This window comes from Rhinoderma darwinii, chromosome 2 (assembly GCF_050947455.1).
Source record: "Rhinoderma darwinii isolate aRhiDar2 chromosome 2, aRhiDar2.hap1, whole genome shotgun sequence".
In the NCBI taxonomy this organism is placed as follows: Eukaryota; Metazoa; Chordata; class Amphibia; order Anura; family Rhinodermatidae; genus Rhinoderma; species Rhinoderma darwinii.
This window is the reverse complement of record NC_134688.1, coordinates 24,436,706-24,580,884: the sequence shown is the minus strand read 5'-3', so window position 1 is coordinate 24,580,884 and position 144,179 is coordinate 24,436,706. Positions and strand designations below refer to the sequence as shown.

Here is a 144,179-nt window from a genome sequence, read left to right as displayed (position 1 = left end):
GAAGAAGCGATTCACGTTTTTATTGCCCCTTTTGCCCTTCAAAACCAGGACTGTGTAATTACCCATGCTTTGAGACCTACCATACAGTAGCAAATTACTGAATTAGGGAAAGCCAAAATAGGGAGGGATTGCTTATTCGAAAGTGAACCTGTCCATGATAATTCTGGGTGGGGGGGGGGTCTTTATATCTGTGGGGTCTTCTTTCCCAGATTGGGTAATTTTTAAGTGTATTTTTATGATCCGACACCACAGGGCCTCTGCAAAGACTCTCTGGTGCCTAAAAATCAGCTTTGGAAACAGTCATCCTTAGGCCAAATTGGACACCTTTAGTTTGAGGCCTTGCCAAGTGCCCGTGAGATAACAAACACCAACATATTTGGTATCCAAGCAATCAGAACAAACTCAGAAATAAATCTAGAGGCATGCAAAAGTAAAAACATTATTTATTTAAAAAATTGTACACAATAAATTGAAGAAAACTCTATTTTTTGGCCACATTTTTTTGCATTTTTGTAAAATTTAAAAAAAAAACAAAGAAGAAAACCTATAGTATAAACCACCAAAAGAAAGCCCTGTTTCTGCTGAAAAAAACCATACCAAATTTGTAGGGATACATTTGATTCCTACAACGTTATAACCAATTAAATAAAGACCTAGTGAAACTGCTAATTTTGCTTTGGTCATTAAGGCCCAGAATGCATGCAGGGGGAAGGGGTTAAAAATAAAACGTTACTGTAATCTACATTGCAGCGCCGATCTGCTGCAATAGCAGATAGGGGTTGCAAAATCTGGTGACAGAGCCTCTTTAAGCAATTCAATTGAATAATTAAAATAAAATAAAAATATTACTACCACTATTAAACCATATCTTGAAGACATGGAATAATTCAATGTTCCTAATATAATGGATCGATCAGAGTCAGGTACAGATAGAGAAAGGATAGAGAACTTACCGGTCACATCCAACTGATGAGTGACAGCTCTGTGACCAGCATCATTGCATATACCCAAGCTCTGTGACATCACAATAGATATACCCGGCGTGGGATGCTTTTATGAACACACCCATAATTTACATATTTCGGTATAAATTTACCATTATTAATAGTAGTGACATCACAATAGATATACCCGGCGTGAGCTGCTTTTATGACCACACCCATAATTTACATATTTCTGTATAGCTTTACCATTATTAATAGTAGTGACATCACAATAGAAATACCCGGCGTGAGCTGCTTTTATGACCACACCCATAATTTACATATTTCTGTATAGCTTTACCATTATTAATAGTAGTGACATCACAATAGATATACCCGGCGTGAGCTGCTTTTATGAACACACCCATAATTTACATATTTCGGTATAAATTTACAATCATTAATAGTAGTGACAACACAATAGAAATACCCGGCGTGAGCTGCTTTTATGACCACACCCATAATTTGCATATTTCAGTATGGATTTACCATTATTTTTAATGTTTGATTGTTATTTATATTTTTAATGCAGTTTCTATATTCATAATGTTTCCGTGGACAGACTCTTACCCGGTACTGCCAAGAAAGCAGATCAGGGATAGAATTAAAACCCATAATATATTGTAAAAGTCGGAGATATGGTTCAGTCTTGGAGCATGGAACTTGTAATGTTCATCTCTCACAGTTGGTTTAGTGTGTGTCTAGTTATTACAATCTGTAAGGATCTGCAGCTGCTGAACATCTGATAGATAATCATTTCTGTCTGTGTGACATGGAGGAAACAATTAATATTATATTAAAATACATAATCTTTGTAATAAATATGACTTAAAACCAGAAGACCCTCATAAGGTGCTGGGGCTCCGCACCAGTAAGAACATCCTACATGCTGCATCTCCTGTGCTCAGCTCTCGAGGGAAAAAAGAGGTGGTAAGATTCGATCTATTCATCCTGAGACGAGACGGTCAGACCTGATGTGAACGCAGCATAAATAGCTCAGAGATAACTGCACATAATCTCTGCCAGTTGATCTCCTGTCTTAAAAAGTTGATCTGTGGCAGCAGAAGGCGGATAACTTCGGGAACCAACTAAGTTGGAATAGTATATGGATCACAGGCCTCCCAGAGGGGGTAGAAGACCAACACCCAGATGTATTCATGAAAAATGGCTGCATGATATTTTTATGGATACCACATTCTCTGCAGCATTTGAAGTCAGGAGGACCAAAGAATTCCTGCCTGGTCCCTTAATCCGGGTCACTCCTAAAACCATTGCTGGCCCATTAGGTAAACTGTAAAGACAGGGAGCGACATCAAGAAATGATTAAGTGATTTACAAATGTCTCATGTCCTCATCATCCAATGGTTGCCAGTGAACATCATATAACTACAGTATGTATGCAACCCATTAATACCGGAGAAATACGCAGCATGTAAAAGGTTCGAGGAGTTTCTTTTATTAGTCATTTATTAAGTCCAACAATTTTTTATAATAATGTTTAGCAATTTATAAATGTTTCTATATTTCTCAAGTTAGCGGTGTTATATGTGATCCCAGAAATGCACCAAATATCTTTTTAAGCCAAGCTTCGTTTTTCTGATAGAGAGTTCATTCCCTGCTTCCCTAAACACAGCTTTATTGATATAATAAAATTCTGGGTACCTGCAGGTACAACTAGGGGCAGCTTTCTGTTTATGATTTACTGCATATTGCACTAAGTGGAAGCTATATAAATTTATATACAACAAACCATACACAGTGACAGCTGCAGAAAGAAGGAATGTTATTATTCAATGGGGTTATCCGGGTTTTTGAAACTGATGGCCTATACTTAGGATAGGCTGTCAATATTAGAGCAGTGTGGGTTCGACACTTGTCACCCTCGCCGATCAGCTTTTTGAAGGGGCTGCAACCCTTGTATGAGAGCTGCAGCCTCTTCATTGTTTACCTTCTCGTTTGTACTTGTACGTGCTGTTACATTTCTAGCGGCTGTGCACGGTATTGCACCCCGGTCCCATTAAAATTAAGGGGTCTTGTTAGGAATTGGATTATAAAAGCGGTAAGGTTTGGAATCTTAATTTATATAGGAGTCCTGTTCAAATTCTGAATTTATATAGGGGTCTGGTCTGGGGTATGAATTAATTTTTTGGTCTGGTTTATTCTTGTTACAGTAGATGCTGGGAATGGCTGCAGAAGCAGACTCTGCAGTCATTAGGGGAAGTCGTCATAACAGTCTTGGTCAGAAAGAGAAGGAAAGGAAAGAGAACATCTACAATCAGCGAAGACGTCACCTATGAGTCACTGGATTTAATGAGGTCCTGTCCGTCCTCCAGACATGTCTATTTTAGTAAATACTTGTATGCTTTTACCTACCCAAGCGATTCTGAGATTGTTTTCTCGGGGCACATTGCACTTTGTTATTGGTAAAATTTGGTAGATACATTCAGTATTTATTTGTGAAAAACACCAAAATTTTGCGAAAAATTTGCATTTTTACAAATTTCTTTGTATCTGCTTGTAAGACATATGGTTATACCACACAAAAAAGTTGCTAATTAACATTTCCCATATCTCTAATTTAGATTGGCATACTTTTTTTTTTTAACATTCTTTTATTTTTCTAGGACATTAAAAGGCTTAGAACTTCAGCAGACATTTCTTACAATTTCAAGTAAATGTCAAAAGGCTATTTTTACAGGGACCAGTTCGGTTCTGAAGTGGTTTTGAGGGGCCCATACAACACAAACCCCCATAAATCATCCCATTTTAAAAACAGCACCCCTCAAAGTATTCAAAACAGCATTTAGAAAGGTTTTTTTTAGCCCTACTGGCGTTTCACAAGAATTAGAGCAAAGTAGGGGTGAAATTTACAAATTTCATTTTTTTTTTTTTTGCAGATATTCATTTTTTATCCTTTTTTTCTGTAACACAGAAGGTTTTACGAGATAAACGCAACTCAATATTTATTGCCCAGATTTTGCAGTTGTTAGTGTGCTAATTTACTGAAGCACAGGCCTGAGAAGCAATGAAGTGCCTAGAGGATCTTGGGGCCTTCTTTTTATTAGATTATATTTTAGGCACCATGTCAGGGTTGAAGAGGTCTGATGCAAAAACAAAGGAAACACCCCAAAAAAGACCCCATTTTGAAACCTAAACCAACAAGCAATTAATCTATGCACATAGTGAGCATTTTGACCCCACAGGTGTTTCATAGATTTTAATAGAATTTGGGTGTAAAAATGAAAAATGTATATATTATCCTAATAAGATGTTGTTTTTTATATATATTTCCACGAGGAATAAAAAAAGAAAAAGTCACCAACATTTGTAAATCAACTTCTCCAAAGTATGGAAATACCCCATATGTGGTCATAAACTGCAGTTTGGGCACATGGCAGGGCTCAGAAGTGAAGGAGAGCCATTTGGCTTTTGAAGTGCAGATTTTACTGGATTGGTTTCTTGGCGCCATGTCGCATTTGCAAAGCCCCTAAGGTAAAAGTACAGTGGAAACTTCCCGAAAGTGAATTCATTTAGGAAACAACACCCCTAGAGGAATTCATCTAGGGGTGTCGTAAGCATTTTAACCCAAAGGTCTTTCATAGATTTTATTAAAATTTGGACGTGAAAATAAAAAAACAACATTTTTTTCCAATAAGATGTTGTTTTAGCTGAAAAAAAAACTATTTCCAGAAGGAATAAAGAAGAAAAAGCCCCCCCAACATTTGTAAAGCAACTTCTCCAGAGTATGAAAATACCCCATATGTGGTCATAAACTACTGTTTGGGCAGACAGCAGACAGCAGAACTCAGAATGGAAGGTGTTCTATTTGGCTTTTAGGGCGCAGATTTTGCTGGATTGTTTTCTTGGTACCATGTTGCTTTTCCAAAGCCCCTGTGGGATAAAAACTTTGGAAACTTCCCAAAAGTGACTCCATTTTTTAAGCTATGACCCTTGAGGAATTTATCTAGGGGTGTAGTGAGCATGTTGACCCCACAGGACTTTTATAGATTTTATTAGAATTGGGCAGTGAAAATAATTATTTTTTTCCAATAAGACATAGATTTAGCGCAAAATTTTTCATTTTCTTAACAAATAAAGGAGAAAAAACACCTCAACATTTGTGAAGCAATTTCTCCAAAATATGACAATACCCCATATGTGGTAATAAACTGCTGTTTGGGGACATGGTAGGGCTCAGAAGTGAAGAAGCGCCATTTGGCTTTTGGAATGCAGATTTTGCTGGATTAGTTTCCGGGTGCTACGTCACATTTGCAAAGCCTCTGTGGTACCAAAACAGTGGAAACCCACCAGAAGTGACCTCATTTTGGAAATTAGACCCCTCAAGTTATTCACCTAGGGGTGTAGTGAGCATGTTAACCCCGCAGGTGTTTTCCAGGAATTAGTGTATACTCCGTTGCAGAGTGAAAATGTTTATTTTTCCATAGATATGCCAATATATGGTGCCCAGCTTGTGCCACCATGAACAGACAGCTCTCTAATTATTATGCTGTGATTCCCGGATTTAGAAATACCCTACATGTGGCCCTAATCTATTGCCTGGACATTCGACAGGGCTCAGGACTGAAAGAGTACAATGCAAAATTGAGGCCTAATTTGGCGACTGAAATTGTGAACCAATACATTGTAAGAGGCTCTGATGTGAAATAATAAAATAAACCCCTGAGAAGTGACCCCATTTTGGAAACTATATCCCTCAAGGCATTTATTAAGGGGTGTAGTGAGCATTTTCACGCACAGGTCTTTTCCATAAATTAATGCGCTGCGTATGGTGCAAAGTAAAATTTGCAATTTTTCCTTAGATATGCCAATTCAGTGGCAAATATGTTGTGCCCAGATTGTGCCACTGGAGACACACACCCCAAGAATTGTTAAAAGGGTTCTCCCGGGTATGGCAATGCCATATATGTGGAGGTAAACTGCTTTTTGGGCACAGTGTAGGGCTCAGAAGGTAGCCAGTGCCATTTGGAGTTTGCTTGGTAGTAGTTTAGTTTGGAGTATTACTGGTATTTCAGTTTATAATGTGGGGGTACATGAAAGCTGTGCGGAGTACATCAGGGCATAATCAGGTGGTATGATAATGGGGTAAAAAAACAACAACCATACAATAATCCATAGATGTGTGTTACGCTGTGAAGCAATCCTTTCCGCACAGGCCAGTGTTGCACTGATAAATGTTGTCATTTCTTATCCCCTTTTAGGTACACACTCTGCACCTCTGCAGTTTGGGGAATTTTGCTGGGAAAGTGTTCTGGTATAATGCGGGTGCCCTCGCTTCCAGCAGATATGTTTGGGCCCTCCCATTCCTGGTTCCCTAATTTTAGGGTCTTGATTTGGTTCCACCAAATGTTGTGGTGCTTTTTCTCCTTTAGTACTTGTGGGAATGAAAAAAAATTAGCTAAACCTACGTTTTATTGGTTAAAATTTAGATTTTCATTTTCACGGCCTACTTCCAATAAATTCTGCAAAAAGCCTGTGGGGTCAAACTGCTCACTATACCCCTAGATAAATTCCTTGAGGGGTGTAGTTTCCCACATGGAGTCACTCTTGGGTGGTTTCCACTGTTTTGGCACCGCAAGAGTCCTTCAAACCTGATATGGTGCCTAAAATATATTCAATAAAAACAAGGCCCCAAAATCCTCTAGGTGCTCCTTTGCTTCTGAGGCCAGTGCTTCAGTCCATAAACACGCCAGGGCCACATGTGGGATATTTCTAAAAACTGCAGAATCTGGGCAATAAATATTGAGTTGCATTTTGCTGGTGAAACTTTCTGTGTTAAAAAAATTTTTTTATTCAAAATGAATATCTCTACATTGCTTTAATTCCTGTGCAACGTCTAAAGGGTTAAGAAACTTTCTAAGGCCCTGTTCACACGGAGTTTTTTGTAGGAGGAAAATTCCTCCTGTAAAAACTGACCCTGGAGGTTTTCATGTTTGATGTGGTTTTTGACGTGGTTTTTGACGTGGTTTTTGAGGCGGTTTTCCAGGCGGTTTTTCAGGCTGTTTTTGCCGAGGTTTTCACACGCATGAGGCTGGGTTCACACAACCATGTTACGTCCATAATGTACGGAACGTATTTCGGCCGGAAGACCCGGACCGAAGACAGTGCAGGGAGCCGGGTTCCTAGCATCATAGTGATGTACGACGCTAGGAGTCCCTGCCTCTGCGTGGAACTACTGTCCCGTACTGTAATCATGATTACAGTACGGGACAGTTGTCCTGCAGCGAGGCAGGGACTCCTAGCGTCGTACATCACTATGATGCTAGGAGCCCGGCTCCCTGCACTGTCTTCGGTCCGGGTCTTCCGGCTGAAATATGTTCCGTACATTACGGACGTAACATGGTCGTGTGAACCCAGCCTGACATCCTTCTGTCAACGGATCTGTCACCATTGAAATGAATGGTGATGCAAACGGAACTTACTTCACACTTGCCTTTCCGTTGAGGGGTTCCCCTGACTGAAAGCACCGACGGAACCCCTCAGCAGAAACCACGCTGATGTGAACAGGCCCACATTAAAAAAAACATTGTTTTCTGTTTGCATCATCATTGACTTCAATGCTGATGGATCCGTTGCTAATGGGATTCCCTACACTGCGGTATTGGTTCAGTCGAAACGACAGAACCCTTTGCACAACGGGGACAAACAGAAACCATTAGCAACGGATCTGTCACCACTTCACACTTGCCTTTCCGTTGAGGGGTTCCCCTGACTGAAAGCACCGACGGAACCCCTCAGCGGAAACCACGCTGATGTGAACAGGCCCACATTAAAAAAAAAAAAAGTATACTTACTTCTTGAATCAATTTCCCAACATCAATGTCCATTCGGTGGTACACCTCTGCTGTCGTCATTTCTGTTCCTGAAATGTTAAAAAAAAATAAAAAAGAGATGACATACATGAACAACTGCATAACAAAATTAAAAAATGTAAAATAAAATAATTGAAAAAAAAATCGAAAAAAAAAATTGAAAAAAAAATGCACAGCTCCATACATGTATAGCATGTATGGAACATAGGAGCAATTGCACTTACTTGTATTCGATTTGGATGCAGGACTTCGGTTTTCTGTATCCCTGAGTTCTGTCCACGATGTTTTTCAGCCTCCACGAGCAGACAGGAAATGACAGCCCCTTGCTGGGCTGGACTAGCAGCAGGAGACGACTCCTGCAAGAAACTCCTCCAAAACACTCGGCAATATACTCGTCAGAAAACACCTCACTAGTTCGAGGTGTTTTTTGACGTGTCCCCATTGCTTTCAATGCGGTTTTGGACGCGGGTCATGTCCCTTCTTTTTGCCGCGAGGCGTTTTTTTTACTCGCGGTAAAAAAACGCCTTTGTCTCCCATTGAAATCAATGGGAGTCATTTTGGGTCGTTTTTGGCGCGTTTTCCGACGCGTTTTCCGCGTCAAAAAACGTGTCAAAAAACTCAGTGTGAACAGGCCCTAAATGCTGTTTTAAATTCTTTGAGGGGTGCAGTTTTTAAAATGGGGTGACTTATTGGGGGTTTCTAATATATAAGGCCCTCCTAGCCACTTCAGAACTGAACTGCCCCCTGTAAAAATAGCCTTTTGAAGTTTTCTAGAAAATGTAAGAAATTGCTGCAAAAGTTCTAAGTCTTGTGATGTCATAGAAAAATAAAAGGATGTTCAAAAAACGATGCCCAACTAAAGTAGACATGTGGGGATGTTAATTAGCAACAATTTTGTGTGGTATAACTGCCTGTCTTACAAGCAGATACATTTAAATTGATAAAAATGCAAATTTTTGCAATTTTTCACTATATTTTGGTGTTTTTCACAATTAAATACTGAATGTATCGACCAAATTTTACCACTATCTTAAAGTCCAATGTGTCACGAGAAAACAATCTCAGAATCGCTTGGATAGGTACAAGCACGTTTTTAACCACATAAAGTGAAACATGTCAGAATTCAAAAATGAGGCTCTGTCAGGAAGGTCAAAAGTGGCTAAAGAGGGAAGGGGTTAAAAATAAAACTTATAAGTTACATAAACAAAAATTGCTTTTTTCCTATAATAAGTCTTTTATTATAAAAATGAACACGTTAAAGAAAAGTACACATATTTGGTATCACCATGTTCGTAATGACCCCAACTATAAAACTATAATGTTATTTTTCCTTCACGGTGAACACTACAAAAAAAATAAGTAAAAAACAATGCCAGAATCACAATTTTTTGGTCACCACCCCTCCCCAATACATACAATAAAAAGCGATAAAATAGTTGCATGTACCCCAAAATAGTACCAGTAAAATCAACAACCCGACATGCAAAAAACAAGCCCTTACACAGCTTTTTTTATTTAAAAATAAAAAAGTTATGGCTCTCAGAATATGGTGAAACAATTTTTATTTATTTTTTTATATATAGAAAAGTGATTTTACTGCGCAAACACTGCAAAACAGAAAAAAAAACAATATATATATGGTATCGCCGTAATCGTATCAACCTGCAGAATAAAGTAAAATTGTCATTTATAGCGCATGGTGAACGCTGTAAAAAAAAAAAGAATAAAAAACATTGTCAGAATTGAGATGCTTTTTGGTTACCTTGCTTCGCATAAAAATGAATAAAAACTGATTAAAAAAATTGCATGTACCTCAAGATGGTACCAATGAAAACTACAGATTGTCCCGCAACAAATAAGCCCTCACACAGGTTACAGGGAGAAAAAATAAAAGAGTTATGGCTCCTAGAATATGGCGATGCAAAATTTGCAGAGTGTTCCAAAAGCGGATAAGATTGGGCACCATTTATCAGTACGACACTGGCCACACATCTGCGGATTATTGTTTATTTACCTCATTATTATACCCTCTTATTATGCCCTGATGTTCTCCACACAGATTACATATACCCTGATGTACTCCGCACAGATTACATATACCCTGATGTACTCCGCACAGTTTACATATACCCTGATGTACTCCTCACAGTTTACATATACCCTGATGTACTCCGCACAGTTTACATATACCCTGATGTACACCGCACTGCTTACATATACCCCCTGATGTACTCCGCACAGCTTACAAATACCCTGATGTACTCCGCCCAGATTACATATACCCTGATGTACTCCGCACAGATTACATATACCCTGATGTACTCCGCACAGCTTACATATACCCTGATGTACTCCTCACATATTACATATACCCTGATGTACTCCGCACAGATTACATATACCCTGATGTACTCCGCACAGATTACATATACCCTGATGTACTCCGCACAGCTTACATATACCCTGATGTACTCCTCACAGTTTACATATACCCTGATGTACTCCGCACAGCTTACATATACCCTGATGTACTCTGCACAGCTTACATATACCCTGATGTACTCCTCACAGATTACATATACCCTGATGTACTCCGCACAGCTTACATATACCCTGATGTACTCCTCACATATTACATATACCCTGATGTACTCCTCACAGATTACATATATCCTGATGTACTCTGCACAGCTTACATATACCCTGATGTACTCCCCACATATTACATATACCCTGATGTACTCCGCACAGTTTACATATACCCTGATGTACTCCGCACAGCTTACATATACCCTGATGTACTCCTCACATATTACATATACCCTGATGTACTCCGCACAGCTTACATATACCCTGATGTACTCTGCACAGCTTACATATACCCTGATGTACTCCGCACAGCTTACATATACCCTGATGTACTCCGCACAGTTTACATATACCCTGATGTACTCCTCACAGATTACATATACCCTGATGTACTCCACACAGCTTACATATACCCTGATGTACTCCGCACAGCTTACATATACCCTGATGTACTCCTCACAGATTACATATACCCTGATGTACTCCGCACAGCTTACATATACCCTGATGTACTCCTCACATATTACATATACCCTGATGTACTCCTCACAGATTACATATATCCTGATGTACTCTGCACAGCTTACATATACCCTGATGTACTCCCCACATATTACATATACCCTGATGTACTCCGCACAGTTTACATATACCCTGATGTACTCCGCACAGCTTACATATACCCTGATGTACTCCTCACATATTACATATACCCTGATGTACTCCGCACAGCTTACATATACCCTGATGTACTCTGCACAGCTTACATATACCCTGATGTACTCCGCACAGCTTACATATACCCTGATGTACTCCGCACAGTTTACATATGCCCCCACATTATAAACTGAAATACTAGTAAAACCCACACAGAACAACTACCAAGCTAAATCAGCACTCCAAAAGCCAAATGGCGCTCCCTCTCTTCTGAACACTACAGCGTACCCAAACAGCTTACGTCCACAGATATGGCATTGCCATACCCGGGAGAACCTGATGAATATTCTATGAGGTATTTGTTTTCAGTGGCACAAACTGGGCACAGCATATTGTGCACTAAAATGGCATATCAGTGGAAAATTAAAATGTTCACTCAGCACCATCCATTGCGCATTAACCCCTTCGTGCACCACAACATATTAGCATGTCGTGGTGTGTGGGGGGTGTATGGAGCGGGCTCACGCGTATTACAGCTGACACATGGGGCTAACGGACAGGAACAGCGATCACACTGTTACAGGAGCCCGTAATAATGACAATATACTGCAATACATTCGTATTGCAGTGTATTGTACCAGCGATCTAATGTTCGTTGGTTCAAGTCCCCTAGGGGACTAATAAAACGTGTAAAATAAAAAGTAAATAAAGTTATTAGTGAAAAAAATAAACATTTAAAGTCCAAAAGAAAACCCTTTTCCCATTTTTTCGCTAAAGCAATGTAAAAAATGAATAAAAATACACAAGATTGGTATCGCTGCGTCCCTAAAAGTCAGAACAATATACCTTTATTTAACTTGCCCGGTGAACGCCGTAAATAATAAAGACTTTAAAACGCCAAAATCCCTGTTTTTTGGTCACTTTAGCTCTAAAAAAAATGTTAATAAAAAGTGCTCAAAAAGTTGAATGTACAAAAAAATGGTACCAATAAAAACTACAGCTCGTCCCGCAAAAAATAAGCCCTCACACCTCTCAATCGACTATAAAATAAAAAACAGTGATGTCAGGGATCATTACTATGTATATTGTTTGAAAAATATTATCCTCACACATATGTATATACATTTCAGTTCTTTGTGTAATATACTGATATATATATAATAAGTTCTTTGTTCATGTCGGACACACCTATGGAAGACACCGCCCCCTGGAATGCAAGAAGAGTGTACATAAGAATTTGCAGCTGAGAAGCCGGTGGGGGGCTTGGGCACTCCCACATCTCTAGGGAGGAGGCATGTGTCTTTTTCTGTGTTTCTTTGTTCTGAATAAAGTTTCAGTCTTCCTCCTGGCTGACTGAGGGAAAGATGTCTACCGACATTTGTCTGTGTGGTGTACTTCTTTCCAGGCATGCCTTCAGCTTTCAATTTACAGAGGTGGTTATTCGGTGTGAAATACGGACCTGACAGTGATGCCTCTCGGAATGTAACAAAACAATTTCTTTTTTTAACAAATCGTTTTTACTTTGTAAAAGTAGTAAAATATAAAAAAAATATATATATCAATTTGGTATCATCGTAATTGTATGGAGTCGCAGAAAAAATTTAAGTTGTCATTTTTACTGCACTGTGAAAGCTGTGTAATTCTTGTTTGATAATTATGTTATATTCCTCTAATTTAGTTCTTTAGATTATGTGTCTGCCAATTGTGTAATATAATTACAATACATTTATTAGTTGCATATTTTTACTATCTGAACATTTTAATCATGACCTCTGCTGCACAGATAAAAGAAATAAAAAACAAAGATTTGCAACTTTACCAATTTAAAAAAACAACTTTATTAGCAATACTTATATGCGTCCTTGGTTCTTTCCAGCCATGCCAGAAATCATTGTTTTTTATTTATTTTATTACAACTTTAACAAGGAAGGAGCAGCAGCTGAGGACCACCATAACCCACCAATACGCGTCTACCAGGGTTGTACTAGCACAACCCTAAAAGGTGAGACTAATGGCACTCGCCCCTCAATGACACTTTGCCAACCTTTCTTTTTGAGATATCTGCACAATGAGGCGCCGTTATTTTTCTCTCAGACTCACAGCTGCACAGAGACTTTTAGGAGAAATGTTTTAAGCACCACACTCTAATGGAAAATGATGTTGTATAATGCTGCATGGTATGCGCCAACACAGTATAGCAAAGTGTAAGGAAATATTAAGAACGGAGCAATAATAAAAACACACAGAAATACAATCTGTATGTATTCCAGATTTTATGGTATGTACAGCGCGTATAATGTGGAACGTCCTTCTTAAGTAGTTTTCCTTTGATTGGGCACACCTGGCAAACTAATTATCACAGGTGTCTGAGATTGATTACAATGATCCAAAGAGCCCTAAGACACAATACCATCCATGAGTTTCATTGAAAAACTAATAATTATGACACTTAAATTCAATGTTCATAATAATTTGGAACACGGTGTAGTGTATATAGAGTGATGATGGAGCTTGCCGGGGAGTCTACACTAAAGCAGGTGTCTGTGCAGGTCTTAACTTCTAAATCCTCTTGGAAAATCCAAATTAGGTAGAATGGGGAATTCAAAGTAGATGTGGGCTACATGTGGTGGTACATCCCTCAAATAGAAGATTACCCGGGATGCTTAGATGATATTACAAGTTCTATGTACAGATTAGTGGAGATGGTTCATGGATCTAAGGATTCATTCTCCATATTTGGAGTCGGGAAGGAATTTTTTCCCTAAAATTAAGAAAATTGGCTTCTTCCTTGTGCCATTTTTTTGGCTTCTTATGGACCAACAATGCAGGTGAATAGGTGGAACTAGATGGACATATGACGATGGTAACCTTACTAACCATATAACCAGACTACACATTTACTATGCCAGGAACCATAATACCATCTTCTGGACTTCTGTCACTGGAAAACTGAAGACCTTGACTTGACTAGAATTCTCTCTGCTGGAATAGTATATGGATCCTGGGCCAACCGGGTCATGCAAAAGGAATGGCCCCTATAAACTCATAAAAAAAATTGTTGCACTACATTAGAGACAGTCACTACAAAGTGAGACTGACACCTTCATAGCAGAATGGAAGTTGTTTCCACAAGTAAAAATCATCTGCACCTTATGCCCACTGGTATAATAAACCAAAGTATTAAACTACTGTAATATAGTAAAGGACGTGTTCTGTGTAGACGGGTTCATTATTTATTAGCATTGATTTTATTATTTTATGATCATCTTGGTTCCACGTAGAGCTGATTCTGGCTACAACTCCATTTTTCCCAGGTTCGGGGGTAATTTCAAGATCTTCTGGAGCTTTGTTGGATTTCAGGTTCAACTTCTGCAGTATAGTGGTCAATACGAGGAAGATCTCCATGCGTGCTAACACCTCTCCTAGACAAGCTCCTCTTTCCTGTGGATACTAATATGGAAAGTGTTAGAGCTCCTCAGTCTGGACTGTAGTGATGGGACATAAGGGGATTATTATATTACACATCTGGAAGGTGTTGGATTGTCTTCAGATGTCTGGTATCTATGCTACAAGTCAGTGTTATCTTACATCACTGGGATATATACATTCAGCATATCACTATTTCATATCATCAGTTTACCATGTACTAGAGTTGATGATATACACCCATTGCTAAGTTTGGTCAATGACTGTAGCCATTATGTATCTATAAACTGCATTGTACCCCAACATTGTAAGCAGCTCACCTCAACCCAGCGTGGAATCACAATGAAGCTGCTGTTTTGTGGCCAGATGTCCCTCATATAATGGATCGTACAAACCAAAGGAACAGGCCATTATCCCTGACACAATACAGCGTGGCGTGTGGATGTGGAGCAGCTGCTAGATTTTTCAACCCCTATGAATTGTATTAAAAAGCTCTTGCTCATATATTCATGTCATATTACCAGTGGAGAAGGGAAGAAAAGCCTCATTGTTCTTGAAGCGTTCATTTTCATCCAGGAAATGTCTTGGGTCAAAATCTTCTGGTCACTTAACCCCTTAATGACCGCCGATTAGCCTTTTCACGGCGGTCATTAATGGGCTTTATTCTACAGCGCCGCCATTCCACGGCACTGCATTAGAATAAAGTAAACAGAGCAGGGAGCCGTGAAATCTCCCTGCTCTCAGCTGCTAGAGGCAGCTGGGGGCGTCCCTGCTCTGCCGGGTGAGATCGATATTCGTATCGATCTCACCCGTTTAACCCCTCAGATGCAGTGCACAATAGCTTGCACCGCATCTGAGTGGTTTTGGAGAGAGGGAGGGAGCTCCCTCTCCCTCCCACCGACACCCGGCGATAAGATCGCCGAGTGTCTGTGTCTGCGATGGCAGCCGGGGGCCTAATAAAGGCCCCCAGGTCTGCCTGTAATGAATGCCTGCTAGGTCATGCCGGAGGCATGACCTACCAGATGCCTGTCGGTTTTAAACGGACAGGCAGTAATACACTGCAATACAAAAGTATTGCAGTGTATTATAAATGCGATCGGATGATCGCATATGAAAGTCGAATGATCGAATATGAAAGTTGAATAAAGTTAATAAAAAAAAATGTGAAAAAAAAAAATGAAAAACCCACTTTTTCCCCTTACAAACTGCTTTATTATTAAAAAAACACAATAAAGCAAAAAGGTTATGCATATTTGGTATCGCCACGTCCATAACGACCCAGACTATAAAGCTGTTACATTATTTAACCCACACGGAGAACGCTGTAAAAAATAAAATAAAAAACAATGGAAAAATTGCTGTTTTCTGTTAATCCTGACTTTAAAAAAATGGGATAAAAAGTGATCAAAAAGTCGCATCTACTCTCAAATGGTACCAATAAAAACTACAAGTCGTCCCGCAAAAAACAAGCCCTCATACAACCGCATCGGCGGAACAATAAAATAGTTATAGCTCTTCGAATGTGACGATGGAAAAACTTAAAAAATGGCTTGGTCATTAGGGCCCAGAATGCAAGCAGGGGGAAGGGGTTAAAATACTTGTGAGTGATGACAATCTCTATACAGCCCTGTGGAATATATTGGTGCTATATAAGCAACAGAAATAAACAAGTTCCATAACACTTGACGGCACAAGAATTGTAGCGCTATTCATGCAGTGAAATGAAGAACCACGATGGACCCCGATTTAGTTCAATGCGTTCTGTCGGCCACCATTGGTATCTGCCATATAATGGAGGTCTTAACGCAGATGTGAACCGAGCCTAACACAGCATCTTAATTTCATCCAAGCTACCAAATACTTTAAGCAGGATCTCCAATCAACATAAACTAGAGAACTGGATCCTAATAATGCAATAAGACGACATCTGTTGAACGGCCATCTAATTCTAAATCTGGTCATACACCGTAGATAAAAGTCAGTCAGACCCGACAATTGTAGTATTATCAGTCAACGATCTAATGTGTCTATATAATGAATATATAATGACTGATTCCATTTATGAATCTTTACTGGATGGAATTGCTCTCTAAGTAGTGAACTCCATGAATTTCTTGTAAGGATCTTTTACAATTCTGACCTTTGGGATGCTGTATCCTCTGACTACTGTATCCTCGCTGGCCGCATGTGGAACTCCCAGAGGGAATATGTCAGCAAATCTCTGGATCTCGTGAATCGTTGCATCTGTTGTATATGACATGAAAGTGCGATCCTCCAGGGCGGGACATCGATTCTGTCCAATCACATTGTCAATCTCTTCTTGGACCTTCCCTGCAGACAAACATAACATTTTTGTACCACAGATGTATTAATAATGTAGCTTGTGCATGTAGGAGATTTATTCTTATTATAAATCTCATTAATTTATATTCCTTGATCAGCAGGTTAAGTTGTATTTCCCCCCAAAAATGTTTTTGCTCTGAATATGAAAAGAGGCCAATATGTCATTCACTTCCTAATATTAGGAAATGTTCATAAGTTGTATTTGATGGAGTCTAGTCCCAGGGACGGGAGGAACTCCTGCTCGGACGTTGAGCCAGCGCTCACTCACAATTTTACAGGAGGTGGCCAAATCGATTTCACCCCCTCGAGTGTCACCTGGCTGAGTACACCGGATGGAGGCGCCAAAGAGGCCAAACTCCTGGAACTGCTGGTCGGTTCCGGCCTACAAACCCAACCTCATATAATGTAACCAATCTCAAGACTTTACTTACGTGCTACATCCGAGTATTTGAGGAGGGCATTTTTCATAGTTGTACTGGTGGTTTCAATTCCAGCAGAGAAGAGATCCATCACTGTACCAAACAAGTTCTCCAAGTGGGATTCAGTGTCTGGGTTGTCCTCCTGTAGATTATGACACATCAAAGGATCGTTGGACACAAAACATTACTAGTTAAAGAGGCTCTGTCACCAGATTTTGCAACCCCTATCTGCTATTGCAGCAGATAGGCGCTGCAATGTAGATTACAGTAACGTTTTTATTTTAAAAAAAACGAGCATTTTTGGCCAAGTTATGACCATTTTTGTAGTTATGCAAATGAGGCTTGCAAAAGTCCAAGTGGGTGTGTTTAAAAGTAAAAGTCCAACTGGGCGTGTATTATGTGCGTACATCGGGGCGTTTTTAATACTTTTACTAGCTGGGCGTTCTGACGAGAAGTATCATCCACTTCTCTTCAGAACGCCCAGCTTCTGGCAGTGCAGATCTGTGACGTCACTCACAGGTCCTGCATCGTGTCGGCACCAGAGGCTACAGTTGATTCTGCAGCAGCATCAGCGTTTGCAGGTAAGTAGCTACATCGACTTACCTGCAAACGCCGATGCTGCTGCAGAATCAACTGAAGCCTCTGGTGCCGATGTGTCCTCGCTCGTCTGACACGATGCAGGACCTGTGAGTGACGACACAGCGTGATCTCTTGAGCAGGTAAGTTGATGTAGCCTCATTTGCATAACTACAAAAATGGTCATAACTTGGCCAAAAATGCTCGTTTAAAAAAAATTAAAAACGTTACTGTAATCTACATTGCAGCGCCTATCTGCTGCAATAGCAGATAAGGGTTGCAAAAGGGTTGCAAAATCTGGTGACAGAGCCTCTTTAAGCCGTACCTCAAGCCAAAAATTTAAAACTTTACATTTAGTTTCTGGAAGTAACTCTCTAAAAACAAAGTGTGTCAGCCAATTAAGCTGCGATGGAGCAAATGTTCCTGTTATTTGGTCATTGGAAACACTCCTCAAATGTCCATGGCAAAGTTACATGTACATGCGACTCTTTCATGACCCGTCGTATTCTTGTGGACTGCAACTTTTTTGTGTTTTTTTTCCTTCTACCTCACTGTGCAGAAATGTGCCCGATCTCCATTGTCATAGCGATGCATCCCTCTTCTCTGAGTGCAGCCCGGCCTCCTGGGATGACGTTTCATCCCATGTGACTGCTGCAGCCAATCAAAGGCTGAAGCAGTCACATGGACTGCAGCGTCATCCCAGGAGGCAGAAGATAGGTTAAGTGATACCCGTCTCGCTGAATACCATGAATGATGAGGATTATAGTGCAGCAGATACTTTATGATGGAGCTCACCACTACTCACCTTCATGAAAGATCGGGGCATTTCGGTAGCGCTCACATGCAGAACAGTGCCCAGTACGGGAAGCGGGGAGGACCAGGGTGTACTTTTTTTCTCCTCAAATATCAGGGGGATGGTCCCTGTTACTCCCAGCTCCATCTTCTCTGCACACTGAAAGCAAGAATGTAGGAAATATTATATAAATACAGTACAGTGCGGGGAGGGTTATCTACTGCCTATTATTTGTAGTCACGTGAGTCCAATGTACAAGATCTGCACAGGCTACATGCAGAATGACCTCATATATTCACTGCACTGACGGATGTTATTTACACAGGATAATAAGAAGCTCTGAATGAATTATATGAGACGTTTATCAGATCAGAGGCAAATTGATCAGACGATTTATATAAGGAGTTAGATTTGTGTTGTGCAGAACATGTGCAGCTTTACCAGGGTTTATATTTAAAGGGTTTTTCCGGTTCCTTTAAAGTGATGGTCTAGTCTTAGGATAAGACATTAATATTAGATTGGTGGGGGTCCGACTCTCAGCACCCCCACTGATGAGCTGTTTGAAGGGGCCACTGCGATGGTCGACTTCGTTGTTTACACTGCTCTGTACAGCTCAGATCTGTTCTTGTAGAGGCCGCGGTGTCTGGTATTACAGCTCAGTCCTATTCACTTAAATGGGATAAAACCATAGCAAATTGTAATACCAGGCACAGCCACTACTAAGAGTACGGAGCTGTTCTGTACAGAGCAGTGTAAACAATGAAGGGGGTGCCGCGCTCACCAGGGCACCACTCTCTCAGGGTAAAAATAGTGGCTTTTCCAAAAACAGTGTTTTTGTGGCAAATAAACGTAATATGGCTGCAAAGTGTGAACACAGCCTAAAATGTTACTAAAAAATTTACTGTACAGGTGGGATAAATAATAAACAGAGTATCAGAGAGGTAGTGTGAATATATATTAAGACTACTACAAGTCCACGGCACTCACCATTTAAACAAAATAAATAAATCTATATTTTCTTTGCATCACTCGCTACACTCGTCCAAATTATATGTGTCCGCTCCTTATATTTTACCTACTTTAAAGCAAAGAAAAGATATATGCTTTATACCAAATGGTGAGTGCCGTGGACTCGCTTCTATTTTGAATGATTCCTAGTACGGACTTTATACGCAGAGCACCACCGGAGGAATCGTCAGTATGGAACCACTGATTCCAGAACGTAGCTATTTACCACCGGCGATCTATGATTTGTGCCGACGTTACTTTTGTTAGTGAAGAATTCTAAAACACATTATGTAAAGAGTATAAGCACATACTAAATTATCATTAGGGAAATCAGTCAGTATTTACACAAACCATCACAATCCAACTGTCGTCTATTCCTAATTGAGTTTCCGAAGCTGTGCCTTTTTTTTTCTCAGTGGTGATGGGACAGGAGCCCCCATTTCTTCAAGGCTTTTAGAGTTGCAGAAGGGGTTGTCTAAACATAATGACGGCCATTTTTCACTTTAGTAGTTTCATGGGAATGGCCCATTTGTAGGAAATACAATGATCTTGACGAGATTAGTCACAAAGAAGTCCACATCTAATGGAGAAGATTTGGGGCCAGTGTCTTCTGAATGGTGGACACATCTGGAAACAGAAATCAGTGACTTAGAGACCAATTCCGTAAAGTCAAATGTGGTTGTAGGGATTGATCTCTCATCTACATAATTGTTATGGACGTTTTATCCATGTTTTACTCCATTCTCTTTTTTTTATTAATCAGTTCATTATGTGATTTGGTCAAGGTCTCCTAACTGAAGCAATTCCTCATTTTGAAAGTCAACAATTTCTCTATCATCCTCCAGGTTGGGCTGTGAGTAGATACTTCATGAACTCCTCAGCAGGAATGAAGAAGTATTTTCCATCGGCTGGAATACTGTGAGAGAGAAAGGGTGTCCTACTTTTTTCCTGTTTTTTCTTATATTGTTATCCTAGTAATTATTAGGAAATCAAGGGGAATGTAAGGCCCCGAGTAGAGTCAGTTACCAGAGCAAGCTGCCCCAGGGATGAGCATGGGCCCTTTATGAGACAATAATAAAGGCAATTTAGATCCTGAACAGATGAAGAGGCCGCAAGGATGGTTTCCTCTGAAATATTGCATCTTTATGGTTGGGCCTTCAATAAAGGCTTCATGGAGTTCTTTGCTAAAGTCCACAGTAGAGTCAGTTACCAGAGTCCTCTTTAAGTCCAGTAGCATTCCCAAGGATAGGACACTGTGTACAGCACTCTGCAGACATGGGCTCTTTAAGAGATGTTACATCAATATTGGCAATTTAGATTGGACTTTGGTCGGAGGAAGAGGCAGCAAGGATTGTTCCTTGTGGGATATGACGTCCTAAAAACGCTTTATGGACTCCTCAGTTATTAGAGGGTGCAGGAATGAGGGAGTCTCTGACATCAGCTAAAATACTGTGAGAGGGAGAGGGGGCCTATGATGAAGACCCCTGTTGAGAATTGTCCAATGAATTGAAAATAATCAGTAAGTCTTTCAGGATGGTCTTTGCATTTAGACTTGTATTGTACTCCAGGAATCTGTATGGCATAGTGAGAGCTGTAATAGTAGTGCAATGTTGCAGAATACCACTGCCTGGCCATCAAGCCATATTTATGAGGCTGAATGCATTGGTCAATATCCTGCCTTATGGATGCAGAATCAGAAGTAGAGGAGGGTGTCCTTTTTCTTTTTTTTATAATTCTAGTTATCCTTGTATTGATTAGGAAGAGATAAGAGGGACTGATTAGAGTCAGTTACCAGAGCCCCCTTAAAGTCCAGCAGCTTTCCCAGGGATAGGGCATGGTGGACAGCAGCTTGCAGGTGTGGGCTCTTTAAGAGACCGTACATCAATATAGGCAAATTACATGTGTCTGGTCGGATGAAGAGGCAGCAATGATGGTACCCTGTGGGATATGACATGTTCCTTGTTTGGCCTTCCATAAATGCTTCATGGACTTCTCAGTTATGGGAGGGTGAATGGATGAGGGAGTCTCAGACATCAGCTGAAATACTGGGAGAGGGGGGCTCTGATGAAGACCCCTGTTGAGAATTGTCCAGTGGATATAGAAAATCTCTGGTGCCTTCTGTCTCACAGTATTGCAAAAATGAAGGTATTTGCCTCGGATTTGGATTGTGGACCTAGAGGCTTCTGGTATATTCCTTAGTGTCGATGATTATGAGTGGGACACTGGATTGTATAGGGCATGGCCAGTGTGGGACTGAGGTTCCTTGATTCTGAGCGCCCACCGTCCATCTAAATAAAAACAATGCATGTTAAGTTTACAATTATCAATGTTCTTGATGCGACCTGAAGTGCCGTTTTCCTTCTGCGTTGCTCAGATATTTCATAAATCAGTAGATTTTATAGAATTGATAAATGAAAGCTGAATGTGATAGTTAGAATGTATACACCGTTATGTCTCTTATACAGGAACAGTCCGATTACCGGTTTTGAAATATATGTGCAGCGCAGAAAGAGAATGCGGACCTGCTGAAGATGAGACAATAGTGCGCTCATAATGAAGCACAGAAAAAATGCTGACATACAATACAAATGGACAATGCCGCCATTTTATACACATAAAGAGTGCCGCTACACTATACAGAAATAGTGCCGTTACACTATACAGAAATAGTGCCGTTACACTATAAACATAAATAGTGCCGCTACACTATACAGAAATAGTGCCGTTACACTATAAACATAAATAGTGCCGCTACACTATACACATAAATAGTGCCACTAACCATGCACATAAATAGTGCCACTAACCATACACATAAATAGTGCCGTTACACTATACACATAAATAGTGCCGCTACATAATACACATATATAGTGCCACTAAACTATACACATAAATAGTGCCACTACACTATACACACAAATAGTGACGCTACACTATACACATAAATAGTGCCGCCACACTCTACACATATGTAGTGCCGCTACACTATACACATAAATAATGCCGCTACAATATACAAATAAACAGTGGCACTAACCATACACATAAATAGTGCTACTAACCATACACATAAATAGTGCCACTAACCATACACATAAATAGTGTCTTTACACTATACACATAAATAGTGCCGCTACACTCTACACATAAGTAGTGCCGCTTCACTATACACATAAATAGTGCCACTAAACTATTCACATAAATAGTGCCACTACACTATACACGTAAATAGTGCCACTACACTATACACATAAAGAGTGCCGCTACACTATACACATAAATAGTGCCACTAAACTATACACATAAAGAGTGCCGCTACAGTATACACATAAATAGTGCCACTACACTATACACATAAATAGTGCCACTACACTATACACATAAATAGTGCCACTACACTACACTATACACATAAATAGTGCCACTACACTATACACATAAATAGTACCGCTACACTATACACATAAATAGTGCCCCTACATTATACACATAAATAGTGCCGCTACACTCTACACATAAATAGTGCCGCTACACTCTACACATAAATAGTGCAGCTACACTATACACATAAATAGTGCCGCTACACTATACACATAAATAGTGCCGCTACACTATACACATAAATAGTGCCGCTACACTATACACATAAATAGTGCCGCTACACTATACACATAAATAGTGCCGCTACACTATACACATAAATAGTGCCGCTACACTATACACATAAATAGTTCAGCTACACTATACACATAAATAGTGCCGCTACACTATACACACAAATAGTGCCGCTACACTATACACACAAATAGTGCCGCTACACTATACACATAAATAGTGCCGCTACACTATACACATAAATAGTGCCGCTACACTCTACACATAAATAGTGCCGCTACACTATACACATAAATAGTGCCGCTACACTATACACATAAATAGTGCCGCTACACAATACACAAATAGTTCAGCTACACTATACACATAAATAGTGCCGCTACACTATACACACAAATAGTGCCGCTACACTATACACACAAATAGTGCCGCTACACTATACACATAAATAGTGCCGCTACACTATACACATAAATAGTGCCGCTACACTCTACACATAAATAGTGCCGCTACACTATACACATAAATAGTGCCGCTACACTCTACACATAAATAGTGCAGCTACACTATACACATAAATAGTTCGGCTACAGTCTACACATAAATAGTGCCGCTACACTATACACATAAATAGTGCCCCTACATTATACACATAAATAGTGCCACTACACACATAAATAGTGCCGCTACACTCTACACATAAATAGTGCAGCTACACTATACACATAAATAGTGCCACTACACTCTACACATAAATAGTGCCGCTACACTATACACATAAATAGTGCCACTACACTCTACACATAAATAGTGCAGCTACACTATACACATAAATAGTTAAGCTACAGTCTACACATAAATAGTGCTGCTACACTATACACATAAATAGTGCCGCTACACTATACACATAAATAATGCCGCTACACTCTACACATAAATAGTGTAGCTACACTATACACATAAATAGTGCCGCTACACTCTACACATAAATAGTGTAGCTACACTATACACATAAATAGTGCCGCTACACTATACACATAAAGAGTTCCGCTACACTATACACATAAATAGTGCGGCTACACTCTACACATAAATAGTGCAGCTACACTCTACACATAAGTAGTGCCACTACACTATACACATAAATAGTGCCACTACACTATACACATAAAGAGTGCCGCTACAGTATACACATAAATAGTGCCACTACACTATACACATAAATAGTGCCACTACACTATACACATAAATAGTACCGCTACACTATACACATAAATAGTGCCGCTACACTATACACATAAATAGTGCCCCTACATTATACACATAAATAGTGCCGCTACACTATACACATAAATAGTGCCGCTACACTATACACATAAATAGTGCCGCTACACACATAAATAGTGCCACTACACTATACACATAAAGAGTGCCGCTACAGTATACACATAAATAGTGCCACTACACTATACACATAAATAGTGCCCCTACATTATACACATAAATAGTGCCGCTACACTATACACATAAATAGTGCCCCTACATTATACACATAAATAGTGCCGCTACACTATACACATAAATAGTGTCGCTACACTATACACATAAATAGTGCCGCTACACTATACACATAAATAGTGCTGTTACACAATACACATAAATAGTGCAGCTACACTATACACACAAATAGTGCCGTTACACTATACACATAAATAGTGCAGCTACACAATACACAAATAGTTCAGCTACACTATACACATAAATAGTGCCGCTACACTATACATACAAATAGTGCCGCTACACTATACACATAAATAGTGCAGCTACACTATACACATAAATAGTGACTCTACACTATACACATAAATAGTGACGCTACACTATACACATAAATAGTACCCCTACATTATACACATAAATAGTGCCGCTACACTATACACATAAATAGTGCCACTACACACATAAATAGTGCCGCTACACTCTACACATAAATAGTGCCACTACACTCTACACATAAATAGTGCCGCTACACTATACACATAAATAGTGCCGCTACACTATACACATAAATAGTGCCACTACACTCTACACATAAATAGTGCCGCTACACTATACACATAAATAGTGCTGCTACACTCTACACATAAATAGTGTAGCTACACTATACACATATTTAGTGCCGCTACGCTATACACATAAAGAGTGCCACTACGCTATACACATAAATAGTGCGGCTACACTCTACACATAAATAGTGCAGCTACACTCTACACATAAGTAGTGCCGCTACACTATACACATAAATAGTGCGGCTACACTCTACACATAAATAGTGCAGCTACACTCTACACATAAGTAGTGCCACTACACTATACACATAAATAGTGCCACTACACTATACACATAAAGAGTGCCGCTACACTATACACATAAATAGTGCCACTAAACTATACACATAAAGAGTGCCGCTACAGTATACACATAAATAGTGCCACTACACTATACACATAAATAGTGCCACTACACTATACACATAAATAGTGCCGCTACACTATACACATAAATAGTACCGCTACACTATACACATAAATTGTGCCGCTACACTATACACATAAATAGTGCCGCTACACTATACACATAAATAGTGCCGCTACACTATACACATAAATAGTGCCGCTACACTATACACATCAATAGTGCCGCTACACTCTACACATAAATAGTGCCGCTACACTCTACACATAAATAGTGCCGCTACACTATACACATAAATAGTGCAACTACACTATACACATAAATAGTGCAGCTACACTATACACATAAATAGTGCAGCTACACTATACACATAAATAGTTCAGCTACACTATACACATAAATAGTGCAGCTACTCTATACACATAAATAGTGCCGCTACACTATACACATAAATAGTTCAGCTACACTATACACATAAATAGTGGCGCTACACTATACACACAAATAGTGCCGCTACACTCTACACATAAATAGTGCAGCTACATTATACACATATATAGTTCAGCTACACTATACACATAAATAGTGCAGCTACTCTATACACATAAATAGTGACGTTACACTATACACATAAATAGTGCCGTTACACTATACACATAAATAGTGCCGTTACACTATACACATAAATAGTGCAGCTACACTATACACAAATAGTTCAGCTACACTATACACATAAATAGTGCCGCTACACACATAAATAGTGCCGCTACACTCTACACATAAATAGTGCAGCTACACTATACACATAAATAGTGCCGCTATACTCTACACATAAATAGTGCAGCTACATTATACACATATATAGTTCAGCTACACTATACACATAAATAGTGCAGCTACTCTATACACATAAATAGTGACGTTACACTATACACATAAATAGTGCCGTTACACTATACACATAAATAGTGCCCCTACACACATAAATAGTGCCGCTACACTCTACACATAAATAGTGCCGTTACACTATACACATAAATAGTGCAGCTACACTATACACAAATAGTTCAGCTACACTATACACATAAATAGTGCCACTACACACATAAATAGTGCCGCTACACTCTACACATAAATAGTGCAGCTACACTATACACATAAATAGTGCCACTACACTCTACACATAAATAGTGCCGCTACACTATACACATAAATAGTGCCGCTACACTATACACATAAATAGTGCCGCTACACTATACACATAAAGAGTGCCGCTACGCTATACACATAAATAGTGCTGCTACACTCTACACATAAATAGTGCAGCTACACTCTACACATAAGTAGTGCCGCTACACTATACACTTAAATAGTGCCACTACACTATACACATAAATAGTGCCACTACACTATACACATAAAGAGTGCCGCTACACTATACACATAAATAGTGCCGCTAAACAGTACACATAAAGAGTGCCGCTACAGTATACACATAAATAGTGCCACTACACTATACACATAAATAGTGCCACTACACTATACACATAAATAGTGCCGCTACACTATACACATAAATAGTGCCGCTACACTATACACATAAATAGTGCCGCTACACTATACACATAAATAGTGCCGCTACACTATACACATAAATAGTGCCGCTACACTATACACATAAATAGTGCCGCTACACTATACACATAAATAGTGCCGCAACACTATACACATAAATAGTGCCGCTACACTATACACATCAATAGTGCCGCTACACTATACACATAAATAGTGCCGCTACACTATACACATAAATAGTGCCGCTACACTCTACACATAAATAGTGCCGCTACACTCTACACATAAATAGTGCCGCTACACTCTACACATATATAGTGCCGCTACACTATACACATAAATAGTGCCGTTACACTATACACATAAATAGTGGCGCTACACTATACACACAAATAGTGCCGCTACACTCTACACATAAATAGTGCAGCTACATTATACACATATATAGTTCAGCTACACTATACACATAAATAGTGCAGCTACTCTATACACATAAATATTGACGTTACACTATACACATAAATAGTGCCGTTACACTATACACATAAATAGTGCAGCTACACTATACACAAATAGTTCAGCTACACTATACACATAAATAGTGCCGCTACACTCTACACATAAATAGTGCCGCTACACTCTACACATATATAGTGCCTCTACACTATACACATAAATAGTGCCGTTACACTATACACATAAATAGTGGCGCTACACTATACACACAAATAGTGCCGCTACACTCTACACATAAATAGTGCAGCTACATTATACACATATATAGTTCAGCTACACTATACACATAAATAGTGCAGCTACTCTATACACATAAATATTAACGTTACACTATACACATAAATAGTGCCGTTACACTATACACATAAATAGTGCAGCTACACTAAACACAAATAGTTCAGCTACACTATACACATAAATAGTGCCGCTACACTCTACACATAAATAGTGCAGCTACACTATACACATAAATAGTGCCACTACACTCTACACATAAATAGTGCCACTACACTATACACATAAATAGTGCCGCTACACTCTACACATAAATAGTGCAGCTACACTATACACATAAATAGTTCGGCTACACTCTACACATAAATAGTGCAGCTACACTATACACATAAATAGTGTCGCTACACTCTACACATAAATAGTGTAGCTACACTATACACATAAATAGTGCCGCTACACTATACACATAAAGAGTGCCGCTACACTATACACATAAATAGTGCGGCTACACTCTACACATAAATAGTGCAGCTACACTATACACAGAAATAGTGCCACTACACTATACACATAAATAGTGCCACTACACTATACACATAAATAGTGCACACATTAAACACATATACAGATGTGTCCACCATTAATTGTTCTTGAATTCAACACAATCTAGCACCATCCAGTAAAAATGCTTTTTGTTTTTTTTAAATGGGAGTCTATAGGAGACGGATGGCCAACAAATGCCTTTTATGGATGTCATCCGTTGCCTATAGACCTCCATGTTAAGTTTTTTCAACATAGAAGTCTATGGGAATTGGATGGTTGACGGATGACGGCTGTTGGAGGCATCTGTCGTTGTTATACTTTTTTTTACATGTGTTTGTTTAAAATATTGCACCATACATCTCGTCAAATTTATAGAGAAAATAAGGAGGGACACATCTGTACAAATTACGTACACATTACATATGTATACACATTACACGCACACATATACACATATACACACTACACGCACACATATACACATTACACGCACATATATACCTTACATGGACATATACAGTCGTTATACACACATTACAATCACACATACACACATTACACACACATATACAGTAGTTATACACACATTACACACACATATACAGTAGTTATACACACATTACATAGACATTTACCTTTTCTGCAGATAGCTGATGTTTGGACCTCTGACATGCAGGCAGCCTGAAGAAGTGGGGGTCATTATCCCCTGTCCCATTCCAGGACAGCATTGGAGGGGAGCCTTTACAAAATCAGCAGCAACATTGGAGAGCAGAGGACAGGAGAGCAGCTGGGGTGGGCAGAGGACAGGAGAGCAGCTGGGGTGGGCAGAGGACAGGAGAGCAGCTGGGGTGGGCAGAGGACTGGAGAGACCAGTCATGGTGGGCAGAGTACAGAAGATGCATTGGTGTCGCCGTACCAATGCATCAATTTTTTCCACAGGTAGGTGTTACTACCAGCAGTCCATTGAGCAATGTCTTGTATTTTATGCAATTTTTGTACACTTTAACATATGACAGAGCCCTGACTATACTTAAAAGCTGCCAGACGGCTCTACAGAAGGAGCATTGTAGTAAGTGCACAGGGGGCAAGCCACAGAAGGATTCCCCAGTCCTTTGGTGGGCCGGTCCGACACTGGCCATAGTATGTATCCTGTCATGGGGTAATTAATTCTGTAGGACATTCAAATTGATCTAAGGACCCTCTGGAGCATTAAAGGAAGGTTTTCTTAAGGGCGATTGAATGCTGAAATGCTAATTGAGCTGGATTCCAGCTTTAGGTACCAAATCGGCAGGCAGAAGAATAGTCAATATATAAGCAAAGGTCAGGGTTGGCAGCAAAAAATCATAGGCGATAAGCAGGCTGAGGTCAGGGCAGGCAGCAAAAATCATAGGCGATAAGCAGGCCGAGGTCAGGGCAGGCAGCAAAAATCATAGGCGATAAACGGACATAGTTCAGGCTGAGGTCAGGGCAGGCGGCAAACAGGCATAGTTCAGAAACAGGCAGAGGTCAGGGCAGGCGGCAAACAGGCATAGTTAAGAAACAGGCAAAGGTCAGGGCAGGCGGCAGTCAACAAGCTTAGTCCAATAATCAAGCCAAGGTCAAAACCGGAAAATCAATCATTCAGTAGAGCAGCTAGCGCAATATGATGTTATTTGCACGCTGCAGTTGACTCAACCACTACATTATTCAGCAGCAATATGATATCTCTCCCTGGGGATCTTGCTCAGAATAGATGACATCTCTGAACTGGACAATCTCTCATTTACTACAGGTCCGGCCAGCATAGCTCTCAAGTTCTTACGTGCTGCATTACTCAAAGGGACCAATGGTCGGGGCTCATTACGCTGTTTCGCAGTCACCTTAATACGTGGTGGTAGGACGTAAGGTGCACTGCGGACCCTTGATGTTACTGCTGCTGACCCTCTCTGAGTTGGCAAGACTGATGACTGTCTTGCCAGATACATCTCCAATGGAGATTGTTTCCTCACCCATGGGGCAGTGGTCCAGACCTTGGTTCTTTCTATTCTGGCCTCGCAGATGGCTACAGATCTCGGTGGTGGTGATTTCAGCCTTAGGTATCGGCCAGATTCCTCTTTAGGTAGCAGGTTTTTGATACACTGCACGATACCTCTTAATGCTGATGTGATAAATCCAATACAGCCAGTTTGCTTTTGATGGTTTTCAGGCTTTTGGCTGTATGGGGACCTCCGGAGACGTTGGAGATGTCTCCGGGGCTGGAGTTTTCCCCCAGTTGCAGCCATTTGGCTGCCTCTTCCACAACACCCTCAGAAAAAGTGTTTGTGGAGAGTAGAAAACAGCAAAAAAACAAACAAAAAACAAATAAACGAATAAGAGCCCAGCCGGGCAAATGCCTGCTCAGCAGAAAGTACTCAGCGCTCCTCTCTCTCTCGATGCTTGCTTCGTACTGACCATCCTTGCTGAGTATTCCGTGTCTCCAGGGCAACGCTTCTGTCATGTAATAAAGCTGTACACAGCACCGGGGTTCTAACTAGTGTTACCCACGGCAACAAAACAGATCCTAGCGCTCACTGTACAAGTGGAGGCCAGAAAATATAACTTTGGATGGATTGGCATGGACAATAGTAATGAATCCAATGTGTGTTTCTTCTATCGTCTGTGTTCATTGAGGAACCGGCAGAGATGTTCTGGTTATAAAAGTCTAAATCTATAAATCTAGTTCATTCCCTTCTGACTATAGAGGAGCATGCTGGGATCTGTAGTGCACATTACCTGTTCTGTAAACAGGTGCAACTGAATAAAAAAATCAGTTGGATTTTTTCTGTTGAGGGACATGGGAGAGACGTGATAGCGCTCCCAACCGCTGCTTCTCACTGATATATACTGTACATAGGTTGTAGGAGTGATGTGCACTGTGATCTTGTAAAGCTACCGAAAAACAGAGCTCCAATTGACTGAATATTGGACTTGTATTGGCAATCACATGTGGCTGGTGCATGTACTGGCCAACACACCGCAGACATCTACCGTGAAACAATATTCATTAGACCAGCTGAAAAATTAACTAAAACGTATCAATTACTTCACGCAAGTAAATTAGACTATTGCCTAGGAACACGTATTACGTGAACAGGTGACTACGCTGGATGTCCATGCTGCTGCGGAGACCAGGAGAAGAGCTGGTGGTGCTTATTGATGATGCCACATCTGAACTTCTGCCCCGCCCCCTCCCCACCACCATGGCATTTCTCCAGGGAAGTTAGCAACTGGTTCCCAACGCTGAAAAATTAACACAGGATATGCTCACAAGCGCTGGTCGTGGAGTGAGAAATCACAATATACCGTATGGATTCCGTACCTCATCTGTAGACATGCTGGATGTACAGAAATTTACAGGCCCTCAGGCTTATTGGCCGTAGGGACTATGACTGTGGGCAATGTAGGGGTTAATATGGGTACAGGAGGGCTAGGGGAAGTTAGATTCCCCTCCCCCACTTTTCTTTTTTTTTATTTTTTTTTATTCTTTTATTTTCCGTTTTCGTAAGAACATTGTGTTACGGTGTAAAGCAAGGCTGCACCAACATCGGCTCGCAGGCCAACAAATGAGAATACATAGGCACCATAATCACAGTGAAAAATATCACAAAATGCAGAGAACATTGAAATTAGAGAAGCTCTGGTATGCACCCTGAACCTGCAGCCATGCATATATACCCGTAAGGAAGAGCAGTAAAGCGTTGCAGTGCAACGAAAGAGGGGAGAAGACAGAAGAAAAAGAGAAGGGGGGAAAGAACTGACCTGACCCATGGGCCCACTGGGTAAGCTCAAGAAGCCATGACGATCTTGTAATCCTCTGAGGATTGAAAGCGAATCCATTCACGCCACGTTTTGAGGAAGGCGGCATGGGATCCCTTCATTGATGCCGTGAGGTCCTCCATTCTCATGATCTCCTGAATTTTCCCAAACCACATGCCCACAGTCAGGGGACAGGATTGTCTCCACAACGCGGGAACACATGCCCTGGCTGCATTCACTAGATGGCGCACCACTGACCGTCGGTAAGCAGATAAAGGCATCTCACACAAGTGGAGCAGGAAGAGGCCCGGTGACCTCAGGAGGGGGAAATCCGTAAATTTAGAGGTAATGCGCCATACCTCAGACCAAAAGTCCATCAGCATGGGGCAGTCCCAAAAAATATGTAAGAGAGTACCAACATGGTCTCCACATCTCCAACACAACGGCGAGACCACCGGTAACATCACATGCAATCTGGAAGGCACCCTATACCAACGAGACAAGATCTTATACCCACCCTGCCTCTTGAAATCTACTACCCAGAGATGATTTATGTGTCATGTGGAAGATGCGATCCTTATGCTCTGGGGTAAATGTTAGACCTAAGTCCCGTTCCCAGCTAAGCAAGTATGATGGTGTGGACAGGGTGGAGGGAGAGATCAGGAGGGCATAGAGTCTAGACAGTGCGTGACGAATTGTGCCCGTGCCCGTACATAAGAGTTCAAAAGGGGAATTATCTTGCGAATACGCCGCTGGGTCAGCTAAGGACACAAGGAAGTGTCTCAATTGGGTAACCTGCCAAAAAGAAAAAGACCGGGTCCGACAAGGACTCCAACTGAGTGCTACTCATCCACACCTCATCCTGTAGAAAATGGGCCGCACGTCCTCTACCTGCCTTCAACCAGTGCTGGAAGGGACCTCCTTCCCGTCCTTGTGGAAATGCAGAATTGCCCAGGACCGGGAACATCGGGGAGGGAGAGGGAGAGATCTCTTTCCGAGGAAAGATCCGTGCCGCAATCGCCAGAGTTGGCCCAATCGTCGGATGTGTCCTTGCCGCCAGAGGGACCTGATTGCCCAACCATGGTAAGGCCTGCAAAGGAACTTCCATGAAGACCTGTTCCATGGACACCCATTCTTTAATCTCAGTGTGTCTGAACCAATCCAAAATTCGTGCCAAGTGGGAGGCCTGATGATAGGACACAAAATCCGGAAGGCCAACACCACTCTCACACTTCGCACGAAAGAGCATGGATCTGGCAATACGCGCAGGTTTCCCCGCCCAAATGAACTTATGAAGCATGGACAACAGAGACTGGAAGAAGGGGCGTGGGATATGTATCGGCAGCGCCTGAAAAACGTATAGGATCCGTGGTAAAATGTTCATTTTAAATATGGCACATCTACCAAACCATGTAAAGGTGCCCGACGTCCAAGATTCCAGATCGCTCTTTACCCCTTGAAGGTGTGAAGGGAAGTTCACCGCATAAAGGCGAAAGAGGGCACTCGGAAGCCTGACCCCCAGATACTTAAGCGAATCCCTAGCCCATTTAAAGGCGAATGACTCCGACAGATCTGCCACAAGAGTCTGCGGCAACGATATGTTAAGCGCCTCTGACTCAGTTTCGAGTATTCACCCAGCTCCGCCATCAGGTTAGGCAAGGAAATCCTGGGGGCGGTGATAAAAAAGAGAAGGTCATCCGCATAGGCAGCGACCTTGTGGGACCTACCTCCCAAGGCTACACCCGCAATATCTGGATTGGAGCGAATGTGGCACAGGAAGGGCTCCAGGCATAAAATAAAAATCAGTGGAGACAAGGGACAGCCTTGCCTCGTTCCATTAGAGATTGCGAGCGCAGAGGAGAGGTGTCCATTAACCTTAACCTGAGCTGATGGGGAGGAGTAAAGACCCGAAATCCAGCTCATCATATGTGTCCCCAGCCCTATGTGGCGCAAGGTAGCCAGCATAAATTCCCAATTGACTCTGTCGAAGGCCTTTTCCGCATCTGTCGACAGGAAGCAAGTGGGAAGTGCAGAAGCAGCCGCTTGGTACATCAGGTTAATTGCTCGTGTGGTATTATCCCGTGCTTCCCATTAGGGCATAAAGCCCACTTGATCATTGTGTATCACATTGTGAAGTAGCGGGGACAGCCTTTGGGACAGAATCTTAGCAAAGAGTTTAAGATCGACATTCAACAGGGAAATAAGGCGATAATTCTGACACATGAAGGGGTCTTTATCCTCCTTTGGTATTACCGTGATATGTGCCCTCAACGTGTCCCGGGGAATGGTGCCCCCCTCTGTAAGTGAATTGAACACAAGCAGGAAGTGGGGCGAGAGCACGTCTAAACAGGTTGTATAATATTGTAACGGCAGGCTGTCCGGGCCCGGGGCCTTCCCCACTGGTGAATCCTTCAGTGCTCACGACAACTCGTCCAAGGAAATGGGAGCCTCTAAGGCTTCAATCGCCTCCGAGGGGATGCATTTCATCCCCGAGGACCGGAGGTACTGCTCAATCTTTCCCAAGTGACTGCCGCCACCCGGGGAAGAAGGGGCTTGAGGTAGATTGTATAACAAGTGGTAGTAGGCACAGAAGGCCTCTGTGGTATCCTGCGGAAGCTGTAGGTGTCTACTATGGGAGCCGAGAATGTGTGGGACATAGGTACTTGAACGTGTTTTCCTAAGTGCCCGCGCCAGAGTCCTACCTGGTTTGTTACTGAATTCATAGAAGTGCCTCCTACACTTAACTATGGTGGCCCGAGCCTTAGAAAGACAGAGCGAACGTACCTGCTCTCTCAGTTGCCCCAACTCTGCCCCCACAACCCGATTCTGAGACACCTTATGGGACTGTTCCAGCCGATGTATCCGGGTAAATAAGTCCCGGAGGTGTGCCGCCCGCTCCTTCTTAAGTTTAGCACCGATACGTATAAAGGAACCACGAACTACACATTTACGCGCTTCCCAGATACAAAAAGGGTCAACTCCCGGCGAGACATTCGTGTCGAAGTACTCCCCTAGTTCCCTGCGAATGTCCTATACTACTGCCGGATCCTGTAAGAGCGATTCATTCAGTCGCCACTGCCAGGGACGCGGACTGGCCGTTTGGCGGGCTAGAGTAAGCATAATAAGGGCATGGTCCGAGAAGGTGATGTCGTCTATGGAGGCGGACGTGAGGTTGGAGAGGTGGGGATGGCGTAGAAAGAAGTAGTCCAGTCTAGAGTATGAGTTATGGGGTGCCGAAAAAAACGTGTAGTCTTTGGCCGAGGGATGCATAAGCCTCCACGTGTCAACAAGTTGATGCCCATGCAGCAGCCGGCGAATGCGGCGGTGTGCCGACCTAGGCAGAGAGGAATGCCCTCGGGAGGAATCTAATGTGGGGTCTAAAGTGGCATTCAAATCTCCCCCTAGTATGAGCGTGCCTTCCAGAAAGTCATCCAGAGCCACAAGGACCTTTTCCAAGAAGGCAACCTGACCCGTGTTAGGGAGATAATATGAGGCCAGTGTGTACAAAGTGTTATCCAGCTTACCCTTCACGAAGAGGTATCGTCCCGCCCCATCTGTGCGAGTCTCCACATGCTCCCAGGGAAGAGAGCGAGAAATCAGGATGGAGACGCCCTTAGTCTTGGAATCAGGAGACACGCTATGATATCCTTCCGTATAATGAGAGTCCATAAGCTTTGGTATGCAGTCGGCCAGAAAGTGGGTCTCCTGCAGGAACGCCACGTGTGCCTTCCTTTTCCACAGGAGACGGAGAATGGAGGACCTCTTTTCCGGCATGTTCAGACCCTGTGCATTTAGGGAGACAATGGTAAGGTCAGTCATAGTGGACAGAATGATGGACAGAGGAAGGAAGGGGCAAAAAGACAGAAAAGGAAGGAGAAAGGCTCCTGCACAGATAACCAAAGTATAAGAGCTAAGAGGCAACACTATCCCACTAAAATCGGAGTACAAATTCCCTCCACTACTCAACGTGGGCTATGTCGTCCTCAGAGGAAATCACTCCGAGCACGACACAGCGACACGGAACCCTAATGGGGAACAAAGAAAGACAGCGGCGTAGAAGACAATGTCACGCAAATACAGTAAACAACTAAAGGCACAAATTGAAAGTGGCACAACCCCGGACCCACCAGATTAACTAGTACTTAAACCTGCCTTCCCCCGTTAAACTAAGCTTTTGAACCGATCCATACTATAGAGAACTCCCCGGTCCGTAGCTGGTACAGGAGACCCCTAGGGCAACGACTGCAGTCACGGCTAACGGGGAACCCTATGGAGAAAAGAGGGGTTAAGTGCAAATAACGTCCCACATGAGCGTAGAAGATCAATCTCTCAGTGGGGATCGGCGCCTCTGAGGCCGTGGTTCGACTGGTCCAGCTCCACCATCTCTTCGTGGATCAGACATCTCGACTTCAGGGCGAGGTGCATGATGAGGCACAAAATCAGGGTAGGGACCACCTCTAATAGAAAACGGTGCCGGGGGTTCAGTCCAAAAATCGGAAGGCCTCCTCCAGGTGGTCCGGGGACCTGACCGCGAACGATTGCCCTTGTCGGCGAAGGATGATGTGGAAGGGGTGGCTCCATCTGTATGTAGCTCCTGCAGACTTGGTTGCTTCTAGCAATGGACGGACAATTCTGCGCATGGAGAGAGTCAATCGGGATACATCCGGCAGGACGGTGATCTCAGAGCCCTGAAAAGTAACGGCTCCCTTCTCCCACGCTCTCTGGGTAATCTCCTCTTTCTGCTTATAGAAGTGTACCCGACATATGACGTCTCTGGGACGGTTACCATCTCTGACCCGGGGACCTGCCAGCCTATGAACTCTGTGCATCTCGATGGCCATGTCTCGTGGGCGATCCAGGAGGTTGTAAATGGCAGGGCAACCTATAGGGATTTAAGGTCCCTCCTACAGGGCGGCTTTAGGGGGAATAGGGGCGGTTTTGCCCTCCTCCCCTTGCCTGGGTTTATAAGGCAAGGGTGCGAGGGCATCTTCCTCTTTGGCCGTCACTTGTCCCACCCTCCCTCCCTATTGACTGTTATGTGTGTATTTAAAAAAAAAAAAAAAATTGAATAACATATAATATATATGTGTAAAAAAAAACAAAACAATAAAAAAAACAAGAAAACAAACCGTAAAAAAAAACAACATTTTATTATGTGAAAACAAAAGAATAGACGGTTTTGGTTTTGGTGAGGCGTTTTTGTCATATTGTGGATATGTAATCCTTTTGATTGTCAATTTGCTAGAACGTTGTTGTCCTGTTAGTTCATGTTTCTATCTGTTTTTCGTGTTTTGTATGGGGAAATACTGGTGTCACAGCAGGCTGTGTTTGGTAGAGAGCTGACCTTCATGCCCCGCCCTAGGCGGGCTGGCATTCGGGTAATAATTTAGGAATACTTTGTTGCAATCGGTTATTGTTATAAATTAAAGCAAGAAAATAAACAAATATAAATATAATAAAGCTGTGGCTGACCCTCGTGTCAACCCACGTTCTAAATAAAGTAAGCCTCGTTTGTGTTATTGTTATAGGGCTACATATTTTCCCATAGCCAAATGGGTGTATCAGCGGTGTGCACACAGTCATGGCCAGTGGCGGATTATCATTAGGGCGTTTCGGGCGGTCGCCCGGGGCCCAAGGCTGCCAGGGGGCCCAAGGCTCCCAGGGGGCCTATGACCGCCCGAACCCCCTCATGCCCAGTGGCGTCGCTAGCACCGGAGGGAGCCCCGGTGCCAGGACCGCACCTGTCAGGCGAGGGGAGCTTCACTTCTACTTAGCAGCCGTGGTCTGTGCTGCTTTAGAAGCTCCCCCTCCAGCCCCCTTCCCTGCTCTAAACATCTCTCCTCTGCTGCTAGCTGTCGGGACATGGTGGAGGGGAGACTGTCGGCGGGCTCTGTGTCGTGCTGTGAGCAGAAGAAGAGCTGTGGTGAAGACATAAAAGGTAAGTGCATTTGTGTTTAATGTCCATATTCATGTGTGTTTAATATCCATATTCATGTATGTTTAATGTCCATATTCATGTGTGTTTAATATCCATATTCATGTATGTTTAATGTCCATATTCATGTGTTTACAAGGTGTACTTTGTGTATAATGTGCATACTCGTGTATAATGTGCCTACTTTGTGTATAATGTGCATACTCGTGTGTACTTTGTGTACTATGCATACTTTGTGTATAATGTGCCTACTTTGTGTACTTTGTGCATAATGTGTGTACTTTGTGTACTGTGCGTACTTTGTGCATAATGTGCGTACTTTGTACTGTGCGTACTTTGTGCATAATGTGTGTACTGTGCGTATTTTGTGCATAATGTGCGTACTTTGTGCGTACTTTGTGCATAATGTGCGTACTTTGTGCATAATGTGCGTACTTTGTGCATAATGTGGTACTTTGTGTACTGTGCATACTTTGTGCATAATGTGCCTACTTTGTGCATAATGTGCGTACTTTGTGCATAATGTGCCTACTTTGTGCATAATGTGCGTACTTTGTGCATAATGTCCTTACTTTGTGCATAATGTGGTACTTTGTGTACTGTGCGTACTTTGTGCATAATGTGTGTACTGTGCGTACTTTGTGCGTACTTTGTGCATAATGTGCGTACTTTGTGCATAATGTGGTACTTTGTGCATAATGTGGTACTTTGTGTACTGTGCGTACTTTGTGCATAATGTGGTACTTTGTGCATAATGTGGTACTTTGTGTACTGTGCGTACTTTGTGCATAATGTGGTACTTTGTGTACTGTGCGTACTTTGTGCATAATGTGTGTACTGTGCGTACTTTGTGCGTACTTTGTGGATAATGTGCGTACTTTGTGCATAATGTGGTACTTTGTGTACTGTGCGTACTTTGTGCATAATGTGCCTACTTTGTGTACTTTGTGTACTGTGCGTACTTTGTTCATAATGTGCCTACTTTGTGTACTGTGCGTACTTTGTGCATAATGTGCCTACTTTGTGTACTTTGTGCATAATGTGCGTACTTTGTGCATAATGTGCGTACTTTGTGTACTAGTGTTTGGGTAGTGTTAGCAATAGTTACGGCGCGGCAGGGTGGTGGTGGAGAAGGGGGGCCCAAGTTTGGGTAACAGCCCAGGGCCCATGGTCTTCTTAATCCGCCACTGGTCATGGCCGCACTTGTCACCACAGAGGCTTACTCCAGGGAATCAATTACTACAAGGACATAACCTGTGCCTTACTTGTACAATCCTGGAGAACCCTATGAATGAGTTTGTGGTCATTTCTATATGTAAGGTAGTGGCATTTTCCATAAAAATTCCTTTTCATATAGTATGGACCCGTCATAAAATCTTCCCTCCAGTTCAAGTTGCAACAAATCCATGAAGCAACTAGTGACATCTTAAAAACATCTCATATTTAAGGAAAATCACATTAAAACTGAACATGTCATGCCAATGACACTACTCATCCCTGTATAATAACAATACCCATCCACATGCCCCATTAGGGTATATAGAGATAATATAGGGGTTCCCTCCAGTAGTCATAGCGGAGAGACGGATCCAGTGCAGTACACGCATGGTCCTCACCTCATGTTACATTTTTGGGTTGGGGCAGTTCTGAGTGGTCACCCTGGTGATACCAGCTGATCATCATGGGTGCCAGGAGCAGGACACCTACAATAAATATGTTATATATGATAGAGCTGCACATGAACATCTTACCGGACTACGGCCTGTCCTCTAGTGACACCTTTAGGCCTCATTTACACGAACGTATTATACGCGCGTGCGACGCGCGTGCTTTGCACGCATGTCGTACGCACCTATATTAGTCAATGGGGCAGTTTAGACGATGCGTGAATTGCGCTCATTGCGTGTGCGCAGAAAAAAACTCACGACATGTTCTATAATCGTGCGTTTTTCGCGCACTCACGCACCCATTGAAGTCAATGGGTGCGTGAAAACCACGCATGCCGCACGGAAGCACTTCCGTGCGAACTGCGTGATTCGCGCAAGAGCTGTCAAACTCCTGAATGTAAACAGAAAAGCACCACGTGCTTTTCTGTTTACAAACATCCAAACGGAGTGTCAAATTCGAGATGAGCGCACCGAACTTCACCGGGTTCGGCCAAACTCGTTTTGACCGAAACCGGTAAAAAATGTTCGGGTACGCGACGTCAGGAGACAGTCACTGTCCACGGTGCTGAAAGCGTTAAACTGGTTCAGCACCATGGACAGTGACTTCCGCTCCGAAAATCCATGAACCTGTAAAAAAAAAAAGACGTTCTGACTTACCGATAACTCCGGTCCGACCTCCCGGGATGACAGTTCAGTCAAAGTGACAGTTGCAGCCAATCACAGGCCAAGCACAGGCTGCAGCCAATCACAGGCCAAGCACAGGCTGCAGCCAATCACAGGCTGCAGCGGTCTCATGGACTGCGGCGTCATCCTGGGAGGTGGGGCCGGATGACAAGAGAGGGACGCGTCACCAAGGCAACGGCCGGGAGCCCGGACTGGGGGAAGCAGGAAGTTCTTGGTAAGTATGAAAGTCTTTTTTTATTCACAGGATGGTGTATATTGTGTTCGGCATTCACTGTCGAGGGTGCTGAAAGAGTTACTGCCGATCAGTTAGCTCTTTCAGCACCTTAGACAGTGACGGGCGTCGACTAGCCTCATCTCTATGATGGCGGCTGCGTGAAAATCACGCAGCCGCGCATCATACACGGATGACACACGGAGCTGCCAAGTGCCTTTTGCGCGCGCAAAACGCAGCGTTTTTTGCGCGCGCAAAACGCACACGCTCGTGTAAATGAGGCCTTAAGCTTCTTTCAATCTTGGATTACCTGATCCTCACTAGAAGTACAGACACAATATAAAGAAATTATTAAACATAAGACGTTGTCATTTCCTGTTTTTTTGCTATTTTACTACATTTCCGCACTTCAGACTGATCAAACTGCGGCATTTTATGCCTCATGTGCATCAGACCAGAAGTGGTTTTCCAATGTTACTCTCCTGCTGGATCTGACATCGGGTGTGGAGAGACGAAACGGCACACTGGACGGTACAGTGGCCAAGGCAACTATATGACGCCCAGCGAGTATCATTAATTCATACGACCTGTGCACGATACTTGCTGGACGTCGTACGATTGCCCCGGCAACTTTAATTGCGTCTCTCCACGCCTGATGTCACACTTTAATATGAAAGAAAATATTTTTTTTCTCTGAAGATTGTGTAGACTGGATACAACTGAAATAAACATTTAATCCTGAATGCAAACATTTTATTTCATTCACTGACAGCAGGCAAAGGTTTTGAAAATTGTGAAGAATGAAACATAGAGAGTATATTAAAAAGTTGCATACTTTTACACAATACATTGTTTAAAAGGTTTGTCTCACCCTTTTTTATATACCCTATTAGGGCTTATAAACATCATAAAGGGTGTGAGCCAGAATGAAGAGACTATGGAAGTGCGGCTACCGCTCCGGCTGACCTGTTATATTAGATGCATTATATATGTACAGCAAATTGAACAAGACTGGACGACTAAGACTGGACAAAGTGAAAGGCTGGTGCCAGATTGTCCTTCTGTCGGATGGTGTAAACATCACTGGGGATTAGAGAGTTAACACGGATAAATCCCATCCGGACTTCAAATCCAGGATAAGAAAGAAGACACTTGTTTGGCGCAAGCCTTACAGATAGCCAGGAACGTTCTTAGTATTTGAACAGCTTTTTATTTCAGTCTTGTTTTGGGGTACGCTGGACTTCTTCTTCAGGTCAAAAAAGAGAGACATATAGTGCATGGAAATGTCAGACAAACATTTAAAGTAAAAAGTGCGCCAAAACTGCAGCGTTCAGCCGGTACCGCTCCTTCCGTAGGGGAGTGAACGATCACCAAAAGGCCGAGTGCAAAAGTTACCAGATAAAAGTGTTCAGTGCGATTGTAACATTTAAAGGGTAACTAAACTTTTAAAAAATCGTTTGCCAAATGCGAAATTCAAATGTCCAAAAATCCTCTTTCGGAGCTCGGGCTCATAGACTTTCTGTTGTGTCTGTACATTGCTTGCGTAGGGATCTCTGAGGCTCGGACCAACACTTATCAAAGCTTCTAACATGTCACTATGACATGTCAAAAGTTATTTTAAAAGTTTAGAAACTTGTTGAATACATTGTGAGACTGAAATAAAAAGCTGTTCAAATCTTAAGAACGTTCCTGTTTATCTGTAAGGCTCCCGCCAATCAAGTTCCTTCTTTTTATCCTGGTTTCAAGTCTGGGTGGGACTACCTTGTTAACGAAAGCCGGGAGGACCGCTGGAGCAATAGCGCTGGATCGACGGAGGAATAAAAAGGTGAGTACTGAATTATTTTTTGTTTCATAACATTTTTAGCAGGTTTTTTTTTAAACTGGGATAAACCCTTTAACCCCTAAAGGACGCAGCCTGTTTTGGCCTTCAGGACACAGCCAATTTTTTCAAATCTGACATGTTTCACTTTATAATTAACAAGAAATGTCTCACAGGTATATTAATTAGGCTAGATGTCACCCACGCAGTGGTGTTGAGACACCTCCAAGAATATCACTAGAAACTAGCGAAACTCCAAAATTACATAAGAAACATGAGAAAAAGGAGTCGTAAGCCAAAAGTACACAAAAAATATATAATTTTATTGTTACATAAAACACACAAAGTATAAAAACACAACGAGGTATTAAAACTGAGAATAAGCCAGCGGATCAATCATCCAAAATACCTCCACATAGGTATGCTGAAGATACTATCTAAAGAGCGGTTCTGTTTAGCTGAGAGTAAATGGGGGAAGGGAAAACGCACCGCTGTCCCATTCAGACAATGCTGAATAACTGCAGCAGCATGTGCGTGATTCCATCACCAAAAGACACATATAGAATAGTCACAGTAAGATAGCGTCTAACTCAGCTTAATGCATGGTCTTGGATACCGGACAGGGAATAAACGTAACCCAAAGTGACCCGATATAACAAAAGAACCAAAGTCCGCAAAACAGACACCAGTACATAGGGAATAGCAGCTTACCCATGGAGGACTTAGAAGTAAGAGGATCCGCCTAGTGTTCAGAGGCACCCCGACGCGCGTTTCGCGTATGTCGCTTCCTCAGGGGGTGTAAATTAGTGTGTGTCCTGGTCGTATATATAGCCCTTACTATCATTTGTGAGTATGATCCGGTGTATCCTCTTCCTAGGTCCATGGCGCATGTGCGGAAGTGCTCGAGGTCACGGGACCTCCATCCCCCGTCGTCACACGGGCACCGCGCCTGCGCACCTCCAAAGACGCGTCTCCCGGGAGACAGCGCAGGCGCAGAGCCAGTGACAAGACGAAGGGAGACAGAGACGGACTCCCGACACCCCCGCAACACGCGCAACCCCATGGAGGAGGATAGTGTAAGTATGCGCAGCCACAACAGTGATCCATAGACCAAAGTGTATTCCCTTATCATCAGTCCAAGACCATACTTTAAGTGCAAAGAGCAGATCCATATCATAAATATGATACAGCACAATAAAAATAAACAAAGTAATAAGTGTCCAATATTAAAAATAAAGAAAGAAATATATTAATAAAATACAATAAAAATGAAAAAAATGAAAAAAATAAACCAAAATGACAAATGTGAATATACGGGGATGACAGGAGACACATCCCAATGTATGGGTACATATTCAATATAGCACATATTGCAAATATTGATTAGTACCAAGTGAGACACTAAATAAAAAGCAAAATAGATAACTGAATAAGTACATGAGTGAATACGTGAAACGATGAAAAATAAGGATAATATATAAAGAATTAATTACATATATAATTTAGTACAGTATGTGGAAATAGTGCAAAAAATAATAAAATAATTACATATATGCTGTGATGCATACCGAATACTATTAGTGAAAAAAAGGGAGTACATGAATGGACAATAACTAAATCAGTAAGTAAAAAAATTATAATAGATAAGTGAGTACATAAGAAAATAATAACAAAGTGAGTTAAAGTTTAGGAAGGGAATCAGTTATATCAAATGATCACTGGTAGTTAATTAGTAGTGTGGATTTATGAATAAATTCACATCCAGCTCGGATAGTCAGATGGCTGTTCATCAAGGTTTTGTCCAAATCTTCTCAGGACATCCTGGAAGCTGCATTATGAACTCATGTCATTTATTATGCGAAATGCGGATGTTCAAAAATCTACATCGGTTTAACCTCGAGACAGCTTAGAATTCGGATAAGAGAACATGTCAGAGACATTAGGGCCGCCAAAGAGATTGATGATCTGTCCATACTAAAGACAATTCCTAAACACTTTAAAATACACCATGGATGTGACCCTAAGACCTTTTTGGCCTGGGGGATAGATATGGTGCATTGTGGTGTCAGAGGTGGTAACGCAAAAAAGATTTTGGAACAAAAAGAGTGCCGATGGATTACCACCTTAGGCACTCTGACTCCATCTGGGTTGAACGAACAACTGAGTTTTTCTGCCTTTTTATAATATTGCATTAACTCATTGCTAATTTTTTAAGTAAACAAATAAATTTCCTAATTATAGAGGCCCTAAATGTGTGTCCTGCTCTGTGTATGATAGTAATTGTGCTTTTTGATTTTTTGAGTCTAGTTCTGGATCCTATCTGCCTAATGCAGCTTCCAGGATGTCCTGAGAAGATTTGGACAAAACCTTGATGAACAGCCATCTGACTATCCGAGCTGGATGTGAATTTATTCATAAATCCACACTACTAATTAACTACCAGTGATCATTTGATATAACTGATTCCCTTCCTAAACTTTAACTCACTTTGTTATTATTTTCTTATGTACTCACTTATCTATTATAATTTTTTTACTTACTGATTTAGTTATTGTCCATTCATGTACTCCCTTTTTTTCACTAATAGTATTCTGTATGCATCACAGCATATATGTAATTATTTTATTATTTTTTGCACTATTTCCACATACTGTACTAAATTATATATGTAATTAATTCTTTATATATTATCCTTATTTTTCATCGTTTCACGTATTCACTCATGTACTTATTCAGTTATCTATTTTGCTTTTTATTTAGTGTCTCACTTGGTACTAATCAATATTTGCAATATGTGCTATATTGAATATGTACCCATACATTGGGATGTGTCTCCTGTCATCCCCGTATATTCACATTTGTCATTTTGGTTTATTTTTTTCATTTTTTTCATTTTTATTGTATTTTATTAATATATTTCTTTCTTTATTTTTAATATTGGACACTTATTACTTTGTTTATTTTTATTGTGCTGTATCATATTTATGATATGGATCTGCTCTTTGCACTTAAAGTATGGTCTTGGACTGATGATAAGGGAATACACTTTGGTCTATGGATCAATGTTGTGGCTGCGCATACTTACACTATCCTCCTCCATGGGGTTGCGCGTGTTGCGGGGGTGTCGGGAGTCCGTCTCTGTCTCCCTTCGTCTTGTCACTGGCTCTGCGCCTGCGCTGTCTCCCGGGAGACGCGTCTTTGGAGGTGCGCAGGCGCGGTGCCCGTGTGACGACGGGGGATGGAGGTCCCGTGACCTCGAGCACTTCCGCACATGCGCCATGGACCTAGGAAGAGGATACACCGGATCATACTCACAAATGATAGTAAGGGCTATATATACGACCAGGACACACACTAATTTACACGCCCTGAGGAAGCGACATACGCGAAACGCGCGTCGGGGTGCCTCTGAACACTAGGCGGATCCTCTTACTTCTAAGTCCTCCATGGGTAAGCTGCTATTCCCTATGTACTGGTGTCTGTTTTGCGGACTTTGGTTCTTTTGTTATATCGGGTCACTTTGGGTTACGTTTATTCCCTGTCCGGTATCCAAGACCATGCATTAAGCTGAGTTAGACGCTATCTTACTGTGACTATTCTATATGTGTCTTTTGGTGATGGAATCACGCACATGCTGCTGCAGTTATTCAGCATTGTCTGAATGGGACAGCGGTGCGTTTTCCCTTCCCCCATTTACTCTCAGCTAAACAGAACCGCTCTTTAGATAGTATCTTCAGCATACCTATGTGGAGGTATTTTGGATGATTGATCCGCTGGCTTATTCTCAGTTTTAATACCTCGTTGTGTTTTTATACTTTGTGTGTTTTATGTAACAATAAAATTATATATTTTTTGTGTACTTTTGGCTTACGACTCCTTTTTCTCATGTTTCTTATGTTTCACTTTATGTGGTAATAACTTCGGAATGCTTTTACCTATCCAAGCGATTCTGAGATTGTTTTCTTGTGACACATTGGACTTTATGTTACTGGCAAAATTTGCTCGATACATTTTATTGTGAAAAACACAGAAATTTAGCGAAAAATTGCAAAAATTTGCATTTTTCTAAATTTAAATGTATTCACTTGTAAGGCAGATAGTAATACCACACAAAATTGTTGCTAATTAACATCCCCATATGTCTACTTTAGATTGGCATAGTTTTTTGAACATCCTTTTATTTTTCTAGGATGTTACACGGCTTAGAACTTTAGCAGCAATTTCTCGCATTTTCAAGAAAATTTCAAAAGGCAATTTTTACAGGGACCAGTTCAGTTATGAAGCGGATTTTAGGGCCTTATATATTAGAAACCCCCAATAAGTCACCCCATTTAAAAAACTTTACCCCTCAAAGTATTCAAAACAGCATTTAGAAAGTTTCTTAACCCTTTAGACGTTTCACAGGAATTAAGGCAAAGTAGATGTGACATTTTCAAATTTCTTTTTTTTTTTGCAGAAATTCATTTTTCATCTATTTTTTTTTTACACAGAAAGTCTTACCAGAGAAATGCAACTCAATATTTATTTTAGGAAATATCCCACATGTGGTCGTAGCGTGCTACTGGACTGAAGCACCGGCCTCAGAAGCAAAAGGAGCACCCAGAGCATTTTGGGGCCTTCTTTTTCTTAATATATTTTAGGCACCATGTCAGGTTTGAAAGGCTCTTGCGGTGCCAAAACAGTGGAAATCCCCCAAAATTTACCAGATTTTGGAAACTATACCCCTTGAGGAAATTATCTAGGGGTATAGTGAGCATTTTGACCCTGCAAGTTTTTTGCAGAAATTATTGGAAGTAGGCCATGAAAATGAAAAGCTACATTTTTTCAAAGAAAATGTATTTTTAGCTAATTTTTTCTAATTTCCACAAGGACTAAAGAAGAAAATGCACCACTACATTTGTAAAGCAATTTCTCTCGAGTAAAACAATAATCCACATGTGGTCATAAACGGCTGTTTGGACACACGGCAGGGCTTAGAAGGGAAAGAGCGCCATTTAGCTTTTGGAGCTCAAATTTAGCAGGAATGGTTTGCGGAGACCACGTTACATTTGCAAAGCCCCTAAGGGACCAAAACAGTGAAAACGCCAACAAAGGGACTCCATTTAGGAAACCAGACCCCTTGAAGAATCCATCTAGTGGTGTAGTGAGAATGTTGACCCCACAGGGGTTTCATAGATTTTATTAGAATTGGGCAGTGAAGATAAAAAAAATCATTTTTTTCCAATAAGACGTAGTTTTAGCTCAAAATTTTTCATTTTATCAACAAATAAAGGAATAAAAGAACCCCAAGATTTGTAAAGCAACTTCTCTGGAGTACGGCAATACCCCATTTGTGATCATAAACTGCTGTTTGGGCACACGGCAAGGATCAGAAGGGAAGGAGCACCATTTGGCTTTTGGAGCACAGATTTTGCTGGATTGGTTTCTTGACACAATGTAACTTTTGCAAAGCTCCTAACGTACCAGAACAGTGGAAACTCCCCAAAAGTAACTTGATTCACGAAACTACACCCCTTGAGGGATTCATCTAGGGGTGTAGTGAGCATTTTGACCCCACAGGTGTTTCATAGATTTTATTAGAATTGGGCAGTGAAAATTTAAAAAATCCTTTTTCTTCAATAAGACGTAGTTTTAGCTGAAAATTTTTCATTTTCTCATCAAATAAATGAAAAAAAGCACCCCAACACTTGTAAAGCAACTTCTCCTGTGTACGGCAATACCACATATGTGGTCATAAACTGCTGTTTGGGCACAGAGTAGGGCTCAGAAGGGAAGGAGCGCCATTTGGTTTTTGGAGTACAGATTTCGCTGGATTGGTTTCTGGGCGTCATGTCGCATTTGCAAAGTCCCTGTGGGACCAAAACAGTGGATCCCCCCAGAAGTGACCCCATTTTGGAAACTACACCCCTCAAGGTATTCACTTACGGGTGTATTGAGCATATTAACCCCACAGGTGATTAGCAGAAATTGGTGTTCACTCGATGTTGCAGAGTGAAAATGGGATTTTTTTCCATAGATATGGCAATATCTGGTGCCCAGCTTGTGCCACCATCACAAGACCTCTCTCTTATTATTATGCTGTGTTTCCCGGTTTTAGAAACACCCTACGTGTGGCCCTAATCTGTTGCCTGGACATTCGACCAGGCTCAGGAGTGAAAGAGTACCATGTAAAATTAAGGCCTAATTTGGCAATTTACGAAGTATTGGATCACAATGGCAGAGGCTCTGATGTGAAATAATAAAAGAAACTGCTGAGAAGTGACCCCATCTTGGAAACTGCACCCCTCAAGGCATTTATTAAGGGGTGTAGTGAGCATTTTCACCCCACAGGCCTTTTCCATGAATGATTACGCTGCGGAAGGTGCAAAGTAAAAATTTCAATTTTTCCCTAGATATGCTATTTCAGTGGCAAATATGTCATGCCCAGCTTATGCCACTGGAGACACACCCCAAAAATTGTTAAAAGGGTTCTCCCGCGTATGGTGATGCCATTTATGTGGAAGTAAACTGCTGTTTAGGCACAATGTGGGGTTCAGAGCGGAGGGAGCGCCATTTGGCTATTGGAGCGTGGATTTTGCTTCTAGTAGTTTTGTTTGGAGTCTTACTGGTGTTTCCGTTTATAATGTGGGGGTACATGTAAGCTGGGCAGAGTATATAAGGGGCATAGTCAGGTGGTATAATAATGGGGTAAAAAAAAACAATAAAATAATCCATAGATGTGTGTTATGCTGTGACACAATCCTTTCTGCACAGCCCGGTGTCTCACTAATAAATGGTCCTTACTTATTCCCCTTTTGGTCCACACTTGGCATCTTTGCAGTTTGGGGAATTTTGCCGGGAATGTGTTGTCCTGGTATAATACGGGCACCGTCGCTTCCAGCAGATATGTTTGGGTCCTCCCCTTCCTGGTTCCCTAATTTTAGGGGCCTTGGTAATTCGCCACTTGAAACTGAAGAAATGTTCCCCTCGGGTCGGCACAACTGCATATTTTTTCTTTCCTGACTTATTGGAGCCTTAACTAATTTTATTTTTTCATAGATGTAGTGGTATGAAGGCTGTTTTTTTGCAGGACGAGCTGTAGTTTTTATTGGTACCATTTTTGGGTACATGCGACTTTTTGATCACTTGTTATCTTCTTTTTTTTGTGAGGCAAGGTGACCAAAAAACAGTAGTTCTGGCATATTTTTTTAGTTATTTTTATACAGCGTTCACCATGCGTTATCAATTACATGTTACCTTTATTCTGCGGGTCAGTCCGATTCTGGCGATACCTAATTTATAGCACTTTTTTTATGTTTTACAACTTTTTGCACAATAAAATAACTTTTGTAAAGAGAATGGATTTTTTCTGTCGCCAAGTTGTGAGAGCCATAACGGTTTTAATTTTTTCGTAGACAGAGCTGTATGAGGGCTTGTTTTTTGCGACACGAGTTATAGTTTTTATAGGTTCCATTTTTGGGTACATGCGACTTTTTGATCACTTTTTATTTCAATTTTTGGAAGACAAAGTGACCAAAAAATAGCAATTATGTCAGTATCTTTTAGTTTGTTTTTTTATGGCGTTCACTGTGCGGAATAAATAACATAATATTTTTATAGCTCAGGTTGTTACGGTCAGAGCGATACCAAATATGTATGGCTTTATTATTTTTTTCAATAATAAATGACTTGATAAGGGAAAAAGGGCAATTGTGTTTTATTTTATTACTTTTATTGTATTTTTTACAACTTTTATTTTTACTTTTTTTACACTTTCTTTTTACACTATTCTTTGGTCCCACTAGGGGACTTGAAGTTGATGTTCTAATACATTGCACTACCTATGTAGTGCAATGTATTAGAACTGTTAGTTGTTCACGGACAGCAAGCCGATCAGGCTCCGGGTTTGTAGATTAAAACAACGAAAAATTAGAAACCATACACTGGTGTCTTTAGATGCTAAGAAAGCTTTTAATATGATAGCATTGAACATTAAGGCAATAAATATTTTAAAAGACCCAGTGCACCCTAAGTCTTTACTCCTTCCTCAATGACTCCTACGGTTCACTTAACGCTTTTTTTGGGAACTGAACTTCCTGGACTTGAACTTTGGACTCTCCAGCCTATATTTGCAGCCTTGGCCACTCTGTTGCAGAGAACTTCGCTTGTTCTAGCTTTCTCCCAACCATGTGTTTGCTGATCCCTTTCCCTGTTGTATTCCTTCATCTGCAGCCTAGTCGTCACTTGGGACAATCCTTCGGACCATGACTTTGAAATCCCCTTACCAGCATTGTTACACATTTATGCAGATGACATTGTAATTTCTTGCATTTAATCAGAACTTTCCCTCAAAGCCATGAGACAAGTGATTCATTATTACTTGAGGGCCTCCCAGGGCCGGGAGGAGGGGTAGGCGCCACCATGCCATGCTGTGACGGGGCGCAATTTCTCAATGACCCCTTCCATCAATGATAGGGGTGCTCACTGGTAGAGGAGGCTCACCGGTAGTTAGCTATTAACTCACCACTCCCCGGCCTGCTTCTGCTCTGGGTGCCAGCGCTACACTCGGGATCCTGTTGTCGTGTAGTGTCAGGGTGTAATGTGTGGCGACACACACTACGTCCTTGTGCTAGATGACGGATTAACTACACTACAGACAGGACCCAGTGCAGTGGAGACAGTGCTCGTTACCAAGGAGAGGTGAGTTTATTTTGTAGGGGCACTGTCTTAAGGGGCACTGTCTACACTGCATGTGCAGTTGGTGCTTTGATTGTATGGTGCACAGCTTGTGGCACTATATGTAGCTGCCACTGTGTTTGACGATTTACTTTTATGAGGCACAGCCTATGCCACTATTTTTAGGGGGCACAGCGTGTCACACTTTTTTTATTTTGCACTGTGTGTTTGACACGTGTGTGTGTGTGTGCGTGTGTACGTGTGTGTACGTGTGTGTGCGTGCGTGCGTGCGTGCGTGCGTGCGTGCGTGCGTGCGTGCGTGCGTGTGTGCGTGTGTGCGTGCGTGCGTCAATTTGTCCAATATACCTGGTCCGGCATAACTGGAACTTATTCAATCTTTCACACTCCAATCTCAAATCTGCTATGAGCCCTGAGTAATTTTCTTGCAGAACAAGAGACAGCGAAGAGTAGAGTTTTATCCCCAAGTATACCAACCCTGAGTCTGCCCATGCCATATCAAAGTTGGACAAAGTATGTTTCAATTGAGGCTCTATATGTATTGGTAACATCATGGATTTAGAGACATTTAACTTATAATATGATACTTCTGAAAACTTAGAGATGATGCGGAGTAGTTCTGTCAAAGATAAGAGGGGAGAGGTGCAAGTCACAATAACATCATCCGCATATAATCCTATTTTGTGTTCTTTTCCACCCACCCGTATATCCGAGATATTTTCAGAATTTTGAATCATTTCCGCAAATGGTTCCATACATAGGGTAAAAATTAATGGGGATAGAGGACACCTCTGCCTAGTCCCATTAGTGATGTTAAAAGATCTAGAAAGAATACCGGAAGACAGAACCTTAGCCCAAGGCGAGGAATATAGAGAAAGTATGGCTGATTTTATAAAGGAATGAAAACCAAATTTGTCTAAAGTACCTTACAGGTATTGCCAGTTAACTCTGTCAAACGCCTTTTCGGCATCTAGGGAAATAAAGAGGGAGGCACTCTTGGACTCTCCGGCTATCTGTATAAGATCTAACATCCTGCGCGTACCGTCGCAGGCTTGATGGCCCTTGACAAACCCTTCTTGTTCTAGCGCTATTAGGGATGGTAAGCACTTATTCAATCTATTCGCCAATAGTTTGGCATATAATTTTATATCGCAGTTTCATAGGGATATTGGGCGAAAATTGGCAGGGGAATCAGGGGATTTGCCCAGCTTAGGAAGTGTAACTATAGTGGCCTGTAACATTTCAGGGAGAGGGGCCTGCTTATTCGCAATATCCATGAAAGTAGCTTGCATATATAGTAGCTCCTCATATCACAAATTCCTGTTTAAATGGCATGGACACAGTAAGGGCTTAGCTTGTAGCTATGATCTCCTTTTGAAAAAACAGTCCTCGGGGAAGACAGAGCATATACTACGAAGGGAACGGGAGATGGGTTCTACGTTTTCTATGGCACAATGGTTGAAGGCCTCTAGTTGGATTACTCGTCATTCCAAATGTGTTAACCATATTGACCTCACCCGTAAAATTCACCTGAGATGGTACCTAACACCTTCCAGATGTGCACATATATTTTAAAGCAGTTCCAATGGCTGCTGGAGGGGGTGTGGCTCCTTGGGATCCACCTTGCATATGTGGTGGACCTGTCCCACGATGGGAGAAATGTGGAAGGAGGTCTTTCACCTATTACTAGAAATCACAGGAAGATCTATTCCTTTCTGCCCGGAATTGGCTATCCTAGACATTGGTTTAGAAGACATAATGGCAGAGCATCGGGTACTAGTGCACCATGTCTTCATTGCTGCTAGAATGGCAATTGCCAAGTCTCCTATTTCCCCTTCCCTGTCGGAAGTGATAGGCAGGGTAAATGTAGCATGTCACCATGAATCCATGCTATTACAATCTCCCTCTGGTTATACTAAAAATGCACGTTATTGGGAGCTTTGGGTAAAATCGAAATATTATACCTAAATGAAGAGATTTATCTGGTACCATGACATAATATGTATTAACATTTGATTGAATATGGCATAGCAAAGTTGTCTGTTGTTTCTTGTTTATGTATATCCTTTCACTGACATATCACATGTATGTATTAATTCTATGCAGGTCCATATTCTAGGACCAAGGATGGTTTATACTGTTGGAAAAAAAATTGTAAACATTTTCAATAAAAATCGATTGATTTAAAACCCAAATTCAAGCTCACTCATTATATTAAAAGGTCATATCTTCATGAATCCATCTTGGCATAATAATGGCGGATAAAATCGGATAAATTTAGGTAGTTAATCAAACTGAACCAGTCTACCCTACTACGTTCACTCAGAGGATCTTAAATTCTTATTTTCACTGCTGATGGTGGTCCCAAAGCACCTTTAATTTATGGCATATTCTGTGGATATGCCATAAATATCTATGGTGTGAATACCCTTTTAAGTAAGTTACCTATTTCTATTATATTTTTTTAAGTAAGTTTTTTGCTGTATTTTTTTTTTCTTCCATATGGTGGAAATTATTCAAATGAAATAATAATTTGACATGTTTTCCTATGTTGGCCACTTCCCAGAATTACAGCAAGGTGAATAAGGCAAAGCAACCTGACTCACAGCTTCTGTAAATATGGGAGGGAATCCTAGCCCCCCCCCCCCCTATTTTTGACTACAAGCCAGGAAAAGGTGTCTTCAAATTGCTAATCATTGTCAGGCTGCAATTTTGGCAGTGATTGTACAAATGGCAGCTGGCAGAAGCTATGGGACACACCAAAAGGCTAAGGGTATGTTCACATGCTTACTAAACAAACGTCTGAAAATACGGAGCGGTTTTCAAGGGAAAACAGCTCCTGATTTTCAGACGTTTTTTAATGAAACTCGCGTTTTTCACGTCCGTTTTTGGAGCTGTTTTTCTATAGAGTCAATGAAAAATGGCTCCAAAAACGTCCCAAGAAGTGACATGCACTTCTTTTTCGCGGGTGTCTTTTTAAGTGCCGTTTTTTGCAAATGAGGTTTAAAAAAACGCCCCGTCGGAACAGAACACCGTATTTCCCATTGAAATCAATGGGCAGATGTTTGAAAAATCGGAAGCAGAACGCCTACAGCCTTTTTTAGGGACGTTTACGGCCCAAAAAACTGCTGAAAACACTATGTGCACATACCCTATGGGTAAGTTCATACGGTTTATTTTTCGGGCCGTAAAAATGGGAAGCAGGACATCTACAAATATCTGCCCATTGATTTCAATGGGAAATACGGCGTTCTGTTCTGATGCTAACCACAGAAAAAAAGTGGGACATATAATAAGATTAAAAACACAAAAATTGGCCATACTCACAAATTGGGCAGGTATAATCCCAACAGGACGCAGCCAGGTCAAAAATGCTGCTGAAGGAAAGTGCTCAATTTGTGAGTCCTGACCCTTTTAGTACTGCCCCCTATATTTTACACTTTATTCACCACTCACTATACTCAGTACTGCCCCCTATATTTCACACATATTATTACTACTTGCACATTATACACTATTCATTTACTTTTTACTACATATCCCATGCACCACACGCCACTCCCCTCAAGGCTAGTGGGAGTGGCTATTATTATTTAACACACCTGAGCACTTTCCTTCAGCAGCATTTTTGACCTGGCTGCGTCCTGTTGGGATTATACCTGCCCAATTTGTGAGTATGGCCATTTTTTGTGTTTTTAATCATTGTGTTCTGATGTGGAGTTGCTAAAAAAAAAGTCTCAAAATCAGGCACAGTTTTCCCTTGAAAACAGCTCTGTATTTTCAGACGTTTTTTACTTTGTGTGTGCACATACCCTAAGGGTATGTTCACACACACTAATTACGGACGTAATTCGGGCGTTTTTGCCCCGAATTACGTCCGAAAAATGCGGCTTGAAAGCGTTGATAAACATCTGCCCATTAAAAGCAATGGGCTGACGTTTGTCTGCTCACACGAGGCGTATATTTACGCGCCGCTGTCAAATGACGGCGCGTAAATAGACGCCCGCGTCAAAGAAGTGACTTGGGGCGTAATTGGAGCCGTTATTCATTGACTCCAATGAAAAGCAGCGCCAATTACGTCCGTAATGGACGCGGCGTTCAAGCCGTTTTCTCCTGAAAACATCCCCGTAATTTCAGCCGTTACGGATGCTGTCGTGTGAACATACCCTTAGAATGATGAAAGTGAAGTGAATGACTTTTCAGTTGACAGGTTCACACGGCGTGTATTTGACATGTTTTTTTGCGCATTTTACGTGCCAAAAAACGCATCAAAAAACGCTTGATTACGCTTCCCATTTACATAATTCATAAAGTGCGCTGTTGGTACATACAACGTGCTTTTTTTACTCACGCATTTAGTGTCGTGTCAATTCCTTTGCACGTAAAACGTGCCAGATGTTCCCATAGTCCCATAGGCCCATAGTCCTAATTACGCGTAAAAAAAACATGTGAAAAAAGCGTCAAACGCTTGATTTAGTTTTTTACGCAAGCGTTTTTAAAAGGAGAGGAGGGTCGTGAAAGGGGGTCGCTGTGAGAAAGAGGGACAGACAGAGACACACACACACCTTACCTACAGTGCGGCCGATCTTCATAATGGCGCCGGCTTTCCCCTACAAACTAGCTTCTATGCTGGATCGCTCTGAACTGCGCTTGAGGCAATGGACGGGATGCGTTCATTGTGTCCTATGCACTCTGCTGCCGTATTCCATCTGTGTATGTATCGTTAAGAGACACATACACAGATTAAATAAAACTTGTCAGCCCCCAGTACAGTAAGAAAGTGTTAATAAAAAAAACATTGTGTGCGAAAAAATAAATGAAGTCAATATAATATTTTATTAAATAAAAACACATAAATTCATTTTTTTTTTAAATCATGACACTGTCCCTTTAAAAGCCCCTGTAGAAGCTTCCCAGGTTCTCTTGCGGTAATCATCGGCTTTCCTATCCATGGGATCGGAAAAAGAGCCTAGATCCTCAAATGGCAGAGCATTCTTCGTTGATATTTTTGCCACTGGGCCATCAAGTCTTGGGGTATTATGCCAGTCCTTGCAGACCTCTTCTTCAAAGGGATATTTCTTTTTAAGAAATTTCGGAATACCAACTTTCCTATCTAGATTTTTTCATTCCCTTTTAATGAGGCTCAATACGTTCTTATGAATGGGGAAGGTTCTCTGTTTTCTAGGTCCTAAGCCTTCGAACATTATGTCCTGGACGGAATGAGGTTCTTTGGGGTAATAGATGTTCATAGTTGCCCTTAGGCCACATGCACACGAACGTGCTTTTGCGGCCGCAATTCCCCTGAAAATCCACGGGAGAATTGCGGCCCCATTCATTTCTATGGGCCCATGCACACGACCGTGGTTACCACGGTCCGTGCATGGCCCAGGAGCCTGGACCGCAGAAAGAATGGGCATGTCTTATTACGGCCGTGTTCTGCGGTCCAGGCTCATAGGAAATAGTGGACACGTGCACATGGCTACGGTCATGTGCACGAGACCTTACGGTTTTAAGAAGCTGGTCCATGTCCTCTGCTAAGAACAATTACCACCCACCCCACCACCATCTGAGGAATTATCTGAAGAGCTCAGCTCTCATTCTTCTAGCTGAAAATCCTCTTCTACAGAGGAATCGGATAGATATACCGAGCTAGAAGATCCTTCTTTTAATTTAGGGAGTTCCTAACTTCTGCCCTCACAATCTCTTTAATGCTTGTGGCCAGACTTGTAGATTATTCCGTGTTGATTTTATCTAAACAATTCTGGCAACGTCTTTTATTATAAGAGGCTGCTAGTTTTTTTTTATTACAAACCGTGCACTCCTTGTTATGGGTTTTATCCAGACCTTCCCTGGCCTAAACATATGTACAAGAGAAGAGAACAGTATTAGCAAGAAAGAGTTTTTTTTTTCCTAACCCTATAGTCCTGCCTTCTCAAGTATTTGACTGGAGGATCTTGTGGCATCGGAGCAGTCAGCGCGTCTTGTGGCTTATACTGGTGTTTCTATTATGAAAGGAGATGCTGGAGACTGAGGATCCATATCGAATAGGCCTTAAATTGGCTGGGGAGGCCCTCTGCTCTGGAGGCCTGGATCCCCTCCTCCCTGTTGGGATCACCGGAACCAACCCTTCCTGGAGCGTAGGATGCATCACCCCGCCAGAAGTGACGCATCGCGTCGAGCAGAAGTTTTGCACAGAAGTCGCCAACACTGGGCATGCATGCCGGCCCCATTCGGCAACTGAGCATAACCCCGGGAGAACCACTCTCCCGCCAGAAGAAGGTCCCACCTTGTGGGACGTAAGGAGGCTCTATCGCCAGATTATAAGTGCCCTATCTCCTACATAATCTGATTGGCGCTGTAATGTAGACCACAGCAGTGGTTTTTATTTTGAAAAACTATCATTTTTGAGCAAGTTATGAGCAATTTTCGATTTATGCTAATTAGTTTCTTATTAGACAACTGGGCGTGTTTTTACTTTTTACCAACTGGGCGTTGTACAGAGAAGTGTATGACGCTGACCAATCAGCCTCATACACTTCTCAGGGTATGTTCACACGAGGGCGTCCGTTACGGCTGAAATTACGGGGATGTTTCAGCCTGAAAACAACCCCGTAATTTCAGCCGTACCGGCATGTGCAGGCGCTTGAACGCCGCGTCAATTACGGCCGTAATTAGCGCTGCTATTCATTGGAGTCAATGAATAACAGCTCCAATTACGGCCAAAGAAGTGACAGGTCACTTCTTTGACGCGGGCGTCTATTTACGCGCCGTCATTTGACAGCGGCGCGTAAATTTGCTTTCAATGGGCAGATGTTTGTCAGCGCTATTGAGGCGCTATTTTCAGACGTAATTCGGGGCAAAAACGCCCGAATTACGTCCGTAAATAGGCCGTGTGAACATACCCTCATTGTTCCTGCCCAGCTTCTTTCACTGCACAATCACACTGTAACAATGGGCTGGAACAAAGAGAAGTGTATGATGCTGATTGGTCACTGACTGGTCAGCGTCAAACACTTCTCTCCACAATGCCCAGTTGGTAAAAAGTAAAAACACGCCCAGTTGTCTATTAAGAAACTAATTAGCATAAATCTAAAATTGCTCATAACTTGCTAAAAAATGATCGTTTTTCAAAATAAAAACACTGTTGTTATCTACATTACAGCGATGATCAGATTATGTAGGAGATAGGCCACTTATAATCTGGCGACAGAGCCTCTTTAAACCCACCTCCAGGGAGGGAAGCGATGGACCGGGAGAGGAGGGAATACCTAACCCAGACTTAAGGTTGCTCTCCCCAAAGGAGACTTACACCTTCCAGAGCACCCCTAGGGAGAAAAGGTAAGAACCTTGCTAGGGGGTCTGCAACCCATGGAGAAGTGCTTCTTTTCCTAACAGGCCAATCCCATCTGAAGGACAGGAAACCTGACTGGGTGTGTGGAGAGGTGTGTCCTTTTTTTTATATCCTCAGGCTTTCTATCCAGCGAATGGGATGTCTCTCCAGGGTGCTGTCATAGGTGAAAGGGTAAAAGACATGTACTGAATAGGTTAAAGTTTGCCAAGGAACACATCGCCTGGCCCAAAGAGAAACGGCGCAACATTTTTTGGGACTTCAGAAAGCAAAATTGTTCTTTTTGGGTCTAGTGGTGTCATTGATCATTAGCCTGTATATTGCTTGCAAAAACATTATTACTTTATGTCAGTATATTCCACAAAGAACTCGAATGTAACAAAATGGAGCCTGCATGAGGAACATGCCTATGGAGACACCGCCCCTGGAATGCAAGAGGAGTGTACAGATGAACTCACAGCTGAATAGAGCCAATAGGGCTTAAGCACGTCCCACATCTCTAGGAAGATTTGTACCTCTTTGTTCAATAAAGTTTAATCTTACTTCCTGCTTCACTGAGGGAGGATGTGTACCAACTTGTCGGCCTGGTATATTTTTTCCATGCATGTACTCAGTTTCCAATTTACAGAGGTGGCTATTCGGTGTGAAATAACAGGGAAAGGGAAGTTACCCTGACAATTGGCGCCCAACGTGGGGCTACACTTGAGGGGATCTCGGAATCCGGATAACCGACCATCACACGGTGAAACAGACGACCCGGAACTGCCCACTGAAGGAGCCTGATCACCTCCACAATAACAAGGTAAGTCAGTTAATTTTATAAATCTTCGGCTTATCTGTGTTAGTGGACGGTCTTGTGGGAATCTGTATAACCCTGGTCGATTGCCTGGATTAGCTCAGGCGGCAGGAGCGACATCCCCGCTGTGTGGTCACGAACCCGTACGAAATTAGTCGCGCCCGACCAACCATCCTCTGGGTAATTAGGGACTAGATAGAAAATATAACCTGTCTTATACAGGGGCACGATAAGACGTGTGATAAGAAATTGTAATATTTCTACCAGACCTAGAGAGTTGCAGACTGAGAAATTGTAATATTCCAGTCAGACCTAGTGAGTTGCAGACTGAAAAATTTTAATATTTCGGCCAGACCAGGAGAGTTGCAGACTGAAATGTTGTTATATGTTGGCCAGACTACGGTGAAACCAGTCACCAGAGAGTTGCAGACCAAACATTGTTATATAAATTACGTGAAGGATATAAAAGGTTAGAATGGATGGTTTACGGTCCATATTCAAATCATCAGGATCACCTGTACCCGGATGATCCTATTCGTATGATTTGGTGAAGCGAGGGGAAGGGAAACAGAAGAAATTGATGGAAGTGTGCGGGCTGCATAGGGGAGGGCGGCTACAAGCCGGAGACTGGGCAAAAGGTATTCAGAGAGAACAAAGGGAAGTTGGAAATAAGAAAGGCATTGTATTATGTTATATGTATTAGAAACCACAGGACCAGCCACCGCCCTATAATGGCGGCAGTCCCTCATGTTGGGTGTGTCCTCATTGTGGGCAGCAAAACCCCCCTCACAGCTGAACAATGTGTTTCCTGTGAGAGAGGCTGCCCCCCACCCCCTGATGAGGTCACGCCCGGCCCAACCAAATCAGTATGAAATGATAGCCTTGTTACTTTTGTCATTTCCCTCAGTAAAGAGTTGCCAGTAACACATGCTGCAGTGTTTTCTTCTATTCTAGATTCCGTCCCATGGGTGCAGGACGCTGTGTACTGGTGAAAAGACACGTCATCATAATATAGATAGTGGCCGACAGATTGGACACTATTACAGATTCTGTGTTTGATGTTTTGAACGTAGATAATTGCTATACAATAGTGTGATGAATGATTGCAGATACGTACGTTATCTTGAGTTGTTGTACAGATGTGTGACTCTTGGAGGTTCATTGTATGGGAGAATCTTTGCCGGCATTGAAATTGTTAAGATTGTGAGAACAGAAGCAGTGAGGAGTGAGTGCGTGACCCCCTCCTGTAGAATGTGATGACATATCGATTGTGTGATGTGTGCAGTGTGAAGTTTGAGAAGCAGACTGGTATAAGCTTGTATATAGAGCGTGGCCTGATGAGACAAGGGATTACAATATTGCACTGATTTTAGATCTATATTGTATGCTCTTATTTTAACAGCAGTAATGTCTCAAAAAAATTCTTAGTGTTTTGTGTATGGGGTTAAAATCTGTTTTTTTTTTCTGTGTAAAGGAAAGTTTTTTATCTTTGTGCATGCGCTGTTGTCCGTAACTTCACCAAGCGAGAAAAATATTACAGACCGCTGGATTTGTCTGCAAAAAGATAAAAGTTACGCTGCATATTTATGTGTTATGATGTTATAAGATTTAATGTTGGAATGTTTTGATGTTAATTCAAATGAATTAAAATACAGATATTGTGAGACACGCGGTCTTGAAAATGTATGTACCCCCACTGTTCCCTATTTTTATATACAGTTTATTGGTTTGCAGTAATTAATATTAGCAGATATATATTATTTTCTGTTTTATTGGATAACTAATTACAATTGTTTTGTTTTTACACATGTGGCATGTGCTATAGTGCTGCCTGAATGTTATTTTGGAAAATGTGAGATGTTTTACAGGTAAATGATTGCAAGTCATTTTAAAGATAAAATGTATTTTTGTCAGGAGACAGTCATTTTTGTTCCAGGCTGTTGTGTATTACAGGGGGTTAAACTAGTGCCCCCCAGATAGAGTGCCGAACCTTATTATGTTGAGATGTAGTTTTGAACCCTGCTACATTACTTTCGCAGAGTCCAATAAGGGGGGAATGGTGAAGGGACTGATCAGGTACAATTTTGGTTTGTTTTGAATTAATGAATTTGGTTCCAGGAGATCTACAAAATGTGTATGAGAGTAAACTAAATGTTGAGGTTTTTCTGTGTAGATCCTTCCAGAACAGTAAATATGGCACTGGGTATGCTGTGCTGTAGTCTCCACCCAATATGAGGTATTGTGTAAGAGACCATCCCCCTCCAGCAAATTTACACAAGAGGCTGAGGTCACTCACAGATGAGTCTTTACAGATTTAGTAGGGAAGGAGGTGAAAATTATCTGAGCATTGTTAATTTTATGTAAAGATTTTAGTAATCTTTATTTGTTTTTGTATTAATCAAGTATTTACAAAACCTGATAAAAGTGAGATTCTCAAAAGTGTTCTGGATTATCAGATGAGTGTGGAGAAGTATATAACATTTGTTTTTATTTTAGAGAATGAAGACACCACCCCTTTGAGATGTTCTATCTATATGTGACATGGGTTTTTAATGTAAATTTGTAATGTAGAAATATTTCATACAGTATGTGCAAGACAGAATACGAGGCACCAGGTAAATCATCCAGAAACCACTCTCACCTTCTTGTTCATCTCAAGGAGCGGAGCTGGAGGTGCTAGCTGAGACTGTAACCGGGCAGAAGGTAAGACGGCTGACATTTACACTGACTCTAGGTACGCTTTTGGCATCGCCCACAATTATGGGCCCATTGGTAGTTGGAACTTTATTGGATCATCGGGTAAGCCAATTGAGAGAGCAAGAGATGACGGAACTGACAACAAGAGTATGTGCAGCCAGGTGTCAGTAAATTGGCTTGTCCCTGGATACAATAATGCCACCACTAGGTTTGTAGCAGCCGGCATGATGTGTGCACGGCATGATGTGCGCACGGCATGATGTGCGCACGGCCTGACATAGGTAAAACAGCAAAGGTACCTGTGAAAAGTGCAGCCCGGCCAGATTACCCATCCCAGCGACTGCAGAACATACAACTACCCGAGGTAGAAGTGTATGACAATGTGCTCGTGTGTGTAGACCTGTTCTCAGGGGGGCCTGAAGCCCGGCCGGTATCTTCCCCACTGCAGACGTTGTGTGTAGTGACAGGGGAACAGTGTTATCCCAAGTATTGAACTGGTGTTTGTACAATGATAAGATGTCAGCAGTTCTCCAGATGTTATTCCAAAGTTAGTTTGTTTAATAACGATATTCAGAAAGTGTTGTGGGAATATTGAATACTCAGGTTAAATTTTATGTAAAGTTCTGGATCAGCCTTAGCATTGGACTATTGGAGGCATGCATCAGTATTATGTTTGTGTAAATGATAACTTCTCAGTGCAAGTAGATTCCCATTTGAAAATATTTTTGTTGTGAAAGGAAAACTTTAGAGCAGAGAATTCTGTGCAGTGTATATGTGTATATAGATATATATATATATATATATAAAAAAGAGAAGAATCAGTTTGTATGTATCAGGTTTAGTTACTGCCCAGTGTGAACGTTTAATGTAAAGATGTTATTTGTTAATGTTTTTCTTCAAACTAATTATCTGATTTAGGCTGGATTTACACGAGCCTGCGCAAAAGCCACTTAACAGCTCCGTGTGGCAGCAGCATATGATGCGCGGCTGTGTGCTTTTCACGCATCCGCCATCATTATGACACTCCATTTGGATGTTTGTAAACAGAAAAGCATGTGGTGCTTTTCTGTTTTCATTCATCCTTTTCACTGCTGTTGCGCGAATCACGCTTGTCCCACGGAAGTACTTCCGTGCGGCATGTATGGTTTTAACGCACCCATTGACTTCAATGGGTGCGTGATTCGCGCAAAATGCACAAAGAATGGACATGTCGTGACTTTTTTTTCAGCGGATTCACGCTGAGTAAAAATCACGCACATGTCCGCACGGCCCCATAGACTAATATAGGTCCGTGCACCGCGCGTGAAAATCACACGCGTTGCACGGATGTAATTCCCGTTCGTCTGAATAAAGCCTAAGATCAATTACTGATTATGCGATGAAAAGATTGTTCTCCACAGGAAGTGTCCAACTGGGAGCGGAAGGCGTGAGAACTAGATTCTTCCAGAATGTGGACAGATAAAGGAAGGTAAACCGGTAGCACCCAAGGCACTCTTGATGGCACTTGCATTGAGGGTGTATAACCTCACATATGCCCCAAGACTGCAAGGATCGATGTGGTAAGATCTAATTGGTATGTCCCAGGTTTTACAACTGATGCTGGTAAATTCTGTTAGAGCTGTTTGATTTGCCTACAGAACAGTCTTGGCAGGCCGGTGCCAACCTTATCATACCCGGCTCCCACAAAGAGAAGAGACCTTGAGAAGCCTTCCCAGGTAAAACAAACGAGAGTAGGGGGGAGAAAAATTAGTTTGAGACACTTGTCAGATAAACATGTGGAATCCGTGTATATTTCTGTGAATAGGAGATGTTCCAGGTAATCAGCTGAGATCGAGGTACAAATCCTGCTGAAAAGTGTAATACCAAGTGCAAATACAATGTACCCAGTAATTACACGTCTTCTAGGTGCCCTGTCCAGTGGAACAGAGAAGTTTTTCTTACATAAAGGTGTTTGTTTGATGTCGTTTAAGGGCCTGTCCTTGTTACTGTATGTACTTAGAACAACGTTTATAGTGTATGCGGATGATGTTATCACCAGATTAGTATATATTTTAAAAATTGACAAGGGTTGGGGGTCCCCAGCAAGTGCCAGTAAACATGAACTAGAAGACTTTTAATATGATGAACTCCATCACTGAGATGTGGCAGCCTGAGCCAGTACAACGCGTTTGTCATGAACTGACGGCAGTGTCACAATTCTAAGCAGCCATGCAGACAAGTAACTTGCCAGAGAAAGAGGAGAGAGGCGGAGGGTTTGTGGTAGTCACAATAAAACTCCACTACTCCGTCTACGTGGGATCTCACCCCAGGCTCACAGCATGAGGTGCTATGTACAGCCCGGTGACGTATATTAAAAGAGACGGTTCTGACAGATGAGAAGGACCAAACCAAATCCTGATGACATCAGCAAAGATCAAAGTAAAGACCAAAGACCTGAGTGAATCAGTCAACAGTATCAAGTGTTTTAATAAGTGACCAGGTGGAGGATAATAATAAATCCCCCATTGGACACCACTGTACAGTCTGACTCCAGAAGACAGAAGACGACGACGACGTACAGGACTTGCAATGAACTGATGGGACCCAAAACCTGAGGGTGATAGCATGAGATTGGTGATAGCATTATATTATTAATTGAGGCCCTATTGTTTATATTGTCTGAGGTTTATAATTATAATGTGTGTAAATATGCCACGGTGCTGCAAATTACAATCTGAGGAGTTTTATGTGGAGTTATGAGGTGAAGGTCACTGGTTGTTGTCACTCATATGTAAGAAGTACATGGCAGCAATGAGAGCCCGGAGGTTATATTACCCGGGTGTCTTTAGGTTTGGGGAAGATGCTGCCCAGGACCTGTTATATCTGCAGGGGTAAAAGTCCCATTAGGACAGTAAGTGACAGTGCGACAATTAGGCTGAGTTCACACGAGCACATTAACGTCCGTAATGGACGGACGTATTTCGGCCGGAAGTCCCGGACCGAACTCAGTGCAGGGAGCCGGGCTCCTAGCATCGTAGTTCTGTACGACGCTAGGAGTCCCTGCCTCTCCGTGGAACTACTGTCCCGTACTGAAAACATGATTACAGTACGGGACAGTTGTCCTGCAGCGAGGCAGGGACTCCTAGCATCGTACATAACTATGATGCTAGGAGCCCGGCTCCCTGCACTGAGTTCGGTCCGGGACTTCTGCCCGAAATACGTCCGTCCATTACGGACGTTAATGTGCTCGTGTGAACCCAGCCTTATGACCAATACAAGTGCCGTGGAGGAGAAGTTTGGATTATTGCCAATATTAGTAGGTTTAACAGTAAAGAAGGCCCTCGAGGAGCTTAGAAGCCAGATTCAAGGGTCCATACCAGGTCCTCCTGATCTCCCCCACTGCAGTTAAGCCAGAAGGAAGGCCAACATGGATGGCACTGCAAAAGGGTCTCTTCCAAAGAAGGACTATCACCATATACATCCTGTATCCTGAGAATATGGAAAGTTAGGACCACTCCGAAACCTTGGAAGTCCAGGTACAAAGGGGGGTTACTCATAAGGCGTAGCTCGTCTCAAGCTGGTGAAGAAATCCAAAACCCCTACCCCCCTGGTTTGAGTGGTCAGTAGTAGGTTGCTAGGCAAGACTCAGGGATAGAGTAATAATATTTTTAGGGGGGACTGTTAGGGATCATTAGCCTGTATATTGCTTGCAAAAACATTATTACTTTATGTCAGTATATTCCACAAAGAACTCGAATGTAACAAAATGGGGCCTGTGTGAGGAACACCTCCCCTGGAATGCAAGAGGAGTGTACAGATGAACTCACAGCTGAATAGAGCCAATAGGGCTTAAGCACGTCCCACATCTCTAGGGAGATTTGTACCTCTTTGTTCAATAAAGTTTAATCTTACTTCCTGCTTCACTGAGGGAGGATGTGTACCAACTTGTCTGCCTGGTATATTTCTTCCATGCATGCAGTTTCCAATTTACAGAGGTGGCTATTCGGTGTGAAATAACAGGGAAAAGGAAGTTACTCTGAGGGTATGTTCACACGTAGTCAACAAAAACGTCTGAAAATCCAGAGCTGTTTTCAAGGGAAAACAGACCCTGCTTTTCAGACGTTTTTTTTACCAACTCGCATTTTTCGCGGCGTTTTTTACGTCCGTTTTTGGAGCTGTTTTCATTGGAGTCTATGAGAAAACAGCTCCAAAAACGTCCAAAGAAGTGTCCTGCACTTCTTTTGACGAGGCTGTATTTTTACACGTCGTTTGACAGCTGTCAAACGACGACGCGTAAATAACAGGTCGTCTGCACAGTACGTCGGCAAACCCATTCAAATGAATGGGCAGATGTTTGCCGACGTATTGGAGCCGTATTTTCAGACGTAAAACGAGGCATAATACGCCTCGTATACGTCTGAAATTTGGCCGTGTGAACATACCCTGACCGTGGCTGCAGACAGTATATCAGACGACCCTCAAGCACGGAATTCAAGCCTCCGTACACCTTGAAGACAGTAAAGCATGGTGCTGCTAGGCTGTTGAAGGAGGATGGAGATGACTGCTGATGATATATTTCTCATACCTGGTGTTGGGCCTATTTATCGCATACAAGGAATCATGGATCAGTTTGAAGATATCAAAATACTTCAGATCATGTTGCCCTATGCCGAAGAAGAAATGCCCTTGAAATGTGTGTTTCAACACGACAATGAACCAAAACACAGCAATCTTGGTTACAGACAAACAGCATTGAGGTAATGGAGTGGCAGCCCAATCCCCCTGACCTCAATCCCATAGAGAATTTGTGGGGTGACATCAAGAATGCAGATTATGAGGCAAAACCCAAAAATGCAGAAGAACTGTGGAATGTCATCCAATTATCCTGGACTGGACACCTGTTTAGAGGGGCCAGAAGTTGGTCGACTCCATGCAACACCGATGTCCAGCAATTCTCAGAAACAATGGTGACGCCATTAAATATTAGTTCAGGAAAGTGAAATCTTAAACATTTTTTTCAGTTTATACATGAAGTTTTAAAGAAAAATACCGGCACTACTATTATTCTGAACAGCCGAATATTCCCTTTTCTTTACTTTCTGTAAAGGATTAACACAAACTGGAGAAACATTGTTCTTGTTGTGGAATTGAATGTGTAGGATTTAGGCAAATAAAAGTTATTATAATGATTTTGCGCTTTGCTTTTTTAAACTGATATTTTTTTTGAACACTACTGTATATGTTACTTTTCTTTATGTGACAAAATCCGGATGTTTACCACCAATTAAAACATGTGTCGTTGAATGACTACATAATATTCCATTATACCTTGTATTATAAACAGGAACTGTGGAACATCCCTTAGGCTACGCTCACACTGAGTTTTTTGACGTGGAAACCGCGCCGCAAAACGAGTCAAAACCAGCCCTAAAATGCCTCCCATTGATTTCAATGGGAGGCGGTTTTCTCCCGCGAGCGGTAAAACCGCCTCGCGGGAGAAAGAAGGGACATGCCCTATCTTCGGGCATTTACGCCTCTGACCTCCCATTGACTTCAATGGGAGGCAGAGAAAGCTTATTTTGTGGCGTTTTATGCCCGCAGCCCTCAATTTTGAGGCAGAAATTCCACCTGCAAAAAACTCAGTGTGAACATAGCCTTAGATTCCATTATACACTACCTGGTGTCTGCAGGTTTGTTTTTTTTCCGCCCGGTAAAATCTCTGATCCTCGACAACTTTTATTAGTGAACAGATTAGTCTAAGGCTATATTCACACAGGGCACCTGCCCCAGACGGCCGCAGGAAATTGTGGCCGAAAAACCGCACCGAATTGTGCATACTTGCCCTCTGACGCCGTGCAGACCGGCCTCCTGGGATGACATTTCATAAAAACATCATTCCAGGTGGCCAGTCTGGAAGCACAAAATTCTGGGTATGTTTTTGTTATCTTTCCGAGTTGCGACTTTTGCGGTGGAATCGCAGCATTTCCACCACAAAAATAAATTGCAACTCCTGCCATTTGTTGCGGGTTTTACCTCCCCATTGGAATCAATGGGTAAAATCAGAAACAAAAAGACAGCGATTACGCAAATACAATTGACATGCTGCGGAATAATAAAAACACATCGCAGGTCAAATGTTGAGCCGTTTTTCCGCTGATCATTTACACAGCGTGTGGATGAGATTTGTTCAAATAGAATATAGTCTTCATAAATAAAATACTATCAATTAAGGGGGTGGGGGGGGGGGGGTACCAGGAGTCCGCTGTATTTTTTGTTAGTTATTATTAAGCTGTACAATACTTTTTGGTCCATCCAAGACTCATCTGCATAATATGCTGCACTTACACAGAACATCTTAGGAGGCCGACAGATCCACTACATTCATGTAAACAACCACAGGGATTGCCGCCAGAGTCTGCACTGGATCGCCGGGGGCAAGGATAGGTAAGTTTATTTTTTTTTATTTATTTCAATTGTAGCCCCTACTAAAAGCCTGTAAAAATGTTAACTTCCCAGATAATACTTCTAACAGGAAAAATGCATCAAACGTGCAATGTGTGAATACACGCTACTAAGGCCCTGTTCACACTGAGTTTTATGCAGGCAGAAAAAAAAAAAATCAGACTAAGCTTTTTTGTGTGTTTTTCACCTGAAGCTATTTAAAGGCATGGTGTTGGCCGAAAAACATGTTTTTTTTAAAAAATGTAAACATTTAGTGTGTGGGTGATTAAACATTGTTCAAATTTTTTTTATTTTTTTCGCGAGTCAGGAAATATTATAAATTTTTTCTAATTTATAATACTACCCATTTTTGGTCACTAGATGGAGCTAGTTCCCAAAATTGCAGCATTGCAACATTGGGTTACAAGCTCTCGCTCTAGTGAGCTCTCAGCATCCCCCCCTCCTTTATCCTGGCTAGTGCCGGGATAAACGAGGGGTTTGAAAGGTTTAACCTCCTACACTGTGTGTCGCCATTTTTTGAGGTAACCCACAGTGTAGTAGGTTTACATACAGTAGTAAACACACACAAACACTAACATACATTGAAATCTCTTACCTGCTCCTGCCGCCGCGGCTCCCTCCGGCCCGTCCGCTCCCTTTGCTGCCGCTGTTCCATGTGCACAAGTCCGGAAGCCGCGACCGGAAGTAGTAATATTACTGTCCGGCCGCGACTTCCGGTCCACAGGAAAATGGCGCCGGACGGCGCCAATTTCGAATAGGACTGTGTGGGAGCGGCGCATGCGCAGTTCCCACACAGACGCCGTACACGGACGTGAATGGGACGGGAGCCGTTCACAGTCCCTATGGGACTGTGGCTGCCGTACTCCATGTCTGTGTGTGTCGTTAATCGACACACACAGAAATGGAACAAAAAATGGCAGCCCCCATAGGGAAGAAAAAGTGTAAAAATAAGAAACAGTAAAACACAAACACACAAATGAATATAAACGTTTTTATTAAAGCACTAACATCTTTAACATATAAAAAAATTATTTGCCATGACACTGTTCCTTTAAGCTAATGCAGTGACCACAGGCAAAATGCTCAGACGTGATTGTCGCAGGTTTTTTGCTGCCTCCCATTGATTTCAATGGGAGATCAGAGGCGGACACTACAGCCAGAAAAAACAAGTCGCTTTTTTTTTTTTTCGAAGATGCCAATCAAAAAAATGAAATACATATTTATATATATATATATATATATATATATATATATATATATATATATATATATATATATATATATTCATATTCATTCTAATTTTTAAAAATAATTCTTGGTACAAAAAAAACCCCCAAAACACTAATATTGGAGATTTGATTGTTCTCGGTCCAGTGGTCACTTGGTCTGACTCATTACAGGCTGCTGCATTTGTTGGCACCTCTTCTCACACTATTTTTCTGAGCCCTACCGGTACTATGTCGGTGCATCTGCCCCAAAAAGGGCGACCCCAGTACCTCTGGATACCGAATCTCAACCTCCTATGTCCCTCACATCAGCAGTCTCAGCAACTCTCCTATGCGTTTCACTGCACTCGCAGCAGATCTTCAGGGAGATTTGATATTCTCTTAGCAAAGGTGCAGCATAAACACATATATTGGCGGTGGAAGCAACAATTGTATAAAATGTTTGGATGTTTTAAAGACGAACATTACTTTTCCCTGGAAGTTTGAGACTGAACCCATGAAAAAAAAAAAAAACAGACCATTATCCCTTCTCCACCAAAATGTTACAGCAGGCATTATGTATTCCGGTAGGTAGCGTTCTCCTGGCATCTGCCAAACCCAGATTCCTCCATCAGACCCCAGATAGTGTGACGTGATTCATCACTCCAGAGTCCAGTGCTTGAGCGTGCAGCACACCCAGGGACTCGTGCAGCACACCCAGGGACTCGTGCAGCACACCCAGGGACTCGTGCAGCACACCCAGGGACTCGTGCAGCACACCCAGGGACTCGTGCAGCACACCCAGGGACTCGTGCTCAAATAGGATCGGTGCAGCGTGCTTAGACATAGTACAGTATCAGCATAAAGCCACTTTTACATGGCCATATTACACCCACAATACCCGAGGCCTTAGTTCAACCGCAGGAGGTCCAGGTATTGTAATTACAGCCATGTGTAAGAAGTGGCCTAAATATAATGAAGAAAAGTTGTAAACTTCATTATGAACAACAGAATGCAGCATTAGTTATACAAAACAATTTATTAAAATGGGAATTAAAAAAAAACAAAAAACTACATTTTGGTTTAACCGAGTCTGTACACTCCATAAATAAGATAATCCCATTACATAAACATCTTTACATAAAATACATTAACGCTTTTATAAAGAAACATTACACGCGACAGATTTGTTTGGTTCTGATCTAATTCTCTAGGAGAGAATTAGTGGGGTCGGCGTGTTATATGCTCAGGAAAGAGGTACTCCACCAATGTGACATTATGACCTTGTCAGAAGATACAAAAATTGGAGGGTCCAGAATGTGAAATATCCACTTATGTCCTGAATGAACGCGTCCTAGCAATGCCTGTCCTTCAGGGAAATCCAGAGTACGGCCGGGATCCCGCACAGCATAAACGCTGCGGAAATTCTGCAGCGTTTACAGTAGCAGCAAAGTGGATGAGATTTATGCATCTAAAATTTAAAATTAAGCAACTTTGCAAAGTCTTATATCGTTTTGTGACTACAGCTTCTATGCAGACCTATGTATCTCCATGGTTACAGACTACAAACACACCCTGCGTAGTCTGATCCTGCAGCCATAGTCCCTTCCATCTGGCCCCTGCTTTTTGCGAACGTATTTGGTAGTAGCTTGTTTGTGGTCTGTTACCATGTAGTCACATAGATCTGCATAGGAGCTGTAGAAACAAAATGACAGCATTTTAATCGAGACTATTTGCATAGTTACGTCAGGTTTTATTTTTGTAGATGCATTGGAGCAATTTAAAATAAAAATAAGAATAATAAATTGTTGCAAATGTGGACCTTTAAAGGTTTTCCAATCTAAGGTTTCCCTCAACAGGGGACAGTAGTGCTATCCATCTGCACAATGATCAGGAAGGCTGTATCCTTATTAAAACACACACACAGGCTCTGCCAAACCAAGTATGTACGTATACGGGGGCCAGCAATACAGAAATTATTTTTCTTGCTCATAGGCTTCTGTAACTTCCGGACCTCCACTGATGTGAAACTATGACTTATCAAGGGGGGGGGGGGCGGCTTCTACACTTTCATAAAATACTGCCTCATAAAAGGTATGAAAAGAGAAGGGGTGCAATTTTGTAAACTATGTCCTCCTATGTGCAGAAGCACCTGCGCTTTAGATGACGCACTTCTGCCTATAAGAGGAGAACACTTTCTACTCCACCAGTACGAGCCCTGTGATGGATGAGCGGAGGGAGAATCAGAATACGATATTATACCAGAACGTTACATCCCATCCTGATTCCTGCATGTGGCGGAGTTTTATGAAATGACAGAACCCCTCTAAAAAATAGAAGAACCCCTTCAGTAACCAGAAAATGCTGCATGTAACTAAAAAAATATATATAAATTAACATAAAGTGCACTTGGATGCCAGGAGAGGGCGCTCCACATAAGGAGGGCATCACAATTCTTCTCACATTTTCTCAGTCTTCATCAGTTCTTTACAAGAAGTTTTCATCGTTTTGCTCTCAACTTTTCCAAAGTTTTCTGCAAACAAAGAACATTTACCAAATTATTGCAGAGGTTTTAGGACTAAACTCAGGAAATTATGACCGCAATTCTCTTGGTGATCAGGACTGGCTGACCAAGAAGTTGTCACAACCCCGCCTCTATTGTGAGCATCAGTGGTTGTATTGTGGTCTGGTGTCACAGGCAGAGAGAGAGACCGAGGAGAAAGAAAACCACACGGGGCAGTGACAACTTCTTAGCCATTTTTCTCTCTATGGAAATAAAAGGGCAGTCAACTTTAAAAGGAACTCTCCAGACATCATAATGCACAGTGTCATGCCTCGTTTAGGGCCTGAGGGGGCTTTTCATGACACAGGGGTTCTCTTTAGTGCAAGGTTTGAGGTGGCCGAACATGACCAGGCAGAACATTGTAGATCAGTTTTGCCTGGAGTGTTCCTTTAACCCCTTGGCGACATGTCACGTACTTGACAGCTGACACCCCAGTGCAACCGTCACTTCAATTCCACAAGTAACTACTTAAATGCCACCGTCAATAGCGACTGCAGCATTTAAGCTGTTAAGATATAGGGGGCGGCCCCTCCTGACAAGCCATAGGACCCCCTAACAATGCGATGGTTGTTATGGCAGCCTGGGGGCCTAATGAAGGACCCCAGGTCTGCTATCTTTGTACTCCTATGAAGACTTCAAAAGGACACTGTCAGTATAGCGATATACTGCAATACAATAGTATTGCCGTATGTCATGCAAGCGATCCAAATGGTTAAATAAAGTTTTTTTTAAATGTAAAAAATGAAGTTAAAAAAAAACTAAAAAACAAAAAAAAACACACATTTTCGCATACTCTCCCATAAGTAAGGTTTATGGAAAAAAAAAAAGTATACATAACTGGTATCGCGGCGTCCATAAGTCAGAACGATTACACTATAATATCATTTAACCCGCTCGGTGAACACCGTAAAAAAATAAAAATACATTTAAAAACACCCAAATTGTTGTTTTTTTTGTCAACTTAGCACCCCAATTTTTTTTTAATAAAGACTGATCAAAATGTTGCATGTACCCCAAAATGGTACCAATACAACTACAGCTCGTCGCGCAAAAAGCAAGCCCTCAAAAAGGCTCAATCGACTAGAAAAAAAAAAAAAAGAAGTTATGGCTCTCAGAAAGTGAGAAAACTATTTTAACAAAAGTCTTCTTTATAAAAGCAAAAAATAAATAAAAAAAAAACATAAAACAAGGATTTGCAGTTTTTTCCCCATTCCACCCCTTTCAGTTTCCCAGTACATTATACGGCACACTAAATAATGCAGTAAAAAAATTACAACTTGTCCCACAAAAAACAAGTCCTCATACGGCTATGTCAGTGAGAAAAAATAAAAAAATAAAATAAAATGAAAATCCGAAAAATGGCTGCATCTCCAAGGGTTAATAGGCAAGATTTGAACAATCGCATTACATATATTTTATATCTTAAGAGAACTTGCAGAGACCAGTATACAAGATCAGTGTTTTTTTTTGTATCCAGGCCATAAATGAGAGTGAGAGTTAATCGCAGACACACTCCCGCTTGTCATTGCACGGGCGCAGCTTATGCGGTCACCCTGACATACAGGTAAGGAATCTTGCAGGAATCACCTCTTGCTGATGACCTACATTTCCACATAGTGCAGGAAGGGGTTAAATCCTAAGGCCTCATGCCACGTTCAGCCGTCCGTTTTTACGGGCCGTGCTAACATTATAAAGTATATTAGCACGGCCCGTAAAATAAAAAAAAAATAGGACATGTTCTAGATTTTAACACGGCACGGGCACCTTCCCGAAAGCAAACAGGAATGTACCCGTGGCCAATAGAAGTCTATGGGCCGTAATTATGGGCGTTTTTACATTCGTGTGCATGGGGCCTAAAGCAGTATGATGTCGTCATCAAGGTTAGCACGTACAGTGAAGGAAATAAGTATTTGATCCCTTGCTGATTTTGTAAGTTTGCCCACTGTCAAAGACATGAACAGTCTAGAATTTTTAGGCTAGGTTAATTTTACCAGTGAGAGATAGATTATATAAAAAAAAAAAACAGAAAATCACATAGTCAAAATTATATATATGTATTTGCATTGTGCACAGAGAAATAAGTATTTGATCCCTTTGGCAAACAAGACTTAATACTTGGTGGCAAAACCCTTGTTGGCACGCACAGCAGTCAGACGTTTTTTGTAGTGGATGATGAGGTTTGCACACATGTTAGATGGCATTTTGGCCCACTCCTCTTTGCAGATCATCTGTAAATCATTAAGATTTCGAGGCTGTCGCTTGGCAACTCGGATCTTCAGCTCCCTCCATAAGTTTGATGGGATTATGGTCTGGAGACTGGCTAGGCCACTCCATGACCTTAATGTGCTTCTTTTTGAGCTACTCCTTTGTTGCCTTGGCTGTATGTTTTGGGTCATTGTCGTGCTGGAAGACCCAGCCACGAGCCATTGTCACTCAGGATTTGACGGTACATGGCTCCATCCATTCTCCCATTGATGCGGTGAAGTAGTCCTGTGCCCTTAGCAGAGAAACACCCCCAAAACATGTTTCCACCTCCATGCTTGACAGTGGGCACGTTGTTCTTTGGGTCATAGGCAGCATTTCTCTTCCTCCAAACACGGCGAGTTGAGTTAATGCCTAAGAGCTCAATTTTAGTCTCATCTGACCACAGCACCTTCTCCCAATCACTCTCAGAATCATCCAGATGTTCATTGGCAAACTTCAGACGGGCCTGTACATGTGCCTTCTTGAGAAGGGGGACCTTGCGGGCACTGCAGGATTTTAATCCATTACGGCGTAATGTGTTACCAATGGTTTTCTTGGTGACTGTGGTCCCAGCTGCCTTGAGATCATTAACAAGTTCCCCCTGGGTAGTTTTCGGCTGAGCTCTCACCTTCCTCAGGATCAAGGATACCCCACGAGGTGAGATTTTGCATGGAGCCCCAGATCGATGTCGATTGACAGTCATTTTGTATGTCTTCCATTTTCTTACTATTGCACCAACAGTTGTCTCCTTCTCACCCAGCGTCTTACTTATGGTTTTGTAGCCCATTCCAGCCTTGTGCAGGTCTATGATCTTGTCCCTGACATCCTTAGAAAGCTCTTTGGTCTTGCCCATGTTGTAGAGGTTAGAGTCAGACTGATTAATTGAGTCTGTGGACAGGAGTCTTTTATACAGGTGACCATGTAAGAGTTGTCTATAATGCAGGCACCAAGTTGATTTGGAGCGTGTAACTGGTCTGGAGGAGGCTGAACTCTTAATGGTTGGTAGGGGATCAAATACTTATTTCTCTGTGCACAATGCAAATAAATATATATAATTGTGACAATGTGATTTTCTGTTTTTTTTTATATAATCTATCTCTCACTGGTAAAATTAACCTAGCCTAAAAATTCTAGACTGTTCATGGCATTGACATCGGGCAAACGTACAACATCAGCAAGGGATCAAATACTTATTTCCTTCACTGTACATCCCACATTGCTTTAACCCGTTAGTGACCGGCCCATCGTGTTTCTACGTCGGTCACCAACGGGCCTTATTCCGATGCCATAGACTTTTTACGTCGCGGCATCAGGATAAGTAAACAGAGCAGGGAGCTGTCAAATCTCCCTGCTCTCAGCTGCTAGAGGTAGCTGAGGGCTGGGAGCGTCCCTGCTCTGCCGTGTGAGATCGATATTAGTATCGATCTCACACGTTTAACCCCTCAGATGCGGTGCTCAATAGCGAGCACCGCATCTGAGTGGTTTTGGAGAGAGGGAGGGAGCTCCCTCTCTCTCCCACCGACACCAGGCGATACGATCGCCGAGTGTCTGTGTCTCTAATGGCAGCCGGGGGCCTAATAAAGGCCCCCAGGTCTGCCTGGAGTGAATGCCTGCTAGATCATGCCGCAGGCATGACCTAGCAGATGCCTGTCCGTGTTAAACAGACAGGCAGTAATACACTGCAATACAAAAGTATTGCAGTGTATTATAATAGCGATCACAGAATCGCATATTTTAGTCCCCTAGCGGGACTAGTAAAAAAGTGAAAAAAAAGTTTAATAAAGTTAATTTTAAAAAAAAGGTGAAAAAAAGTGAAAAACCCAGCTTTTCCTCTTACAAACTGCTTTACTATTAACAAAATAAAGTTAAAAAGTTACACATATTTGGTATCACCGCGTCCGTAACGACCCCGACTATAAATCTATTACATTATTTAACCCGCACGGTGAACGCCGTAAAAAAATTAATAAAAAACTAAGGAAAAATTGCTGTTTTCTGTGAATACGGACTTTAAAAAAATGTGATAAAAAGTGATCAAAAAGTCGCACCTACTCCAAAATGGTACCAATAAAAACTACAAGTCGTCCCGCAAAAAAAAAAGCCCTCACAACCGCATCGGCGAATAAATAAAAACGTTACGGCTCTTCAAATATAGAGACACAAAAACAAATAATTTAGAAAAAAAAGCGTTTTTACGGTGTAAAAGTAGTAAAACATACAAGAACTATACAAATTTGGTATCGTTGCAATCGTAACAACCCGCTGAATAAAGTTAGTGTTATTTATACCACACGGTAAACGGCATAGATTTAGGACGCAAAAAAGTGGCGAAATTTCAGATTTTTTTCTATTCCCCCCCAAAAAAAAGTTAATAAAAGTTAATCAATAAATAATATGTACCTAAAAATGGTGCTATTAAAAAGTACAACTTGTCCCGCAAAAAACAAGACCTTATACAGCTATGTCGACGCAAAAATAAAAAGGTTATAGCTCTTGGAATGCGACGATTGAAAAACGTAAAAAATAGTTTGGTCATTAAGGTCCAAAATAGGCTGGTCATTAAGGGGTTAAATATGCTGTTCTTAATACAGTCCTTACCTTCTTAAACTCTTTTGCCTTTTCACGGTTCTTTGCATAGTTTTCATGCCGCATCTTCTCTTCTCTCCTTGTTTTAACTTCATCAAGCTGATTATATAGCCTGGAGAGGAGCCACACGGAGAAAATAATTACACAGAACATAGAATATGAACTAGTATTATAGATTTAGATTTCCATGCTCTATTATCTAAATGTTCGCTGAAGTGGTAGTGGCAAAGGGGCTTTCAAAAGTAGACAAACCCCTACACTGCAGCTTCAGTCTCTGTATTCTTTATGTTAGATGTAGTAAACAGGATCCGTCAGCTCTCCCGTGTGGTGTAGTGTAGAGGAGCCGTCAGCTCTCCCGTGTGGTGTAGTGTAGAGGGGTTGTCAGCTCTCCTGTGTGGTGTAGTAGAGGGGTTGTCAGCTCTCCTGTGTGGTGTAGTAGAGGGGTTGTCAGCTCTCCTGTGTGGTGTAGTAGAGGGGTTGTCAGCTCTCCTGTGTGGTGTAGTAGAGGGGTTGTCAGCCCTCCTGTGTGGTGTAGTAGAGGGGTTGTCAGCCCTCCTGTGTGGTGTAGTAGAGGGGTTGTCAGCCCTCCTGTGTGGTGTAGTAGAGGGGTTGTCAGCCCTCCTGTGTGGTGTAGTAGAGGGGTTGTCAGCCCTCCTGTGTGGTGTAGTAGAGGGGTTGTCAGCCCTCCTGTGTGGTGTAGTAGAGGGGTTGTCAGCCCTCCTGTGTGGTGTAGTAGAGGGGTTGTCAGCCCTCCTGTGTGGTGTAGTAGAGGGGTTGTCAGCCCTCCTGTGTGGTGTGGTATAGAGGAGCTGTCAGCTCTCCTGTGTGGTGTGGTATAGAGGAGCTGTCAGCTCTCCTGTGTGGTGTGGTATAGAGGAGCTGTCAGCTCTCCTGTGTGGTGTGGTATAGAGGAGCTGTCAGCTCTCCTGTGTGGTGTGGTATAGAGGAGCTGTCAGCTCTCCTGTGTGGTGTGGTATAGAGGAGCTGTCAGCTCTCCTGTGTGGTGTGGTATAGAGGAGCTGTCAGCTCTCCTGTGTGGTGTGGTATAGAGGAGCTGTCAGCTCTCCTGTGTGGTGTGGTATAGAGGAGCGGTCAGCTCTCCTGTGTGGTGTGGTATAGAGGTGCGGTCAGCTCTCCTGTGTGGTGTGGTATAGAGGAGCGGTCAGCTCTCCTGTGTGGTGTGGTATAGAGGAGCGGTCAGCTCTCCTGTGTGGTGTGGTATAGAGGAGCGGTCAGCTCTCCTGTGTGGTGTGGTATAGAGGAGCGGTCAGCTCTCCTGTGTGGTGTAGTATAGAGGATCTGTCAGCTCTCCTGTGTGGTGTAGTAGAGGGGTTGTCAGCCCTCCTGTGTGGTGTAGTATAGATTAGCCATCAGCCCTTCTGTGTGGTGTAGTATAGAGGATCTGTCAGCTCTCCTGTGTGGGTGTAGTATAGAGGATCTGTCAGCTCTCCTGTGTGGTGTAGTATAGAGGATCTGTCAGCTCTCCTGTGTGGTGTAGTATAGAGGATCTGTCAGCTCTCCTGTGTGGTGTAGTATAGAGGATCTGTCAGCTCTCCTGTGTGGTGTAGTATAGAGGATCTGTCAGCTCTCCTGTGTGGTGTAGTATAGAGGATCTGTCAGCTCTCCTGTGTGGTGTAGTATAGAGGATCTGTCAGCTCTCCTGTGTGGTGTAGTATAGAGGATCTGTCAGCTCTCCTGTGTGGTGTAGTATAGAGGATCTGTCAGCTCTCCTGTGTGGTGTAGTATAGAGGATCTGTCAGCTCTCCTGTGTGGTGTAGTATAGAGGATCTGTCAGCTCTCCTGTGTGGTGTAGTATAGAGGATCTGTCAGCTCTCCTGTGTGGTGTAGTATAGAGGATCTGTCAGCTCTCCTGTGTGGTGTAGTATAGAGGATCTGTCAGCTCTCCTGTGTGGTGTAGTATAGAGGATCTGTCAGCTCTCCTGTGTGGGTGTAGTATAGAGGATCTGTCAGCTCTCCTGTGTGGTGTAGTATAGAGGATCTGTCAGCTTTCCTGTGTGGTGTAGTATAGAGGATCTGTCAGCTCTCCTGTGTGGTGTAGTATAGAGGATCTGTCAGTTCTCCTGTGTGGTGTAGTATAGAGGAACGGTCTGCTCTCCGGTGTGGTTCAGGGCACAATGCAGACAGCCTGACTGTGTAGGTCCTCTAGTTCATCTAATAAAGTACAGCGGTCCCGAACCAGTGCAGTACTATACAGGATTAGCTTTATGGTGCAAACATGCAACAGGTTAAAAGAGGAAAACAATCAAATATTCAAGACCAATTTTCAATAATTACCGTATAGTGCGCTGGTGTCTCTCTAGCTCAGAAAGTCTGCAATCTTCCGGGGTACACACTCTGACCTCAACCACTTTTTTCAGTTGTCCTCCATCAGAAGGGAATAGTTCTAAGAAAATGAACAATTGTTAAACATTCTATGGGACAGATCTGCAATACCAGACAGTTCATGGACCCGAGTGATGTGGTTTCTGGAGGAATTTTTCTTTTTTCAATAAATAGACCACATTTTCTCATCTCAGGCCACTCCTTTAAATATTTCTAATACTTTATAGATAATCTAGGTCGTAAGCATGTCAAAATAAAACAAGGGATAATCAAGTAAAAGTTACATTTGTTTAACCATTAAAACGATGCAATAATTTGGTTCTCTGTAGTGGTTCAGCCAGGGACTAGATCTATAGACAACCACCGCTTTAGATGCTCAATATGCTTGACTTCGGTTCTCACGATCTTCATCCCAGATACGCTGCGTAAAGTTACACTGCCTATCCGCCCCAGTGGCCGCAGGGAATTTCGGGGCGAAAAACCGCTCTTAACTATGGTGCAGTTTTTTGCCCGGAATGTCCGCTGTGGAAAACGGCAGCATTTGGCAGGCTGGTCTCCTGGGACGACATTTCACTTCCAGTTTTATTTCTGGGTTGCATTTGTTCACGGTGGAAACGCTGCGATTCCACCACAATAGACGCAACAACTGATATTTGTTGCAGATTTTACTTCCCATTGAATTCAATGGTGGAAAACCAACAAATAAGCAGCGTTTACACAAATACAATTGACATGCTGCGGAATCAAACTCTGCACGTCAATATCGGAGCCTCAGTATTTGCTGAAAATCCACAGTATTTACGTTACGTGTGAACGGACTCAAAACAATTTCATTTTTATTTGATTTCCATTTTCTTGCAGTCTGCAGGGTGTTTAGTAATGCGCGAGATCGTGTGTCTTTTTAGAACCAGGAGGTGAATTCTTTTCTGCCACCTTCCTTTTTGGCACTTTGGGGGTCATCGTACCCACTGGTATAACTTTTAGTACAATGTCCTGATTTAGCAAGATCTGTCAATGGCAGGTTGCCCTTTAAAGGAAACCGGGAGACACAAACTCCCCCACATTATCCCACTCCCAATTTAGCTTTTAAAAAAAAAACACAAAACAAAAATGATATTCTATTATATTATTGATTCAGTCCGCTTCCATTTATAAATTTAGGTTGGTTTAGTGGGGGGGGGGTCATTGTACCCACTAGTATAACTATTAGAACAATGTCTTTATTTAACGAGATCTTTCATAGTGGCAGGTCGTTTTTTTAAAGGAAACCGGGCCCCCCCCCACGATCAGATATTGATGGGCAATCCTAAAGATAGGCCATCAATTTCTTATGACTACATCCCATCAAAAAACTAAAGGGGTTGTCCAGTCTAAACAAAGCAACTGACTCGGGGTAGAAGAACTCACCGTAGCGGGGCTGCTGATCGCCCTGGATAGCGGACACATCCTTTAGATTAGAGATCGGAGCCTTTTGCTTTGGAACTCTGTCTTTCGTCTTAATCTCCTGGACTCTTTTTGAGGAGGTCTCAATGAAATGTCTTTTCTTCTTCAGGAAAGCGTCTTGGAGATTCCCAGGAGTAGATGTGAATTCAAGACTCATTTCTGAAGAAACATAAAGTTATATATGCAAGACAGGTTATAGGAGAAGATCACTTAAAATAATCCTACATATCTGAAAACACTGATCGTCCAAATCCTGTGTAACTCAGATGGTGAAGTACCTGCAAAGTGCCGTGATAATGACAGGTCTACTGAAGACTGCTCAGGTGCTTGAAGGCCTGAAGCATCCACCTCGGGTTCAAGAGGGCGAAATGCGTTCTAACAATTAGAGAAACAAAAAGCAGATATTATAGACTGCACACCATGGAAACGTTGCGGGTCCTTTACTACGGCTATGGTTATGAGCCGTGCACATGTGGAACTTACATCAAAGTCCAATTTAACATCCGCTGAAGTGAATTTTAAAGAGGCTCTGTCACCAGATTTTGCAGCCCCTATCTGCTATTGCAGCAGATCGGCGCTGCAATGTAGATTACAGTAACGTTTTTATTTTTAAAAAACGAGCATTTTTGGCCAAGTTATGACCATTTTTGTAGTTATGCAAATGAGGCTTGCAAAAGTCCAACTGGGCGTGTATTATGTGTGTACATCGGGGCGTTTTTAATACTTTTACTAGCTGGGCGCTCTGATGAGAAGTATCATCCACTTCTCTTTAGATTTCTCCCAGCTTCTGGCAGATCACGCTGTGACGTCACTCACAGGTCCTGCATCGTGTCAGACGAGCGAGGACACCGGCACCAGAGGCTACAGTTGATTCTGCAGCAGCATCAGCGTTTGCAGGTAAGTAGCTACATCGACTTACCTGCAAACGCTGATGCTGCTGCAGAATCAACTGTAGCCTCTGGTGCCGATGTGTCCTCGCTCGTCCGACACGATGCAGGACCTGGGGAAGTGACGTCACAGCGTGATCTGCCAGAAGCTGGGCGTTCTGAAGAGAAGTGGATGATACTTCTCTTCAGAACGCCCAGCTAGTAAAAGTATTAAAAACGCCCCGATGTACGCACATAATACACGCCCACTTGGACTTTCACTTTTAAACACACCCACTTGGACTTTTGCAAGCCTCATTTGCATAACTACAGAAATGGTCATAACTTGGCCAAAACTGCTCGTTTTTTAAAAATAAAAACGTTACTCTTATCTCCATTGCAGCGCCGATCTGCTGCAATAGCAGATAGGGGTTGCAAAATCTGGTGACAGAGCCTCTTTAAGCTGGGGCTACCCGGAGACTGTAGCGTGACATTTGCCGTCTGTAGGAATACCGCGAGTCCTATGTATGTGATAAACTTGACCAACCACTCCATTCAGAAGAGGTTTCTTAAAGGGAAAGTTCACCTTAACAACATCTTCTGACACGTGACAGAAACATGTTAGAAGAGATCGGTGGAGGTCTGTGCCCTATGACCACTACCTTTATGTCTGCTGACTAGAAGACGGATAGAATTATTCTAGTCACTGCAATGGGACCGTAATACCCACGCAGTCCTCTGGCAGTGAATGGGAGACTTCGAGCAACAGAACTGGAAATCCGTAGAGACGAGTCAGACGTTGATGCCTCAAGAACGAGTGTTGCTCCCCCTTCATTTTAAACTATTAATGACATGTCAGAAGAGGTGAACCTACTCTTACTCTCTTCTGGCCATAATCACAGCTCCTATAGGGGTTTTCACCCATTGAATTCAATGTTCTGAGAACAGCAGATCTCTTCATGAAGAGGACGGATCAATGCATAATTTACTACACAGAATCCAAGTGTCTGCAAATGACAACACATATCGGAGCTATAATTGCCGCCACAACTGCTTTCCCAGATAGAGATCGCAACCTGACAGATGAGAAAAAACTTTTGTTTTTGAATGCACTTTAAAAACCAAAAAAAAACAAAACATAAGAGTCCTTACCTGGGATGTGCTTTCATCCTGGTGATCAGAGATGGAGGTCGGGGTGACCTGAGGCTCCGAGCATACAATGCTACTGTCATTCAGACTGATTAGAGTTAAATCTGGTTCTTCCAGGATACCACGCATGGACTCTGAATCCTAACAAACACACAGAAACAAAAACTCAAATTATCTGCAGGATTATGATCATTAATATCGGGAAATAAAGTCAAAATGATCTTCGGATTTCTCAGATACACGAGAAGATCACATTGGTTAAGTTGTCCATACACACAAGGTAAATGTATCTAAACTGTAAGGGGGTCTCTCGATGGATTTTAACATGCCCGATCCTTTGTTCCCACGGGAGATAAGCTGCTGCCAAATGCCGAGCCAAGCGTATGTGTGTACAGTGGCGTCTGGAGGAACAGTGGTCAGTCGAAAGTGTACGGGCAGGTTTAGACCTCCACCGATTTCCTTAGAGACAGGGCTTTATAGAAAGACTGAACCCCTTTAGCACTGCTGAAAAATTCTGCACCTACCGTAAAGTTGTATGGAGAAATCATGCGTGACTGCCGCTAATTACAACTCCCAACCACGGTCAGGACGTGGGGGGCATGGCATCCCCCAGTCTAGTGATTGTGGAGGTTCCAGCAGTCTAACCCACACCGATCTAACATTTACCACCTATCACGTGAATTGGTGATAAATGTTTTTGTCTGGAAACTAACAGGGGATACTATAGACTTTACTCACCCAGGTATGGAGGAAGCTTAGCAAAGACCCAGCAGAAGACCCTGTAGTCAAGCTAGACGAGGACTGAAGAGAGGATTTTGAGCTAGATGTGCGGGTCAAGTTCTCCGATCTTGGGGTCTGATCGGATGACATTGAAGCAGCTTCATCTTCACGATTGTCAGGGTTATCTTGATCGGGGTTTACTTTTCCGTGTCGATCTTCATATATAGCAGGCAGCTCCTCAAAGGGAATATTTTTCAAACTGTTCCTCTCCAAGTTTTCGGAAATTGGATGTTCAGACAATTCAGAATCATTCTCAGTCATCTGCGTGGCCAGAAGTTCACGGAAAGATCCGCTCTCCCCGGCTCCATTGGTCAGGATCGTAGACGAGTCTTGGCTAGTGAAAGGTCTGCGGCCGGCATCATGCTCATGAAAAACATTGAAGGAAAGTGAAAGTGAGACACCGTGCTGCAAAGGATTTTCCTTGTCCTGTTCTTGACCGGAAACTCCACAGGATGGCTCTTGGTGGCAGCTAACATTAAGTGTGCACTCCGGGTGTAACGGGAGAAAAGATCCAGAAGAATCTTAAAAAAAAAAATAAAAAATATATAATTCATAAGATGTCGATTCGCTCACATTTATTATGCAGTGAGGTCAGAGCTCACAGACCCACCGCCAATTGTAGATCTCACTCTTTTGGCTCCTAAAATCGAAAAATTTAGGAGCCGAATAAAATAATTTGGTCGCCAAATAAAAAATTATTAAATGTTCAATTAAGAAAGATTTGAGATATGTAAAGGTTCTGAGGTTCATATGCAACTTTTTTTTTTTATAAAGAATACATCAACAAGGTATATCAGCCTGAATACATCAACATGATATATTGTAGCCAAAGTTCTGAGGTTCAAAAAAATGGATCCAAACAGCGCTCATGACATCAAACGGAATCCAGACAATAGAAGTACAATCAGCACTTTATTGTAGCTACGCGGTTCGACGCTGTACCAGCATCTCCATCAGGCCAATAAATTAACAGACGAGAGGCATATTTTTAAGAAAGTGTTTACACTAAACTGTGGACTGATCGCAGCATTTACAGTAAATGAGGTGCTCTCTCATCTGCCTGTTGCTGCCACTAGAGGGAGCTAACTGCATACAGTATTATTCATGCGTAGGTGCTTACTACATAGTTATACATTGAAATGAATACTGTATGCAGTTAGCTCCCTCTAGTGGCAGCTACAGGCAGTCAGAATGTTATGTTCTAAATCTAGGTTTCTTGGGTGCCATTCGCTCCTGAACCTAAAAATGTAGGAGACAAAACTTTTTGGTCGATTTAGCTTTTTTCTGGAATACTGTACATCTGAACACTTACTGCCAGGTTCCCACACAGGCTACAGCTGATCACTAGAGATCCCAGCGGGGAGAAACTTTGTATTCAGCTTATTGTCAAAAGAAAAAGTTCTGAAACTTTCTTATATACTTTGTGTTCCAATTCCTGACCATTTAAGATCTATTTGCAGTCAGTGAATGGAAACCTTGTTTACATCCAGCAGCTAAAAACCCATTCTGCTCACTTCCAACTGACACTAGCGTACAGCTCATTCGTGTATCCATGTTCTCTTGCATCTCGGTCAATTGTGTTTGACGCATCTGGGTGTTTCCATTCACTGACTGCAAGCAGACATCTTGAAAAAGGCAAATAAATTCATCAAAATTTCTATGCCAGCTCTCTGGCGTAGAAAATGCGCAAAGAGTATTTTTCCAAAACCCTCGCCACTGTTGTGGAAAAGGCGACGTAGCCACCAAAGCCTGACAAATGTGTCATAATTTACGCTAGAAACCCTGCCCCTCCCCGATTAGACTGACACCAAGCCAGAACCTGATGAACCCCATTATAAAAGTCAATACCAGTGGTATCTGTGACATAGTATTGTGGCTTCTGTTATCAGTGTGAACATAGCCTAAACTTAAATAAAACTGGAAGAACTCTTCATATTTAATTTAAAAAAAATGAAATATATATATATATATATATATATATTAAAACACACACACACACACACATATATACACAGAGTATGAGCTCAGATCAAGTGTATGAACCCTCATAGTTGAAATAATCAGGGGAACAAGATGTCATCACTGCTCAGATTGAAAGACATACAAAAAAAAAAACAGACCATACAAACTACGAATACACAAACTTCAATTACTACCAACACACACACACACACACACACAGCATGTATATACACACACACACACACACACGAAGCATGTATATATATATATATATATATATATATATATATACACACACATACATACATACATACACACACACACAGAGCTCAGTTCAAGTGTATAAAGCTTCATTGCATGAAATGCTCATGACTGCTATATGTTCATCACAGCTCGTTGTTCTCACACACGTCGGTCACCTGCATTATACACCACATCGTGTCCCCTCACCTGCTTCATTCTGCCTCCCAGGAGAACGTCTCCTCACGTTCAGTGAATGGATTGAGCCTGTAGAGGAGCTCATGGCCGGCGTGCCGTGCGGTGGATGGGACGCAGGACTTCTATATGTCTGCCGTTCTGGGCGGCTGCTGTAACTGGAGCTCTTTGAACAAGAAGAGAATCCAATTACCCGCTATGGACGAGACGTGAATGGTCTTCTGTGCAGGCCAAACATACAAAAATCCTTACCTGACTCAGTTCCCGCATGTTCTGTGAGCCGCTGGCGTCACCCGATTGGGCAGAGGACGGAGTGGAAATGTTGAAGTCGGGTTTTGGATCCAGTGAGTGAAAAGTAGTTGACAGCTGGTTATTAGAGGTTGAAATATCAGTGGCAACTTCAGGAGCTGGAGTAAAAGGGGGTAAAAAGGACTATGTATTCACAAAGTACAAATATCTATACAGTCAATGGAGTTATAAATGTATAACCCAGGAAAATGTATAAGATTGAGAGGAAAAAATAAATAAAATAAAAAAAAGTGCGTTTTTTTTCATAAATAGCGCCAGGTCCTGCTTGAGGGCGCATCTCCAGCCGTAACCCCCTAGTTGCCCACAAATAAATTGCACATTACCCCAGCTCTCTCCTTTCTCCTGTATTATGATACTTACAGTAAAAATTCAAGTTTCTTTCTAGAGAAGCGCTGAGGTCTTTAGTGTATTTATCTATAATTTGCTGGATGTGGTTCTGATTTTCCACTGGACTCAAGTAATGACTCCATGTTGTTGGAAGAGGAATCGCAGTACTAGCTCCTGATGGACTGGAGCTGCGGCCTTTATTTTCATCAATAGCAGAATAGTTACATCTCTGGAGGTCCGACACAATATCTTAAAGAAAAGAGAATATAATTTTTTATATATATATATATATATATATATATATATATATATATATATATACACACACACACATACACACACACACATATATACACACACACACACACATACACAGTGTTCCAAATTATTATGCACATTGGATTTAAGTGTCATAAACATTTATTAGTTTTTCAATTGAACTCATGGATGGTATTGTGTCTTAGGGTATGTGCACACGTAAACTGCATTTACGGCTGAAATTACGGAGCTGTTTTCAGGAGAAAACAGCTCCGTAATTGCAGACTTAACTGCTCGTCCACGCATTTTGCGAGGAGTCATTGACGGCCGTAATTTAGAGCGGTTCTTCATTGAAAATCAATGAAAAACGGCTCAAATTACGTCCAAAGAAGTGTCCTGCACTTCTTTGACGAGGCAGTCATTTTACGCCTCGTGGTTTGACAGCTGTCGTCGGCACAGTACGTCGGCAAACCCATTCAAATGAATGGGCAGATGTTTGCCGAAGTATTGGAGCCGTATTTTCAGGCGTAAATCGAGGCATAATACGCCTCGTTTACGCCTGAAAATAGGTTGTGTGAACCCAGCCTTAGGGCTCTTTGGATCATTGTAATCAATCTCAGACACCTGTGATAATTAGTTTGCCAGCTGTGCCCAATCAAAGGAAAACTACTTAAGAAGGACGTTCCACATTATGAAGCAGGCCACAGGTTTCAAGCAATATGGGAAAGAAAAAGGATCTCTCTGCTGCCGAAAAGCTTGAAATTGTCCAAGGTATTGTACTAGGTATGAAAACATTGGATATTTCAAGAAAACTTAGGCATGATCATCGTACTGTGAAAATATTTGTGGCTGATTCAGAGCACAGACGGGTTCGTTCAGATAAAGGCATAATGAGGACGGTTTCTGCCAGACAAATTAATAGAATTAGGAGAGCAGCTGCTAAAATGCCATTGCAAAGCAGCAAACCGTTATTTGAAGCCGATGGTGCCTCTGGAGTCCCGCGAACCTCAAGGTGTAGGATCCTCCAGAGGTTTGCAAGCGTGCATAAAGCTATTATTCGGCCACCCCTAAACAATGCTCACAAGCAGAAACGGTTGCAGTGGGCTCAGAAATACATGAAGACTAATTTTCAAACCGTGTTGTTTACTGATGAGTGCCGTGCAACCCTGGATGGTCCAGATGGATGGAGTAGTGGATGGTTGGTGAATGGCCACCATGTCCCAACAAGGCTGCAACGTTAGCAAGGAGGTGGCGGAGTCATGTTTTGGGCTGGAATCATGGGGAGAGAGCTGGTAGGCCCCTTTAGGGTCCCTGACGGTGTGAATATGACCTCTGCAAAGTACATCGAGTTTATGACTGACCACTTTCTTCCGTGGTACAAAAAGGAAGAACCGTGCCTTCCGTAGCAAAATTATCTTCATGCATGACAATGCACCATCTCATGCTGCAAAGAATACCTCTGTGTCATTGGCTGCTATGGGCATAAAAAGGAAAGAAACTCATGGTGTGGCCCCCATGTTCCCCTGACCTCAATCCTATAGAGAACCTTTGGAGAATCCTCAAGCAAAATATCTATGAGGGTGGGAGGCAGTTCACATCAAAACAGAAGCTCCGGGAGGCTATTCAGACATCCTGCAAAGATATTCAAGCAGAAACTGTCCAAATACTCACAAATTCAATGGATGCAAGAATTGTGAAGGTGATATCAAAGAAGGGGACCTATGTTAACATGTAACTTGGCCTGCTAAGTTTTTTTGGATTGAAAGAGCTTTTGATTTCTGTAAATATGACCTCCTGATGCTGCAAATTCAACAAATGACCATTTTAGTTCTCTTTACAACCTTTAAAATGTTTTGATCTCTGTTGTGCATAATAATTTTAAACAGTGCATTTTGAGTTTTTTACTTCTAAAAAAAAAAATCTGTTATCATTAGGAGATTTATTCAATAAAATTCGCATTATACTCCAACGGTTGATGGCTTGAAGATTATACTGACTGTCATTTGCATCGACTATTTAGGAAAATCAGCGAAAAATAACAACATTTGCATAATAATTTGGAATGCGGTGTTTATATATATATATATACACACACACACACATATATACACACACATACATACACACACATACATACACACGGTCCTTCTCAATGAATTAGAATATCAAAAAGTTAATTTATTTCAGTAATTAAATTCAAAAAGTGACTCATTATAAAGACTCGTTACAGAGTGTATTTTTTTCTTTTAAATGTTGATGATTATGGTAATAGTTAATGAAAACCCAAAATTTAGTCTCAGAAAATTTGAATATTCGATAAAAGTTGGCAATTGTAGACTCATGGTGTCCCACTCTAGTCAGCGAATCAACAGAAAACACCTGCAAAGGTTTCCTAAGCCTTTAAAAAGGACTGGTCTGTGAAATGCAAAATTTACTTTCATTTGGAAATCTCGGCCCCAGAGTCTGGAGGAAGAGTGGAGAGGCGTCATTCCAAGCTGCTTGCGGTCCAGTGTGAAGTTTCCACAGTCAGTGATGGTTTGGGGGTGCCGTGTCATCTGCTGGTGTTGGTCCACTGTGTTATATCAAGTCCAGAGTCAGCGCAGCGTCTAGCAGGAAATTTTTGAGCACTTCATGCTTCCCTCTGCTGACCAGCTTTATGGAGATGCGGATTTAATTTTCCAGCAGGACTTGGCACCTGCCCACACTGCCAAAAGTACCAATACCTGGTGTAATAACCACAGTATCACTGCGCTTGATTGGCCAGCAAACTCGCCTGACCTAAACCCCATAGAGAATCTATAGGGTATTGTCAAGAGGAAGATTAGAGACACCAGACCCAACAATGCAGACGAGCTGAAGGCCGATATCAAAGCAACCTGGGCTTCCATAACACCTCAGCAGTGCCACAGGCTGATCGCCGCCATGCCACACCGCAATATTTCTCCAGTAACTGCATGTGAATTGTTCTTTTTTAATTCAATAACGTAATAAATTTCCATGGTTTATTTACTTTTCTCTTGTATATATCGCATGTGTCCGTAATACGTATGGAGATTTAATATGTATTATTTCCGTTATCAAGCACTAAAAAAAAATTATATGAGTCATAACTTGACCAAAACATCGCACATGCATATTGGCATACCTAAATAAAAAGACCAAGGATTTCACTCCAACCTGGTGTGCCGAATACTTCTCTCACTATATTGGATCCCTACTCGTGCACCCACCACTGCCTAGTGCTGTCCGAACCCCTGACAGCCGTTATCCATAATCATCATTACAAGGAAAAAATGGTGGAAATAGATCACACTCTGTGCGTAATGAATCGACATAAAGATATGAGTTTCACTTTTTAAATTGAATTACTGAAATAAACAAAAACTTTATAGTGATATTCTAATTCATTGAGAAGCACTAGTATGCTTGCCGTGTCGCCCGCAGTACACAGCGCTCCCGTTTCCTGTGTAGTGTGAGTTTGCAGAGATAAAAAAAAAAAAAAAAAAAAAAAAAAAAAAAAAAAGTATTAAAAAGGGTTTTTCCAGTCATAAGAAATTGACAGCCTATCCCAAGGATAGGCCATCTAAAATCAGTGACTGTTCGACTATTGGCACCCCTGCCAATCATCTGTTTTAAAGGTGCCGTGGTGCTCGTACAAGCACTGCTTCTCATTCATTATGGTCACTGCTCGTGCTGTGAATGGGAGAAGGCTGCAATACTGTGAACCGCCACTACAAGTGTGTCGTTGATTCACAGTACGAGCATGGAAGGAATGAAGGAAAAGAAGCGGTTGTACCAGCGCTTCAGTCCCTTCAAAACAGGTGATCAGCAGGGGTGCCCGTAGTCAGACCCCCACCGATCAGCTATTGATGGCCTATGCTGAGGAAAGGCCATCAATTTCTTATGACTGGACAACCCATTTAACAAATGGCAGCAGCTTTGGAATCTATGAAGAATGATCAGAGTGAAGCTTTCATAGGGTTCTGGGAGGTGTAATAACTGTCGGACGCTCGGGTATGGAAAAACTTGCGCACCATAGAAGCCCTTGATGTTTGCCAAGCCGAACAAAAGGTTCAGGTAATTAAAAAACAACTAGGGCCACAGTCTGAGGGTGACAAATACAGTTCTCCAGGGGGACCTGGAAGTCATCTACAATTACAGCAAGCTCTGATGAAGCATGCATACACTCCATCCCAATCTACCCTATAGCGGTAAGGACTGGAAGATGGTTATTGCTAGAGGGAGAGATTAATTGTGGTGGCGACGCTGCGCTGGGATCTAAAACACGACCCCATTCACTTAAACCAACTAAGTGTTTGGGCATCCAGTTGGCAAATTAAGTTTAATGTATCTGGGTGTACTTGTAGATCATAAACTAAATAACAGCACAATGTCAATCAGCTGCTTCAAAGGCCAGCAGGATATTGTCTTGTATTAAAAGAGGCATGGACTCGCGGGACAGGGATGTAATATTACCACTTTACAAGGCATTAGTGAGGCCTCATCTAGAATATGCAGTTCAGATCTGGGCTCCAGTTCATAGAAAGGATGAAAAAATACAAAGAAGAGTGACGAAGCTAATAAGGGGCATGGAGAATCTAAGTTATGAGGGAAGATTAAAAGAACTAAACCTATTTAGCCTTGAAAAAAGACGACTAAGGGGGGACATGATTAACTTATATAAATATATTAATGGCACATACAAAAAGTATGGTGAAATCCTGTTCCTTGTAAAACCCCCTCAAAAAACAAAAGGGGGCACTCCCTCCGTCTGGAGAAAAAAAGGTTCAACCTGCAGAGGCCACCAGGCTTCATACTGTGAGAACTATGAATCTATGGAACAGTCACCACAGGAGCAGTCACCGCAGGGACTGGAGATGCTGCAAAAAAGGCAAAGATAATTTCCTAGAACAAAAAAATATAAGCTCCTATGTGTAGAAATTTTTTACCTTTCCTTTCCCATCCCTTGGTTGAACTTGATGGACATGTGTCTTTTTTCAGCCGTACATACTATGTAACTATGTAACTTGATTAACAGGGAGCACCAAAGTGCAGGAGAAATGCTAAAAAGGACCTCCGTCACTTTGTCCTCGGGATTGGCGTGGGACCCAGAAGTTGGACACCCCCCACCTCAATACAGCACAGCATAGAACACAATGAAAATACCAACCAGAGCTTACAGGACTTGACTCTGTCTTCTCGCTGGTCAGGAAGCTGCCGGATGATATGGTTGTAGTGGACAAATAGTCACTGACTGAATTTGGGCTCCTTTCTTGTCCAGTTGGCCCCTGCACAGAAACATAGACTTATAACCAGTCACCTACCACTGTGCATTAACCCCTTAATGACCGGGCCATTTTGCACGTTAATGACCAAGGATTATTTTTTGTTTTTTCACGGTCGCATTCCAAGAGTCATAATTATTTTTTTATTCCGTCGACATAGCCGTATAAGGGCTTGTTTTTTGCGGGACGAGTTGTATTTTGTAATTGTACCATTTTTAGATGCTTATAATATATTGATTAACTTTTATTAACTTTATTTTAGGAGAGTATTGAAAATAAGCAGCTATTCCAGCATTGATTTTCACGTTATAAATTGACGCCGTTTACTATGCAGCGTAAATAACATGTTAACTTTATTCTATGGGTCGGCACGATTACGGGGATACCAAATATGTAAAGGTTTTATATGTTTTTTCTACGTTTGCACAATAAAAACCCTTTTAGAAAAAAATAACTAGTTTTTGCATCACCGCATTCCAAGAGCCGTAACGTTTTTATTTTTCCGTCGATTTGGCCGTATGTGGGCTTGATTTTTGCGGGCCAATGTGTAGTTTTCATTAGTACTATTTTGGGGTACATAGGACTTATAGATTAATTTTTATTTATTTTTTTATGGGGGGAATGGGAGAAAAGAACGAATTTTGCCGTTCTTTTTTGCGTTTTTTTGGACGCCGTTCTTCCGGCGGTTTAATTAATGTGTTCATTTTATTGGTCAAGTTGTTATGATCGCGGGGATACCATATATGTGTATGTGTGATTTGTTTTGACACTTTTACTAAATAAAACCACTTTTTGGGCAAAAAAAGTTGTTTTATTTGATTTTCACTGTAATTATTATTATTTTTTTTCCCCACAAACTTTATTTAACTGATTGACATATTTTTTTTTGTCCCACCAGGGGACTTCACTATGCGATGTGCCGATCGCATATATAATGCTTTGGTATACTTAGTATACCAAAGCATTATTGCCTGTCAGTGTAAATCTGACAGGCAACCTGTTAGGTCATGCCTCCGGCATCGCCTAACAGGCAGTTGCGGAAGACAGACCTGGGGGTCTTTGTTAGACCCCCGGCTGTCATGGAAACCCGACGGCAACCCGCGATTTGTTTGCGGGGGCGCCGATCGGGTGACAGAGGGAGCTCCCTCCCTCTGTCAAACACATTAGATGCCGCTGTCACTATTGACAGCGGCATTTAATGGGTTAAACTGCCGGAATCGGAGCGAGCTTCGATTCCGGCAGTTGCAGCAGGAGCCAGGCTGTGTATAACAGCCGTGCTCCTGCCGCTGATCGCGTGGGTACAGTGACAGTACCCGCGCCATCACAGGACGGATATATCCGTCCTCCTGCGCGAACTAGCAGCTGCAGAGGACGGATATATCCGTCCTTCGGCATTAAGAGGTTAATTATCCCCCATGACGAAGTTCAGATCAAGTGGAGAAACCAAAACAGTTTGGGTCTGGTGAGAAGATGCATCACGACTGAGATTTAAAGACAATAAACCGACATGTATCTAAGGCGTGGTGCACCGAGAAGTCTCACCGCTAACTCACTTTTGCTGTAAGGGTATGTTCACACGGCTTACTTTCGGTCGTAAACGGCCAAAAAATTGGAAGCAGAACGCCTCGAACATCTGTCCGTTGATTTCAAATGGTAAAATTGGCGTTCTGTTCGGACGGGCAAACTTTTTTACGCGCCCGTTTTGAAAAACGGCCACGTTGAAAAACGCCAGCGAAAGAGTCCATGTCCCATCTTGAGCCGTTTTTCATTGACTGTATAAAACCAGCTCCAAAAACAGCCGTAAAAAAACGTCTGAAAATCAGGAGCTGTTTTCCCTTGAAAACAGCTCTGTATTTTCAGAAGTTTTTTATTAAGCGTGTGAACATGACCTTAGGAAAAAAAGTTTGCAGAACTGCCTCTCCCAAAAAAAAAAAATGCACAATTCACGATTATTTTACCCATTAACGTCAGGGGTGGAAGATCCACGGCGAAGAGAAAAGAAAAAAAAAAAACAAGACTGACTGCAGGGGGTCGGAGCAGAACTTGCGAAAGTAATCCAACAGAAAAAATAAAAAAAATATCACAAGCACAAGATAAAATCGGCTTCACAGGTCTTAACCCCTTAACGACCAAGGACGAAAATTAACGTCATGGTCGGCTGCTAGTTCCCGCACCATGACGTACATTTTCGTCCGCATTTCAAACTGTCACTCTGTGTAAACACAGAGTGACAGACCCGCGCTGACAGTTGTCCCCGACAGCTGAGACATCAGTCTTGCCGGACAGCGGACCATCGCCGCTGATTTCGGCAGTTAACCCCTTAAGTGCGGCGACGGATTGCCGTCGCCGCATTTAAGTGGTTTGAAGCACATCAGCAGCCCCCACGAAGTGATCGTGGGGGCTACCGATGCTTGTCACGGCAATCGGAGGTCAGATAATGACCTCCGGGTTGCCATGCACGGAAGCCTCGGAGGAACAGCCTCCGGCCGTTCCTCCTCTGCTTCCTGTCAGTGTGACAGTCACGTCACAATGACAGTTAGAGTACATTACACTACGTGTGTAGTGTAATGTACTCTAGCAGCGATCAAAGCTGCAAGACTAAGTGTCCCCTAGTGGGACAAGTTAAAAAAGTAAAAAAAAGTAATAAAAAGGTTTTAAAAAAAGTGTAAAAATAAAAGTTATAAGTTCTATAAACACTAAATGCTTTATTTCCTATAATAAGACTTTTATTATAGAAAAAAAATGAACACGTTAAAAAAGTACACATATTTGGTATCACCGCGTTCGTAACGAACCCAACTATAAAACTATAATGTTATTTTTCCCGCACGATGAACACCCCAAAAAAAATCAATAAAAAACTACGACAGAATCGCAATTTTTTGGGTCACCACCGCTCCCTAAATACAGAATAAAAAGTGATCAAAAAGTCGCATGTACCCGAAAATAGTACCAATAAAAACTTCTATCCGTCCCGCAAAAAACAAGCCCTTACACAGCTTTTTTGACTAAAAAATTAAAAAATTATGGCTCTCAGAATATGGTGACACAGAATTTTTTTTTTTTATAAATAAGTCATTTTATTGCGCAAACGCAAAAAAAAAGGACCAAACCTATATACATATGGTATCGCCGTAATCGTACCAACCCGCAGAATAAATTAAAAATGTCATTTATTGCGTACGGTGAGCGCCGCAAAAAAAAAAACCTAAAAAAACGGTGTCAGAATTCCTGTTTTTTGCTCAGGATTGCAAAAAAATTTAATAAAAAGTGATCAAAAAAAAAAAATCGCATGTACCCCAAAATGGTACCAATGAAAACTACAGATTGTCCCGCAACAAATAAGCCTTCACACCACTCTATTGATGGAAAAATAAAAAAGTTATGGATCTTGGAAAGCGGGGAGTGAAAATCTAAAATATGAAAGCAAAAAATGGATCAGTCCTGAAAGGGTTAATTCATTTCTAATGAAAAAACGTATGACCACATGTGGGGTATTTCCGTACTCGGGAGAAATTGCTTTATAAAAAAATGGTTGTTTTTTTCCTCCTTTATCCCTTGTGAAAATGAGAAAATGCAACATTTTAGTGGAAAAAATTTTGATATTAATTTTCGCGCCCTAATTCTAATAAACTCTGCAAAAGACCCGTGGGGTCTAAATGCTCACTATACCCCTAGAAAAATTCCTTGAAGGTTTTTCCAAAATGGGGTCACTTTTGGTGGGTTTCCACTGTTTTGGTCCCTCCAGTGCATTGCAAATGCGACATGGCACCGAAAACCATTCCAGCAAAATCATAAATCCAAATGGCGCTCCTTCCCTTCTGAGCCCTGCTGTGGGTCCAAACAGCAGTTTATTACCACATATGGGGTATTGTCGTAATCGGGAGACATTGCTTTACAAATGGTGGGGTGCATTTTCTCCGTTATTCCTTGTAAATAATAAAAATTTCTATGTGGTTTCAGAAAAAAAGTACATTTTAATTCTTACAGACTAATTTCAATATATTTAGCGAAAAACCTGTGTGGTCAAAATGCTAACTATACCCCTAGATAAATACCTTAAGGGGTCTAGTTTTCGAAATGGGGTCGTTTATGGGGAGTTTCTATCATTCTGGCAACTCAAAGCCTCTCCAAATGTACATTGGGGCCTAAAACATTTTCAAGCAAAATATGAGTCCTGAAAGCCTCCGGGTGTTCCCTTCCTTTTGGGCCCTGCCGTGTGTCCAGGCAGCGCATTAGGGTCACAATGGGGGCATTTTTGAAAACAGGAGAAAGAGGGTGATAGATTTTGTGGTGTGTTTCTTCATTCTCATGGTCGCTTTACAAAGAAATTGGTCTTCAAACTGATACTTTTATGAAAAAAAGTGAAATTATTTTTTTTTTTCACCTGCTATGTATTAAATTTAGCAAAAAACTGTGGGGTCAAAATACTTACTATACCCTTAGGTAAATACCTTAAGGGGTCTAGTTTTCTAAATGGGATCATTTGTGGGGGTTTCCATCACTCTGAGACCTATGAGCCTCTGAAAACCTGGCTTGGTGCCGGAAAACAAAATGTACTTCAAAATTTATAAAATTATTATTCAATTTGTAAGTCCTCTAAATTGCTGAAAATTTATTTTATTTTTTCAAAAGTGCTGCCAAAATAGAGTAAAGAGATGGAAATATATATTTAATTAAAAAAATTGTACTGTATGTATGTACATATGTGACATATTGCAGTTAAAAATAGGGGAAAATGGTAATTTTTACAAAATTTCTTCCATTTTTCTATTTTTTAATTAATTTCCGCAAATCGTATAAGTCTACTTTTACCACTAAAATAAAGTACAACATGTGACGAAAAAAAAATGTCAGAATTACTTGGATATTCAAAACTTTCACAGAGTTATTCTCTGATAAAGTCAGACATACCAGATTTGACAAATCTGGCTTGGTCATTAAGGTACAAACATGCCCGGTCATTAAGGGGTTAAGAGATCACGCGCCATTTTTCTGGGACTTCAGATTAGCACAGATAAAAGGGTTAAACAGTTTATAGATCCCAACAATACAAATCTTTCTGTTGTATTTATACTTACGAGGCCAGAAGTTCCTTCATCCATTGAATGGTATTTATGGAATGAATCCCTGTTACTGGTGAGAATCTCATGCAGACTTCTGTGCAAAACTGGAGTAACTGAACGATCTACAAAAAAAAAAAAAAAAAGTACAAAGAATAAAATAAAATGAATGGAATTATCTTATAGTTTTTATCTCTGCACTCTGCTTGCTTGGCATTGACCTAGCAGCGCCTAACTGGTTGCCTAGCAACAAATGGCATCAGCAGCAGGTGACAATGCTGGACCTCCAAACACGAGCAGGGTCACATGCTATAGTGCAGAAAGGAGACGGGGACATTTCTGGTAGATGGAGAACTGGTAGGAGACACTGTCTCCCACTGGGGGGAAAAAAAAAGTTTTGATGGAAGGATATGTAAAGTGTAAATTTTCACATTCTACAATATATTTCAAAGTTCACGTCACATCAATTAAAAAGTATAAGTTAAAATAAATAAATTCCCAAAACGTCCCGTCTTACTGTTTTGCTCTTCTGTCGGTGATAAATATATCAGGAATTATTCTACACGCATCCCAGAGTCATTTTCCTCCTTCTCACTACGCTCAGATTTTCTGTCAGGCAACTGGCAGCAGTAGGAGCCCTCTCCCACTGCTATCTGCTACACTAAGCTAAACCCAGTCAGGGGGCGTGGCTTAGCGGCATATGTGAGCGGACGCAGGAACCGGAGCTCCCGCTGCCGATATCCTGGTACATATCCTGTGGCTGAATTATCCTAACGGAGACATACCTGTGCGGAGAGGGGAGAAGGAGGAGAATCTGTGGACACGACTTTGGAGCTGTTGGAGGCTGTAATGACCCGTTCCAGAAAGTCTAAGGCGGCAGAGGAAGGTGAGCTGCGCTTACAAGATGGCGCCGACACGTGCATGATGGCAGAGAGCAGGGACTTGAGAGGGGCGGCGGCATCCCGGCTGGAGCGTTTTGCCAGAAAGATGCCCATGAAGGCAGCTGCTGATGGAGAGATGACAGACGGAGGGAAAAAGCAGACAGGCCACTCAGGGTCTAGGTATGAACCGCTGAGGGCACAGATGGAGTCAGAGGAGGAAGAGAATGGAGAAGATGCTGCAGGCAGCTCAGGAGGAGGGCTGGATCGAGGCTCGCATAGCTTGAATAAGCCGGGACCCACGCTGGCGGATGTTTTTTCGGCGGTGAGCCTGTGTAATTCCACGCTAGCTAAACTTACCTGCCAGGTGGGCGGAATTAAGGAGGATATCTCCATCATACGTCACGATTTACAGAAAGTTTCGGAACGAACAACAGCGGTGGAAGGCAGGGTCAGCGAATTGGAAGACAGAATGCTGCCCATGAGGAGGGATGTAAATGCGGTAGCTGTGGATGTTAATTACCTGTTATCTAAAGCTGATGATCTGGAAAATCGCCTACGTCGAAACAATGTGAGGATGGTGGGGATTCCTGAAAAAGTAGAAGGGTCCAACCCGGATTCATTTTTTGAAAAATGGCTATTGGAGGTGTTTGGTAAGGAGTCGCTGACCCCACTGTTTGCGGTGGAAAGAGCCCATAGAGTACCAACTCGCCCTGGCCCACCTGGACGGCCGCCAAGGCCTGTGTTGGTAAAGTTGCTTCATTATAAAGACAGAGATTTAATTCTTCGGCAAGCCCGGGAAAAGCAAGATATACGGGTGAATGGTGTGAAAGTGTCATTTTACCCAGATTTTTCTGCAGAGGTTCAGAAAAGAAGGATGCAATTTATGGATATTAAACGACGACTGAGGAATCTGCGTGTTCAATATTCAATGCTGTACCCGGCGAAGCTTCGGGTTGCGGCGCTGGGATCCGTACAATTTTTTGAGAACTCAAAAGATGCGCTGAGATGGCTGGATAGTCACGAAGATCGCCTTCGTCAAGATCGAGGGGAAGATGCGGCGTGATCATCAGGTGGAGGGCTGAAAGGGGGACTCTGATTTTTATGAAAAAAAAAAGAGAAGGATGAGCTGCGAAGAGGAATAAGGCACTGTTTTCTGCATTTATTTGTTGTTCTAATGTGGGTCTGCAGTTTATATGTCTATAATGGTGAGAGGAGGAGACAGAGATGTTAGTTTAGTTGAAGCATCAGGTATTTGAGTCACAGAAATGCTATATGTCTATTGTGGTAAGGTGGCGGGAGTTTTGAGGTTCTTAAGTTTATATTGCGGGAAGAGATGTATTTCTGCAATGTGAATGGGAAGCTGAATAGTCACATTGGTGGAGGTTTCTTCGCCAGCCCGGGCCCTCTTTGGAGGGTAAGTTTATGTAAAGTTGGGTGGGTTAGGGAAGTGGGTGGAGGGGGGAAAATGTTTTGGAGGGAAAGGGAGTTTGAAATGCAGTATGCTCTGATTAACACTGGATTCAACGGTAATTGCCACTGTCAGTTAAAAGAAATGGCTAGATGGGGGGTAGGGTAAATCTTTTGTCATGGAATGTGAGAGGTATGGGGGAGGCAACAAAACGGCGAGCTATATTCGATTTCCTGAAAGGACAGTCTGCTGGAGTGATGGGACTACAGGAAACGCATCTTACCGCTGATACGGTGCAACAGGCACATAGGGCTTGGATTAGGCACAGCTTCCACTCCTTTCACTCCACATACTCGAGGGGGGTTAGTCTCCTGGTTCATAGGGATGTACCTTTTTGCTGTTTGGCTTCCTTTAGAGATGGAGAGGGCAGATATGTAGGGGTACATTGTAAACTGTTTAATTGGGAATGTATAATTGTGGTACTGTATGTACCTCCCCCATATTCTGTGGTTCCAATAAGAGAAGTGTTGGAGAGGTTGGCTAGTTGGCCTATGGTTCCGACTATACTAATGGGAGATTTCAACAACGTAATGGATAAAAGGTGTGATAAATTTCCAAAAGGGGGGGGGGGTAGGAGAGGCTGCTCTGACGCGGTTTGGGAAATACATGACGGAGGTTGGATATACAGATATTTGGCGGGCAAAATGGCCCTCTACTACGCAATATTCTTGTGTGTCATCTACTTATGGGTCATTATCCAGAATAGATCTGATGTTTAGTAACGGGTTAGGGATTGAGGGGGTGGAAGGGGTGGAATATCTACCAAGGTCATTGTCTGATCACTCCCCGATGATACTGAAGGTTCGAACCAGCCCACAGATGGGGGGGCTAAGACTGCACTGGAGGCTAAATCCGTTCTGGATACACCTAGTGGGGGAGGAGATAATAAATACGAGCCTGCAGGAGTACTTTGAGTTTAATAAAGGTACGGTTCCTATAGATATCCTATGGGACGCTATGAAAGCAAATATAAGGGGGGTGTATATTCGGGAGATCACGATCATAAAGAATAAATCAAGACAGGTGGGAGAACATCTGAGGGAAAGGGTGACGTTAACTGAGGAGAATCATATTGCTAATAGTACAGTAGAAACTTTGGCCCAGTGGAAGGTCGCCCAAAAACTACTAAAGGAACATCAGCTGGAACAAGCAGCTAATAAAAGGTTGTTTTTGCAACAAAAATACTATGAGGAGGGAGAAATGACGGGTAGATTGTTGGCAAATATGGCTAGGCCTCAGAGGGAGGGTGCGTTCATCCACCAATTGCAGGATAAAGACGGGACACTGGTGGGAGAAACAGGGGATATACTGGGAGTGTTGAAGTCCTTTTATACTGAGCTGTATCGCACGAGGGTAGATTATCCAGAAGATCTTCTGACAGATTATTTGGCGGAAATGACGTGGGTTACTCTGGGGGAGGAGGAGAGAGAGTGGCTTGAGGAGCCAATTACTTTGGAGGAACTGCAGGAAGCGGTGAGTTCTATGGCAAATGAAAAGGCTCCAGGGATGGATGGAATACCCACTGAGCTGTACAAAACATATGGGGGGGAGCTTCTGCCAGAGTTGTTGGAGGTGTTCCAAGATAGTTTTACCAGGGGGCGATTACCGCAGACTATGTACGAAGCAGCAATAGTGGTCATTCCCAAGGAGGGGAAAGATCGAACAAAGCCAGATTCCTATAGACCAATATCCCTGCTGCCCGCTGATGTTAAAATTCTGGCAAAGGCTCTGGCTAACAGGGTGACAAGAGTGGTAACTAAAGTAGTGGGCCCGGATCAGTCGGGATTCATGCCATCAAGATCTACAGCGATTAATATACGGAGATTATTCTTGAATTTGCAGACAGATGCTGCAGATACGCAGTGTAGAGCAGTGCTGTCCTTAGACGCTGCCAAGGCATTTGACAGCGTGGAATGGGGGTATCTGTGGGCTGTTTTGGAGCGGTTTGGTTTTGGGAGAAATTTTATAACATGGGTAAAATTGTTGTATAAGGAACCGGTGGCTAGAATCAGAGCCAATGGAAGGATGTCAGACTCTTTTAGATTAGGGAGGGGGACACGTCAGGGATGTCCACTTTCCCCGTTACTATTCGCTATAGCGATCGAACCTCTGGCAAACATAGTAAGGCAACATCCGGGTATAGAAGGGTTTCGATGTGGGGACCTGGAGGAACGCATTGCACTATATGCGGATGATATTTTGCTATTCCTGGGAGAGATAGATCGATCACTGCCTATGATAATGACCGTATTGGAACGGTTTGGTAAATTTTCAGGGTTGCAAATTAATTGGAGTAAGTCGGCATTATTGCCACTCAAGTCATTAGAGGGGCCACTGCAGGGGGGGGGGGAATTGATATACCTTGTGTTAAGGAATTTAAATATCTGGGGATTAAGGTCTCGGCGAGGGTGCAGGACTTTGTCGCACTGAATGTAAAACCATTACTGGACAAACTAAAAGAAAAGACTAGAATATGGCTAGGACTACCACTTTCAGCGCTAGGAAGAGCAAACCTGATTAAAATGATTCTGATGCCTCAGGTTCTTTATGTTGTGCATAATGCCCCAGTGTGGTTGCCTAAGTACTGGTTCAGGAGAATACATAATCTGTTTAGGGACTTGGTGTGGAAAAGGGGGATCCCCAGGATTAAATTGGAAAAACTACAATTACCAACAGACCAGGGAGGATTGGCTATTCCAAATGCGTGGATATATTATCTAGCAGCCCAAGTGCAACACTTTAAAGGTTGGAAGAATAGGGAAGAGTGGGACTCTAGTGGGAAAATGGTGTATTATTTGAGTCAATGCACGGATATACTAGAGGCCATGGAGTCTCATAAGTTGCGGAGGGAGGCGAAAGGGAAACCAACCTTGCTATTGATACATAGGATCTGGTGGGAATGCAAGAAAATATTGGGCGTTACAGGGTGCTCCAACTATATGCCTCTATGGGACAATCCATACCTATGGGAATTTAGTATCTTGGCTGGCTTCCAGGAATGGGAACAAGCAGGGGTCAGATATGTATACCAGTTGTATGAGGGAGGAAGTCTCAAATTGTTCTCACAATTGCAGGAGTTTGGGCTCCCACATCGGATGTTCTATCAGTATCTCCAGTTGCGTCATGCAGCACAGGCCCAGGGTAGGTCGGTGGACTTGAGCTGCTCCACTATGGGAGCGATGGAACAGGTATTGGGGGCAAAGGACACTAAGGGGATTATCTCTGTGATATATAGTACATTACTTTCCAAATTCCTTGGAGATCCGATGGGGGAGATCAGACGCAAATGGGAAGAAGATGTGGGGACTATAACAGATGAAGAGTGGGAGGAGATACTCGAATCGCCCAAAATGCTGTCCATTAATGTAGCACATAGGCGGTCACAACTTTTTCTCCTGCATAGGGTGTATAGGACACCTAAGGTGTTATGGCAAATGCGGCTTAGGCCAACGAAGGAGTGTCCCAGGTGTTCGTTTGATGGGGCAGACATAAAGCATATGTTCTGGGACTGTCCGATGCTGAAGGACTACTGGAAGGAGGTTGGAGGCATGGTAGCGAGAGTATATGGGAGGGATTTCCCGTTGGAACCTAAGATCTTTATGTTGGGTTGCATGGGGGAGGAGGGAGGAAATGGGGCTGAATTACTGGCTATTAAAAAAGTTTTATACCATGCTAGGAAGCTGATAGCAAAATATTGGCTGAACACGGATCCCCCGGAGGTGTCTGAACTGGTAGGATATGTTAATCACACGGTGTCGTTAGAACATCGGATATATCTGAAACGTGGGGCAATGCACAAATATGATAAACAATGGGGAAAGTGGATACATAACTATGGTACGGCAGGGAGGTAGGAGGCAGATTGAGGGGACATGATCAGGAGATCGCTTATGAATATATTAGTATGATGCGGGAGAGAAAATGTACGAGCCAGGGAAAGGAGATACTGCGGGGGAGGGGGGGGGGAGTTTGGTTGCAGGGAAGGGGGAGTTATGTTAAATGTAACTGAATATTCTGTACAAAACTGAAAATGTATTGATTGTTGGAATTGACTAGATATACAGGAGATTTATAATGTATGTTGTACTATCAATAAAAACTGGTTTGATTTTAAAAAAAAAAGCTAAACCCAGTCAGTGAAACCTCATCCCCTCCAGCTGTCTGCCAGAAAAAAAAATGGTAAAGATAAGGGGAAATTAGAAGGAAATCTGTCAGATTTGAGTCCTTATAACTGCGAACAGCGCTATATACAGGGCTAGTAGAGGAGTTGATTGGACGCTAGATCCATTATTCAGAGGGGAGTGGCCGAAAGAGACTAAGGCATTGAAAATGAAGGGGCTACCTCTGCGGCACTTGCAGCGCCAGGTACATTAATACATAGATTTCTCGGTAATGCAAGTTGAATGACCGACACCACAGATCTGATTCAACGCCTCTCCCAGTCCTGTATACAGAACTAAACTGCTGACAGATTCCCATTAGCGTTCCTTGCAAGACTTCTACAAGAGCATGCCGGAAATCCTGTCGGCAAGTTTTGCTTCTGTTAACCAATCAGTGTTCTTTAAAGAAAAGTTGCCGTCTCTTACCTCCTCCGGTTGAGTTACGTGATACTTGCAAAGACAAGGTCTCTCTCCATGATAACTTTGAGTGACTTTGGTTTGAGGTCTCGTCTCTTATGCTGGCCGATAACCTGGACAGGTCCTCCCCTGGTATTAAAGTTGAGTCACTACTCATCTTACCAACGTCTGGATGATAATCTACAGGTTCATGATGTCCAGATCTGTCATGCCGACCTAAATGAACGAAATCATTGACATTCTCACAAACCTTTAAATTCAGTACCTTTTATGCTGTGTGATCAGAGTTCGATCCATGACTTGGCCAAAAATAGGTGAAACAAAAGATAAAATACAGGATTCTGCTCATCTAAACATTTAAAACACAAAAATCCAACCACATGGTAGATCCGACTGTACCTGGTTGGCTGTCCTTGAGATCGGAGAATCCTGTGCTGGAAGGTCTGCCACTGTTTGGCGTCTCCACTTCCATGATGGCGCTCAGTTCGTGCTGCTCCAAGAAGTGCCCTAATTTTGTCTTTGTGACAGGAGGCTTTGAAGGTCTCCACTTCTGTTCTCTCCCCGGAGGTCTCATTAGAGAATCATTACTGGACTCAAAGTCTGAACAGAAGAAGACCCAAAAAGTAGGCATTTATTGACTAAATAGGGGGCCCAGTCACTCCTCATTTTTTTCTGTTTCAGCTATAGATTATAAAGGAAAGTGGGGACGCATGTGCAGCTACATCTATTTACTGCGATCACGAAGGAGTCCAAACCGGTCAATAAAAAAACAGCACAATAAACATCAGCTTAAAAGGGGTCGTCCCAGTCATAAGAAAATTGATGGCCTATCCTCAATATAGGCCATCAACATCTGATCGGTGGGGGTCCGACTCCTTCCCGGCAGTCAGCTGTTTTGAAGGGGATGCAGCGCTTGTAGGAGTGGTGCGTCCCACTCATTACGGTCCCTATTCGTACTGTGAATCGCCAATACACCTGCAGCAGCGGTTCACAGTATTACAGCCTTCTCCCATTGCAGTGATCGGCAGAAGGCTGTAATATTGTGAACTGCTGCTATAAAAAAAAAAAGAAAAAAAAGTGTGACCGTGATTCACAGTACGAGCAGATAAGGAAAGAAGGGGAAGAGGCGCTCGTACAAGTGCCGCGGCCTCTACAAAACAGTTGATTGGCGGGGGTGTCGGTAGTCAGCCCGCCAGTGATCCAAAAGATAGGCCAACAATTTCTGATGACTGGAAAACCTCTTTAAAGCATGACAGACTGCTACAGAAGGAGAGAGGACCCCGCCCAGAAGGGGAGAGTTGATATTCGAAAAATGGTCTGACTATTTTTCAGGAACAGCGCCACACTAGTCAATGGATTGTGTCTAGTATTGCAGTACAGACACTTGAATGAGGTTTAGCTGCAATACCGGGCACAGTCCATGGACTAGTTCCATGGTTTCTCCCCAAAAAAAAACAAAAGCAAAAAAAACCCATTTTTTTTCCCCTTAAATTTTCACTTAACCCTTTAAAGAGGCTCTGTCACCAGATTTTGCAACCCCTATCTGCTATTGCAGCAGATCGGCGCTGCAATGTAGATTACAGTAACGTTTTTATTTTTAAAAAACGAGCATTTTTGGCCAAGTTATGACCATTTTCGTATTTATGCAAATGAGGCTTGCAAAAGTACAACTGGGCGTGTTGAAAAGTAAAAGTACAACTGGGCGTGTATTATGTGCGTACATCGGGGCGTGTTTACTACTTTTACTAGCTGGGCGTTCTGACGAGAAGTATCATCCACTTCTCTTCACAACGCCCAGCTTCTGGCAGATCACGCTGTGACGTCACTCACAGGTCCTGCATCGTGTCAGCCACATCGGCACCAGAGGCTACAAATGATTCTGCAGCAGCATCGGCGTTTGCAGGTAAGTAGCTACATCGACTTACCTGCAAATGCTTATGGTGCTGCAGAATCAACTGTAGCCTCTGGTGCCGACACGATGCAGGACCTGTGAGTGACGTCACAGATCTGCACTGCCAGAAGCTGGGCGTTCTGAAGAGAAGTGGATGATACTTCTCATCAGAACGCCCAGCTAGTAAAAGTAGTAAACACGCCCCGATGTACGCACATAATACACGCCCAGTTGTACTTTTGCAAGCCTCATTTGCATAAATACGAAAATGGTCATAACTTGGCCAAAAATGCTCGTTTTTTAAAAATAAAAACGTTACTGTAATCTACATTGCAGCGCCGATCTGCTGCAATAGCAGATAGGGGTTGCAAAATCTGGTGACAGAGCCTCTTTAAGTCTTGTGAAAGCACCTAAATAAGGCTCCAATCCAGTGCTACTAGATAGGTGGGGCAGAAAGACACTGGGTTAATCCATCTATTACGATCACACCATCTTTTTTTGTTTGGTTTTGCATAGTGCTTCACTTACTTGTAGCCATTGAGACCCCATCCTCATGGTCATCCAACGCCTTCAGTAGTGCAGACATAAACCGATATCGTTCACGCTCAGGAATCATGCGGAGGTCGGCAGGACTTGCCACCGCTCTAGGCTTCAAAATAATAAACAATTATTAAAGAGAACAGAAGCCATATAACAAACTCAATATCCCAATTTATGGTAAACCATGCGCAGCTGCTCAATATCTCACCTCTGTGGAGCCAAGGAGATTCCCCAGTGACTCTTGGTGCCGTCGGATCTGTTCTTCCAGGTCCTTCTGCTTGTGTAGGAGACGTTGCTCCTGACATTTTTGCTTGGACTGTAGAGATTCTCGCTGCTGGTCCAGCTGGACTTGCATTTCCTTCAAATGGTCCTGCTGGTTGCAGATATCTGCAGCCGAAGAGAGAAGTCTCTCCCGAAATTCCTGGACATTGGAAAAGTCTCCTAGGGGGAGATGGTCTCTTTTGCTTACTTGGTCCTCAGGAACCGTGAATGAGAGGCTTGGTTCGGAAAAATCAATCTGAGGCAGACCTAAAGAAAGTGTGGAAGGAAGCGGGAGGTATGACGTAGCAGAGGAGGAGTCGTGGTCTCCTGGACTAGATGTTGAGGAAAGCTTTTCGGAACCTATTATCGTGTCCTGTGGTCTGCCTTGGTCTTCATTTAGACTGTGGGATAACAGGCCTTGTGGACTTCTTGCTCCAAGGAAGTGATGGCCTGATGTGTCCACACCGACAGGACTCTCAGCTCTTAGTTTGAAGGAGTCTACAGCATGGAAATCCCTCCCAGATGAAGGACTCACCAGTCCAGACCTTACTAGACTTTGTGACCTGCTCCGATCCAATGTTTGCTGGCCTGTAGACGGTATCCCCATCCTTGATAGAGCCAGGTCAATCTCGAAGGCATTCGGATAAGGAAGAGATGACACGACAGCACCCGGGTTGCTTTTTTCAGGCGAGTTTGGTTGTGGCCCTTGAGGAGTTCTTGTGCATTCTTGACTCCTATCGGAGATTTCTACATTAGCTGTTGATAGGTGAGGATAGCGATTCTTCAATAATAATTGGTATTCCTGCAAACGTTTCCGTGCGTCATCCACCGATTGTTGGTGTACCCTAAAATTAAGGAAAAAAAAACTTTTACATTTAAGACTGATGTGTGGAAAGAAAATTCCAGGTGTATTTATAAATAAATACAGAATTTAGGAGGCGGTAGTTCAACTTCTATGCCCCAGTGACAGGTCCTCTTTAAGAACAACTGCTTTACTGACCTGAATAGCGCTGTCTCCCGGATTTCAGCGCAGTTTGTTTTTTTCCTAGATTCCCCGGTTCCAGAGATATGGCCCACAGTTGGGTTGGCTTCCTTTATGCTATTTTGCTGAAGTTTGCCAACAGGGCGTTAACTACTCAAGCTGCCTCGCGCTGACTGGGCAGCACCAAAGGGTAGTGAAGCTAGCTCCACCCCGTTGGCTAACTGCAGCCAGTTAGTATATAGGGAGCCAACACAACAGCGGGCCATAGAAGAAGAAGAAGAAAAAAAACAGCGCTGTAATCAGGAAGACCACGCTATTCAGGGGAGATAACCAGCTCAACTTATATTACCTAGTGACAGGTCCTCTTCAAAGGGGTTGTAGGAGATCGGGACATTTGGGTGTCTCAGTTCTGTTGATTATGTGAAGATATGCGTGTGTTGACTTTGGCATAAGTGGCATCTACGAACTTTTCCATATCTTGAGCTTTTATGTTTAGGAGGTGTTGTGCGTCTCCAGCTCTGCTTGGGTCTGAATTTTAGCCACATATATGAACTTCTTTGCTTTTTTTATTATTTATTTTTTTACAAAATGTTAAACTTTAATGCAAGATTGAATGAAGGCGCCCAGGGGTGTAAAGTGCCAGGGGTCTACTTTTAATAAAATATGAGAATGTAGGTTTTTTTAATTTTTTTTATTTTATTATACAGGTTTTATTTGTGTAAAATTTGTGTAAAATTAGTCTGAAAACCCTGCCAGTGAAGGGATCAAGGCCATGTGCATTTTTGCTTTTCTATTGCTGCAAGTCATCCCAAAAAATTTCTTAAAAAAGATAAATATTCTAACATTTTGTGTATGCAGCTCTTCTATGCCGACCTGATTTCACAGTACAGACTACACACAAACCCTGTGTGTGGCCTGATCCTGCGGTCACGTTACTCCCCTCCATCTGCACGCTGCTTCTCGCTAACCTACAGACGAGTACAAGACGGGGGAAGACGGACCGCCGGGTCAGAATAGAAATACATTTTCTTAATAAATACCTATTCTGATCTATCAAGCGCTGCTGGTACTCCCGAATCATCTGGATATGTAAACTTTCAGCTGATGTGTTCAACTGCGTGACTGTGGCGGTTGATTCCTAGGAGAAATAAAAAATATTTTAATGCATATCATACCCCATAGTATCGTGACTGCTGTTCACAGGGGACATTGACACACAATTTTATCTATAGACGGACATTATTAGGACAGAATGCACCCCCTGTACGTGGACTGTTTTGCGCAGATATAAGATAACCATGACATATATCCAGTCCTTCTCAGACCATCACCCCCCCCCCCCCCTGCTCTGGAAACTGTATTCGGCCATATAGAAGCATTGATGGATTACACGCATGTTATATCGTTGACAGGGAGTGCGTCCTTAAGGGGTTAATTTAGTTCTCCTTTTAAGCTAGACTAGTTTTGGCCTTAAGGCTCAAAGCCCATTTCTCAAATCTGACATATTTCACTTTATGTGGTAATAACACTGGAATGCTTATACCTAGCCAAGCGATTCTGAGATTGTTTTCTCGTGACACATTGGACTTTAGGTTAGTGGTAAAATGTGGTCGGTATATTCAGCGCTTATTTGTGAAAAATAGCAAAATGTAGAGAAAATTTGAAAAAATAGAATTTTTCTGAATTTAAAAGAGACTGTCACCAGATTCTCAAATCCCTATCTTCTATTGCATGTGATCGGCGCTGCAATGTAGAGAACAGTAACGTTTTGTTTTTTTTAAAACGTTCATTTTTGGCCAAGTTATGAGCAATTTTATATATATATATATATATATATATATATGCAAATGAGCTTTGAAATGGACAACTGGGCGTGTTTTTTTTCATATGTCCAACTGGGCGTGTATGGTGTTTTCTTTTCTGTGAGATTTCCAGCAAGGGAAACGAAATCTCGTTTACCTCGTACTCTCGCGAGATTACGCGTGGCTTGCTGGAATCTCACAGAAAAGAGTCAGAAGTGTCAGGATTCTGAATACACATGAAGTCCAGGCTGGAGGTCATGTGTATTCATTATCAGGACACTTGTGTATGTGGCTGCACATCGTTCTAGTAAGAACACTATGTGCTATGTAAATGAATGGAGAGGAGTGCATGATGCTGATTGGTCACTGATTCGTCATCATACACTTCTATTCACAACGTCCAGTTAGTAAAACAAGTAAACACGCCCAGTTACAAACACAATACACGCCCAGTTGGACATAACGAATAAAAACACGCCTAGTTGTCCATTTCAAAGCTCATTTGCATATATATAAAATAGCTCATAACTTCACCAAAAATGAACGTTTTAAAAAAAACTAAACGTTACTGTTCTCTACATTGCAGCGCCGATCACATGCAATAGCAGATAGGGGTTTGAGAATCTGGTGACAGCCTCTTTAAATGCATCTGCTTGTAAAACAGACGGTTATACCACCCAAAATAGTTACTAGTTCACATTTCCCATATGTCTACTATATGTCGGCATCATTTTTTGAACATTTTATTTTTCTAGGACGTTACAAGGCTTAGAACATAAGCAGTAATTTCTCACATTATGAAGAAGATATCAAAAGGCTATTTTTTCAGTAGCAATTCAGAAGAGGCTTTGAGTGCCCTCTATATTAGAAACCCCCATAAAAACACCCCATTTTAGAAACTAGGCCCCTCAAAGTATTCAAAGCAGCATTTAGAAAGTTTAACCCTTTAGGCGTTTCACAGGAATTTAAAGCAAAGTAGGAGGTGAAATTTACAAATTTCTTTTTTTTGTAAGAAATTCCTATTTATTCAATTTTTTTCTGTAACAGAGAAGGTTTTACCAGAGAAACGCAACTCAATATTTATTGCCCAGATTCTGACGTTTTTAGAAATATCCCACATGCGGTAATGGACTGAAGCACCGGCTTCAGCAGCAAAGGAGCACATAGTGGCTTTTGAGGCCTCCTTTTTGTTAGACACCATGTCCAGTTTGAAGAGGTCTTGTGGTGCCAAACCAGTGGAAACCCCCCAAATGTGACCCTATTTGGCAAACTACACCCCTCAAGGAACTTAGAGAGGAGTATAGTGAGCATTTAGACAGCATATGTTTTTTGCCGCATTTTCTGGAATTAGGCTGTGCAATTGAAAATCACATATTTCCGATAATAGGTACAAACTTAATTTTTACAAGGAATAAAAGGAGAAAAAGCACCCCAACAATTGTAAAGCAATTTCTCCTGATTACGGCAATATCCCATATGTGGTAATAAACTGCTAGTTGGACAAATGGCAGGGCTCAGAAGGGAAGGAGCGCTATTTGGCACGTAGATTTAGCTGGATTGGTTTCTGGGCGCCATGTCGCATTTTCAGAGCTTCTGGGGTACCAGTACAGGGGAAACCACTTAAAAGTGACTCCATTTTGGAAACTAGACCCCTTGTGGAACTCGTAGTTTTCATGGGGTGCATGCGACTTTTTATTCTATTTTTAGGAGGCGTGGTGACTAAAAAACAGCAATTCTACTATTGTTTTTTTTATTCCTTTTTTTTTTTTTTTTTTTACAGCGTTCACCGTGCGCTATAAATGACACATTCACTTTATTCTGCGATACGATTACGGCGATACCAGATGTTTATAGGTTTTCTATGTCTTATGGTGTTTGCACAATAAAGCTTTTTATAAAAAAAATCATTTACTTTTTATGTTTCCTTATTCTAAGAGCCAGAACTTTATTTTTCCATCAAGAAAGCCGTGCGAGGACTTGTTTTTGCAGAACCATTTTTAGGTACATGCGACTTTTTGTTCGCTTTTTATGGGAGGTGAAGGGACCAGAAAATTGTGATTCTGGTATGGCTTCTTATTTTCTTTTATGGCGTTCATCACGTGGGATAAATAATTAAATACATTTTGTAGTTTAGGCCGTTACGGAAGCGGCGATACCAATTATGTATAGTTTATTTATTTTAATAAAAGGACTGATAAAGGGAAATAGAGGGGTTTTTACACTTATTACATTATAACTTTTTTTTTTTTTTTTATTTGGTCCCACTAGGGGACTAGAAGGCACGAGGCCCTGATAGCAATTCGAATGCACTGCACTACGGGCGTAGTGCAGTATTGGAGCTGTCAGCTACTCGCTGACAGCAAGCATAGTGGGTCCTGACTTTGTCGGGACCCACTAGGCTTCCATAGAAGGCATAGCCGGAGGCTATTGTTAGGCCTCCAGTTGCCATAGCAACCATCGGCCCCCCACTATCATGTAGTGGGACGTCGATGGTGGTTTAACCCCTAAGAAGCCGCGATCGCTATTGAACGAGGCTTAAAAGGGGTTAATCAGCAGGGACACCGATCGGTTCCCGCTGAAGGAGATGCGGCAACTGCTGTACGAGACTGTTGTCACAGCTCTTGTATTCGAAATGGCCGATCCTCTTGTGACATACTATTAGGTCATGGAGCGCGAATGATGCACTTATGACCTAATAGTACGTCAAGGAGCGGGAAGGGGTTAATTTTGGATATCAAACTAGTGGTATTCCAGTTTCTTAAATACAGTTAATTCACAATATAGTGAAAATGCATGCAATTTTCTAAATATACTTTGCATATCCATTCCTCAGTTTAAGACCTCCACTTGCAGTCATTGACTAGGAACCATCATGGTTTACAGGTGCGGTTTCTTACAATGCAGAGCTCTGATAACTGTACTGTCACAACCTGCGTGTCAATCATATGACCAGGACAGATTTTCATCCTCTGCAAGTAAACAGTGAAGGTTCTTAAAAAACCTTGATTAATAAATACGGAGTAAATTAGAAAATTACATAAATGTTAATCATACAAAGAACAAAATTTGGCACATTTAAAGACTCTGCAGCTTTAACAGTAAATGCAGTAATTTTGTATGATGAAGCAATATCTAGGAGCAGGATTTTTAGTAAAAGTGGACCTCCAGTAATAAACTTTAGGACACAATGTGCAATTGAAATAGATGAAAGTAAATTTATACAAATTAAAAACGTTAAAATAAATTGAATATCTGAAAAACTGTCTGTGTGTCTGTAGTGGCAGATTCCTAGTTAATAAAGTTCTGTGATCACAGCAGTCCGCATTGAAACGCGTAGCCTTCTTATAATAAACACCATTTATTAACCCCTTAAGGACGCAGCCTAGTTTTGGCCTTAAGGCTCAGAGCCCATTTTTCAAATCTGACATATTTCACTTTATGTGGTAATAACGTCGGAATGCTTAAACCTACCCAAGCGATTCTGAGATTGTTTTCTCGTGACACATTGGGCTTCATGTTCGTGGTAAAATTTGGTCGATATATTCAGTATTTATTGGTGAAAAATTGCAAAATGTAGAGAAAATTTTGAAAAAATTGCATTTTTCAGAATTTAAATGCATCTGCTTGTAAAACAGACGGTTATACCACCCAAAATAGTTACTAGTTCACATTTCCCATATGTCTACTTTAGATTGGCATCGTTTTTTGAAATTTTTTTTATTTTTCTTGGACGTTACAAGGCTTAGAACATAAACAGCAATTTCTCATATTTTTAAGAAAATTTCAAAAGCCTTTTTTTTAAGGTACCTCTTGAGTTCTGAAGTGGCTTTGTGGGGCCTATGTATTAGAAACCCTGATAAAACACCCCATTTTAAAAACTAGACCCCTCAAAGTATTCAAAACAGCAGTTAGAAAGTTTTTTAACCCTTCAGGCATTTCACAGGAATTAAAGCAAAGTGGAGGTGAAATTTGCAAATTTCATTTTTCTTGCTGAATTTCAATTTTATTCATTTTTTTTTTCTGTAACACAGAAGGTTTTACCAGAGAAACACTACTAAATATGTATTGTCCAGATTCTGCAGTTTTTAGAAATGTCCCACATGTGGCCCTACTGCGCTCGTGGACTAAAACACAAGCCCTAGAAGCAAAGAAGCACCTAGTGGATTTTGAGTCCTCTTTTTTATTAGAATATATTTTAGGCAGCATGCCAGGTTTGAAGAGGTGTTGAGGTGTCAAAACAGTAGGAATCCCCCAATAGTGACCCCATTTTGGAAACTACACCCCTCAAGGAATTCATTTAGGGTTGTTGTTACCATTTTGACCGCACAGTTTTTTCACAGCACGTATTTGAATTGGGCTCTGAAATGAAAAAAATGTCATTTTTTCCAATAAAATGTCATTTGTGATCAAAATTTCTTATTTTCACAAGGAACAAAATACCCCATTTTGTTGCCCAATTTGTCCTTAGTGTGGCAATACCCCATTTGTGGTGATAAACTGCCGTTTGGGCCCATGGGAGGGCTCAGAAGGAAAGGAGCGCTATATGTTTGTTGGAGTCCAGATTTTGTTGGATTGGTTTTCGGGTGCCATGTCGCATTTGCAGAGCCTCAGAGGTATCAAAGCAATGGAAACCCACCAAAAGTGACCCCATTTTGGAAACTACACCCCTCAAGGAATTCATTTATGGTTGTTGTTAGCATTTTGACCACACAGTTTTTTCACAGCACCTATTTCAATTGGGCTGTGACATTAAAAAAATTAGATTTTTTCCAATAAGATGTAATTTTTTACCAAAATTTCTTATTTTCACAGGGAACAAAATACTCAATTTTGTTGCCCAATTTCTCCTGAGTGCATCAATACCCCATTTGTGGCAATAAACTGCCGATTGGGCCCATGGGAGGCCTCAGAAGGGAAGGAGCGCTGTGTGTTCTTTGGAGTACAGATTTTGCTGGTTTGGTTTTCGGGTGCCATGTCGCATTTGCAGAGCCCCAGAGGTATCAAAGCAATGGAAACCCACCAGAAGTGACCCCATTTTGGAAACTACACCCCTCAAGGAATTCATTTATGGGTAATGTGACCATTTAGACTCCATAGTTTCTTCACAGAACTAATTTGAATTGGGCTGGGAATTAAAAAAATATATATTTTTTCCAATAATATGTCATTTTAGCTCAAAAATTCTTATTTTCACAAGAAATAAAATACTCCATTCTGTTGCCCAATTTGTCCTGAGTGCGGCAATACCCCATTTGTGGTGATAAACTGCCGTTTGGGCCCATGGGAGGGCTCAGAAGGAAAGGAGCGCTGTGTGTTCTTTGGAGTCCAGATTTTGCTGGATTGGTTTTCGGGTGCCATGTCGCATTTGCAGAGCCCCAGAGGTATCAAAGCAATCGAAACCAACCACAAATGACCCCATTTTGGAAACTACACCCCTCAAGGAATTCATTTATGGGTGTTGTGACCATTTTGACCCCATAGTTTTTTCACAGAACTTATTTGAATTGGGCTGGGAATGAAAACAAAATTATTTTTTTCAAATAATATGTAGTTTTGGCTGAAAATTTCTTATTTTCACAAGAAACAAAATACCCCATTCTGTTGCGCAATTTGTTCTGAGGGCCACAATACCCCATTTGTTGTGATAAACTGCCATTTGGGCCCATGGGAGGGCTCAGAAGGAAAGGACCACCATTTGGCCTACTGGGGATTTTCTAGTGCGAAGTCATGTATGCAGAAGCCCCTGAGGTACCAGAACAGTTGAAACCCCCAAGAAGTGACCCCGTTTTAAAAACTACACCCTTAAGGCATTCATCTACATGTGTAGTGAGCATTTTGACCGGAGACCTACACCCCATAAACTGTAATGTGGGTTCTCCCGGATATGGCAATACCCTACATGTGGCTGTTATCAGCTGTCTGGACACACAGCAGGGCCCAGAGGGGAAAGACGAGGGGGGATAAGCTGTGTGGAGTGCATCAGGGTAAGTAAAATTGGGGTAAATTCTAAAACAAGGGATGTATGATAAATTTTAAAACACTTTCATACAGAGCTCTGGTTATTCGGGACACGTGTCACATTGATATATTGTGTCCTCCCTTACCCCCTCTTATAGCAGACTTTGCACCTCTTTTGACTTTTTCCCTTCTTGCCAGTTTGGGGAACTTCTCCTGGAAAGTGTTGCCCTGGTACGATGCGTGTGGGCTCGCTTCCAGAAGTACTGGGTGCCCCCCCTTCTTGGTCCCTAAAGATTAGGTTCTTGATAATCACCTCTTGAAATTCCAGGAAAGTTCCCGTCTGGCCTGCACATCGACGTAGCATGTACGCATTGTACAATGCCATCTGTATGATGTGCCCGGCCAGCTTCTTATACCACACCGCATGGCGCTGTAGGGCTTCAGGGCTTGATCTTACAAGTCCATCCCTCCCATGTACCTATTGTAGTCCAGGATGCAGTCTTGTTTGGGGGTGGCCTTTCTTTCATATATCCTAAACCTGTAGGTATACCCTGATGCACTCTCGCACAGCTTATACATCTTCACGCCATACCTTGCCCTCTTACACGGCAGGTACTGGCGGAATTGAACCCTCCCTTTAAAATATACCAGGGACTCATCAATAGAAATACACTTCTCAGGGGTGTATGCTTGGGGAAACCGGGCACTGGAACGGTCTAATAGGGGTCTCCGTTTATACAAACGGTCAAAACTGGGGTCATCTCGGGGTGGGCACGGCTCATTATCAGTATAATGTAAGAAGCGAAGTATTGCCTCATTTATTTATTTATTTTTTTTTTAAACTCGTTTTATTGAAGGAGATACATAAACACCATGATACAAGACATTTCTGGGCCCCCGCACAGCGGACATGCCCTACATTAAATACAAAAGTGCGTGTTACAATATCATATCAGCAATGCATGGCATTACAATCTCTTTCAAATTTAAACAGGTAATAAACTAAAACATAGTATACAAAAAACCTTTTCACAATCGTTCATAGTGCATGGTGCTCCATATTTTAGAAGCAATAATATATCACCATATGCAGAAGACAGAGATCCCACAAATCTCGATTCCATCTAAGCGATCTAGGGTACCTATAATATCGCATCTCATCTTAAAGCTTATACATTACCCAAACAGATAGGAGAGGCAACCTCCTCCCTTCCCTTTACAACACACATTAAGTGGGGGCTGCTTCAAGAGCCCTAGATAAAGCATTGTTGGAGTAGGATGTGAGTTCAGAATTACACCACTGATCCCACACCCTATGAAATTTATCCGGACATCTTCTATTAACATACACAATTCGTTCATAAGGTATCATGGAATTAATCATTTCTATCCACATAGATTTAGTGGGAGTACGAGGATTCATCCACCTAATAGCAATAGCCTTCCTAGCTATAAATAACGTCTCTCGAAGGCACGTACGTGTTGTATGAGCATACATCCCATCCTCCACCAATCCAAATAGACAAACTCCTGGTTCCAGTCTAACTGGAACTTCCAATACCCGGGATAACAGGTCAGTAACTTCAGTCCAGAAAACCTGAAGCAGAGGACATTCCCATATCATGTGCTGAAAATCCGCAGGTTCATAAGGACACCTATGACAACTGGGGTTAGGCCGTCTACCCATTTTAAAAAGACTGACCGGGGTAAGATAGCTCTGGTGTATGATGTAGAGCTGTATAAGCTTGTTGTTAATAGCAGGAGAGACGAATCTATGTGACTCTAGTAGATCCAATCTAGAATCCTCATCTAGGGATGGGATCAAGGTCTGCCACCTGCCCATTGCTGGGAGATCCGCTTTATTTGCCTTCGCATGTATAAGGTAAGAATAGATAGATGAGATTAATCCTCCAGGTCCCTGTGATCTAATAACCCCAATCAAGGGATAGGTGGAAATAGGTGTTTCTCTTCCCCTATACTGGGTCAGTAGTGAATGGCGCAATTGTAAATACTTATAGAAAGCTCTTCTCGGAGCTTGATAGGTTTCCTCAACTTGAGTAAAGGACAGCATCACATTATTCACAAATAGATCTCCCACCGTATTTACCCCTAGTGTCGACCAAAATGTATCATCCTGTGAGGAGAGTAACTGATCTAGTGCCTCATTCTGCCATAGGGGTGTTTCCGCTATTATTTGGTCTTCTCCTGAGATCTTAAGTGCCGCCGACCAGACATTACGAGCCACCCTATGTATCGGTAAAGATTTCCTACTAAGGGGAAGTGAGGGTTCTAATACAGGCCAGAGTTTAGGAATATCTAAGTATTTTGCCAGACATAGTTCCAATCCTTCCGGTACTTCAGATTTATTTATTTTTTTAGGTTCCAGCTCAGTTCTGAAGTTGCTTTGAGGGGCCCATATATTAGAAACCCCTATCAAATACCCCATTTTAGAAACTAGACCCCTCAAAGTATCCACAACAGCATTTAGAAAGTTTATGAACCCTTTAGGTGTTTCACGGGAATTTAGAGCAAAGTAGAGGTGAAATTTACATTTTTTTTTTTGTCAGAAAATCCTCTTTATACCATTTTTTTTATAACACAAAAGGATTTATCAGAGAAATGCAACTTAATACGTATTGCCCAGATTCTGCAGTTTAGAGAAATATCCCACATGTGGCCCTAGTGCGGTAATGGACTGAAGCGCCGGCCTCCGAAGCAAAGGAGCACCTAGTGGATTTTGAAGCATCTTTTTTATTAGGCACCATGTCCGGTTTGAAGAGGTCTTGTGGTGCCAAAACATTGGGAACCCCCCAAAAGTGACCCCAATTTGGAAACTAGACCCCTTGAGGAATCCATTGTAGTTTTCTTGGGGTGCATGCGGCTTTTTGATCAGTTTTTATTCTATTTTTAGGTGGCGTGGTGACTAATAAACAGCAATTCTACTATTGTTTTTTTTTTCGTTTTTTTACAGCGTTCACCGTGCGCTATAAATGACATATTCACTTTATTCTGCGGGGCGATACGATTACGGCGATACCAGATGTTTATAGTTTTTTTTTATGTCTTATGGCGTTTGCACAATAAAATACGTTTTGTAAACAATCATTTACTTTTTGTGTTACCTTATTCTAAGAGCCAGAACTTTTTTATTTTTCAATCAATAAAGCCGTGCGAGGACTTATTTTTTGCGTAACGAACTGTAGTTTCGATCAGTACCATTTTTCGGTACATGCGACTTTTTGATCTCTTTTTATTCCATTTTTTGGGAGGTGAAGTGACCAAAGAATTGTGATTGTGGTTCGGTTTATTATTATTTTATTTTACGGCGTTCACCTTGCGGGATAAATAATGAAATAATTTTGTAGTTCAGGCCGTTACGGACGCGGCGATACCAATTATGTATAGTTTATTTGTTGGTTTATATATTTTTATTAATAATAAATGACTGATAAGGGAAAAAGGGGGATTTTTACTTTTAATACTTTTAAATCTTTTATTTTCTTATTTTTACACAACTTTTTTTAACTTTTTTTTTACTTTATTACTTTGTCCCACTAGGGTACTTGAGGGCAGGAGGCCCTGATCGCTATTTTAATACACTGCACTACATGCGTAGTGCAGTGTATTAGAACTGTCAGCTACTCACTGACAGCAAGCATAGTGGGTCCTGACGTTGTCAGGACCCACTAGGCTTCCGTCTATGGCATCGCCGGACGCCATTGTTTGGTGTCCGGTTGCCATAGTCACCATCGCCGGCCGCTATCGCGTAGCAGGCCGGCGATGGCAGCTTAACCCCTAAAAAGCCGCGATCTCTATAGAACGCGGCTTTTAAGGGGTTAATCAGCGGGGACACAGCGATCGGTCCCCGCTGTAGGAGCTGTGACAGCTGCTGAACAAGACAGCAGCGTCACAGCTCCTGTATGTGTCGGGAGGACGGCCGAAACGGCCGTTACTCCCGAGACGTACTATTACGGCATGGAGCGCGAACGATACAGCTGCCATGACGTAATAGTACGTCAAGGAGCGGGAAGGGGTTAATTCACGCATCATCATTGAGTAGCAGCGCCATTCACGATCCCTTTTTGTACCTTCAATCGATTATTTTGCACGGGGGCCTCTAGGCGTGACCGTTTGGGATTTCGGCAGCAGCACTCACTACGATATTCATCTGTCTCAAAGTGATTGATCTATCCAGCTGTGGTAAGCATCCATTCGTCATCAATCGACTGTCTTTTTGGGCTTACTCACACTATGTGGCGCCGTGTGTGTTTCTTTCATTTATCTTCGGAGTATACATAACGTCCTTAAAGACTATATCACCTATTTCCAGTGAGCAGAAGCAGCTTACATGGGGGCTACAGGAAGACAGGCCCTTACCTCTGGTTCACCATCGACCACTGCCGGCTCCGGTTTATCCTTCTGTACAGCACCGCTACTTTCCGGCACCTGTAGCCGAATCTTATGACATTCGGCCTCTAAACTTCTTCTCTCCTCTTCTAGCTTACTCAGCAATTCCAGCTGTTCTTGCTTCTGTCGCTCCAGTTCTTCCATCTGTAAAAAGAGAATTACAGTAAGACTGGATTGGCATTTTTTTTTACATCACAATTCTGATTTTTAAATAGATACAATTAAATTTGCACTTTTAGTACCCCTCTTCTACAAAAACAATCACAAGGAAAATCTGCTCACATAGGAACCCAATGGGTAAAACTTTTTCTCGTCAGTGGGATCTATCCAGGAGCAGGGGCAGACAACCAATGGGCAAAAATTTAGGAAATTACTGAAATTCACAGAGAGCAGGTGTCAGTGGTAGTGACGGCACGAGAACCAGACACTCTGTTATTTGTAGGCCAGGAAACTACACGAGACATCTGCTCTGCAAGCTCCTCAGCTGGACCATTTTTTTTCCAGCGGTCTCTTTGCTTAGAAAATGGAACAGTTATAGGGACCCTTATTCAATAAAGTAAAGTCGGCCCTACACAACGCCTTAGACACTCCTTTGACCCATAGCCATCTCCCCAGACCTACCCATTATCATGAGTACGCAAGTATATCCTATAGGTAAGCAGGAAATAAGCCACTGCCAGACACTTCTGACCGTAGATCATCTCCTAGAAGTACATGAGCAATTTCAACAAGACCAATCCTTGATCCCCCGACATGTACATGGGGATATCACATTTGTCCCCAAACAGTAGATTACATTAACCAGTGACAATTTTCAGACTTTTGACACACAAATCACAAATGATTTAAAAATTAATAAATTACATCCCTATACCCATACGTTATGAAAGTAGACACCTCACAGGTTGTAAAAACGCCACTCAGCACTTTACACTCATATGCACCTTCATGCAATTTTGTATCAAAGTAACATGGTGTTAAAAACAAGAAAACAAAAAAATAAAACGCATAAAAATTCATGTTTGTATCTAAAAGTCTGGCCTGAGACACGCCTAAAAAAAAAATGCCACATATACACATGTCTACATGCACAAGAACCAAAAGCAGACCTAACTTTTAAGAATAAGCGGTCATGTGTGTACGTGAGGAAAAACACTACGGGCCAGTATATCACATGTATTCTGCATATATTTTTTTTAGCAGGTTTCCCCTCTGCAGGCCCTATCTCCAATTCTCAGTTGTCTCTGAGTTAGTAGGCCAAGCCTAAATGCTATCATGTCTTCTATATACTGCACACATAGATAGGATAGATACTGCAGCAGCTTGGAGAAGATTATACAGCAGTAAGGAGCAGTGTAGCTGGGAATCCAGCACTGGGGGTGACCGAAATCTTACCAGCACGTGGTGGGTTTATCACTCTGCTCTTCCCTCCCCTTCTCCATAGACTTTTATAGGCAGGCAGTGAAGAGACACCACCACTTCCTGCAGTCCATTAATTCTGCTCTGTAACTAGGGACAGATTTTGCTTGACAGATTACAGGTAGGAAGACCCCTAGTGGCAGTAGCTTCACACAGAATTTGAATGGATGAAATAACTAAACTTTAACAGTAATTAAACTACAAACTTGCTCTATATCGGGTATACTATTAGTTTGTGAAAGTTGTGAAAAGTTAGTGTCCATTGAAAAGACCAATATTATCAGAGCTCCAGATGCCGATAAAACATCCTATTCAGGGAGTCATCCAATGGTCTTATTAGGTGCAGGGAGTGATTAGATGAGGAACTACTCATCTTCTCACACCTGTAGTAGTAGGACAAAGAAAAAAGGAGCGCACAAATCCTCCGATTGGTAAGAAGGGTGATCAGATGAAAAGTTCCTGTATCTTTATTCCTGCTCTCAACACGATTTGCAAAGTAACTTAATTTTTTAATTTTGGTTGCATTGGAACAAATACATTAATATGGTTAGAAAGGAGGACGTGCCATTTAAACTCATCTTTTACAATGAGCAGTGAGTGAAGTCACCTTTTTTTTCCGCTCAGCCTCCATTCTGATGCGCACGGTCTGTTCCTGAGGACGGAGCGGAATAGACTTCCCGGCCAAAACGGTGCTGTCAGTCACCTCATTAGAGCCTGGGTACAATAAAAACGGCGTTAAAAAAAAAAGACATCAAACAGAAAGAGTCAGAGTTCCACGTGCTACAGAACAACTTGAAGAAATAGAACACAGAATAGAACAGCGAGGCTCTGAATGACGATTTATCCCAAATCGAGGGCTCTGTTCACATTTGTGTTTAGTCTCCATTGGACTGACATTTTTACAGGTTACAGAACCAATGGATTACATTAAAGAGGCTGTCACCAGTTTATAACTGCCCCATCTTCTACCTAATCTAGTAGGTGCTTTAATGTAAGTGATGTGTTTAAAAAAAAAAAAAAAAAAACAACTTTACAAGGTTATGAGCATTTTAAGTGTTATGCAAATTTGTTCTTGATGCCCAAGTGGGCATAGTAAAGTGAAGTGTATGACGCTGACCAATCAGCGTCATATACTTTGCTTCATTCATGTCCAGCTTAATCCACGGCACAGCGTGATCTCGCGAGATCACGCTGTCCTGTCACTTACTCCCATAGTTCCTTCACACAAGCGTTGGGAGTAGGACCAGACAGCGCCTCCAGGCTGGTCACACATCACTTACATTAAAGCGCCTATTAGATTTGGTAGTAGATAGGGCCGTTCTAAACTGGTGACAGCCTCTTTAAGAGTTCAAGCACACGAGCGTCGTCTTCCGAGTCCTATCAGTTTTTTTTTTGTAGATCGCATACGAAACCATTCATTTCTATAGGACCATGCGTACATCCGTTTATATTTGGCGGATCCGTGTGGCGTTCTACAAATTATAGGTCCTATTCTTGTCGGTATTTACATTCTGTCTCACCTATTCTAGTGTATGGGTCCTCCCAAATAAAAAAAATAAATAAAAAACTACTAAGGGCCTGTTCACATCACCGTTTGCTTTCCGTTCCGGGGTTCCGTCGGAGGTTTCCGTTGGGTGAACCCCGCAACGGAAAGTGAAACCACAGCTTCCGTTTCCGTCACCATTGATATCAATGGTGACGGAAACATTGCTAATGGTTTCCGTTCGTCACCATTCCAGCAGGTTTCCGTTTTTCCAACGGAATCAATAGCGCAGTCGACTCCGCTATTGATTCCATCGTTAAAACGCAAACCTGCTGGAATGGTGACGAACGGAAAAAATTAGCAATGTTTCCGCCACCATTGATATCAATGGTGACGGAAACGGAAGCTGTGGTTTCACTTTCACTTCCCATTGCGGGGTTCACCCAACGGAAACCTCCGATGGAACCCCGGAATGGAAAGCAAACAGTGATGTGAACAGGCCCTAAGATCTGTGCCACTAAGATCTGCGTTTTGCGATCCGCAAAAGGGGAACGGTCGTGTGCTTAAGTTCTACGGTTGAGGTCGGCTGTCTGGGTTCGCCAGTAGCCATTTGAAGAAGATCAATCCAGCATGGTTCTCATGGCTCGGTTATGGATGGAAGCCAAGAAGCTAGTGTGAATGGAGCCTTAGGCTATTAACCCCTTAAGGACAGCATTTTTCTATTTTAGATTTATGTTTTTCACTTCCCGCCTTCCAAGAGCCATAACGTTTTTATTTTTCTGTCAATAGAGTGGTGTGCGGGCTTATCTTTTGCGGGAAGAGTTGTAGTTTCTACTGGTAGCATTAAAAGTACCATATAATGTACTGGGAAACTGAAAAAAAATTGTGGCCTGAAATTGGAAAAAACGGCCTCCTCCATTGTTTTTTGTGTTTCGTATTTACGGCTTTCACCGTGTGGTAAAAACAACAACTTAATTTTACTCTGTGGCTCAATACGATTACGGTGATATCAAATTTATTTCGATTTTTTTTATATTTTACTACTTTTAAAAAAACAAAATAATTGATTTGTTTCACCACATTCTGAGAGCCATAACTTTATTTTTCCATGCATTGAGCGTTGTGAGGGCTTACTTTTTGCGGGGCGAGCTGTAGTTTTTATTGGTAACATTTGTTAGTACATACGACTTTTTGATCACTGATCACATTTTTTTTGGGAGCCAAGTTGACCAAAAAAAAAAAAAAGAAGATTTTTCGCAGATTCAATTTTTTTACAGTGTTCACCGTGCGTGTTAAATAGCGCTATATTGTAATAGTTCAGACTTTTACGGATGCAGCAATACTAATTTTGTTAACTTTCTTATGGTTTACATTGCTTTAGAGGAAAAATTTTTGTTTTTTTCACTACTAAAAACTTAAACCTTTTTTTTAACACACCTTAGTCAACCAGCGATCGTTCGTACAATATACACTGCAATGCTAGTATATTGCAGTATATTGTATTTTTTACAGGCTTCTGACCACAGGCAGGGCTTAAAGAGGCTCTGTCACCACATTATAAGTGGCCTATCTTGTACATGACGTGATCGGCGCTGTAATGTAGATTACAGCAGTTTTTTTTATTTAGAAAAACTATCATTTTTGACGGAGTTATGACCTATATTAGCTTTATGCTAATTACTTTCTTAATGAAATACTGGGAGCGTTTTACTATATGACCAAGTGGGTGTTGTGGAGAGAAGTGTATGACGCTGCCCAATCAGTGACCAATCAGCATCATCCACTTCTCTCCATTCATTTACTCAGCATATAGTGATCCTGCGTTGTTTGCTACGTGCAGCCACATACACTAACGTTACTAAAGCGTCTTGAGAGTTAATAGACATCGCGTCCAACCAGGACGGGATGTCTATTCACAATCCCGACACTTCGGTAACATGTGTGTGTGTGTGTGTGGGATTTACAGCACAGCAAGCGTAATCTCGATGTGCTGTTTGAGTAAGTCACACACAAACGTTACCGAAGTGTCGGGATTGTGCATAGACATCCCGTCCTGGTTGGGCACGATGTCTATTAACTCTCCAGACGCTTCAGTGTGTGGTGTGTCTATCTAGTAAGATCACTATGTGCAGAGTAAATGAATGGAGAGAAGTGTATGACGCTGGTTGGTCACTGATTGGTCAGCGTCATACACTCCTCTCCACAACACCCACTTGGTCAAAAAGTAAAACACGACCAGTTGTCTATTAAGAAAGTCATTAGCATAAAGATTAAATCGTTCATAACTACGTCAAAACTGGTCGTTTTTTTAAATAAATAAAAAACACTGCTGTTGCCTGCATTACAGCGCTGATCACATCATGTACAATATAGGGCACTTATAATGTGGTGACAGAGCCTCCTTAACAGAGGCAGAGCGAAGGCAGTCCTGGGGGCCTGTATTAGGCCCCTGGGCTGCCATGACAACCATAGTCACCCCCCGATCTCGCTGCGGGTGGCGTGATGAGCTGTTGGAGGTGGACGCCCCCCCTCTTTCTAATGCCTCAGATGCTGTGGTCGCAATTGACCGCAGAATTTGAGGGGTTAAACGGCCAGGAACAGGGCCATTGCTAATGCTGGCCGTTAGTCCCAGGTGTCAGCTGTAAAACACAGCTGACACCTGCAGCGTATGGAGAGTGCTCCATACTTCTCCCCCTGCACGTACCGGCATGTCCTGCTGCATTAAGGGGTTAAAGTGAAAAAAAAACTTTGAAGCAGATCTGTCACATGAATAAGATTTCCTATTCAGGGGAAATATATTATATTATATGACTGGTCCGCTCTACTAAACGGCATACAAGAGAGCCTAACAAAGAATACAGCACATATTCTGTGTATTCTGTATTCATGAGGGGAGTGCTCCAACCCCAGTGACAGCTGCTGTGTATCTGCATGTATACAAGGCAGGTGTCAGTCACTGGTGAGGAGTCGGGGGGGAGCGCTACCCTCTTAATTGCAGCGTACCTAAAACTAAGAGTCCTCCGTATCCCTTGTTAGACTATTAGGCCAGGATCACACACACAGGTATGGGCTGTTTTTGGAGCCAAAGCCATAAGTGGATACAAAAGGAAGGAAAATATATAAAAAGGAAAGACTGATGCAGCTCTTCTGTTTTGTGTCCACATCTGTGTTTGGCCCCAAAAAAACGAGCCCAAAACTGCAAGAATGATCCTGGCCAGTATTTATTGGTGCCGTTTGGACTAATAGAGCGGAGCGGTCCCTGTAATAGCGCAGCGTTTACAGGAGGCAGATCTGATCTTTTTAGGAGTGAGAGTAGATCACTTATTTTCAGAAGATGAATCCTGGAGACATGTCCACGTAGGTATATTTACCTGACTTAATTGCAACGAAGTACGATAAAAAAAATATCAAAACAACGGCCTAATGCTCTCAGTTTTGTGCAGTCATAAAAGTTCACCAAGTACACAATATTGAGAACTCTAACCCCAAGACAGCCAACACCAAGCCTGTGACAAGATGAATTACCTCCGACTTCAGACTGGTCTTCCTCCTCTTGAATATTATCTTCTGATTTGTGGTTGATGGGCAGCGATCCGGACTCCAGCGTGTCACTGACAGCATCTATTGTATCCGCCTTAGCAATCCACTGGTCTTTCTGAGTCCTTATTCTGTTTAATAACCTCTTCAACACTTGCTTAGATTGCGGTTCTCTGGCTTCTTCTAAAAAAAAAAAAAAAAAAAAAAAAAAAAAAGAAAAATAGAAAGATATTGCTACGAATTTATCACGTGAAAAATGAGAGTGCATCGTAATGCGAGGAAAAACAGCAAATCCCATGTCCTTACCTTGATGTTCTTCTACGGAGATGTCCTCCGTTCCTCCCAAGTGACGCTCCACTCCAGACACCACTTCTGGCTCCGCAGTCAAATCAAGATCTTCATCAACACTGGTCACACTGGGATCAGGCAGGGGCTGTGGTTTTAAATGCAGCACCATATCTCCTCTCATTTCTTAAAAACACAAAAATACATGGAATGAAACTGAGTGTCTGCTTTGGACAATTTTTTATAGAAGTGTCTTCTGACAATTAGCTGAACACAGGTAATTTCTCTGCTGGGTCTCCCAGCGATCAGCTATAATCTGTGGAGGAAATCGGTCAGTCAGTGTTCAAATCCCCTGCAGCGCCACCACAGGGAATAAGAGGCATTACAGTGCTCATTGAAATCAATGGGCTATCCATGTAGTGCATGAACGTGCTGGGTCCTCCAGCATGAGACGCTCTATATGGCTGATAATCCCTTGAACAGTTGTAAAAGCTTACAACTCCTTTTAATGGTAAAGATATTTTGAGTGAACCTCCTGCTTTTTTTGGAACACGTGAATGATACTGTCCATTCAGCATCATACAGCTTCTCCTTCTTCCCTGCCCAGCGTGATCTCAGCTTCAATAGCAAGATCACGCTGTGTTGTCAATTCCAGCCGCAGGGCCTTCAACACAGCGACTCCGCGCTCCTCCAGGAAGGTCTCTGTATCGCCTCCAGCCGTTAGTTTTCCTGGAAGAGCGCTGTGTTGAAGGACCTGCGGCTGTCATTGACAACACAGCGTGATCTCGCTATTGAAGCTGTAGGATGCCGATTGGACAGCATCATACAGAAAATATAACACCGCCCACAGAGAAAATGAAGAGTTACCGCTCATTTGGAAAGCAGAGGCTCATTAGCAGATTTAGAAAAAAAGGTCATAACTTTTTAAATAATGAACGTTTCGGAACACAATTTTCACTGGTTATCAGCAGGACAGCACCTATTAGGTAAGTTAGGAGATAAGGCATTAATAAACATGCGACAGTCTCTTTAAATGGAAAAGTGATAAACAAATTCTTACTTGCATTTCTTGTATACATGTCCTCGAACGCAGTCTCGAGCTCCCTTTGCCATTCCTCCTGTATCTCTGCCCGACGGTAGGCTGGCTCAAACAACTGCTGCGGCATCTTGGCCACAATCTGTCGTCGTCTGGACAGGTCACCCTGCTGCATATGTTCCAGTTCCTTCATTAACCTCTCCCTGTCCTATATAAAAATAAATAGATAGAAGATCTGCATGAACTCAAAACCTTCTTACATTATGGGCATTACTGAAAGTCAAGCTTTGCAGCAATACCCATCCTGAAATTTCCTTTAAAATGTAACTAAAAACTTTAAAAAAAAAAAAAAACTTTTGATAGGTCAGAAGTTTGATCGGTGGGGACCAAGCATGGAGACCCCCACCGATCACTAATATTAAGAGGCAGAAGCGCCCCGGTGATCAATGTGCTGCTTCGTTTCTGATTGGTTTTCCTCAGAAAGCCAAGCCAGCGGTGTACGGCTCATAGACTTTCTATTCAGCCTATACATGTCTCCGAGGAAAGACTATCTTTAACGAAGCAGCACAGAACTCACCCGAGCGCTTCTATCTATATTCGTTTTAGTGATCGGTGGGGGTCTCAGTTCTTAGACCTCCACCAATCAAAACTTCTGACATGTTAATATAACAGGTCAAAAGTTTTAAAAAAAAGTTTAGTTACTATTTAAGTAACCTTCATGCAGTTTTGTCCATTTCTAGTTGGAATTTGTATCCACCAGGTATGTGGCAACTAGCGTATGACTTACCTGTGCAAGCTGAACCATTTTTAAAGCGTGAGATCCGCGGAGGTTAGCCTTCTCCACCTGCTCCCGCCGGTCACGTTCCTCTTCTAGTTGAAGTGCATTTAACCGCTTCTCTTCCTGGACAGCTGCAGAGCAGGCATCAGTCTGGCAAGCAATAAATATGGCTGGTGAATAACGAATGTCCATCAGTGTATACCGCTGACCCAGAGCAACATGTACAGCCCGCTATCCAACATACTCATACACAGAGGTGGACAAATCCCTGGAAACGTGGTTAGAAATTTCCTACTGGCGCCTAAAATTTACTGATGTCTATGGACGTTCCACAAGGAAAAACATTAAAGAGGCTCTGTCACCAGATTTTGCAGCCCCTATCTGCTATTGCAGCAGATCGGCGCTGCAATGTAGATTACAGTAACGTTTTTATTTTAAAAAAACAAGCATTTTTGGTCAAGTTATGACCATTTTTGTAGTTATGCAAATGAGGCTTGCAAAAGTACAACTGGGCGTGTTTAAAAGTAAAAGTTCAACTGGGCGTGTATTATGTGCGTACATCGGGGCGTTTTTACTACTTTTACTAGCTGGGCGTTCTGACGAGAAGTATCATCCACTTCTCTTCAGAACGCCCAGCTTCTGGCAGTGCAGATCTGTGACGTCACTCACAGGTCCTGCATCGTGTCAGACGAGCGAGGACACATCGGCACCAGAGGCTACAGTTGATTCTGCAGCATCAGCGTTTGCAGGTAAGTCGATGTAGCTACTTACCTGCAAACGCTGATGCTGCTGCAGAATCAACTGTAGCCTCTGGTGCCGATGTGGCCGACACGATGCAGGACCTGGGGCAGGAAGTGAGTGACGTCACAGCGTGATCTCTCGAGAACACGGCTGTGTCTGCACTGCCAGAAGCTGGGCGTTCTGAAGAGAAGTGGATGATACTTCTCGTCAGAACGCCCAGCTAGTAAAAGTAGTAAAAACGCCCCGATGTACGCACATAATACACGCCCAGTTGGACTTTTACTTTTAAACACACCCACTTGGACTTTTGCAAGCCTCATTTGCATAAATACAAAATTGGTCGTAACTTAGCCAAAAATGCTCGTTTTTAAAAAATAAAAACGTTACTGTAATCTACATTGCAGCGCCGATCTGCTGCAATAGCAGATAGGGGTTGCAAAATCTGGTGACAGAGCCTCTTTAAACTGGCGCCTGAAGTCTTCAGTAATTTGTCCACCCGTAACTCCCCCTTTTTTAACAACTAAATAAAGGAACACAATGGAGTACAACTTTCCTATAGGCACAACCCGAAGGACGCAATGGTCCCTGCTGTAATTCACCTGCTCCGTGTCCATCTCCCGGTCCACGTAGGCTTCAGGTAAGTGGTAGCGGGAAGCCGAGAAGCTTTCTACATTGCAGACCTTCACTAGTGGGAGCCGCTGTGCAACCTCAATGCTCTGTTTTCAAGACAAAAAAAAATAATTTTATTTTTGCAATGGTTATACAATTCTGGGCTGGTCTGACCACCAAGACCCCCACTTATCCCATAAACTGGGGTGCCAGGGTATTTCTGCTGGTTCACCTAGTTACTGTAATGGAGAGTCACCACATTGGCGAGGCGACTTCTGTCAAGAATGGGGACTGGTCTTCCCTCTCTCAAGATAGTGGGGTTCTCGTAGTCAGACCTCTAGTGATCACACTTTTTTTGCATATCAACTAAACGTAACGTAGAAGTGTTCCCGTTTTTTTTAATAATTAATTTCAATCAATATGTTACATAGTTACATAGTTACATAGTTACATAGTTAGTACGGCTGAAAAAAGACACATGTCCATCAAGTTCAACCAAGGGAAGGGAAAAGGGAAGGAAAAATTTCTACACATAGGAGCTAATATTTTTTTGTTCTAGGAAATTATCTAACCCTTTTTTGCAGCATCTCCTGTCCCTGCTGTGACGGCTCCTGTGGTAGGCTATTCCATAAATTCACAGTTCTCACAGTAAAGAAGCCTTGTCGCCTCTGCAGGTTGAACCTTTTTTTCTCCAGACGGAGGGAGTGCCCCCTTGTTTTTTGAGGGAGTTTCACATGGAACAGGATTTCACCATATTTTTTGTATGTGCCATTAATATATTTATATAAGTTAATCATGTCCCCCCTTAGTCGTCTTTTTTCAAGACTAAATAGGTTTAATTCTTTTAATCTTTCCTCATAACTTAGATTCTCCATGCCCCTTATTAGCTTCGTTGCTCTTCTTTGTATTTTTTCATCCTTTCTATGAACTGGAGCCCAGAACTGAACTGCATATTCTAGATGAGGCCTCACTAATGCTTTGTAAAGTGGTCATATTACATCCCTGTCCCGCGAGTCCATGCCTCTTTTAATACACGACAATATCTTGCTGGCCTTAGAAGCAGCTGATTGACACTGCATGCTGTTATTGAGTTTATGATTTACAAGTACACCCAGATCCTTCTCAACAAGTGAATCCCCCAGTGTAGCGCCCCCTAGGACATATGATGCATGCAGGTTGTTGGTACCCAGATGCATAACTTTACATTTATCTACATTAAACTTCATCTGCCAAGTGGACGCCCAAACACTCAGTTTGTTTAAATCCGCTTGCAATTCACGAACATCTTCCATAGTCTGAACTATATTACAAGCTTGGTGTCATCTGCAAAAATAGAAATAGTGCTATTAATCCCATCCTCTATATCATTAATAAATAAGTTGAATAATAGTGGTCCCAGCACTGAACCCTGGGGTACACCACTTATGTCTTTTGATATGCGCATGTCTTGTTCATCAGGGAGACAAAGAATGGACAGAGGCAGCACTTCCAAAAAGAGCAAGAGCTATTTATTCACCCATGCGACGTTTCAGTCCAACTGGACTTTTTTCAAGCATATGCATGAAAAAAGTCCAGTTGGACTGAAACGTCGCATGGGTGAATAAATAGCTCTTGCTCTTTTTGGAAGTGCTGCCTCTGTCCATTCTTTGTCTGCTTGAGATCCAGGACCGCGGACCAGGTCTCATTGAGGCGTGCACCCACTAGCAGTCCAGTGCTGTGGAATCTTTTTCGTTTTGTTGTTCATCAGGGAGGCCTAAAGAGTCCAGAGACTATCATGGTCGGTTTCAGGCAGCCCAAGTCAGAAGTATACAGAGCAGGAGCAGGCAACAAGTCAATATGCAGACACAACGCCAAACCTCTCCGCTCTCCTTTAGATTATGCGCTGTCGATTCTAGTGACTGCTCCTGATCAGACCCTTCACTTGTCAGCAAGGTTTATCCCGAAAATGGTTCTCCTGAAGGAGGCGGCAGACTTTATAGTAAGGAGGTCCAAGATCTCCAAACTGCTGCAGCAATGTAAATCTTGATCTGGGGGTATCCACGGTAGACTACACAGATGTCTGTACATGGATTGAAGCTGGCCATATACCTACGAGCGGTTACACAATCAATCAAGTTTATTTCAACTGGGGAGAGAGAAAAACCACTGCCGGACATCTCTTGGCAGAACAAAAGGATCGGGTGATCGTAGGGAAGTTCCCGTACACACAAAATTGTTGCCAGATGCCCCTGCCATCTGCAGGACATTAATGGTAACATGTATGGACAGATTTAACCTGTTATATTTACAATCAGCTCATCACAGGGTGTCTTGCTGCAGGCACCCCCAGCGATCAGCAGGAAGTGCTGGATTCCCCTGCAGTGCCACCACAGGAGAAATGAAGCATTACACAGTTAAATCAACAGTAGGTTTGTGTAATGCACAGATGTGTTGGGTCCTCCAGAGTGAGAGACGCTCTTTGTAACTGTTCTCCACTCTGGCTGATAGACGAGAGTCCTGAACAGGGTAGTCCTGTCTATTAAAGGGGTTGCGGTCTAGGATTAGGTAAAAGATGACTGCTTTTTTCCAGAAATAGTGCCACACCTGTCCATGGGTTGTGTCTAGTACCGCAGCTCCACTAAAGTGAATTAGATTAGGCTGCAATACCACGCAGAACCTGTAGACAGGGGTGGTGCTGTTTTTGGTAGAAATAAACCATGTTTTTCTAATCCTGAACAACAACCCCTTTAACTTACAATTCCATAACAGGGTATTTGAAACGGGGTTTTCTAAATAAGACGCTTTTAAGTGACATCTATGCCGCAGCTTGCCGAGCCAAATCGCCCCCCCACCCATGATTTTTGACGATTACTAAAGAAATGTTGCAAATACCACATTAGCAAGAGAGACATTTAGGTTCCTATTATGTCAAATTATTATTTCCACCTAAAAAAGTAGAATAAAGCGTATTCAGCAACTCTCCATAAAACTAGGTGACCCCAGCAGTGAGACTATTCAGTAAGTCATTATATACTTTTATGGATTTACCTGAAGTGGATCTGGCGGGGGAGGGGGGAGACTGGCGATTTTTGCTGCCCGTTCCTTTTCAATGTCAAGTGCTTTTTTACGTGCTTTAATATGCCTGAGAGTTTAGAAAACAATATTAATGAATTTTTTATTTTTCGTTTCAATTTAGCAGCAATAAGTGTTAGGTCCTGTTCACATCACAATTTTTTACCATACATTTAGCTTATATGTCGGAAAAGCTCCTAGCATTCACCCTAAATGAGATCATAGAGCTCCAGTAGCCAGTTAGGGGGCCAAACGTGTATCCTCCTTTTGGCCTATGTCGGGCTAGTATATGTATAGGACTCACACATATATATATTTATTTATTTTTTCTATAACACAGGCTAAACAGTTTGCATTATGTGACCTAGAGGCAGGTCCTCGTTACGATGGGAACCTATAGGGGACGCTGTATGGCATATGTCACAAGAATATTTTTAACGTATACATCAGGAGCTTTATAGCCTTTCATGACATATCGGTTAACCACTTGTCGACGCAGCCATTTTTCGTTTTTTTTTTTACTCCCCACTTCCAAAAGCCATAACTTTTTTATCTTTCCGTCGATCTAGCCATATGAAGGTTGGACGAGTTGTAGCTTTTCACAGCACTATTTGTTGTACCATAAAATGTAGTGGAAACTGGGGAAAATTTGTTTGTGGAATGTAATAGGAAAAAAAAACCTGCGATTCCACTATTTTTTGGGGTTTTGTTTTTATGGCGTTCACCCTGGAGGTAAAAATAACAGGTTAAGGCCTCATGCACACGACCGTATTTTTTCACACCCGTAAATACTGGCGTAAATACGGGTCCGGTGTCACACGTATTCCACCCGTTTTGCACCAGTATTTACGAACCCGTGCTCGTAAATATGGGTCCGGTGTCACACGTATTCCACTCGTATTTACGAGCACGTTTTTGGCAGCAAAATAGCACTGCACTAATCGGCAGCCCCTTCTCTCTATCAGTGCAGGATAGAGAGAAGGGACAGCCTTTTCTGTAATAAAAGTTAAAGAAATTCATACTTACCCGGCCGTTGTCTTGGTGACGCGTCCCTCTCTTCACATCCAGCCCGACATCCCTGGATGACGCGGCAGTCCATGTGACCGCTGCAGCCTGTGATTGACCTGTGATTGGCTGCAGCGGTCACATGGCCTGAAACGTCATCCAGGACGTCGGCCCGGATGTCGAGAGGGACGCGTCACCAAGGCAACGGGCGGGAGACCGGACTGGAGGAAGCAGGAAGTTGTCGGTAAGTATGAACGTCTTTTATTTTTATTTTTTACAGGATAGGGGATACATGTCTTGTTTATGGCAGAGCGGGGAGATACGGCCGGCGCTTCACTAATGAGCGGCGGTTCAGGCACGGAGGACAGAACATGGGGGTGTTTTGCAGTGCGCCCATGTTGTCTTCAGTGCCGCCGCTCATTAGTGCAGCGCTGGCCGCATCACATCATCCTGACCCCGCGCACTTATCAGGACTCAGGAGCGGGGCAATGACTATCACACGGCCGCAGCCCCGCTCTCATACATTCATGTGTTACTATACGGAGCTGTGCGGCCGCGCAGCTAAGTATCGAAATACATGAAATAACGGTATCGAACCGTCTGGGGATGCAGAGTATCGAAGTTTCGATGAATCGTGCATCCCTACTCCCAGAGAACGAAGAAGAGCGAAAGCGAGACTCCCAGAGAACGAAGAAGAGCGAAAGCGAGACTCCCAGAGAACGAAGAAGAGCGAAAGCGAGACTCCCAGAGAACGAAGAAGAGCGAAAGCGAGACTCCCAGAGAACGAAGAAGAGCGAAAGCGAGACTCCCAGAGAACGAAGAAGAGCGAAAGTGAGACTCCCAGGCAACATGGACACTTACCAGGACTGCGTTCTCAGTTCTTTCTCCTTGTGTTGTTTTAACTCTTTTAAAGCCTCCCGGTGTCTCTCCTCAGCTTTTTCTTTATTTATAGCCACTGTCTTTTCAATTGCCTTCAAATCAGGCTCCTTGATGTAAAATATAGCGAGGTAATAAGTTAAAATTAAATAAAAAACATTGGGGCACATGCAATTACAGACAGTATATTACTGAAATGCATATGCAATCAACGCCCAATAATCAGGCATCTTTGAGACTACCAAGGTGGCAGATGATCCGAAACGTCGAAAAACAAGACAAAAAAACCCCATACAAATATATACTTACCTGTGGGCAGTTCCTAATAATATAGAATAGGCTACGTACTACAGGCCTTCTATGGGGCATGGAAATGTCCATGTTGGGACATAAGATGCGATGCCGATGTTCCTGCGCCCCGGTAGGAGGCCTCTAGTAGTCAATGCAGGCCCCTGCACTATAACAATACAATATAGATAGGGACAATAGTTTTAAGCAATTCCCTAATCTTTACTATTCAACCCACTGGAGCACCCACCCTGCAGACCATCACAATAATGTGGCATGGGACGGTTTTTGTCACATGCTGAATTATTAGTATTTCCGGACCTTAAGATGACGGGTTAATGAGGCAAACCAGTGAATTTCCATCCAAAATGACCTACTGTAATGACAACATGGCGTTTATCTGGTCTGAACTTCATCCTCAAAGACTTATATAAGAAATAGAGTTCTCTCTCTCAATACTCCTCATCTCATGGTCAAAACTAACAAAACAAAGTCTTCTATTCTTCTACCCAAAGCGAGATGTGAACCAATTGTCTGCAAAAACAGGATTTAGCCGAAGCCTAGAAGCAGGAGGATTACAAGGGAAGGTTCTTAGGACGCAGATCTGCAGGATTAGTCATGAAATAAGAACCAGAAAGTAGAGGTAGACGATGCCCCTCCATTCTGCAGCAGAACTACAAGACCCAGCATGGTCATAGATTACATTTAATGGTGCGTTCAATAGAGATTTTAGGTTTATGGTCTTACATTTTCCTTGGCCTGTCTGTGTCCTTCTCCGATGGCGTTGAGTGTGCAGAGATAGATCTTTTCCAAGGCTTGCAGCTTCTCTGCCTGGGTGACCTCCCATTTAGACCTCAAGTCTTCTGCCAATTGTTGAAGCTGCTGATCTCTTCTTTCCTTAACATCTTGGCGGATATGCTGAGCAATGAACTTTTCCTGTTCTCTGACCTAGAAAGAACAGAAGCCAATTACAAGGTTCAGAGGAGGAGGAGACCACTGTAACCTATTGCAGCACAAGATCGAAGGTTACAGAGATCCTCCTCCACCGGTCCGAACTACCCGTGTACCTATCCCCTTCCACCCGCGTACCTATCCTCCTCCACCCGCGTACCTATCCTCCTCCACCCAGCCCGTCCACCCGCGTACCTATCCTCCTCCACCCGACCCGGCCCGTCCACGCACGTACCTATCCTCCTCCACTTGTCCCATCTACCTATGTATCTATCCTCCTCCACCCATCCACCCTTGTATCTATCCTCCACCTGTCTGATCTACCCATGTATCTATCCTTCTCCACCTATCCCATCTACCCATGTATCTATACTCCTCCATCTATCCCATCTACCCATGTATCTATACTCCTCCATCTATCCCATCTACCTATGAATCTATCATATCCATTAACCAGTTAGTGACCATCCCATAGTGTTTTTACGGCGGCCACGAACGGGCTTTATTCCGATGAAATAGCCTTTTTACGGCGCTGCATCTGAATAAATAAACAGAGCAGGGAGCCGTTAAATATCCCTGCTCTGCCGGGTGAGATCGATATCAGTATTGATCTCAACCGTTTAAACCCTCAGATGCAGCGCTCAATAGCGAGCGCCGCATCGGAGTGGATTTGGAGAGAGGGAGGGAGCTCCCTCTCATCCCACCGGCGATAAGATCGCCGGGTGCCGGTGTCTTCGATGGAAGCCGGGGGCCTAATAAAGGCCCCCAGGTCTGCCTGTAGTGAATGCCTGCTAAGTCATGCCAGAGGCCTGTTTTACACGGACAGGCACTAATACACTGCAATACAAAAGTATTGCAGTGTATTATAAATGCGATCGGAGGATGGCATAGTGAAGTCCCCTAGTGGGACTAGTAAAAAAATAAAAAATAAACCAAAAACCTACTTTTTCGCCTTACAAAATGCTTTATTAAAAAACAAAATAAAGAAAAGTAATACATATTTGGTATCGCCGCGTCCGTAACAACCCCAACTATAAAACTTATTACATCATTTAACCCGCACGGTGAACGTCGTAAAAAATAAAAAAACAATGCAAATATTGCGGTTTTCTTTGAATCCAGCCTTAAAAAATAAAAAAAAATAAAAAAGTCGCATCTACTCCAAAACGGTACCAAAAAAAGCTACAAGTCGTCCAAAAAAAGGCCCTCATACAACTGCATCGGCGAAAAAAAAAAAAAGTTACGGCTCTTCAAATACGGAGACAGAAAAACAAATCATTTTGAAAAAAAGAAAAATGTTTTTACTGTGTAAAAGTAATAAAACATACAAAATCTATATAAATTTGGTATCGTTGCAATCGTAACAACCCGCTGAATAAAATTTGTTAAAAAAGTGTGGCGAAATTGCAGTTTTTTCTCTATTCCCCCTCAAAAAGAAGTTTATAAAAGTTCATCAATAAATTCTATGCACCCCAAAATGGTGCTATTAAAAATTACAACTTGTCCCGCAAAAAACAAGACCTTATACAGCTATATACAGCAAAAATAAAAAAAGTTAGAGCTCTTTGAATGAGACGGTGAAAAAAAACTTAAAAAATAGCTTTGTCATTAAGGTCTAAATTAGGCTGGTCATTATAGGGTTAATTTATATTCAGTAAAATCGGGAGACCTGGGATGCAGGGAGAAAAAAAAAAAAACGACACCCCCTACCTCTGGTGATGTGACCGATTGACGGTTTACAGAAGACATTACTGAACGCACCCATCGAAATTTACAATGCTGCTCAAAGAAATAGGATTTCTAAGTAGTGGGCACCGCCCTCCTGCAGCAAAGAGTACACCTTACTACTTGTACAAAAAGAAAAATAGTAAATCTCTGCTTGTTGTCAGTGAATACAGTGCAAAATCCAACTCGAGATTGTCAGTGAGCTCATCTCCAGAAGGGGTGGAGACCAGCTGCTATGATGTCCCCCATACACATAACAGAGAAAAGCATGACGAAGGTCATACATACAGGTGTACAAGCTCTGGAGTAAAATAGTATAATGCTTCGTAGAAGAGGATGACAGAAGTTGGTTTTTTTTTTACACCATTGTTTTAAAACGATGTCCCTGTTCTGCCAATAGGAACTATTGATTTATGGGGAAAAAAAATTGTCGTTTATTTACATAAAACCAGAAAAGCACGCAAAGTCTAAGTTTAGTCTCGCTGAGATTTGTCGCATGCAACTTGTCAGTCGCTCCATGGTAACAGACTACAGACTGCCTCTTTGTCGACATTCACGGTCATTTAAAGGGGTTGTCCATGGACAAAGATAACCGCTCTTTGTTCAGAACTTCCCCCGAAGAGAAGATGATAATCTGGCTGCCGGACTGTAGTCAATGAGCCACCAGGTAATACACACGTGCAAGAGCGTTCCTAAGGCTGGGTTCACACACCCTATTTACGGACGTAATTCGGGCGTTTTAGCGTCGGCAAACATCCGCCCATTCATTTGAATGGGTCTTACGATGTTCTGCGCCGACGGTCATATTTTTTACGCGCCGCTGTCAAAAGACGGCGCTTAAAAAAAGACGCCCGCGTCAAAGAAGTGCCTGTCACTTCTTGAGACGTAATTGGAGCCGTTTTCTATTGACTCCATAGAAAAACAGCTCCAATTACGTCCGTAATGGACGCAGCGAAAAGCGCCTGCACATGCCATTACGTCTGAAATTCCGGAGCCGTTTTCTCCTGAAAACAGCTTCGTAATTTCAGCCGTAACGGAGGCTGCCGTGTGAACATACCCTTATACGGCTTCTCCGCTCTGGTTTTAGAGAGTTAGTAGCCTCCGGACAAGGTCAGAAATAATAGTCGTATTGCTATGTAGGAGCATTGAATTTGAAAACTCCCAATATTCCGGTAAATAATTCATGGATATTACTATACCTATAAAAACACAACCAATCTTATTTATGAAAGCTATTGCAGACAAGAACTGGAGGTGTTGCACTTGGCAGCCAATCAGATCACTTGTCACATTTTCAAACCAGCTCTGAAAAAATGAAAGCAGTGCTCTGATTGGTTGCGAAGGGCAACCACTCCAGTTCTTGTCCGCATTCGTTTTCATTTAATGGCTGCTTTCTTCTAGAAACAGTGCCACACCTGTCCATGGGCTGTGTCCGATATTGCAGCTCAGCTCCATTGAAGTGAATAAAGCGGAGCTGCAATACCATACACAACCTGTGGACAGGCGTGGCGCCTTTCTGGGAAAAAGCAATTACGTTTTCCTAACCCTGTAAAACCCCTATGTCTATGTTGAAAGATTATTTTTGCCCCACTATAATATGAAGGCACTACTGATGAGGATCATCCCGTTACCTGTTGCAGGCGCATCTTCCTCCTCCTCTCCCGTTCTTGCTTTAATATTGAAGCTTCTTCATTTGGGCTCAGCCTGAACGTGCTCACTTTGGCCACTTTGCGTTTCATGTTTTCGGTGTATATCGGACATCAGCCCCGTGTGCTGCAAAATGAGACGATCAAATGTAAAATTGTAGAAATTAAACGCATTTCATCCAGTTTAAACAATCCCTGGTCTCCTGCAGACTGATCTGATCACTGGGATCCCGCTTCTATGATCATCTATTACTGTCTGCTAAGTAATCGCTATATAGTCTATGGGCCAACCGGTTATCACCTGAGGGTAAGTGAGCGCGGCAAATTGGAGCGGGTCGGTGGAGGTCTCAGCAGCCGGACCACCATTAATCTAAAGCTGGGCCTACACATTAGATAAATGGTGGTCACAGCCAACGATTTCAGCGGGACCGGCCAGCCAAGGGCGGACACAGACAGCAGAGGGACCCTGTGCAAGAACAATTTATGGCCCGCAGGACATTCCATCCGAAAAATCTCACCACATTGGGGTTCGATTTTTCGGAGGGAAATTCTGCTGTAGAAAAAAAAGCTGTTCATACTTACCCCCTCCCTCCCCTGACGTCCGCTCCGGCCTCCCTGGATGACGTTGAAGGCCATGTGACTGGCTGCAGCGGTCACATGGGATGCAACGTCATCCCAGGAGGTCGGACTGCAGGAAGAAGCAGAGCGTTCTGGGGTAAGTAGCATTTTTTTTTTCTTACGGCGTTGCAATTTTTGCGCCGTAACCGCAGCGATTACGCCACAAAATTTGCAATGCTTTGCGTTGCGGGTTTTGCTTCCTCATTGAATTCAATGGGGAAAACCTGCAACGAAGAATCAACAAAAACACAGAATTAAATTCCGTACCAGTCAATTTATTAATGTTTATGACGCGGTTCTTTTTCCCACAGCGTGGGCAGGAGATTTTCCAAATCTCATCCACATTGCTGCTACTGTAAATGCTGCGGAATTTCCACACAGAATTCTGTAGCGAAAATTCTGCAGCGTGGGAATCCGGCCTAAAGGAATTTTCTGTCTCATTCTTTGTTCAGGCCGAAAGCCAAATTTAAAATCTTGTTGGTTTGCCGTTACCAGAAAGCAGTGCATTGTGGGAGGTCAGGTGACTGCGCAGCCGGGAGGTCAGGTGACTGCGCAGCCGGGAGGTCAGGTGACTGCGCAGCCGGGAGGTCAGGTGACTGCGCAGCCGGGAGGTCAGGTGACTGCGCAGCCGGGAGGTCAGGTGACTGCGCAGCCGGGAGGTCAGGTGACTGCGCAGCCGGGAGGTCAGGTGACAGCTCAGCCGGGAGGTCACATGACTGTCATACAATTACAAGGATCAAGCAGAATTTTTACTTTCAGGTTTGGTGGTGAATGGAGAAGAAAACAATAAAAAAAAAAAACTTAAAACTCATAAGGAATATATTTACAAAGTTCCTCACTTCGTTATGGAGATTATAAAAAAGTAGGACAATGTTTTAAGGAGCTTTACCACCAGACACATGGGGGATCACACACGGACGTCTGCACATATCGAACACCACAAAGTATGATGGGGGCAGAGATGTATTCCAGGACCAGTCACCTCATTGTTTACATGTGACCATGGTAACCGGAGACGACGCCAACATCTTGAATTCCCAAGGCCTTATTCACACAAAAGTATTTCTCAGCCGTGCGTTGTCCGTTTTAACAACGTACAAGTCAATGGGGCTATTTACACATCTGGTTTTTTTTCCCCGGTGTGTGCGTTGTGAAACGCACAGCATGATCTATTCCGGTCTGTTTTTGCGGATCAAACTCGCCAATTAAAATTCTAGGAGTGTGTGAAAAAAATATAATAAATGGACAGCACGCAGACGACATCCGCGTGCTGTCCGTGTTTCACAGATTCGTTGCTAAGCGATGTAAAACCAGAAAGTGCTCGCAGAGGAGAAAAACGGATGACATATGAACGTAAAAACACAATTTGCAAACACAAATCGCACTTGCTCGTGTGAATAAGACCTATAGATTTCTGTGCCACGCCACTACCCAGTCCATGATAATCACATTTGTAACGCTAAAGAAAACACAACCGTTATGTACGCCTATGAAGCACTATCGTGGAACTACAAGTCCCAGCATGCCACTGAATCTGCAGACTGGCAGGGATTGCTGGGACTTGTAGTTTCCGAAGGCTCTAGACCATTGCAGCAATGGATTGCACACAGGAATACAGAGGGCGGTATTATACACAGCAATACACTGTTATGGCCCCACTTGTCCGACTTTGGACCGTCCATACCTGCAAAGCGGCTACCGTTGACCTCCTCCACCCTCCCGTCTGGCCATACCAACCACTAAACGGCTGTTTTCCCAAACACGAACCGTCACTTCCGCTCTTCAAACAAGCCGCCAATGCCGAGCCAGACAGCGGGAAGTATGGAGCTATGACGAGAAAGCTGGCGAGCGAAGTAGGCGGAGCGTTCTAACGACTGCTAGTATACAATCAACAAGCCACGCCTTCTTTGAACCCCAATGAAGTTTTCGTTGCTCCATGTATTACCATAGAGTTGATATAAGAGGAGAGATTGTAACCATAGAGTTCACAATGCAGTACAGAAAAGACTGCGCATGCGACGTAGCAGCGTGGAAGCTCTTAGTGCTCCCATTACGCATGCGTGTTGGGTTTCTAAGTAATGGTGTGTCAGTGCTAGGAGTACTAGTTACCTTGGCATACCATTATTATTATTATTTTTTATTAATATTATTATTATTATATACTATAGAATAATATTATAACAGGCTATAAAATCTATACAGCACTGAAATGTTATTGCTATTTTTAACATCATACCTTCCAACATTTTAAGTACCCCCCTAAATGTTAAAGCAACCTATTATATTTTTCTATTACCATCTTTTATTAGCTTTCAGAAAGTTAGCCACATATGCCCCCAATAACAATGTGTGCCAGCCATAGGTACCCCAATAAATGCCTCAGATGCCCCCAGAAGTAGATGTCTCTTTCCGACCTGTGGATGTTGGACGCCAAACTTCAGACACAAAATATTACTATAAACCGGAGGACAGGGCAGGACCCGTTAGTTGTGACAACTTTTTTTTAAACTACAACAAGTTATTCCAGCTGTTATCCCAAAACAAAAATAAAAAGTTCTTTGGATCCTCAAGTTGACTACGCTATTGCTTCTCTATTACTTCCGGCAAAACGACGGGTCCGGTGCACAACAGGGACAAACAAACCACGGGCACCGGATCCCTCACCATTGAAATCAATGGTGATGGAGACGGAAACCTCTGCGGCGCTACACCGCAGCGGCGGTTAACTGTGCAGGGTGTCTGACCTGCTCTCCGTGTTGCCGATCGGCGACCTATCCACCTAGTGCACTAAAATGGCATATCAGTGGAAAATTTTAATTTTCACTCTGCACCATCCGCTGCGCATTAACCCCTTCACGCACCATGACTTAATGGCATGTCGTGGTGTGGGGGGTGATGTATGAAGCGGGCTCACATGCTGAGCCCGCGCGATATGCTGTGGGTGTCAGCTGTGTATTACAGCTGACACCTGGGACTAACAGACAGGAACAGCGATCGCGCTGTTACAGGAGCCTGTAAAAATAACAATATACTGCAATAGAATTAGTATTGCAGTGTATTCTACCAGCTATCTACTGATTGCTGGTTCAAGTCCCCTAAGGGGACTAATAAAATGTGTAAAAAATAAGGAAAGCGTTATTATTAGTGAAAAAAATGAAATAAATATTTAAAGTCCAAAAAAATACCTTTTCACATTTTTTTTTTAAAGTAATGTAAAAAAGTAAAAAATACACAAAATTAGTATCGCTGTGTCTGTAAAAGTCCAAGCTATTACAATATACCATTATTGAACTCGCATGGTGAACGCCGTGAAAAATAAAGAATTTAAAATGGCAAAATCGCTGTTTTTGGGTCACCCTGGCCCTACCAAAAAATGTAATAAAAAGTGCTCAAAAAGTTGTACGTACCAAAAAATGGTACCAATAAAAACTACAGCTCGTCCCGCAAAACATAAGCCCTCACACCGCTCTATTGACGGAAAAATAAAAAAGTTATGGCTCTTGGAATGCAGGGAGGGAAAAACGAAAAAGAAAAAGCAAAAAATGGATCAGTCCGGAAAGGGTTAATAACTTTCTAATGAAAAAACATTTATTACCACATGTGGGGTATTGCCGTACTCGGGAGAAATTGCTTTACAAATGTTGGGGTGCTTTTTCCTCGTTTTTCCTTTGTGAAATTGAAAACATTCAACATTTTAGTGGAAATAATGTTGATATTCATTTTCACAACCTAATTCTAATAAATTCGGCAAAAGACCTGTGGGGTCTAAATGCTCACTATACCCCTAGATAGATCACTTAAGTGGTGTAGTTTCCCAAATAGGGTCACTTGGGGGGGTTCCACTATTTTGGCCTCTCAGGGGCTTTGCAAATTCGACATGGCACCCGAAAACCATTTCAGCTAAATTTGAGCTCCA

At 42.3% G+C, this 144,179-nt stretch overlaps 1 protein-coding gene across 2 annotated transcripts; it reads right to left on the bottom strand.

Annotated features, from left to right (window-relative positions):
* Positions 1-70,888: 70,888 nt before the first annotated feature.
* Positions 70,889-142,138, bottom strand: CEP295 (centrosomal protein 295). 2 transcript variants are annotated; one of them, XM_075851477.1, is made up of 29 exons: positions 141,948-142,138; positions 139,631-139,772; positions 136,071-136,271; positions 135,021-135,145; positions 133,131-133,224; positions 130,094-130,210; positions 128,763-128,903; positions 128,000-128,183; positions 126,961-127,125; positions 126,643-126,834; positions 122,242-122,348; positions 120,186-120,359; positions 109,089-109,186; positions 107,014-107,911; positions 106,794-106,914; positions 104,774-104,974; positions 104,384-104,590; positions 97,467-97,573; positions 92,271-92,388; positions 86,876-87,091; positions 86,459-86,613; positions 86,222-86,372; positions 83,768-84,330; positions 83,033-83,170; positions 81,293-81,389; positions 80,979-81,173; positions 79,524-79,632; positions 77,241-77,340; positions 70,889-72,368 (listed from the first exon to the last, which is right to left on the bottom strand). In XM_075851477.1, exons 2-29 carry the CDS (start codon positions 139,736-139,738, stop codon positions 72,336-72,338), a joined length of 5,115 nt encoding a protein of 1,704 aa, XP_075707592.1. In that variant the 5' UTR covers positions 139,739-139,772; positions 141,948-142,138; the 3' UTR covers positions 70,889-72,335. The 2 variants fall into 2 exon arrangements, with proteins under 2 accessions (XP_075707592.1, XP_075707591.1); XM_075851476.1 differs by having other exon boundaries at positions 126,643-126,837; positions 141,948-142,137.
* Between the last annotated feature and the right edge of the window lie 2,041 nt (positions 142,139-144,179).

Excerpts from the sequence above, each read along its gene's own strand:
- CEP295 (XM_075851476.1), bottom strand. The coding sequence starts at position 139,738 with ATGAAACGCAAAGTGGCCAAAGTGAGCACGTTCAGGCTGAGCCCAAAT. Across the intron at positions 122,349-126,642 it reads AGACCAGTCTGAAGTCGGAG|GCTCTAATGAGGTGACTGAC; the intron begins GTAATTCATCTT and ends TATTGTACCCAG. Across the intron at positions 72,369-77,240 it reads AGGCAAAAGAGTTTAAGAAG|AAAACTTTGGAAAAGTTGAG; the intron begins GTAAGGACTGTA and ends CTTTGTTTGCAG.